The sequence below is a fragment of the Erpetoichthys calabaricus genome, chromosome 3, assembly GCF_900747795.2.
Source record: "Erpetoichthys calabaricus chromosome 3, fErpCal1.3, whole genome shotgun sequence".
In the NCBI taxonomy this organism is placed as follows: Eukaryota; Metazoa; Chordata; class Cladistia; order Polypteriformes; family Polypteridae; genus Erpetoichthys; species Erpetoichthys calabaricus.
In genome coordinates this window covers 252,067,086-252,183,653 of record NC_041396.2, presented here as the reverse complement: position 1 = coordinate 252,183,653, position 116,568 = coordinate 252,067,086, and the positions used below count along the sequence as shown (strand labels likewise).

The 116,568-nt window shown below is 41.0% G+C and overlaps 3 protein-coding genes across 7 annotated transcripts; 1 reads left to right on the top strand and 2 right to left on the bottom strand.

Annotated features, from left to right (window-relative positions):
• Positions 1-9,076: 9,076 nt before the first annotated feature.
• Positions 9,077-33,927, top strand: LOC114648802 (transmembrane protein 198-like). 4 transcript variants are annotated; one of them, XM_028798063.2, is made up of 5 exons: positions 9,077-9,100; positions 25,786-25,983; positions 26,212-26,787; positions 26,933-27,081; positions 31,070-33,927. In XM_028798063.2, the coding sequence occupies exons 2-5, from the start codon at positions 25,833-25,835 to the stop codon at positions 31,220-31,222; spliced, it is 1,029 nt and encodes a 342-aa protein (XP_028653896.1). In that variant the 5' UTR covers positions 9,077-9,100; positions 25,786-25,832; the 3' UTR covers positions 31,223-33,927. The 4 variants fall into 4 exon arrangements, with proteins under 4 accessions (XP_028653896.1, XP_028653895.1, XP_028653894.1 ...); XM_028798062.2 differs by lacking the exon at positions 9,077-9,100 and adding an exon at positions 12,535-12,797; XM_028798061.2 differs by lacking the exon at positions 9,077-9,100 and adding an exon at positions 12,814-13,040.
• Positions 33,928-34,313: 386 nt separating this feature from the next.
• Positions 34,314-63,537, bottom strand: mmp19 (matrix metallopeptidase 19). The gene is made up of 9 exons (XM_028798065.2): positions 63,360-63,537; positions 54,762-54,850; positions 54,545-54,678; positions 52,977-53,189; positions 38,504-38,749; positions 38,255-38,386; positions 38,014-38,178; positions 37,570-37,697; positions 34,314-35,389 (listed from the first exon to the last, which is right to left on the bottom strand). Exons 1-9 carry the CDS (start codon positions 63,450-63,452, stop codon positions 35,147-35,149), a joined length of 1,443 nt encoding a protein of 480 aa, XP_028653898.1. The 5' UTR covers positions 63,453-63,537; the 3' UTR covers positions 34,314-35,146.
• A 27,750-nt stretch (positions 63,538-91,287) lies between these two features.
• pym1 (PYM homolog 1, exon junction complex associated factor) lies at positions 91,288-106,758 on the bottom strand. Of its 2 annotated transcripts, XM_028798060.2 has the most exons (3): positions 106,644-106,758; positions 98,928-99,021; positions 91,288-92,909 (listed from the first exon to the last, which is right to left on the bottom strand). In XM_028798060.2, the coding sequence occupies exons 1-3, from the start codon at positions 106,669-106,671 to the stop codon at positions 92,402-92,404; spliced, it is 630 nt and encodes a 209-aa protein (XP_028653893.1). In that variant the 5' UTR covers positions 106,672-106,758; the 3' UTR covers positions 91,288-92,401. The 2 variants fall into 2 exon arrangements, with proteins under 2 accessions (XP_028653893.1, XP_028653892.1); XM_028798059.2 differs by lacking the exon at positions 98,928-99,021 and having other exon boundaries at positions 106,644-106,738.
• Between the last annotated feature and the right edge of the window lie 9,810 nt (positions 106,759-116,568).

Here is a 116,568-nt window from a genome sequence, read left to right as displayed (position 1 = left end):
TTTTGACTTAGTTGTCATTAAATTTAACGAATTATAACAATTGGTGAATTGTGATGTAATGCAGAATGTTAATAATTTCAAATAAAGCCAGTAAGTGGAGTGGGTTTTGCCAGACTTGCAATGATAAAGATTATACTACAGAATTGTCCCCTTTTCTTAATACGCAACATCCATATGTATGTATACAATAAATGCTTCATTCTTGAACTGATCAGAATAATTCAGCATTTACATCTCATTGGAGGAATTGTAATTTTAAGAAGTTTGCTTGAAAAGTATATTCACATCAATATCATTGTCATAAATACAATTTCGAGACTGTTATGGATATTGGGTTCTATTTAACGCTGAGCTTATGCCACCAACTGGGGATATAGCAATAAAAAATGGTATGTCAGAGGAAAATCCTGCTGGTATTTTAACTACAATCTGTGTTTGGTTGACTAGCTAGACAGACTATTGCATGCTGCAATTAGAACACCAGATTTAACAGTTTCACTTAAACTAATATGGTATGGAACATGCTCTACCATTATCTGCAAATACAGTGTGATTTGCTTACAAATAATTCTAATGTCACTAAAGTTTATATTTTGTGAAAACAATCTAGTTATTTCAAGCAGCAGCAGTTTGATGAAGGGTATTTTTTGTGTGAATTTAACCATTTAGGGTTATATGAATACTTCCAAGTTAGCAATTCACTTCCTTATATCTATGTATTGATCATAGATGACAATTTAGATTTCATAAATTTGAATTTCACGTGTATACTCCCAAGCAGTGCATAAAGCCATGCATTATCTGGAAATAAATGTAATGGATATGTAGATAACAAACAGACACCAGAAACTCCTATCTGGACCACCTGTGTACAGACTACAGATTTCACGGGTAATGCAGATGTTTGTGTTTGTAACAGTATTGCTACATTCACTTTTGTACAGTACATCCGGAAAGTATTGACAGCGCATCACTTTTTCCACATTTTGTTATGTTACAGCCTTATTCCAAAATGGATTAAATTCATTTTTTTGCTCAGAATTCTACACACAACACCCCATAATGGCAACATAAAAAAAGTTTACTTGAGGTTTTTGCAAATTTATTAAAAATAAAAACAGTGAGAAAGCACATGTACATAAGTATTCACAGCCTTTGCCTTGAAGCTCAAAATTGAGCTCAGGTGCATCCTGTTTCCCCTGATCATCCTTGAGATGTTTCTGCAGCTTAATTGGAGTCCACCTGTGGTAAATTGAGTTGATTGGACATGATTTGGAAAGGCACACACCTGTCTATATAAGGTCCCACAGTTGACAGTTCATGTCAGAGCACAAACCAAGCATGAAGTCAAAGGAATTGTCTGTAGACCTCCGACACAGGATTGTCTCGAGGCACATATCTGGGGAAGGTTACAGAAAAATTTCTGCTGCTTTGAAGGTCCCAATGAGCACAGTGGCCTCCATCATCCGTAAGTGGAAGAAGTTCGAAACCACCAGGACTCTTCCTAGAGCTGGCCGGCCATCTAAACTGAATGATTGGGGGAGAAGGGCCTTAGTCAGGGAGGTGACCAAGAACCCGATAGTCACTCTATCATAGCTCCAGAGGTCCTCTGTGGAGAGAGGAGAACCGTCCAGAAGGACAACCATCTCTGCAGCAATCCACCAATCAGGCCTGTATGGTTGAGTGGCCAGATGGAAGCCACTCCTTAGTAAAAGGCACATGGCAGCCCGCCTGGAGTTTGCCAAAAGGCACCTGAAGGACTCTCAGACCATGAGAGAGAAAATTCTCTGGTCTGATGAGACAAAGATTGAACTCTTTGGTGTGAATGCCAGGCGTCACGTTTGGAGGAAACCAGGCACCGCTTATCACCAGGCCAATACCATCCCTACAGTGAAGCATGGTGGTGGCAGCATCATGCTGTGGGGATGTTTTTCAGCAGCAGGAACTGGGAGACTAGTCAGGATAAAGGGAAAGATGACTGCAGCAATGTACAGAGACATCCGGGATGAAAACCTGCTCCAGAGCGCTCTTGACCTCAGACTGGGGTGACGGTTCATCTTTCAGCAGGACAACGACCCTAAGCACACAGCCAAGATATCAAAGGAGTGGCTTCAGGACAACTCTGTGAATGTCCTTGAGTGGCCCAGCCAGAGCTCAGACTTGAATCCGATTGAACATCTCTGGAGAGATCTTAAAATGGCTGTGCACCGACACTTCCCATCCAACCTGATGGAGCTTGAGAGGTGCTGCAAAGAGGAATGGGCGAAACTGGCCAAGGATAGGTGTGCCAAGCTTGTGGCATCATATTCTAAAAGACTTGAGGCTGTAATTGCTGCCAAAGGTGCATCAACAAAGTATTGAGCAAAGGCTGTGAATACTTATGTACATGTGATTTCTCAGTTTTTTATTTTTAATAAATTTGCAAAAACCTCAAGTAAACTCTCTTCACGTTGTCATTATGGGGTGTTGTGTGTAGAATTCTGAGGGGAAAAAATGAATTTAATCCATTTTAGAATAAGGCTGTAACATAACAAAATGTGGAAAAAGTGATGCGCTGTACATTTTGCTATGCAAGCATGTGTGCCATTTTCTCCATTGTGTGGCAAACTTCAAGTATTTTTGGTAATCATTGTACGTTTTTACATGTGGCCAAGCAACTTCTCACTTGGGCAAGAGCAATCCTGAGAGCAAATTGTTAAAAGTCAAAGTTATTAATATAGAAAAGCAAGGGAAACTACTTTTCAAAGATGACAATGTTTACTCAAAATATTGTTTTCTGCTTAAATTCAGATTTTCCCCGTGGGTTTAATAAAGTTTATCTAATCTAAATGTTATTTAATTCAAAAGATTTGCACAAGTATACACCAATCAGCCACAGCATTAAATCCACCAGCTTAATATTGTGTAGGTCCCCCTGGTGCCTCCAAAACAGCTCAGACTCATCGAGACATGACTCCACAAGACCACTTATGGGGTGACCTATGGTATCTGTCACCAAGACAATAGCAGCAGATCTTTCAGAGCCAGTAAGTTATGAGGTGGGGCCTCCATGGATCAGACTTGTTTTTCCAGCACGTCCCACAATGCTTGTTTGGATTGAGATCTGGGGAACTTGTAAGCCAAGTCGACACCTTGAACACTTAGTCATGTTTCTCAAACCATTGCTCAACAATTTTTACGGTGTGCTGGGGGAACATTATCCTGCTGAAAGAGTCCACAGCCATCACGGGAATACTGTTGCCATGAAGGGGTGTACATGGTCGGCAACGCTCTTAAGGTAGGTGGTAATGTGTCAAAGTAACACATGTGAATGCCACGACCCAAGGTTTCCCAGTAGGATATTGTGCAGAGCATCACACAGCCTCCACCAGCTTGTCTTCCTTCCATAGTGCATCCTGCAGCCATCACTTCCCCAGATAAATGATGCACACACATCCAGATGTCCACATTATCTAAAAGAAATCATGATTCATCAGGCCAAACCGATTTCTTTTATTATTAGGTCCATTTCTGACAAATGTACTCATTGTTGGCACTTCTGGTGGTGGACAGGGGTCAGCACAGGTACTCTAATTGGTGTGTGGCTATGCAGCCCCATACTGTACACAGTAAGTGATGCATTGTGTGTTATGACACCTTTCTCTCATGACCAGCATTAAGGTTTTCAACAATTTGTGCTACAGTAGCTCTTCTGTCAGATCAGACCAGACGGGCAAGCATTTGCTGCCCATGTGCCTCTTGGGTGTCCTTGACCCTGCCACCAGTTCACCCATTGTTCTTCCTTGGACCAGTTTTGGTAGGTACTTAGCACTGTATACTGGGAACACCCTACAAAATCTGCCTTTTTTGGAGATGCACTGACCCAGTCATCTAGCCCACACAATTTGGCCCTTGTCACAGTTTATTAGATCTTTACACTTGCAAGAACTGACAGTTCACTTGCTGCCCAATATTTCCCACCCCTTGACAGTTGGTAATGTAACATGATAAGTAATGTCATCCACTTCCCCATTTAGTTGTTTTAATGTTGTGGCTGAGCATTTAAGCATAAAAGTTCTTGTAAGCACTGTGCACCCATACAATACTGCAAATTTCTTTCCATGGATGGTAGGATGTACTATTATATAGTAGCTAGTCTCCAATACCTAATATGGTATGAATTTGGAAAGTATTATATTACAGGCAAAAGGTACAAAATGAGGGAAAGGAGAATGTGGCTTAGTTGTGAAAGTTTGATATTGTCTTCTGGCTGCTTTTTGACTTCTCCATTAGCTAAAATCAGACAGCCTATTATAGCATTCTGAAGCAAAGATCAGAACCATGGCTATAAAGGTGAATCCAAGCCAACAGCAGCTCCTTTTCACTGTCTGACATCACACTTTTCTGTTAGAGTGTGTTTTACAAGTCTGTAAGCACCTACTTCAGCAGTAGTATTATGTTTGACCAGAAATAAAAGCTAGTATACAGTATGAAAACCATCAGCTCCGACCTCCCCCCCCCAAAAATCAAAAAATAAACACACACATTGGGTGCTTTTAGCGACCATTGCCTGGTATCTGCATACAAAAGGATGACAAGTTCAGTACAGTTTTGCGCTTCATTACATTATGTTGTAGTGCTGTTTTCAAATACACATTTTACCAGATTTCTGGATTTGTCCCCAGTTATGTTTTTGGGAGAAATACTTGCAAACAGTTGTGCACAATTAACATTTATTCAGCTGTTGAAACATAGTATTGTTAAAGAGCCAAATTTAACAATGTACCTGCCCAGCTTGGTCTCCACTTTTAGGGATTTTGTAGATTCTGGGGTGTCTGCAAATGGCCAAATATTACATCATCTGCAAAATTTAAAGAATATTTAGAATATACATTTAATAATGATAACAAAATGCACAAAGTTGTGTGGATGAAGATTAATTCGCTGTGGTGCAGTTGTTGTTTCACAGTTCACATTCTCTTCATGCCTGCATGAATTTTTCTCCCACTACCCAATGACATGCATGTTAGTTCAACTGGAAACTCTAAAATGGCCCTGGCATGAGTGGGTGTGGGTTTAAAAGGGCCCTGCCATGTGTGCCAGTGCTTTGTAACAGGTCCCAATGTCCAGCATTCTTGATCTGGATAACACAATTAATGGATGAAGATCACATCGGATTTTAGGAGCCTTTTACGCACAAATCCAGGAAATTTTCAGTGCGGCTGCAAGCTTTATCTCACAACTGTGGTCTTGTATTGTTTATTATAATTGTTTCCTATAAGTTGCGTGAAGCAGCTATTAAGCTAACTGGCCTTCAGTTACAAAGATTAGCCCAATCGCCATTTTTATTAAAGGGAATCAGTCTTATTAGCTTCTTCACTGGGGATTTCCTCCATAGAGACTTCTGAAATTTCACAATAAATGCTTATGTCTTTCAGTCAGTATACTCCAGAATTTCTCTGTGGTCTCTCGAGTAAACATAAGTGAGTTTAAAGTTTCTTGCTGCCTGCCTCATTGATTTTTCTCCTTTATGCTGCTGCCTCCCTTGGCATCTCAGTCATTTCTGTCTGATGACTACCACCTAGTTATGAAATACCCCTCAAACAAAAGATTCTCAGAAAACCTGTGTTTGCACCAAGCGTAATGTAACATCCTCAAACCCTCTTTAGTTTCACGCAATGTACTAGAGCCTACCCCGGCAGCATGTCACACTAGGCAGGACTGAGCCTCCTACAGTGCGCCAATTCACCACAGTACCCACTCACACAAACATCCAAAAAGCTCATTTAAAATCACTAATTAATCTAATATGAATGATTTTTGGGTTGTGGGAGTAAAGTCCATAGAGACATAGGGTGGACATGCACACTCCACACTGATAGTTTCTTGGTGGATCTTACGTGGCACACATGCATCCTTATCTGTCTATAAAATTCTGCTGATTTCATGCCATTCAGCCCCAGAGACCAAATTTGCACCTTCATAAGCTTATACTAGTTCAACAATCTGAAATGGGTAGTTCAAGACAAACTGGGGAAGCTGGCAGCCTATGTTGAGGCACTGAAGCCAGAGGTGAAGGGGTCATCTGGAATGAGAACTTTTCCCAGACTCTTTCAGTAATGCACAAAAGCTTCATTTACATCATTTGAAATCTCTGCCCAGCCAGCAGGCTTGGCTCACTTTGTGTGTGTATGTTTTTTCTTTACAGACCAAATTCCTGAAAATAAATAGGACTTGGCATAACTAACAAAGAGATAAGAGGGGACATGGCCTTGACTGACAGCTCATGACACAGGTTGGATCTTTTTTTTTTTTAACCAAGGCATGGCAGTCGGGACTTTACTGATCACTTAATGGCACACACAAGACAAAAGAAAGTCCCAAACTGCTACTCCTATGCAACACCATCCCAACCCAAAACACAAGCTGGATACATCCTGGTTCAGCCTAATTCTCACTCACACTGGCTCTTGCTTCTCTGTCCACCCTTTAATTATGAAGTCTGTATAACAAGATCACTTTGTCAATTAGTCTACAGTCATATGAAAAGGTTTGGGAACCCCTCTCAGCCTGCAAAATAATTTACTTTACTTTCAACAAAAAAGATAACAGTGGTATGTCTTTCGTTTCCTAGGAACATCTGAGTACTGGGGTGTTTTCCGAACAAAGAGTTTTAGTGAAGCAGTATTTAGTTGTATGAGATTAAATCAAATATGAAAAACTGGCTGTGCAAAAATGTGGGTCCACTTGTAATTTTGCTGATTTGAATGCATGTGACTAATCAATACTGATTACTTGCAACACCAAATTGGTTGGATTACCTTGTTAAGCCTTGAACTTCACAAACAGGTGTGTCCAATCATGAGAAAAGGTATTTAAGGTGGTCAATTGCAAGTTGTGCTTCCCTTTGACTCTCCTCTGAAGAGTGACAGCATGGGATCCTCAAAGCAACTCTCAAAAGATCTGAAAACAAAGATTATTCAGTATCATGGTTTAGGAGAAGGCTACAAAAAGCTACCTCAGAGGTTTAAACTGTCAGTTTCAACTATAAGGAATGGAATCAGGAAATGGAAGGCCACAGGCACAGTTGCTGTTAAACCCAGGTCTGGCAGGCCAAGAAAAATACAGGAGCGGCATATGCGCAGGATTGTGAGAATGGTTACAGACAACCCACAGATCACCTCCAAAGACCTGCAAGAATATCTTGCTGCAGATGGTGTATCTGTACATTGTTCTACAATTCAGTGCAATTTGCACAAAGAACATCTGTATGGCAGGATGATGAGAAAGAAGCCCTTTCTCCACTCATGCCACAAACAGAGTCGCTTGTTGTATGCAAATGCTCATTTAGACAAGCCAGATTCATTTTGGAACAAAGTGTTTTGGACTGATGAGACAAAAATTGAGTTATTTGGTCATAACAAAAAGCACTTTGCATTGCGGAAGAACACCGTATTCCAAGAAAAACACCTGCTACCTACTGTCAAATTTGGTGGAGGTTCCATCATGCTGTAGGGCTGTGGCCTAGTTCAGGGACTAGGGCCCTTGTTAAAGTCGAGGGTCAGATGAATTCAACCCAATATCAACAAATTCTATGGTATGATTTGAAGCAGGCGGTCAATGATCGGCAGCCATCAAATTTAACTGAACTGGAGAGATTTTGTATGGAAGAATGGTCAAAAATACCTCCATCCAGAATCCAGACACTCATCAAAGGCTGTAGGAGGCGTCTAGAAGCTGTTATATTTGCAAAAGGAGGCTCAACTAAGTATTGATGTAATATCTCTGTTGGGGTGCCCAGATTTATGCACCTGTCTAATTTTGTTATGATGCCTATTGCATATTTTCTGTTAATCCAATAAACTTAATGTCACTGCTGAAATATATATATATCATCCATCCATTTTCCAACCCGCTGAATCCGAACACAGGGTCACGGGGGTCTGCTGGAGCCAATCCCGGCCAACACAGGGCACAAGGCAGGAACCAATCCCAGGCAGGGTGCCATATATATCATATATCATATATTAAAAGAAAGTTGCTACTTTGAAAGCTCAGCCAATGATAAACAAAAATCCAAAGAATTAAGAGGGGTTATGACTGTATATCAGGGTCTCTGGGGGCCTAGCCCAACAGAATCAGGTGCAAAGCAGAAACCAGCTCTGAATAAAGCTTCAGTCCATTATAGGACCCAAATAAGGGGTAGTCGATAAAACTAGTCTCTTCCAGCTTTGTACCACTGGCAACCAACACTTGATAGAATTGTCCCTGTGACACCACACCTACTTGTTTCAACCACACTTAAGCTGCCAACCCAGGCTGTCAGCGATAATATTTGCACTGAATTTGATTTACTGGATGTAAAATAAGGCACAACGGCTTTGGCAGCGAAAAAAAACAAACAATTTAGCCAACTCTCCTGTAGCAAATTACAAGGTTACTTTGGTGATATTTCCTAAATCCTAGGATAATATACTATTCTTAAGTTATAAAGTCAGAATGTGGATTGACCTGAAAGACAGAAGGCTGGCATCACTCTAGCTGAAGTGGAAAAGACCGTCGTAACTGACCAAACTATAAAAGATATGTTACTGGTTGACCAGCTGTCCTTGAATTTTTAATTCTGATAGATGACTACGGTGATCAATGCTGAAATGAGTTCAAATATGTTGCAACTCAGCCCACTGCAACAGAGGGGGCCACATGTATTGTTTGTGTTTAAATCGCCCAATTAGAAACTGGCTGGGTAAGTCTGGAAAAAAGCCCCCCTGCTGAGTACTGTTCATTTACATGCAGGGCATGTTCAATGCAGTACCTCGCAACCAGATGGGGAGCGTCTGCGTCAGCTGCAAAGTGCCACCGAGTGGGCTGGGATGCAAGAAGAGTATTGGGATCGAACAGAAATTAAATACTAGCTCCTTGATGGGACAGCTGTCTTAGCTGTGGAAATTTTTAAGTTCACTTTTGTAAAACTCCAGTTTTAAGCAGAAGAGGCTGTGGTGCAACTTGACAAAAGAGCATTTGTGAATTGTGACAGCTGTGACGGTGAGAATCCCAAAGATGAAAACATTTTTGGGCTTTTTCGTTATTGCTGAGTTTGGAGTGAAAGATGGATGGCAAGGTAGGTCCTGATAGTAAAACAAAATGTTTATGATACTTACATGAAGAAACTTTGTTCAGTTGTGTATCAAACTCATCCTACCTAATCAACTCACATCCTTGTTCGCAATGTAGACAACACAATAAGCTACATACATTCACTTGGTGTATTCTAAAATACAATCATATGGGCTTGGAGCCTCACACATACAGCACATACTACATATTCTTTTCACGCTCACATGTACACACATGATTTATACTCTTGGACTCTCACACACTTCACCACACCACTTTCTAGTATATTCATTCAGATTATCCACAAACACAGCTTGTTACGCATGATGGGTTTCACCATTCAGAAGAACTTATTTAATGACCAACATTAAATAAAGTGTCACAGAACTCTCTTGAAAGATATCAAAATTATCAAGATAATAGTAGTAATGATAGAACTGTGTTATCATTAAAGTGTTCACTGCTGTTATTTCATGTATTTTACCTAATATTTTATATGTTACCTGGGGACTTCAGCTAAATGTATGAAGTACAGAAAAATATGTATTGTACAGAATAACAATTCTATAATCTAGCTATTGTGAACCAGTTATACAAGTGTAAAATGATCTTAACTGAAAATGTATAATTAAGGTATTTTCAAGGATAACTAGTTAATTCACAGCTAATGCCTCACAGCTCCAAATTACTGGGTCCAAATCTTGACCCCTCCAAGTCCATCTGTTAGCACTTCGGTTTACTCTCATTGCCCAAAGATGTTAGTTTATCAGCTGATTTGTAATGGAGTGAGTGTAGTTGTGTATGAACTCCACGATGGACTGGCGTCCATCTGCCTTGTGCACCCCTCCTATTTAGTGGAATACATGGATTGACAAAATGAAAGGCTAGTTCTAGTCCTGGCAGCACTGAGCACAGCGCAGGAATTAACACTCAATTTGTTGCAAGAAAATACTGAGATATGTCGGATAACACTTGAAAATATCTGATCAATATTCTAGTCATAAAATAAGTTCATTAAACACACACAATTCAATTCAGTATTTTTATAATTGCAAAACTAAGCAAGAGTAAAACTGGGAGTAAACAGTGACAAACTGCTTTTGTAGCCTTGTTGTCAATTTGTATTTTATATAGCACTACTCACAATAATGGCTCTGAATCTCTGACTCTCTAAGGAACAGTTGATAGACAATGAAGCTGAGCCAGTATCAGTCAGGGCCTGTGACCCTGAACATGGGGTCCCCTCAGGGCTGTGTTCTGTCTCCTCTCCTTTACCGATGACTGCACCTCCAGTAACCCATCTGTTAAAGTGTGCTGATGATAACACCCTGATTGGCTTAATTACAGACTAAGACAACTTGCTCTGTCGGAGGGAGGTGAATCAGCTGGTGCACCCTCAACAATCTTAACTTGAACACCTTGATAACAGTACAAATAATTGTGGGTTTTAGGAGACCTCCTGCTCCCCTGGTTACAAACGGTGTCACTCTTGACAGGCTGGAATAATTTACATTTCTCTGCATAACTATCACTCAAAGTCTGAAATGGGATGAAAACATAATTTCTATTTTAAAAAAAGCTCAGCAGCCTATGCTTTATATGCAATTTAATAAGTTTAACCTGTCCCAATTAGTGTTGCTTCAGTTTTACCTAGCTGTTACTGGAAGCATCCTCACTTTGTTCATAACAGGTAAAGTAAAGGTAAAGTCATCCCTGATGGAGGATTGCAGGAATCATCGGGTAGAGGGGTCCTTTCATCAGATTGGCTGGTCCACCGCTGCTGCTTCAGCTGTGGAATGGCCAAATGGCTGAGGTCTTCAGGACTCTAAGCAAATCCAAATCATATTTATGTGATATCATCTACTGTTAAATTCTGCTCGTACTTGTAAAAAAAATTTTTTTATACTGTATTGAGGATTTGTTCTGTTCTGTGTATTGTATTGTATTGACCCCCTTCTTTTTGACACTCACTACATGCCCAACCTACCTGGAAAGGGGTCTCTTTTTGAACTGCCTTTCCCAAGGTTTCTTCCATTTTTTCCCTACAAGGGTTTTTTAGGAGTTTTTCCTTGTCTTCTTAGAGAGTCAAGGCTGGGGGGCTGTCAAGAGGCAGGGCCTGTTAAAGCCCATTGCGGCACTTCTATTGTATTGTATGGCTGTGCATCTGCTCACTCAAAACATAAACTTGCACTGTGTTATCTGAAAAGGATTGTGGGCCTGAAATTGGACTCCACTGAATACTTGTATACACCACACATCAGAAAATGTGATAGAAATACAACTAAAGACTACACTCACCCAGGTAACCATCTCTTTCAGTAATTACAATATCAGAAACATTACCAGTCAAAAAAAGAAAGAAATGCAAGACACATAAACGGTTTCTTTCCTACTGCAGTCTCTGATTTATGCCTGGTTCTCCCTGATTACAAAATTATTTTTACTATATAAAGGCTTAAATGATAATGTTAATGGCAATGAGTGCAATTCTGCTTTGCCAAATTTACTTTATATACTGGTGTTTTTGTGCAATATATTATTATTCTCTACGACTGTACATAATATTGTAATTGTGTCATGTATTGTATATTGGGCTGTTAACTGAATTGACTTTTGTTACCCATAGAAAAAAATGCTTGACAATAAAGTTCAATTCCATTCTATTATATGCAATGACATATTTAAAATCAATATACAAAACCTTTCAGTAATATTTTACAGTCAAAAGTTTAAAGCGTATGTAAGTGGACAACAACCGAAGAGTTCAGTGGAGTAGATAAATAGCCTGAGAAACAGTAAGATGGAAACAAGGTTAGTAACAGCTGCTAACCGAAGGATGGAATAAGAATTCCATTACGGACTGAAGCACAAGAGAGAAGACGTGGAACCATAAGCGAGACTTCAAAGATTCCACCAGGAACACCACAAACAGAGGGATGCCCCGTTCACACAATCAGAGAAACACTCCAATTGTCACTATTGCAGTGTGCACGCAGGACTGGATTATTTTCTGCTTAAAATGGCACTCATTCAGACATCCATTATCACATGTACAGACTGTCAGACTAATGCCAAAAACAATTAGAAAAAAAGTCTGGCATACCCTTCGTCTGTATTTGAATTCGTATTTAGTATATCATTCTCATTCTGCGACTGATCTGTTTAAAGCCCAATGACAGCTGTCTCACGGTCAAAGGGAGGGGCTCAAGACTCTCCTTTCCCACGTGGACATCCCCGATTTGTAAGCGAAGACTGTCTCTGTTCGAATCTAAGACTCGCTGTCTCACTCGCGCACACTCCACACTTACCCCTTGCTGTTACACAGTCACTCTTCTTTGAAATACACAGCACTGTACTAAACACATGCTGTCTTGCCAACACACCCGAGTAACACGATCCGACTGGGGTGGGACGACATGGGATGCAATGGGACGGGACGAGGAAGCCCGTCCAGGCCTCGCCTCTCCTCCCGGCGCCCGCCCCCGAAACAGATGGTGCGTCCGGTTCGGTGGATGATGTCAAAAAGCTTTTCAGCTGCTGGCCGCTGAGCGAGCTGAGTAACCAGATACGTGTTCACCTTCGGGGAATGAGTTCAAAAAAAGACGTACTGCAAAGCGGAGAAGACCGCATTAGCCAAAAGACCAGGTGACAAACAGCGAGAGAAGGCGCGGAGCCCAGAGTTTATAAAGACACAAGTGGAGGTAACGAGGCGCTGACAAACGGGCGGTTGGGAAAGGGGCGCGTGTCACTTGAAGTGTTGGTGTGCACGCACGCACGCACGCACGCGCGCGGGTGGGCGCGCGCCTGCCTGCCTCACTCGACGCGGCAACCCAAAAACAATCCGAGCAGAACCTCGACGCCCAGCAGTGGTGCACGGCGCGACATTAACTGAACATCTCCCCGTGGGTTGCACTCAGCTTTTGAGTGAGCTTGTGCGATTTTGGGTGCGTTTTTTTTTTAAAACCATGCATTCTTTATGTCTTTGCAAGTTTGAATGTTGCGATTGTGTTTGCGGCCGGTTCGGTCTGTTTACGTATGTGCTTGATATTGTGTGTCACTTGATATTTCCGAGTCAGAATTTACACGTGTCTCCGTTTTTCTTATGTTGGACTATACTTTTGATATACTCGTGTGTATTAGTTTGTGTTTACATACAACTTTGTTGGAGTTTTGTGGTATGTGTTACTGTTGGTAGTGCTACTGTGATGCTTAGGCTTGTAGTTGTTTTGTTATTTATGTTTACTTCTTTGTGTTTCTTTTGTGGCCACTTCTGCAAATATAAGGGGTGTCTTTACTTGCAAGTTTGATTGATCTTATATACAATCTGAGTGTTCAGTTTTTGTGGTTACAGATGTATTTGTCCATATAGTAAATCTTGTAAAACTGCTTGTGCCATTTGCATGCGTTTCTTTGCATAGTTGTATGTGTTTATCGGTAAGCTTATGTTTGTGCATTCAGGTGTTTAACTCCCATTTTTATATGTTCTTACATACAGTATGTGTCCTCATGTGTGGTAATAGTCTTGTATTTCCCTGGTTAATTCTTGTACTTACCTGTGTTACAGTGGCGGCATTTCCTGTGCACATCCTCTCAACAGTCTCTGTGTGTTTTCATTAATGTTGGTGGTAAGTTTTGGAGGAAGCCCATTTTTTTCTATGATTTGATAATCCAATAGTTCAGCTCACAGTTTGAATGGAATGGGGTTTCTCTAGCCTTTGATCGGCTACATCCATGCTAAAAACAATTTTTTTTTTTTTATTGCAAGTGTCTTTTCATGCATGTGTGATCACATTGCACTACTCCCTTCATGTGACTTTAATGAAGTCAGTCTTGTCATTTTAAAGATGCATGTCAACTTGTGTGGGTGTGTTCTTTTGGTATTTACGTATGCAGGTGTCACTGTGTTTTGTCAGTGTTCTGTGAGTGTTTACTTGTGATCTCAAGAGTGAGTGTATCCTTTTGGTTATTTTGTCATACAGGATTCCTGTGTTCTTACTTAAAAAAACTGTGAGGTTTTGTTTACTGTATGTCTTGGCATTTTATTCTTAGGTTTACTTCTGTGTGGTGGTTTGCCTGCCTCTGTGTTGGGAGTCCATATTTTTTCTGTTGGCATCTTAATTAAGGCATACATTTCTTTTTCTGTCAGCATTTTTTTGGTCTGTATTTTTCCTGTTTGTGTTTTCTCGTGTCTTCTTATAGGTGATTTTGTGAGTCTGCAATTTTTCAAGAGATTTGTATATTTGTAGACATTGTGTTCGTTTCACACATGTTCATTTGTCTGTGTTCTGTTGTGACTTTACATATACTGAAAATGTAAATAAAGTATACGATATAAAGATGTGCAGTGTCTCCACTAGGAACTCTGCTGTCCAGTCCAGTAGCAATGTTTGAAGTCTACCTTTCTGGTACATAGCACGATGATGGTTTCACACCCAATTTTCAATGTACTTGTCTTAAAACTAGTAAGTGCCTGTAAATAAAATGTTAAAGATGTCGCCAGAGCCTAGGACTTCGTGAGTGTTTGTCTTCCAGTGGCCTATTATTGGTGCCATATGCTGGGGTTGATAGGGTAAATGCTGTTGGAGATTAATTGCATTTTATTTGTTAAAATCTTTTCTTTTTATTCTTTTTATTTCTGGTTGTCAGATATACCTGGTTGTTAACCTGTGGTAAGGTGTACCTAATACCAGGTTAACTTAGTGTGTTTTACTTTTGTTCTCTGAGGTTCAGATATTTGTAACTGTTCACTGATAATGTTATGACGTGTTAGTTGCGTGGGTGTAGTGCTATCCACTGTACTTGGAACTTGTTTGGTAAGGTGATGTAGCCCGCGTTTGATGGAGCTAAATTTTACTGACTTCTTGCAGCCAGTGAGAGTAGACTGTCTCAATTGTCATCTAATGATGAGACAGTTTGTCACTTATGCCTGAAGCCTTAGCAGCAGATTGTCACTAATTCCTGATTTTATAAAGACTGTCACTAATTCCTGATTTTATAAAGACATAGTTTTTTTTTACTAGAACTTAAACAAAGTGTGGTCAATTATTCTGTCCATAGTGCACTTCCATGAAGGCAGTGATGTCACTTATTAATTGCCGAATTAGCTGACCTATATATATTTTATTTTTATTGGTGCACTCATTAACATTGAACTGAATTTATATTTACTCTAACAGTTCTTGGGATCTCCAGGCTAGTTTTCTGTTGTTAGTATATGTGGCGATTCTTGGCTATTGTATGTTGTCAAAAATCACTTGATGAGATTCTCTCTGGTTTAGGGTGTAGGCACCTTACAACCAGATAGCATGATGCTGCTTCAATTCAGTTTTATTCTACATTTTTCACATCAGCCTATCCCCACTCATTTGATCTCTGAATAGATACTTTCAGTTTTTGTACAGAGTTTACAAGATGCTATCAAAGTCCTATTATTCAACAGCTTTGCAATATCATACTAGAATGTCAGCAGTGTGCCACCTACGCTTTAGAACAGGTCATGCACCTGAAGCTAAGTATCTTTGGGCCTGGCCATTACTTGGGTGGGAGACCATCTAGGAAAGCTTGGGTTGCTTCTGGAAGAGGTATAGGTAAGGCCAGCAGGGGGCGCTTACCCTGTGGCCTGAATGTGGATCCCATTGCCCCAGTGCAGTGACGGGGACACTATGCTGTAAAAATGGTGCCATCCTTCAGGTGAGATGTAAAACCAATCCTGACTCTCTGTGGTCATTAAAAATCCATAGGCATCTTTCAAAAAGAGGAGTGTTTATCCCAATGTCTTGGCCAAATTGCCCATCATAACCTTGTCCATCCTGGTCCCCTAATCACACTCTGTCTCTATTTGGCTCTCTCACCACCTAATACCTAATGTGTAATATTGGCTGCCATCACATCATCCAGGTGGGTGCTACACATTGGTGGTGTGATTGAAATGGTTCCCCTCTGTCTATGTAAAGCACTTTGAGTACTCAGAATAGCATTATATAAATCTAATTAATTCTATTATTATTATGTTATTACAGTGTGTTGATAAAGTAATAACCCAGAGGTGTTGATTGGCATCAGTTTTAAACTTGGAAGAATAAATTAGTGTGAGTTAGGTTGTTATTATAGCTATTAGAGTAATATAATAGTCTTTCCTAGTTCAGTTGAAGTGCTAATATGCAGCTACGTTAAGATGTAAGTAAACATAACAGTGTTATCATTATATAGGTGTGTTTTATATAATTAATATCAGTTAATTATAATGTCCTGCACTAAAAAAAAGAGTGAAATTATATGAAATAAAACTGTATAAACTTCACATGAAGGGAAATAATATCGGACCCCCGCTTTACCCGCACCTCGTATCCAAAAATAATGTTTGTGAAAAGTTTAAAGAAGAGGGGGAGGAGAAGGAATAGTATAAAACAATCAAACTGATGAAAGGGAATGTCCATCTCACTTAAACAAAAGGAGTTTAATTGATTAATTAACTGCCTGAAATTGTTCTGTTTAGTTGTCCTTTTGAAACAGAAAGCATTTCGCAAGGTACTCCATCAAAAAGGCCTGGAACAGCATCAAAGTAAAATGTTATTAATTTTAAAGTAGAAATAATTTCAAAAGCTGCGGTGGGTTGGCACCCTGCCCAGGATTGGTTCCTGCCTTGTGCCCTGTGTTGGCTGGGATTGGCTCCAGCAGACCCCCGTGACCCTGTGTTCGGATTCAGCGGGTTGGAAAATGGATGGATGGATAATTTCAAAAGCAATAAAAAATAACTACCCTGAACTATTCGACTAAAGAAGCTTTGCAAACCCTCTATATAGAAAAGAGAAGTTCAGAGATTGTGAATTACAAGTCTAAACCTTTCAGTGAAGCTTTGGGATGATGGAAGGGCCATCAGCAAAAACTTTTGGGTGCTTCGCAGGATTATATACAATGGGCAGCATTTGAATTTAGACTTTGAAAATGATTCCAGATTTTAATGAAACTGGAGGACTTGAGCAGGATGTTAGGTATATCAATAATTATTAGAGTAAATCCAGAGGAATAGGCCATATATTACAACATTAATATTATCATTATAATGTAAAATTATTTCTTATGGTGCCTTTCAGAGAAAGTATTAGCCATGGAACGCTACAAATTGCACAAGAAAATAATAGAAATTTTTATGCTATAAATATGTTGTTAATGACATTACCACATCATTGCAGAGACACTTGGTGCATATATGACATTAGTATAACATGGTTAAAAGTACTGTATTAGAATATTGCTATTTTACCAGGAAGTACTTCTTTATACAAATATTCACGTGACTCTAAATAATACTAACAGTTCTTGTAGAATGGTTGAAAAAGAATTAGTTAAGATATTGTAGAAATGTATGATAGTTAATAATTAACACATGTAAAGGGAGTGAATGATCTCCTCTTGTTTGTTATCTGTATTATATTACTGGCTTATGGAAGGTTGTGTCCTTCAGACAACACATCCATACTAGTACTGTTGGGATAATTGTAAAGCTTAGCCCTAGTGTGATCCACCCTTACATTTTGTAATTTGCTTACAGTTTGTGATTGTAGGGTACAACTCTATCATCTGTTTTCTAACTGTGCTGGTGTTTTTTGTGCTTAGAGTTAAAATCCAATTTTTTGAAATAAAAATATTTTAGTTATTTGGTAGATGGAAATATTAGTTTAAAAAAAAAAAAAAAAGCAGCAAACCCAAATATTCAGAGGGTAATTTGAAAAATGTTAATTAAGTGAATCTTAGTTAACAAATATAGTTTTAAAATATTCACGTGTATATCATACATAAAGTATGTACACAATTTTGTGAAAAAACTTAAGTTTCCCAAGAAATTACTCTTTGAGGCAGTGCATCTTGGCAATGTGCTTCATGTTGAAGGACTGTCATAACTGAATGTCTCCTCGAATTACTGTTTAATTAAAGCTGAGGATTAGCACAGTAGTGAATGTGACATAAACCGACCAAGACACAAGTGGTGTCACAGTGTGCTTCATGTTTCGTGGTCCAAGCTCCTAAGCCCCAAGTGCCACGAGTAAATATGAAAAGCTTTAGATTATCTCAGATTTTCATGTGTCTCCATAGCATGTTGTTTCATGGGTACATTAGCCCTTGAGTGCTGTCACATGCTCTTTTTACACCAGGCTGCATTCAGTTACTGCCAGTTAATCCAGATATTACCAGTAAAAATGCAAGTTCTGCTGGCACTGTCCTGTTTCAAAGCCTATTACAATTAATCTCCAACAGAAGGGAATTTTGGAAAACTGCCCCATGAGAGGCATATCTTGGCATCACCCTGGCCTTAACTGGCTTGCCAAAGTATTTAGGACAGGTGTCTTCTGATATCATGCATGTTTGTAGAACTACAGTTGGGCCAAAGCTTTTTTACTAATCTCCGCATTATTCTGTGATCAGTGCAGCATGTTGGCTCCATACTGAACAGAAAATTAAAACAATGCACTGAACTGGAGTTGTGTGTTGAGGTCCCTAGGCAAAACATATGGTAAGGCGGGTAACATGCACCTGTATAGTATGTCAGTCAAAATTTTGGGATTGTGGGGAGGGAATTTTAATTGGGCACAAAATAGGAGCTAGTATCGTTTATCTTTAATTAATTTGTTTCGGCTTGATACAATAGATTCCATATATTGATGTGTTGCTGCTTTAAATGATGAATGATATTAAATAGATAATTTCTTTGTGAATTGACAAAATTGGACCATTTATGTAAAGCTGAAAGCTATGATCTAACCAGGAGCACATTGTTTTCAGTTTATTGATATTGAATGGCCATTCTTGAAGAAAGTAAAGCTGCAGGCCATTGCTAATGATTTAAATAGAACTTGAATAAGCATCACTGGACAACATTTCCTGGTTCTGGCATCAAACTTCTTTTCTGCTTTTCATTTTAAGTGAGTGGTTATTTAATTATATCAATTAAATTACATCTGGGGGAATAAAAACTTTATTATGAAATTACCCTTTTAATATAGTACCAGTGTCCATGATCTAACTAGATTTCAATGAGATCATGTGGTATCTGTTAATAGCTATGGTCATTTCTTGATTTTTTTCCAAAGACTCTTTAAGCTCTTTGAGAAGTACATACATTGTAGAAACTTGGGTTCAAATCATTGCACTCTCAGACTGAATTTTGTGCTTTTGTCCTGTATCTTTGTGACATTGTCTTGTAGTTGTCCAGTTTTCCTCTCGCAAACCATACATGTGCAAATTAGGTAACTGCTGACACTCAGATAGATAGATAGATAGATAGATAGATACTTTATTAATCCCAAGGGGAATTCTCCACCAGCAGGATACTGATTAAAAAACAATATTTAAATTAAAGAGTGATGAAAATGCAAATATAGCAGACAATAACTTTGTATAATGTTAATGTCCCCCCCCCCCCCCAGGGGGTGGAATTGAAGAGTCATATAGTGTGGGAGAGGAACGATCTCCTCAGTCTGTTGCTGAAGCTGCTTCTCTGTCTGGAGATGATACTGTTCAGTGGATGCAGTGGATTGTCCATGATTGACAGGAGCCTGCTCAGCGCCCGTCGCTCTGCCACGGATGTCAAACTGTCCAGCTTCGTGCGTACAATAGAGCCTGCCTTCCTCACCAGTTTGACCAGGCGTGAGGCATCCCTCTTCTTTATGCTGCCTCCCCAGCACATCACCACGTAGAAGAGGGCACTCACCACAACCGTCTGATAGAACATCTACAGCATCTTATTGCAGATGTTGAAAGACGCCAGCCTTCTAAGGAAGTATAGTCGGCTCTGTCCTCTCTTGCAGTCCAGTCCAATTTATCATCCAGCTGCACTCCAGGTATTTATAGGTCTGCACCCTCTGCACACAGTCATCTCTGATGATCACGGGGTCCATGAGGGGCCTGGTCCTCCTAAAATCCACCACCAGCTCCTTGGTTTTGCTGGTTGAGCTTGTTGCTGCCAGCATAGACTCTGGCCCCCCTACCATCCGTACTGGAATTAAGTGAGTGTTGATTTAGAATGAATGATAACTCTAGAGAATATTGCAGTGTTTACCATGCAAAACTTCTCTCTCCGTTTCTTCTGTATGACATCTTACAGCAGTGGGTTGCATAGTTGAGCATGGTTATATGGTTATTGTGAGTTTATGATAGTGATGCTGGAATTCAATAATTAATGTACATACACATTGTTTAGAATATATACAGTGTTTTAATGAAGACTTATAGTCCAGTTAGGCAGCTAAGAACACTGCCATGGGATCTGAATGAAACAGGCTTAAAAACAGGGAGACATTAGGACTATCAGATGATTTGATAATGTGCCAACAATGGTCTTTAGGTCTTTTACATGTTACAGAATTAGTCATTAGGGAGACAAAAGGGCTTGTTCTATATAATAGGATTAGACACTTAGAAAATAAAATTGCTATGTCTTTAAATATGAGAGAATCATTCATCGATACAGCTTTTTACATGTGGCATTTGACAGGATAATTAGGAAATCAGAGTCCAAGGGGGTAACATTTCAAGTGTATTAGATATGAAAGTGTCAGCCATCTGATAGATTAGGCAACAGAGCTTTGGAAATTTCAGGTAAAAGCAGTGATTTAGAGTTGTGAAACTTCCAGGCTTAAACTAGATTAAGCTATGGTCACACAAGATTTGAAAACTGCAGCCATACTACTTCCCTCAAGAATGACCCTGTTACTTAAACAGAAATCCTTAGAGGAGTTATAGTCTCATTTTTCCATTAAGGTGTTGGCAGTGACATCTGACAGAATTCCAACTTGAAGCAATTGGAGGCAAAAGCCATATAGGTATGACAATTTTAGTTTCTAATAAAGCCAGTGTTGCATTATGCAATGTCTGGTTCTGGGGCATGTCACATTTCTTGTTGTCATACCATGTCAGTTTAAATGACTGAAAATTGCTGCCCCATGTCTACTTTACAGACAAAGTGCTGATCTTGAAGTGCAGTCGTGCTCACCAATTTTTGTGACAGCCAATGGTGTGCTGCCTGATTAAGCCCATGTTGTCCAAAGGGTTACTACCTTTGTGTGTTCATCTGCAATCTCTGCTTTTTTTTTTCTTCTTCCCATTTTATTCTGGTATGTAAAATATGAGGCATCAGACAGACAGGTCTCTTTTCTGTTTTGTGAGATCCAAAACATCCACATGCCTTATTACACATCATATGTTACATGCATTGTTCTGGATGAGCATTCAACAGTTGCCAGCTCACATACACACACAGCCTATCCCTATGACTAAAGACAAAACCAAACCTGTTTGATTTTATCAGAGTGAGTTGCAGACTAATTGGAGTGAGTCATTGGGCATGTCAGACTAGATGATTGTAGGTCATGGGTGTGCATCTTTGACTACCTCTGATTATGTAAATGAAGGCTATGACCAATGTTCCCTCTAAGCTGAGCGCGTGAGCGATCGCTCACACGAATTCAGAGCGTCGCTCATACTTCCCGCACGATCGCTCATTCCGACGGCGTCGCTCGTACTTATCGCACGATCGCTCACTCCGACCGTCGCAGTTGGTGCTCATAAATTTTTGGCTTAAACAAAATGTAGCTCATAAACAATGTTTTTTGCTCACTATATGCTACTCCTTAGAGGGAACATTGGCTATGACTGAAAATCACTGGAAAAGTCATATAAAGTGAAATGACCTTAAGATTAAGTGCAAGCCTGTACATTCTGAAACAATCAAACTGCAGAGAGCTAAAGTAGTAGCCTTCAGAGATATGGCACAATTAGACACCCTTAATTTAGAACATCGTTCCTATGGCAATTAATAGCAACACACTACAAACTTACAAGTCTCTTTTGTGCGAGAGGTTCTGTCACTCAGGGTTCAGTACTTTTAAGTAACAGGAACGTAAAATAGAAAGGGCAATTTATTTAGGATACAGGTCTGTCATGTTTGACTAAGTCAAGTTGCAAGGAAATTAAGTTGCAAGTTTTTGAGATATTTGGAGAGTACACTCCTCAGACATAAAACTCTGTTTCTGTGCAGTTATGGCAGTATCCTCATCCAATGTGGTTAGGCTGAAGGCCTTAGAAATCTGAGAGATTGAGCTGCCAAAAGGCAAGTCTGTAGGCCCGGGTGAACTGATTTGGACCAGGCCGCAGTGGGTGTAAGTGGCAGGCTTTTCAGGGCCTGTGAAAGAGGAAGCAGGGGGCCATGTGAGCTCTTTTGAAATGTCTGAGAATGCTTTCTGGCTGCAGCTGATAATTATGTTCTTGCCATTTACTCATTTTGCCCTTTGGCTTTTGCATCTATATGATATTTTGGTAGCAGTACAATCTGCCCATTGTCAGTGATACCGTGAACCCGTGACAGCTTGTGGGCAGAGGACTGAATGTGAAGCTGGTTGACGTGAGGGGTGGTTGGCTTATTTACTCGTGTGCTGATAAAAAAAGAAAAATCATTTTTGTGTCTTAACCCCTTTATTTTGCAAAATCTGGTACGATATATATGAGTGATTTTGCAAAAACTGCCATCTGTGGGCATTTCCTAATGCAAAATGCATACTGGCAGACAGAACTATTGATCGACACAGAGTAGGCTGATGCGGTGGCGGTTAAGTAGAGGATATTCAGAGATGAGCAGTGGGCTTTATCAGTGAGTGGTGACTGGTTGTTCTGCTGCAATGCAATCTAAGTGACGTGCAGCAGGATTCTTTGCCAAGTTCATTTCACTTGAGAACTATGCTTTGTGACCAGCACCCAGGGGCCCCTGTTGTGAACTGCACCTCCCACCCTCTCTTTTTGTTTTGGATGAGAGCAAGCCTTAGACAAGCCGTTACAGAGTCAGGCGTGATGCCATGATGCTGTAAGGTTTTCCGCTGAGAGCCTCAGGGTGGGAATGGGGGTTGGGGAGTGGGCTGCATATCAGATTGCTGGCCATCTGTGGAAAAAGTGAATAGACTGGGAAAACTACAGGGCTGCTGCGAGTGTTAGGCTCCTCTGATATAATGCAGAATTGATATAGTGTAGTGACGGGATGCTGAGACTTGAGCGCTGCTCCACCCTTGCACTCCCCAGCAGATTTGTTTTCGAAGGAAGAGGTGGAGAGTTAGACATGTTGAAGGATCTCATTACTTTCTGATAGTCACTATTGAGGTAGTAGAGAATGTTGTGTCCCAGTGGGTATGATTCTACAGGGAGGACTGGCCATTGGTTAGAAGCATACTTGAATGGCTATTTCCTTGTTTTTCTTATGTAACATAATGTAAAAGTATTGATGATGCACTGACCCTTCTGTGTGGCCCACAGGCTTTATCGTCTCCTCACTCTAAACTTCCCAAGAGCTTTGCTAAGGACTCTGTCTTGTCTGTTTTTCCTGCAAGGTCACACTTTAGGACACACTAGAGATGTTGGCCTGACTCCAGGCCAGCCATTTCCTGTTGATACAGGCCAATGGGCCACATGAGTGTCAGGAAATGCAAACGGATCCTGAAGACAGGAGCAGATCTAAAGGTATATTTTGGTGGGGGCTGGCTGTAGTGGCTTTGTGATACATCTGGTGGGTTTGAGCCTGTAGAAACCTTCTATTTCCAGTCTCAAACTATACCAGGCAGGAGCTTTCATTTTCTCCAGTCTAATTGGCAACAATAGAGCCAATGCTATGTCTCCAGCTATTAGAACATATAGGTTAAGTACAGTCAGTTCTCGTTATTTATGGGGTTACGTTCCTGTAAAATGCTGCGGAAATGAAAACCACCAGTACTAAAGATTGATCCTATGGGAAAAGTGGAGTTAGGTTCCGGCAGACTTTTTTTTCACTATACCCTTTTGCTACTGGTTACCATAAATGCATACTTTGTACTGAAAATCAACTAAGCTCATTGCAGTGTGTTTGTCCTTAGGAGAACTTGGCAAAACACTTTTATTAGCACTATACTTCACTGCCATTGTTAAAATTTAATACATTTATATGAAACAACATGCATAACAAACTGACAATACATGGGATATTACCAGAAAATGGAGACTTGCTGACACAATCAACGTTGCGAAAATGAAGTCATTAAACGGCATCGCTGAGGCAAACCGGTAGGTATCCGGGCTACTGTAGGAGGGAGAGATGGAACTGTTCCAGCTTCCATGGGACGAGTGGGCAGGACTCACAGGGTCAAAGAGGTCAGAAGGCATGCTGAATCGTGAATGATCATGGCCGGGCCAATCCAAGGACCATCCAATCTGTAGTAGTGATGGGAGGTGTGTACAAAGGGCAGGGAATAAATTGGACCGAATTAAGGAACCACACTTACTGGGGATATCTTGTTTATGAGGAACATTTGCAAGCCCTGTTGCCCTCATGAGTGGGATTCATCAGCTTACCCACACATCTCTGCAGCCCTAGACATCCAAAGGCCTCGGAGCCTTTTTATTGCTTATGTCACTACTGTTTGAAAAGCCTCTCCAAATTTTTTTTTTCTACTGCCCATGGCCATGAATTCGCATGAGTAAGCCATTGGTGTTGCAGAATGGGTTACACTTTTATTAGACGCAGATAAGCGAATCCGCAGATAGAGAGAGGATTTGCTGCATAAAACAAAAAATAAACAATTTACTATGGCCCTATAATGGCCACATGCAGTAATTGTGCATATATACTGTAAGTTTGGAAAATATTTGTAGCGATAAGTCTCCTGTTGCTGGTCTTATGCTCATTCAGCAGGAGGGTCAGTGAGAGCTACCCAGCCTTTGCTCCTTCTTGAGCAATGGAATTAAAACGGCAGAGGAGTGATTTAGAGTTCCTGCCAGGGCCCAGCAGTTTGCTCAGTGTCCAACTCTCCCCTTCATTTGTGCAGATGAGGCCGTGGGGTGGTTGGTTTACAGGTGCTGTGGCTGTGAGTGGTCAGTTATCTGCTTAGGTTCCTGCTCAGGGTGTGACAAGACAGCTGCTCTCTAATTTTAAATGCCAGCTGTTATATTACATAGTTGTCAGGCTGCCAGCATCCTTGAGGAGTCAAGAGGGGTGTTGCCCCAGAGCTGATTGGCTTTATTTTTATGTTTTTCAGTTGGTGAACCAAAGATGGGGCTTCAGTTTGGGTAGGATTGATGATGAAGAAGAGGTTGGATGGAAAATGGGGTTTGGCTGAGTTTTCCCAGCTCTTAAGCTGGCCTCTCTGTCTTTGTGTGAAAGATAAAGGCTCCATTCTGCCCGTCCCAAGTGCAGAGCTAGGGAACAGAGCGGGCCTTTGTGTATGGGTCACCCAAGCACCCCCACCCTCCCTTTCCCCCTCACTTGCCTTGCTTACAACAGCTTCACAATAAAACCCACTTTAGCTTTCTACTTAATAAACTTAACTCTTTTCATTCCAATTGGATCTCAAGTTGAATATGTTTCACTTTGCCCATTCAGGATAAGAGCAATGCTGGCCTGTTGAGGCCTTGAGACAATGCAGATGTGGCAAAAGTTGTTGTGTTTTTTTTTGTTTTTTTTGTCCTCGCATGTGAACTAATATGAGAAATAGGGGAACCAAACCAATTATTTTGATGTCCAGGGACAATGATGAGCATAGACTGGGTGTCGTGAAAGTGGGACATTCAGGCAAGTGTGGTGGAGATCTTCGTACTTTTAATTGTATTCTAGAGGAAGGTAAAGATAATCGCACAATTAGTTTCCTATTGATTTTTTTTTCTTCTCTTAATGTTTTTCAGATTGCAGCATGGCTGGTGAGACCCCCTGAATCTGCCTTTCTTGCGCCATGGCCTCAGACCCCATGGTCCCATATGATGGGGGCCAGGGCATGGCTGAAGTGAACACCTGCAACCTAGAGATCCAGCGGGACTATAAAGTTGTTCCTGCTCTTATATATTCCATATGCTGCCTGTTTGGGATAGTCTACTGCTTTTTTGGTAAGTGTCAGGATGGCCAGTTGGGTACTACAGGCTGAGTGGGCTTTCTCTTTAATGAATTATTATTATTATCTCTGTCTCTAATACTGCACACGTTACTTCAGTTGTTCCAGTTCAGGCTGGTCATCACACCATTTTTAAGCAGTGATGTGTGCTGCCACCTTGTGGTTTTCTTGAATCCCTGAAGGCCTTTATTAGGGTTCTATCTCTCTATTTCTCCTCATCCAGGTTACCGCTGTTTCAAGGCTGTCATGTTCCTCTCTGGCCTGATGTTTGGCTCAGTTATCATCTATCTGCTGTGCCACAAGGAGCGGGTCCTGGACACACAGCTAAGTGTGGAAGTTAGCGCGAGTATAGCCCTGGGCATCGGCTTGCTGTGTGGCCTGGTCACTATGCTCGTGCGAAGTGTGGGCCTCTTCATGACTGGCCTGCTCCTGGGACTGCTGTTGTGCATGGCTGCGCTTGTGATCATGGAACAGTTCTACACTCCAAGCACCGTCTGGGTGCCCATGGGCATGCTGATTGGAGGGGGTATGTTATTTGCTGTAATTACCCTGCAATGGCAGAAGCTTTTCACCATTCTTTCCACTGCCATTTTTGGTGCCGCCACCATCACAGTCTGTGTGGACTACTTTATTGAAATGCAGCTTCTTGTTGATTTCCTCTATGACCGGATCCGACTGTCACCCTCAGACCCACTCTGCTGGTACAGCTGGGTCATCATTTCTTTGTGGCCAGTGCTGGCCTTCTTAGGAGTCATTGTGCAATGGAAGCTGACTGCAGAAGGATTCTCTCATACAGAAGGTATAGTTGTCCACCCTACTCTTGTATATGTGTCTAAGTCTTTGTAATATGCCTGCAACCAACTCCTCCCTATGTCTGTTCTTTGTTCTATGCAACTGGTATGTTTTTTCACCTTCATCAAACCTCTCATTCTGTCTTATGACAGTTATTCTCAGCCGGCGTCAGAAGAGGATCCAGCTGATGAGAATTCGTCAGAAAGATGCTAAGAAACAGCAGCAGATGGTAGCTCAAGAAGGCTCCTACCGTCGCAAGCCATACCCAGTGAAGCGTTATGCTGGGGATGTGCTGGCACCGGTAAGTGATCTAAACCTTTACATGTACATTTGTTTGCTTAGCATGCAGTTTTATCCGAAGTGACTTAGAAAAGAGACCAACATAAACAAGTGAACATCAGTGTGTGGGACTATTTGAGAAGAAGTGTTACAGAATGAGTACAAAATTGAGTATCACAAGTGAAGAGCTGAGAGAACAACATACAAGCTACTAACAATTCTGAGATTACAAAAATCTAACGGCTAATATCATGTAGACAGAAATTCACCACACAAGAGGAACTTCAAATGCTTCTTAGACACATTGAGGGAGTCAGAATTTCGAATGCATGTAGGAAGCTCATTCTACCACCAAGAAGCTAAACTTAAAAAGAGTCTGAATTGATAATTGATTACACAAGCTGCCATTCATTAGAAGACCTGAGGGGTTGAGAAGGTACATAGGACCTTGCAATTCTATCTATCTAATATGTTTACCCATTGAGTACTGTGCAGAGAAGTATCAAGAATTTCATAAACTTAATATGTGCAGCTACAGGGAACCAATGTAGTAATCTGAAAAGAGAAGTAATATGTGCTTTTCCTGGCTGTTTGAACACCACACATCCATCCATTATCCAACCTGTTATATCCTAACTACAGGGTCACGGGGGTCTGCTGGAGCCAATCCCAGCCAGCACAGGGCGCAAGGCAGGAAACAAACCCCAGGCAGGGCACCAGCCCACCGCAGAACACCACACATGCCTCTGCATTTTGAGTCATGTACTGCAGCTTGGTGACACATGCTGGTACTCCTGCAAGAGGAGAGCTGCAGTAGTCTAGGTGTGACATGACCAAAGCCTTTAGCAGGAGTTGTGCTGCATATTCTGTCTGTCTGATCCCACAAATGTTGGATGTTGCTGATCACTGGTCCCCACCCCAAGGTTGTGTACTTACTGTTACATTTACTTATTTGTCCGGCTCCTTTACCCAAGATGACTTACAACATTTGAGGTGCGCAATAGGTTACAGTGTTAGTATTAGGATTTGAATCCACAACCTCTGAGTTTAAAGTCCAAAGCCTTAACCATTACTCCACACTCTCTGCCTAAATTAGTAGTACCAGGTGTCTCAGGCCCTAGTATAGCTAATTGGGTTGCATGTAATGAAATAGACCAGCCCCTGTATGCCACCTGACTTTAAATTGTGATTGACTGTCCAGTGACATTTACCTCATTGAAAAATGCTCAACTCCTTATTTTATTTCCAGGAGCTTTTGCATCACCCTCATCATCATGAAGATTAAACAAAGGTTTTGGGTATCCACCTCAGTGTTTAGTTCTGAGAGGTCACATTGCCAGTGAAATGTAGGCCATCTCCTCAAAGATGTCAAGTTACTGAGATACTGTAAGTAAAGCTGATGCCACATTACACGGCTTCTACTCGAAGGAGATGTCAAACTTGACAACTTAGTTGCTGATCTAGTTATCCAAGGATGTCTGATTACACAACTAGAAATTACATGTGACTCCATGCGGTCTTTCCAGCATAATTACAAAATTCCAAAGAGTCATGTGTTTGCACCTCTTTCTGACAGCCAATTGTTTGCTAATTACCTGTAAAGCCTTTGCACTGGTATAGGCACCATCAGAGTGAGCAGCCACAACCCTTGGTTTTTCTTTTCTAATTCTATTGTGGCACATAAAATATGAGGCATCAGAGAGACAAGCCTGTTGTCTGTCTGTGAGGTCCAAAACACTCTTGCTTATTATATTCCTAGTTGCCACATTAAGTGCAATTTTCTTCTGGCTGAGTGTTCATTGGTGATCAGCTCTACATGCACAAAGAGCCCTCTCCAATGACTTAACACAAAATCAAACCTTTTTTAATTTTGTTGGAGCAAGTCACAGTCTGGTTAGAATGAGTTGCAGGTATGTCAGACTTAGAAGACTTGGCAGTCATGGGAGCTACTGCCACCAACTTGCTAAAACTATGTGCAGTAAGTAAAGTCTACAAATGAAAATCATTGGAAAAGTGATGTAATGTAACATACTAATCATAAAAACCTGATGGACTGAACCGTCTCCTTTCGTGGCGTGGTGGTTAAGGCTTTGGACTTCAGATCCTGAACTTGTGGGTTCAAATCCTGCCGCTGGTACTGTGTGAACCTGAGCAAGTTGCTTCACCTGCCTGTGCTCTAACTCTGGGGATCTCAACGTCAGTCCTGGGGACCCAATGTGGCTGCAGATTTTTATTCCAACCAGCTTGTGTTTAATTGGACTCCTGGGCTAATTAAGTGCACTGTTATTGCCCAGATTCTGTGTATTTTGGGAACAATATAGAAATTAGAAAACTATTAAGTTTGGGGGAAAAAAATGTATTAAAATGTACTAAGGAGTTCTATGGGAATAATGTATATTTTTTCTTTTTAACAATATTTTCTTCTTGATTTTCATTCTATTTTTCCTGGTGTTCTAATTGTTCAATCCATTATTTACTAATTAGTGGGTCTGACGCTAAAGTAGTTGCCGCCTTTCATGATTCAGTGTTGTTTGCCTGGGTGTCTGCTCTGCTCGTTTTTAATTGTCAATATTAAGATACAACGAAGGGAACAAACTGCACAGAGGGCAAAATATAATGAATTTAAATCTCTAACAAAAACAGACATATTTCTAAATGTCTTATAAATGTAAAAATCATGCCTCTCTGCTTTCTTGATGTAGAATAAAAGAAAAAAAATACCAGCTAATTAATTGAGATCAGTGTTAACAGTTGTCACTGATTATGAATCTGGTTGAAGCAAAAACCTGAAGCCACAGTGGGCTAGCAGGACCGACTTTGAGAACCCCTGGAACTGGAAGAAGAAAAGAAATGTAACCAATTGTATCTCCAATATTTAAGTCATTTTGGATAAAAGTATTGGCCAAATAAATAAATGTAAATGTTGATGGCTGGTTTTCTGGCCAGGTCTTCTGCTTGGATAGCCCTCTTAACATCACTAGAAGCTGTTGGATGCATTGTTAAACTGGCCGTCTTCTCAGAGTCACCACTTTACTTGGTGTCTACAGCTATTAAATTAACATACTTCTTATGCAGAACCTCAGCCTGCGTACTACATGTGTGGAATTTGCAAGTTCTCCTTACATCTTCTTGTGTTTTTCTCCAACCTCCCAAAGTCAACAACTTTTAAATGATCCTATCATGACTTGGCGTGGGTGTGTTTGTGAGGGTTGGTCCCTGCCTTGTACCCAACTACTGCCAGCACTGTGACCAGCTCCCCATGACCTTGAAGTGAATAAGCAGGCTGGCAAATGAATGACTGGATGGACTATGGTCCGCTCGTTCCTGAAGTGCCTTTGTCAGACCACCCTGCTTGATTCAAATTACTGAAAATATGTTATTTTATGTATTATCTGGGTAGTTTCATTGATTGCTGGTAATTTTCTTTTTTTTTTTACCCACAGAAACTTAATTGAAAGCTTTTGGGTGCCCATGTTTAGTTTTGTGAGGCAGCTTTTTTTTGGTTGCACCTCAAGGGGCCCTCTCCATGGTGCCATTTCCACTACTCTAACTATTGAGTTGTCTTTTTTTTTTTTTTTTTACAGCAGGCCTTCTAGCTGAGACACTTTCTTTGTTAGAATATGTTAGACTTCTCCATTAGTTTATTCCACATTGCTGTTTTCCTACAATAGACCATCTTTTTAGATTCACCTCACTGGATGCCATGGTAAGGCATTTCATTCTGCTGTGAGAGTTTTGGGTGCTCTTGTTTATTTGAAGCTGACCACCTTGCTTGTTTCTTTACATATGACCTGGGCTTCTCACAATTTTAATGCATTCAAGACAACCCTGCTGGGTCTTCCTCACAGTCCACTCTCAGCAAGCCCATAGACTTTGAAAACACTACATAAAAAATATTAAGTTGGGTTCAGCTGCCTGTATTACACTGTTTATTCTTTCTTCTTTGGCAACGTGTTTGCCACTCTCTGACATATTTGAGTCTAAATCTGAATCACCTTTTCTGTTGACAGAGCTACCTGCAGAGTCTGCGGGATCGGCAGATGGGCACTGGGACATCCCTGAGTAGCCTGAGCACTACTAACCACACACTGGTGGACCTGGACTATGAGTGTGGCTCCACTGTGCCTCTTACTGCTGCCACACCTGTGGGGCCAACTGTCTGAAGGAATGTTTACAAACCTCCATTATCGCTGACCATCAGCAGCAGACAGACATTACTGTGGATCTGAAAGTCCGGCAATCCTGGGGAGGCCTTTGTGTATTACAATTACACAGCCTTGGACTTCATTTGTTCCATTTTTGACCATTTTAAACAAAATCACTTCATGCTGGGAGTAGGAGATTCTCTTCTTGTACAGGCGCTGAAAGACCAGTGCACTCCTTGGAATGCTGGATTGCATGAGAAACCGCCGCATTCAGTCTGATGGTTTTGTACATCTGGTGACAGCATTGAAGGAATGTATATTTTGGGACCCCCCCCCCCACCACCTTTTTTTTGCAAAATTAGAGGAGTGGGCCAACTTGTTTGGTGACTAAATTGGATGTTTTTAATTTATTATTTAAAACCAGTGGCCTTTGTATCCAGTGCCTTACTGAGGTGTCAGGTTGGATGGCTGAACTAGAAGGAACCTGGCAGCTTGTATTTGCACTGCATGAGGCCACCCTGCTACACCTGTGTGTCCACTTTGTGTCTGGTGAGCTTGGTGGCATGCCTTGTCAGTGCCCAACCCTAGTCACATTTGCAAGAAAATAAAGTTTATTGAGTGTTGGAATTGCTCTGTGCACCATATTGCTTCTGGATGCAGTGTGGGTTGATGGTAGCAGCACAGTGTGAATGTGGGCACTTTTAAATTGGACAATGGGAGTTTGTGTGAAGACTTGTGTAAAGTCACCCATGCCAAGTGTAACGTTTTTGCTTTTCTGATGCTGCGTGTATGTCTAGGGCAGGGGTGGGCAATGTCGGTCCTGGAGGGCCGCAGTGGCGGCAGGTTTTTGTTCCAACCCAGTTGCTTTATGAGAAGCGAGTTATTGCTGATGAAGCACTTCTTGATCAAGTGACATTCTGATGCTTCATTTTAGTGGTCTTGTTTGTTAAGGTTCCCCACCCTTATTTGCTTGTTTCAATCTTAAACAGCTACATTCGCTGTTTTAATGGCTTCTTATTAACAATAAGATGTAAATGACAAAGCAGCCAGCAGTTCTCCATCTAACTTGTTTCCATTTGCATCTCTGTGGGTTCATCATGCACCGTTTGATTTAATAAAACACTTAACAGGAAAAAGTGACAGATGGAAAATCAAACGTTTTAGGCTTCAAATCATTTGGGTGACATCCTTGCAAAGAAAAAAATCTATGATATGAGAACCTTACATTGCAGACTAGCAGGCCATAAAATAAAATTAGTTCTGAGATTAGCAAGGATTGGTTTCTAATTAAGCAATTGGGTTGGAATGAAAACCAGTAGCCACTGCGCCTCTCCAGGACCGACATTGTCCACCCCTGGCCTAGGTCATTAGTCTGTGACACATACAGTTTTGAAGTGAACATTTCTTTCTTTCGTGCATTTTTTTTATGTATGGTAACTAATGGACACATTTTTGTGTGTGTGCTTCACACTTTGAGTTTGTGAACATATTCTGTGCTTGAAATTGGGAAATGTTTTGTACTATTTAGTCTTTGTAGTTAGAGAGACAATATTGTGTTTGTGAGCGCTCTGTGTGTGTGGGAGCCGGGAACATTTACAGGGTCATTCCTGTCACATATGCAGAGAAGGGTGAAATTCTTACTTGACTTCGTTCATGGTCACAGTGGTAAAGTTTCGACCTTGATCGATCATCTTCTCTTGTTGTATTCTAGGAGTAATAGAGCAGCAAGCAGTGATCCGCTGTTTATGAGCTGAAGGTGTACCAGGGGCTTGTCTGTTTGTCAGAGTCTTGGTATGGACTTGCTCAATGCTGTCGTCAGTAGTTGACATGTATGGGGTATCTCACTTTTTCTTTTCTTCTCAGTCCTTTCCTAAACAGTCTCCCATGGTACAGCATCATCTCCATATGGTGCAGAAAGTCTTGTATGGATTTTGGGCCCCAGTACACCTTCAGCTCATAAAAAAAAATGGATCAGTGCTTGCTGCTTCTCTTGGTGCAAATAGAGATGTGCACAGGGAACACCGCAGAGCCAAACCAAACAAAATTATTACAAAAGTGCAAAGAAAAAATGTTAATCTCTTGTTTTCGTGCTGAATGGCAATACCAGTTTTTGAAAGAGTAAATGTTTCTGGTGACCAACACTGGACAATAGCAAACAATAACAAACTGTTCAATTAAAAAAATTTTGCATTACTTGTCTCCCATAATCAACATGTTACATCATCCATTTGTATGCTCACATTCCAAATATGTGTGTGTGTTTTTACTAAAATATTGTTAAAGGAACCACTTCTGGAAAACGCTGTCATAAATGAAAAAGGAACATGCGCAGACGTGAGCAAGCCTTTGACCTGAAGACCCGCCTCATTCATTGGTCAGGAGTCCAGCCAGCAACGGCTTATTCATTGGCTAACATTGCACTTCATGCGATATCAACCAGAAAAGCATGTAAAAGATTAAAAATGAAAGAAAACTGAATGGAAACATCAGGAAGGGAAAGTGCCTTGAACTTATATATATAACTGAGAGGTTTTAACAACCAGAAGATCAAGTAAACCAAGAAGTTTCACGGCCTGACACTAAATAATTACAAGGTACCTCTGTGGTGGATAAATGATGGGTGGCGGGTCTACAATTCAAATGCTGTTTGCATCTGAGTTTGTTCCACTTTTGTTAACAAAAGCGTTTGAGAAGTGGTCTATTTAACAATGTTTTAGCACAAATGCATGTGTTTGCGACATTGTGAGCATACAACTGGAGAGCCTGACAACTACGCACTCTTGTTTTATTAGAAACTCTTGTTATGGAAGCTCTGCATGAAAATATGGGATTTTTTTTTCCTTGGCCATCACTACAAACAGTGGGTTGGGTTTACTTTGAGATTTTGTGCCTTCAATTTCTTTTGCATTTCAATTGCCTTTTCAAGTTTTCTCCCTGCTTGGTGTTTGACCCATGAAATGCAAACACACCAGCTTCTGTGGTCGAGAACTGATACCTTCATCATTTAGCCTTCTTTGATAGTGAAGAAGCCTTCCATAGGGTCACCAGTGTACACACAGTTAGTAGCCTCACTGATGGAGCAGGTACACTGCCATAACAGAGCCTTCACTTGTTGAATACTTTATTTGTTTATTAGAAACTCAGTTATGTATGCCTTGTTTCCAAAGCTTAGGAAGAAAAGCAGTTCACCAGTAACTGCTGTGATTCTGTGTAAGCAGTGGCATCGTTACCTGTGCTGGTGCCATCGGCGGTGTGGCACGTCTATACGCTGTAACCTGCAGCGGCTTCGGTACATCAGAAGCAGAAACGGCTGCTCTGTGTTTCAGTTCCCTACCCCACCCAACCACACACAGCTTGGCATCAAGGAAGATGGTCAGTTTAGCTGACACTTTTGGCCGGCCTGCACAATAAAATCCAGGATCCAATCTTATACAAAACTGGCTCAGTCAGGTCAAGTCAAGTTTAGTCGTGTTTGTGTCTAGCCGGAGTCTCCTTTCTTCTCTTTTTCTGACTTTCATAAGCTTTAAGATTGAAAGTGTCACAGAGGCAGTTGGCCAGTGTCTTTTAACTGTTTTACAAGGTCAGCCTTGTGAATGGACCACAGTAAAGCAGGGGTGCAGGTTCAATAAAGAAAACTTCTGCGAAGAGGTCAGCATGAGCACACAAGTGACCTGCCAGCTTTTCTTTGTGATGCAGTGACACAAAGTAGTGGTTATCTGGTCAGTTAGGAGGCGTCAGTTCAGAGTTCAGTACAGGCAGAAGTGAGACAGCAGAAAGCAAAGGAGGAGGTCAGTCCCAGGCCAGTCATTCAGTTCACCATCCCACCATGTCTCTTCTCATTAGAGTCATTCAGTCCACCACCTTGGCCTACTGGTGCCAGAAGCTTGAAGCATCTTTGTCAAGAAACACAAGCAGACAGCGGACCTCCTCAGCCCCTAGATGTTAGTTGTACTTGTGACACTGCATCCAGCGCTCAGACTTGCTGAGTGGGTATCCTCGGTCAGCATTCAACTGGCCATTCAGCCTCCAGTACTGGTCCCCCTTGAAGAGATATACCTTTCCATTGGACCAGGTGAGCGTTGCATCCAGGTGGGTTGGGGCCCCCGTGAACAGGGTGGAGATCGGTTTGGGGTATACGCTGAGGTCTGTGTAGGTAAGTTCATCCCACTGCCAGTAGCCATCATCCTGCAAAGATGACAAAGAGAGTCAAACTCGGAAGGCTGCAGGTTCAGAGCCCAGGCATTGCCTTCATTAGTGACCTGTTACTGCTGCTTATGACCAGACGTCTTTTGCATTCATTGTATTTGACTTCAAAAACCCTTTGTTTCTTTTTTTTCTCCTTAACCAGCAGCCAAACAATAATAATAATAATTGTTTACATTAATATAGCGTTTTTCTCACTACTCACAGCACTTTTCATAGTGAGTGTGGAGCCACATCAATCACCAGTAATGTGTAGCATCCACCTGGATGATGCGATGGCAGCCATTTTTGCACCAGCACGCTCACCACACATTAGCTATTGGCTGGTGAAGGGATGAGAGACAGATACTGTAGCCAATTAGAGACTGGGGATGATTAGGGGGCCAGAATGACTAGGCCATGGAGGACAATTCAACCTGGACATTGGCATACACGCTGCTGTTTAAGAAGGATGACCACAGAGAGTCAGGTAAGGAGATGCAAAATGAGCTAACTTGGGGGTCTCGAACTCAGTTCCTATGGGTCTTCGTTTTTGCTCTAATAAATTTAGTAATTAGAAGCAAATTCTTGCTGTTTATAAAACTTGTTATTTACGGTACACAGCATAAACGAATAAAAGCTAATGGTAGTGGGTTGGTAACACTGGTTTATCACTTACCAATGAAACATGGCAGTATTAATCATGAAAGTATGATTATTTTTTTTTAACAAAATGATAAAACACCATGTTGCAAAAATGAGTACACCCTAAAAACATTGCATAATAAAATTAAACAAATTCTTTTCTGAAGCTCGTTACAGTAATTGATCAGCAAATGAGCCCGTTGACCCATCCTGCTCACAGGGGTGTCGTCATGAAGAGTGACCCTTACCCTACTGAATGACCGCCATACCTAAAAACAGACCATATCAACACATGGGAGAAAAGGGTCTGAAGACCTAAGAAGGAAAGTTCTTTCATCACACAAAAGAAGACAAAGGCTGATCACTCTTTGTAAGCCAAAATACAGTCGCAAAAATAGAACAAGTTCAAAACGTGTTGACTTGCATCAAGAGCCCCAAAACATTCACACTGTCGTTGTCAGCTGTCACCTTGTGATGCGTGTTTTTGACAGGAAAATAACAAAGCAAGTACTTTGGAGACATGGAAAGATATGGAAAACTAGCAAGTTGCACCCTACACAGAACTGGAATTGTCGTCGTTCACACAGGGAGCCACTGCTGATGTTAAAGCACAAGAAAGGCCATTTATCCATTAAAAAGGCTGATAAAAACAAAGGTGAAGACTTTGGGTAACATGATATCAATATCAGTCTTTTTGGATCTGATGGTGGCCAAAATGTACAACATCGCGAAAGGAAGGAGTACAGTGAGAAGTGTACGGCCTACAGAGAAGCACAGCAGTGGTAGAGTTCTGATGTTGTAATGAGTCAAAAGCCAAGATGCAACCTTCTCTGTACACCGTAGGTCATCAAGCAATGTTTCAACATAATAACGACCCCTAAAATTCTTCCAATTGCAGCCATTGCTGCATTCTTATGGAACAACAAGCTGAAAAGTGCTAAAATAGCCAAGTATGTCAAGCGACCTCAAACCTAATGAACATCTGTGGGGAACTTTGAAGACACAAGTTGTGCTGCACTGCCCAGCAGACATCAAGGTGCTCAAGGAGATCATCTTCAAGCAGTGCAAAAGGATAAATGTGACAGTAAGCTGTGGACTTGTACACTCGGTGTCAGTGCGGTACGAAAAAGAAATGGCGGACATACAAAGACATACTAGAAACTCTCTCTTTTTCCCTTTCTGTGTTTATATATATATAAATTTATATATTTGCCTCAGCTCCTTTTTCACCACGACAGACCGATGCAGAGCCTGCATCACTGCGGACGCCACACCGATCCACCTGTCGATCTCACGCTCCATTCTTCCCTCACTCGTGAACAAGACCCATATTTCAACCATATACAGTATATATATATATATACACTGTGTGCGTGTGTACTTATATATATATTTAGGTCAAGGTGGGCCTTTAACTCTTATCCTTGTCCTTGCTTTGCCTACAGGCACTCGGCTCGGCTGAAATACATGTACATGTGTGATGAGGCCGTTTGGACCCTTCTACAGTTCAAAGTGGACAAAGCAGCACATAATCTCACCTTAAAAAAGAAGATCTTTTGGTTGACCTCCCAGTAGAGGGCAGCGTCTATGTTCGGAGGGATCCTGGTGAGCAATTTAGGATAGCCTGCGTCCAGCTGGAATTTGGTGTAGCGCCACACTTTGTCACCTGCAACAGAGCAATGATGCATGAACTTGTTAATCTCTGTGTTATGTCACCAGTGACCGCTGAACTGGAAATCCAATTCGCTCAACTGGGATAGTTGCTACTCAGTGGCCATGGGTTCACAGGCAGAATCTCCATGTGAAGACCTGACATGGGGACAGGGCCCGATGCGATTTCTCGCTGGTGACAGGGAAGTGAACATGCTCTTGCACTTCAGACGTGACAAGCATGGCTGGGCTTTCACACCTGTAAATGTAGAGAAAGAGCCTACATGTACTGTACATACACCCAACGCTTTCAGGGTGGCAGACAAACTCACCTTTCAAGAAGTATGTCTTGTTAGTTCTGCCTGAATGAACAACAGCATCAAGGTCCCCCGGCAAACTCTTCCACAGCAAATTGATCTGCACAGGCTTGCTGTGGCCATTGTCGGTCACCATCCACACATAATGACCCTTAAAGGCATACGTCTTCCCAAAGGGTCCTGTGGAGAGAAGCAGCAGCGTTAGAAGAGGCAGCCTGTGTCTTGGTGTGTCAATTATTGTATGAACATCTCTTACCCAGCATGATAGCATCTAAGTCAGCAGTGCACGGGTCTGGTTTGTCATCCTGTTGTTCTGGGATGACCAAGGGCGGTGTTGGTGCACTTGGAGGATGAACGGGTTCACTGGGAACACTGGTGATTCTTTTACCTGAATAAGTAGAGATAGAACAGAACACTGACACATTCAGAGAGACGCCCTCCATTGTGAGGTAAGCCAAACTCCAGAACATTTGGAGAGAAGCACAGAGGGGAAGAATGCACTCACCATAGAGGGCCTGGATCCCCCGGATGTCGTCATTGTGCAGCCTGAAGTGTTGCTTATAACCGGTGTAGACAGCCCCCATCAGTGCGCTGGGGTATTGGGAATGACCAAGACCCAGTGCATGACCAATCTCATGGGCCGCAATGATGCGCAGATTCACTCCCTGGTGGGTCCCCTCTGTCCAGTACTCGTCCTCATCAAAATGGACAACTCCAGACTCTGGGATGTCTGCATGGGCGAGGACTCGACCTACAAGTAGAGTGTAGGGCTGTTTAGAAGGGTTGAACTTGTATAAAACTTCATGTAAAGGAAATAGATAAGAAACTCCTGAAATTGAGGAAAATGATGAAGAGGATTCAGCTTAGAATTTGTCGGTTTACATAAACTGCTGAAAAATGACTGTCTGTGATTTGGAGGTTTCCACCATGTGTCTACAGTTCTCCATAATGTTTTCCATTTTTTTCCCCCCTGACGATTGGCATGTTCCTTATGTGATTTTAGGCCTTCCTCCTGTGTCACATAGCACTCTGAACATGCATCCTCATCCTTGAAACTTGAGAATCGTTGATGTAGCTCTCCTCTCTGTCTTTTTATTTGGCCCGCACACAGAACTCCACAAGTGATGCCTCTCTAGATTTATAGTCCATACAGTGTGCTATATGACCCAATGTCCCGTTAGCTTTTTTTTTGACTCCTGTAGATTTGGCTGCCTGTGAACAGTGAGAGTCTACTAGGAGTTGATGGCCACTGAATGAACTTTCTTGTTCCACACCCTCACTTACGTAAGTTTATCTAATGTTTTACTTCATCTGTGTTAAGAATACGGAACCTCATTTTCTACTCCTCTGAATTCTGTCCAGGTCTGTCTGTAGGACTTTTACAGACGGTGACATTTTCTGCTCTGCTTAACTAGTTCTATTCATCCATTTTCAAACCTGCTTAAACCAGTTCAGGCTTGCAGGAATCTGGCGCCTCTCCCAGCAGCGTTAGCAATAAGATAAGAACCAATCACTTGACTGGGTGCCACTTTTTTACAGAAGACAGCTGCATTCACTTGACAGGACCAAATAATCTGGGGTACATGTTTCTCGTCTGTAAATTTAAATCATTTTTACTCCTGTGGTATGGTGTTTTTCCAAATCCAAGTCCATCAACAACTATTTCTAAATCATTCTCCTCCACAATAACTTCAAATATACGCTCAGGATCACTTAACATACAAATGATACGTACCGTATATACTCGCGTTTAAGTTCTCCCACGGATAATTCGGGGCTTGATTTCACTGTATAATTTCCGGTATTTTATAATGTCGGCCGTATAAGGCGACTGCAGAAAACTCACGCTATTGGTCCAAGAGATTATGATATGCTAACGCCCACCTGAGAGAGTAACCACGGAGCACACGGCCTTTTTCTTCTATGCCTACGTGACCACACGGTAACACCCAAACTATTCTGTTTTCTGTATCTCACACCTTCATTCACCTTTATCGTAAGAGCATCCCTTATCTACGATGGAGCGTTCGATCAGAAGAAAATATGAAGCTGGTTTTAAATTAAAAGTTGTTGAAGTGGTGAAAGAAATTGGTAACTGCACTGCTGCAACAAAATTCAATATGTCTGAGGAACTGATGTGAGATTGGAGGAAGCAAGAAGATGTAAAGAAAAAATGTATTTTTGAACAGATGTATAAGTCGGGGTCTGATTTTACGATCGATTTTGTTTGGTTTCAAGACCCGACTTATCTGCGAGTATATCCGGTAAATGAAGTCACCATTTATTTCAATGAGTTTTCAATCACAGCCAGCCAGGAAGGTGAGAGGAAACAAAAAGATTAAAAGATAAACACAAATACAACATGCACAAGCTTGAAAATAGCTGCGATTTGAAGGAATCTTATTTTGTATGATCACTTTCATATTTCTATTAAGTCATGGTGATGATTTAAGTTATGTTAATTCACCCAATGGTTTCTTCACCTTCTCTATTATTGACTTCCATTTTTCAGTTAAATTTTCCTTCTCCAAGCTCAATAAAAATGTCATCTTTTCCATCACATAAGTATCTGTTATTACCTGACAGAAAGATATGGAAGAAGATGATCCACTGTGGCAACCCCTGACGGGAGCAGCCGAAAGAAGAAGAAGAAGAACCACTGCCCCCTGGTTGGAACCAACTTAGAGTAATTTGTTTTATTCAACGTAGTAAAACCTGTAGAAAGTAAGTCTGTTTCATTGTGTAGATAATCTCTGGCTTCACCCCCAGTCCCACCATTATAAGGTCTTTTGATAAACCAGTATCTACATTACGGCACACCAACAAAAACCTAAAAGAAAACAGCAACAAATGAGTGCAGCTAATGGGCTGCTCTCCCTGAATTGAATCAAGTTGACAACTGCATGGTCCCCTTGTATGTTAAAATGCCATTAGCCTAAGTTTTGTGATGACGTGCCCACTGCTTTTAAAAAGCTTCTGGACACTTCCACTCCAGAGCTAGAGGCGTCCGACTCAAGATACACCCCGCGTAATCATGACTGCAGTCATTAATGTTGACGTATTGATGGGTGCTGCTTTTAGACTTTTTGCAAGCACATAATATGGCAGTATACACAGTCACCCCGAAATTAACCTTCATTGACGTTTTTCTCAAAAAAACATAAAAAGTGCTGCATTTTTTGGTTTGAAAACTTACAATTTTATTAAATTTCATGTTTCTACTGAAAAAGTACAAATTCAATGCAAAAGGTATAATAATGATGCAAATAATAATAATGATGATGAATAATAATAGTATGAAATTAATAATAATAATAATGTCAAAATATGACTTTTGTGTGGTATACTGTATATTTGAATGGGAAAACTGCTTAGGTGTATAATCATTTAACTGGCTCTGTTCGGCATAACGGGAGTTCTTTTGATCACCTCATCATCAAGAAATAATTTCAAGCAAGTAAGTAGATCTTGGCTGTCAACATTCACTTGTATTCCTGGCTGCCCCACAAAATCAAAACGAGGTGGTGCTGCTTTATTTGAAGGAGGGTCAACAGAAACCCAGACGTGACGATCATTTTCAGATTCATCAGAATCACTCTCGGTTTTACTGTCCTGTTCAACGTCACTGCCTGAGGACAGATTCACTTCGTCATTACTGCTGACGAGAGGCTCCTCAACATCACTTCTTGTATCGCTGCCAAGAGCGTGCAACACCTGGGCTGCTGAAAGACGTTTCTTATGAGACGTCATTATGAGGCTGGGATAACGCTCCATCCTTAAGACATGCCAATACCTTTGCCTGAGTAATCCTCTGGTCTAACACTTAATGTGAGACGCGTCTATACAGTTGTCCCAGTGACACTTGGGACTAACGCTTTTGACAATGTTTTCACAGCCTGAGTGACACTTGGGACTAACGCTAAGGAGGTTAACATGGTTTTAGTTTTCTCTCCTTTGTCTATACGGTTTGAATTCACATTATATGCTGTTTTTCCAGTTTTGGTTTACCATATTTTCTTCATTTGATTCAGATTATGTTCATATAAAATAGTTTTAATTACTGCTGGCGCCCTGCCCGGGGTTTGTTTCTTGCCTTGCGCCTTGTGTTGGCTGGGATTGGCTCCAGCAGACCCCCGTGACCCTGTAGTTAGGAATTTAGCGGGTTGGATAATGGATGGATAGTTTTAATTACTGTAAAGAATTTATCTTTTCATTGGACAAAATCCCAATCCACAAGAGACTTAAACAGTATATCATAATTAAAACGATTTTTGTGTACTATACAAGAGATATATTTCATTAGCAGTGCAAATTTATCACTGTATTCATATTTCTTCCATGCATTTTGCATTTATAGCCGTGCACTTTGGTCATGCCACTCTATAATATTATTTTTAGTTTGGTAAACCAACCGTTAGTGTATAAATCTGTAAATCTGTGCTTATACATTTGCCACATTATTTCCAACAACGGCCAGTGGCGCTGTGGTTCATTTTGATTGTGATGTTTTAGGGAGTATCTGCTTATTATTTTCCATTGATATTCCTTTCCTTAGGGGAGTTAGTGAGTTTGTGTGCCTCCATGTGTATCTCAGACCAACAATTATCTCTAATTTCTTGTCGTAATTCCCATTCCTATTTTTCCTTAAGATGTTTAGTATTGATCATTTTAGTTAATGCTGAGATACTGGAAACTGGTGTTCCAGTATATTTTTTGATGTTCATAAAATATGTCATAATAATAGATGGAGAGTCTTTTCATTTCCTCAATGTTTTAGTGTTTTAAGCCAATTCTGCGTTATTCTGTGTACTGTGTTGTTTTAGTCCAGATGCTCACTCAGTAACGCCACGGCTAAGTGCTATCCTGCTGTTGTGAATCTGTGACCTTTGTGCTATAAAGACGCTGTCACGTCTTGGAGGGCTCAGTGTGTGGAGCAGCTTCTGATCTTCTTCCACATGTGCAATCTCAGGTCGACTTTGTTTGTGCCACCTCCACTCAAGTTTGAAGGTTTTAATTTAGCCATGTTTACACATGAAAACATTGCATTCAATAACAGACAGAAATGAGATAAAACAAACAAAGTGGGTCAGTTGCAGTGTGCTATGGACTGGGCATGACCCTGTGCTGATCTGTTCTTAGTATGTCATGGTGGTAACAAGACCAACCTTTGTGTTTAGTGCTGTTGCAGTGTGCTTTAGAGCTGCAGAAGAGCAGCGGACCAAGACTAAGACTGACTGCAGTGGCAGAGTGCTTCTTAGATTAAGAGAAGGGGAACAAAAGTACAAATAACTTAGCCCACCTTGTGAGCAGGTTTAATGGATGGCATGGTGAGTAATGTTACAAAATTAATTCTGCATGCATCAGACAGCCTGTTATGGACATGTAAAGCACAAATATGCCATTAAAATCTTTTATATTTATACTGTATATGGACTGAAATATAGCAACATACTGAATCCAATATATTTAACTTAATGCCTCAGAAAAAGAGAAGCAATGCCTGGGAATTATTATTATTAATATAATAATTCATTACATTTATATAGTTATATTGTCTAACTAGTTGGTTCCCCCTTACTTGCTTCGTGTGTCTGCTGCTCGCGTTGTGAAGAGGGGTGCTGAACGCACCCCAAGGAGACGCGGTCGCTCCTCCGAAACCCCCTCTTAGACGGTGATACAATGGGAAACAAATAGGTTTTTTTACCTCCTCTTTGCTCGATCAGCCGCTGGATTGCTGCTGCTGCTGTGCCACGTGATTTGCATATCGTGTAGCGCTTTCAACATTTAAAAGCCTGTACAGCAGCTGTCCTACTCTTTGTCTTTTATTTCTGGCCCCGCGTGTGGTTAAATCTCTTGGCACAAAGTCTTGTCTCGTGGGACGTGAGTTCCTGATATTTTTTAGTTTATAATTTAAAAATGGATTGGGAATCTGAAACTCTAATAACATCACATTAAAGTTCGATAAATTCTGAAAAGAATGATACCAAACATATTTATGTAGGTTTTAAAATAAGCCAGATTTAAAGCGTGACATAAAATTGTTGCACTTTTAGGCTTAGGATTTTATATATAGAGAGTAGATATAAGAAATAGAAAAATACAGATCAACATACAGGATTACATCAGGGATTGGCTCTGAGCCCTTTCTTATTTGCAATGGTGATGGACAGGTTGACAGACGAGATTAGACAGGAGTCCCTGTGGACTATGATGTTTGCTGAGGACATTGTGATCTGTAGCAATAGTAGGGAGCAGGTTGAGGAGACCCTGGAGAGGTGGAGATATGCTCTAGAGAGGAGAGGAATGAAGGTCAGTAGGAACAAGACAGAATACATGTGTGTAAATGAGGGGGAGGTCAGTGGAATGAATGGTGAGGATGCAGGGAGTAGAGTTAGCAAAGGTGGATGAGTTTAAATACTTGGGATCAACAGTACAGAATAATGGGGATTGTGGAAGAGAGGTGAGAAAGAGTGCAGACAGGGTGGAATGGGTGGAGAAGAGTGACAGGAGTAATTTGTGATAGACGGGTATCAGCAAGAGTGAAAGGGAAGGTTTACAGGGCAGTAGTGAGACCAGGTATGTTATATGGGTTGGAGACGGTGGCACTGATCAGAAAGCAGGAGACAGAGCTGGAGGTGGCAGAGTTAAAGATGCTAAGATTTACACTGGGTGTGACGAGGATGGATAGGATTAGAAATGAGTACATCAGAGGGTCAACTCAAATTGGACATTTGGGAGACAAAGTCAGAGAGGCGAGATTGCGCTGGCTTGGACATGTGCAGAAGAGAGATGCCAAGTATATTGAGAGAAGGATGCTAAGGATAGATCTGCCAGTCAAGAGAAAAAGAGGAAGGCCTAAGAGAAGGTTTATGGATGTGGTGAGAGAGGACATGCAGGTGATGGGTGTAACAGAACAAGATGTAGCAGACAGGAAGATATGGAAAATGATGATCAGCTGTGGCAACCCCTTACGGGAGTAGCCAAAAGAAGAAGATACATTTGACCATTAATCATCAGTAAAAACACAGAGTTGGTGTCTCTGATTAAGAAATTGGTCATCTGCTGGTTTGGGAAAGTGGACTTTAAAATATGCTGCCAGTTTCTTCCCTGCTATGTTCGTTCAGAGTGTCATGGGGGTATCTTTGTGAGTTTTCTCCAGATATGATATGAGATCTCTTACACTGTATATTATATAGTGCCTTTGCTCTGCTGTGAGGTTTGCTCTCTAATGATATTCTCCAGCCCATGACTTGGTATTTTATATGCTTTGGTGACTCATTAATTTGATTATCTGGAAAAGCTGGGCGCATAATGAATGACAAGTATTACCTTTTCTGTGTTATCTATGTAATTAAGAAAATTCATTTCAGCATTACCTTTTTAAGACCCCCACAGGCCCAGGGTGTCACAAGCATTTATTTACACTCTATAGACATCACATATAAAAAGAGTGATGATCTCCCTCAGAGATTTAAGCCAGCAGTCACTTGTACATTAGATTGAGAGATGGCAATATAATATAAGAATAAACACCTATGTGTATTGTGTGAAAAACGTGCAAACTACTGCACAAACAGAAACATACCAACGTGGCGCTGAATTCATACCCCGCTTTTGGCTTGGACTGATGTGTCACACGAAGGGGGAAGAGGGCTATTTGGGTTGGGGGGGGTGAACTCATTGCAAACCCCTGCATTACTTTTTTCCACACGTATGACAAGGCCCTAGGGCACACACCCAGGTCACCCTGATGACAGACCCACCCGTGAGTGGCAGAGAGGCAATTCTACTAAGGGCAGCATGGTAGCTGTGCTGCCTTGCAGTTAGGAGACCAGGATTCGTTGTCCCAGGTCCTCTCTGTGTAGAGTTTGCATGTCCTCTCCACATCTGAAAGGGTTTTCTCCTGGTGCTTCAGTTTTCTCCCACAGCCCAAAGACATGCAGGTTAGGCGGATTGCCGACAACAAGTTGACCCTAGTGTTTGTGTGGTGTGTGTGTGTGTGTTCACCCTGTGACGGACTGGTCAGCTGTCCAGGGTTTGTTCATGCATTGCGGCCTGTGCTAACTGGATGGGCTCCGGCCCTAGCGCTGCTCTACTCATGTTTACCTTTCAGACGCTAGAAGTGAACAATCTTTACAATAACAACAGTGACACTCATCTCAATCTGATGTAGTTTAAAATTTGCAATTATATTTAATAAGTTTACATAAGGATATACTTTTTCAATGTGCTCTGCCCCTTTAAATTGAGAATCGGCATGACGTCCTTGTCCACTTTAACCAGGCTGAGTTTATGGAGGAGAAATTTGCGCTGATTGCATTTAGAGCAGGGTCTCCAACTCCAGTCCTGGAGAGCTACTGTGGCAGCGGGTTTTCATTCAAACCCTTTTCTTAATTCGTGACCAGATTTTGCTGCTAATTAACTCTTTGGTTTAATTTTAATTGATACACAACTTAAGCCTTATTTCTTTTTTCCTTAATTAGAAACCAAACAATATTAAGACACACAGGTGGCGCAGTGGTAGTGCTGCTGTCTTGCAGTAAGGAGACTGTGGAAGATTGTGGGTTCGCTTCCCGGTTCCTCCCTGTGTGGATAGCGCTTTGAGTACTGAGAAAAGCGCTATATAAATGTAATGAATTATTATTATTATTATTAAAATGTACCAACACATAAACAACAACCTGCGTCCATCACACAATAACTGAAAATAAAGAAAGGTGAAGGCCTCAGTAATGTTGCTCTGCTCAGGTCCACAACACATTTTGACAGTGCTGTTAAAAAAGAAAATCAATAGTTTTGGAAATGTCTGCCATGGCAGAATGAGCGCCACAGAATTAAATAACGGGTTTAATTAGCAACGAGAATTGGCTACAAATTAAGAAACTGAATGAAGTGAAGGTGGTTGGAGTTTGAGGCCCCAACTTAGTTGGTCATCGGTTGGCTCACTTCACATTAAATTTATGTTTAGGTGCCGTTTCAGGAAAAAAGAATCAATTCAGCGGTCAGAGTCTCAAGAAAAGTCAATTAAAATAAAGGGAAATAGTAAATTAGCAGCAAAAACTGAAAAGAAAAGAGTTAGAATGAAAACCTCCAGGACTGGAGTTAGAGACCCCTGAGTTAGAGTATATGTTTTATGTATTAATATTCAAATAAAGATTATTATCTAGGATAAGTTTCTATGTATTTATATTCAGCCAATATTTCTACCTCACACTCAAAGAATGATGGGTGAACATTGTGGTACCCGGCAGGTGTTCATGCCAGACCGAGATGCCCAGGAGGAGGGCTTGTGCCTCCTCCAGGACATGACTGGGCATCCTCCCTGGTTGCTTTGGGGACCACGGGTACAGAGCTTGGAAGCTCAACCCTGTAGGGGCCCATGGTCACCACCAGGGGGCGCCCCGATGCCTTGGGAGCCCTGGAACTCAATACTTCCGCCACACCCGGATGTGCTGGGGGGAAGAGTATTGGGGACACCCGGAGGACTTCCGGATATGCAGACAGAGCTTCCGCCACACAGGGGTGTGGCTACAGAAGCCCTCAGGATGCACCTGAATAAAAGGGGCCGCCTCCCTCCAGTCAAGGGCAAGAGTCGGGAGGAAGAAGACGAAGCTTGGTGGAGAGGAGTGGAGGCGGACCAGAGACTAATAAGGCATTGTGTTGTGGCCAGGACTTAAAGGGGTGATTGATGCTTCGGCACTGGGTATGTGCACTATAAATGTGATAAATAAACGTGTGTGTGGTGAAACCATCGTGTCTACCTGTCTGTGTCCGGGCTGTTCCCCACAACATGGAGATTTCTGTCTCTTAAAGTCAAATATCATTTCTTTGGTCTTTTTGGCATTCAGAGTAAGATGGTTTTCATTCCACCAGTTTAGCAAACAGTCGACTGGATTTAAGTAGTGGCTTCCATCCTCTGCAAGTATACATACGTCTTATCAGCATACTTGATAATGGAGTCGTGCTCACTGTTCAGTCTCTGGTCACTTGTGTACAGTAATGGTAATGGAGAGAAAACAAATCCTCTGCATTGGAGTGAATGACTTTTGAAAAAGTGTCCTGTACTTTGACAAGGAAAAATTCAAAAGATAGTCCTGAATCCATACTGTAATAAATGGGATAACATTCATAATCTTTCATTTCTTAATCAGTATGAAAGGCTGGATGGTATTGGACACTCGAGAAAAATCCAGAAATGGCGCTCTAGCATTATAAACCAGGCTTATCAGATTTGATGTAGATAAGCAGAGCATCCTCCAACAGCACAGTTTGCACAGAAAGCAAATTGTTAATGATCTTGAAATGTCACTAATGAGAAGTCAAGCAGAATGAAACCTTTTACTGGCTAACTAAAAAGATTACAATATGTAGGCTTTCGAGGCAACTCAGGCCCCTTCTTCAGGCAAGACGTAATGTCTGTCAATGTCTATTTAAGGTCCATTACATCTTGTCTGAAGCCTACATATTGTAATCTTTTTAGTTAGCCAGTAAAAGGTTTCATTCTTCTTGACTTCTCATTAATGGCTAACAGTACAACACCATAGTACAATTGAAATATCATTAAAATGTTTTTCAACCAAATATTTAAAGCCAGGGTGGCACGGTGGCACAGTGGTAGCGCTGCTGCTTCACAGTTAGGAGACCTGGGTTCACTTCCCGGGTCCTCCCTGCGTGGAGTTTGCATGTTCTCCCAGTGTCTGCGTGGGTTTCCTCCGGGTGCTCCGGTTTCCTCCCACAGTCCAAAGACATGCTGGTTAGATGGATTGGCGATCCTAAATTGGCCCTAGTGTGTGCTTGGTGTGTGGGTGTGTTTGTGTGTGTCCTGCGGTGGGTTGGCACCCTGCCCAGGATTAGTTCCCTGCCTTGTGTCCTGTGTTGGCTGGGATTGGCTCCAACGGACCCCCGTGACCGTGTGTTCGGATTCAGCGGGTTGGAAAATGGATGGATGGATGGATATTTAAAGCCTTTAATTGGAATGGACCGTAGTGACACTGGCCTATGATCGTTCAGACTGTTTAGCCAGGAAACTTTAGTACTAGGGTGTTGTACCGTGTTAGCCATTATGAATGCAGTGAAAAGTCAAGCAAAATGACCCCTTTTATTGGCTTACAATATGCAAGCTTTCAAGGCAACTCAGACCCCTTCTTCAGGCAAGATGTAAACCTCAGGAAACTCGGGATTACATCAGGAAACTTTAGAAACTCGGGTAATGATTGACTTTTTCCGCAGCTCAGGTAACCAGTTAAACAGCAAATGAAAAACTGGAGAGAGCTGCTTGAAACAGGACTTCGTGGGGCCGACCTGATATGCCACCTGGCCCCACTGCCCTGTTGATTTTTTGCTTCTCCACTTCAGGTATTCTGAGCTCCATCCTATAATATTTCTGGAGCACATCCTTCCTAACTTGTGCATTTTGAATACTGAAACAGCTGGTTTCAAATCTTGTAAAAAAAAGTTGAGAAACTCCTATACTGTTACACGAGTCGGAGTGTGATGATGATGATGATGATGAGGCCTCTCATTGTTTGCTGCCTCAAAAGCTTTTTGACAGTCATGGTAGATAAAACTGTCCAAATGACCAGGCGGGAATTTGAACCCAAGCCTCTGGAGCTGAGAGGCAGAATCACTAACCAGTATGCCGCCCTCCCAATAGTCAGACAACAAAGCCAAAAAAGATCATCTTTTACAATCTAAGTGGATCACACAACAGTTAAATACAAGCACACTTAATAACTATAACCTATTGAAATTACAAAAGATCGAATATGATCAGATTAGAAAAGGAATAGAGACAGATCTGTAAAATACAAAATGATCAACGATCAGTCAGATTAAAATAACCTCCACAAAACTGGACAGGATGAGCCAAAGAGATAAACAAGATCCCCTTTGCTAGAATCTGATAAAATGAGACTACAAAGCAACAACTTAATAGCCTGCACAATCTGTGTGCTGCTAAGATTTAATAAGATAAAAATTCAAAGAACTAAGACCACCTGTCACTCAGCATGATTGGGCTGATAGAGTTTTTACAGTTAACATTAATTAAGCATAACTCACAAAAGCTGCAGGTCACTAAGGCCTGACAGGATCAGTTTAAATACACAGGAACAGCTTCTTCTTCTTATTATTATTCTTTTTCTTTCGGCTGCTCCCGTTAGGGGTTGCCACAGCGGATCATCTTCCTCCATATCTTTCTGTCCTCTGCATCTTGTTCTGTTACACCCATCACCTGCATGTTCTCTCTCACCACATCCATAAACCTTCTCTTGGGCCTTCCTCTTTTCCTCTTCCCTGGCAGCTCTATCCTTAGCATCCTTCTCTCAATATACCCAGCGTCCCTCCTCTGCACATGTCCAAACCAACGCAATCTCGCCTCTCTGACTTTGTCTCCCAACTGTCCAACTTGAGCTGACCCTCTAATGTACTCATTTCTAATCCTGTCCATCCTCGTCACACCCAGTGCAAATCTTAGCATCTTTAACTCTGCCACCTCCAGCTCTGTCTCCTGCTTTCTGGTCAGCACCACCATCTCCAACCAATATAACATAGCTGGTCTCACTACCGTCCTGTAGACCTTCCCTTTCACTCTTGCTGATATCCGTCTGTCACAAATTACTCCTGACACTCTTCTCTATCCATTCCACCCTGCCTGCACCCTCTTTCTCACCTCTCTTCCACAATCCCCATCACTCTGTACTGTTGATCCCAAGTATTTAAACTCATCCACCTTCACCAGCTCTACTCCCTCCATCCTCACCATTCCACTGACCTCCCTCTCATTTACACACATGTATTCTGTCTTGTTCCTACTGACCTTCATTCCTCTCCTCTCTAGAGCATATCTCCACCTCTCCAGGGTCTCCTCAATCTGCTCCCTACTATCACTACAGATCACAATGTCATCAGCAAACATCATAGTCCACAGGGACTCCTGTCTAATCTCGTCTGTCAACCTGTCCATCACCATTGCAAATAAGAAATGGCTCAGAGCTGATCCCTGATGTAATCCCACCTCCAACTTGAATGCATCCGTCACTCCTACCGCAGACCTCACCACAGTCACACTTCCCTCGTACATATCCTGTATAACTCTTACATACTTCTTTGCCACTCCCAACTTCCTCATACAATACCACAGCTCCTCTGGAGGCACCCTATCATATGCTTTCTCCAGGTCCACAAAGACGCAATGCAACTACTTCTGACCTTCTCTAAACTTCTCCATCAACATCCTCAGAGCAATCATTGCATCTGTGGTGCTCTTTCTTGGCATGAAACCATACTGCTGCTCACTAATCATCACCTCGCTTCTTAACCAAACTTCCACTACTTTTTCCCATAACCTCATGCTGTGGCTCATCAATTTTATCCCCTTACAGTTACTACAGTCCTGCACATCCCCTTTATTCTTAAATATCGGCACCAGTACACTTCTTCTCCACTCCTCAGGCATCCTCTCACTTTCCAAGATTCATTTAAACAATCTGGTTAAAAACTCCACTGCCATCTCTCCTAAACACCTCCATGCTTCCATAGGTATGTCATCTGGACCAACGGCCTTTCAATTTTTCATTCTCTTCATAGCTGTCCTTACTTCCTCCTTGCTAATCCGTTGCACTTCCCGATTCACTATCTCCACATCATCCAACCTCTTCCCTTTCTCATTCATCAGCCTCTCAAAGTACTCTTTCCATCTGCTCAACACACTCTCCTCGCTTGTGAGTACGTTTCCATCTTTATCCTTTATTACCCTAACCTGCTGCACATCTTTCCCCGGTCGGTCCCTTTGTCAAGCCAATCGGTACAGGTCCATTTCTCCCTCCTTAGTGTCCAACGTCTCATACAACTCATCATACGCTTTTTCTTTAGCCTTTGCCACCTCTCTCTTCACCTTGCACCTTATCTCCTTGTACTCTTGTCTACTTTCTGCATCTCTCTGACTATCCCACTTCTTCTTTGCCATCCTCTTCCTCTGTATACTCTCCTGTACTTCCCCATTCCACCACCAGGTTTCCTTTTCCTCCTTCCTCTGTCCAGATGTCATGCCAAGTACCCTTCTTGCTGTCACCCTTACTACATCTGCTGTAGTTTTCCAACTGTCTGGTAACTCTTCACTGCCACCCAGTGCCTGTCTCGCCTCCTCCCTAAACTCAACCTTGCAGTCTTTCTTTTTCAACTTCCACTATTTCATCCTTGGCTCTGCCCTCACTCTCTTCCTTTTCTTGATCTCCAACGTCGTCCTACAGACCACCATCATATGCTGCTTAAATACACTTTCCCCTGCCACTAGGAACATTTTACACCAGATGCCCTTCCTGACGTAACCCTCCCCATTTATCCGGGCTTGGGACCGGCACAAAGAAACACACTGGTTTGAAATCCACAGGAACAGCGAAGTTCGGAATTCAAGGTGGTGTGGCCTGCAGAGGGCGCTCCTGCCACCCAAACAAAAAACGTCTTCCACCATTTCCCACAAGTATAGCATTGTTCACAGCACAGCACAATACAAATCTCTTCTTCTTTCTCTTTCTCTTTCCTCCACTCCTCCAGGCAAGCTTTGTCTCCCTCCTCCCGACTCTGGCTCCTGGAGTAGTGGTAGCTGGCTACTTTTATAAGGCACTCAGAAGTGCTCCAGGTGCTTGTTGACCGGGTGTGGCAGAAGAGCTGCAAATAAGGGCTCAGCAGCAGCTGCAGCACCCCCTGGCGACACCCACGGATCCAAACAGGGCCGTATCACACTCCAGCTCCCACAGGGCTCTGCAGGAGTCCAAAGCACCGCTGCAACCCAGGAGGGCTGCCACCTAGTGCTCCGGGGGAGGTAATGATCTGGCTATGCTCCCTCCCCTGGTCCTTCCAATGTGGAGACATCCCGGCTGGGGTCAGGGCCCCGGCTATACACCACAGTTGGTAAAATTAAATTTTCCATTTAAAAAAAATCTGCTCTGAGAAAAACCTTTTTGGAATCATCTACTTACCGGGTCCATCAAAGGCCACAGAGCAGGAATGGCCCTTCCTGTGGAATGAAATTTTTATATCTGCTCGGCCAGTGGTGATCTCATGAAAATTTAGGGGTGCAACTTCACTCCAGTACTTTACAGCTGATTTGATGGCAGCACGTGTCTCTGCAAGCCCCAGGTCAGGGGTATGGTTATAAATTCTGTAGGTGAGAGTCCTCTTCCTCCAACGGCCTATAAAAACATACAGAAATTGTATGTCAAGTTAAACAAAACACACACACAACAACAACACCTCAAGCTCTGGAGTTGGAGCATGCTTCTGATGTTTTCCTCTGTCATTTTAAATTTCAAGACGATCTTGTATTGAGAGAGTAGAAAGGAAGATCAGTTTTAAAGTCATGCCACACGAGGGCAGCAGTCACTCTTTTGAACTGCTAGTGTTCAGTAAGCTGGAGAGGTTTATAGTGTCATTATTGTCAGGCGTTGTGGAGACGTCACTCTGTGTCAGGATACTGTACGTGAATAACAGACTGAGCCCCTCTTCCTATGAGATACATCCTTGTTCATCTCTATTTTTCATATGACCATATTCCCCTCCTTTTCCCAGACTTTCATCTCTCCCCTTCACTAAATTGCTTTCCAGTATTTACATCTTGCCTGAAGAAGGGGCCTGAGTTGCCTCGAAAGCTTGCATATTGTAATCTTTTTAGTTAGCCAATAAAAGGTGTCATTTTGCTTGGCTTTTCTCTCGTTCCAGTATTTAAAAAATGTAAGAAAACTTATTAGATTCTTCAGCCCCAGTGACACAGCTCCTCACTTATGTCCTAGGGTTCTTCTTGATCGCATTTCTCTCATGCTGATGTCTCGCACTTTTGCTAAACTTTCTTTTTGTATATTGTGTTTAGAGTCTGCAACTTGGATATTTATTCATGCCCCAATTTCTGATCACTTCACCAGCATCATGGAAGGGCCATTCATTTTGTCAATCTACTTTTACCACAACAACAGGAACAAGACAAGAACTAACCTTTGAGTGCCCACCAGTTCATCTCTCAAAGTTATGAAGCGTGGGAGGAAACCACAGAGTGAGGAAACCAACATGTCCATAGGGAGAACATGCAAACTCCACACAATGCAGATTGATCTGGGGTTCCTAGAGTTCTGTGCCACCCTCCCATGGAAGATCAAATCGTCCTTTGATTTTCTAACTTACTTATCCAGTCCAGCAATAGGCACAAGGCATCAACAAAGTCTAAACGAGTTGCCAATCTATGATAGGTCACTCACTCTCCTACGCGACCAATTAAGAGCTGCCATGAATGTTTTTGGATTGTCTGAGGAAACTGGAGAAGAGTGGACAGTAGGAGGGGATTTGAACTCTACAGATTCCAACCAGGCCAGGTACTGAACCCAGAATCACACAAGTGTGGGGCAGCAGTACCAACCACTATGCCACACCAGCATAGTTGAGGTAATAAAAAATAACAATTGACATATTTATATTATGAAATAACTTTTATGTTTTCCATGTAAAATTTAAAATAAATGTAGGATCTGACAGGATCTATTGGAAAACAGCCACCTACCCAAGAGCCGATACTTCAATGCCACCTTTGGGTTGAAAGGATCCTCCAAGCCACAGCGGGGCTGTCTCATCACAGTCAGGGTCTGCTCATCTGTTTCTCCAGTGACCAGCAGCCCCATCACCTTCTGAAAGGTTCTGGACAAGTCGGAATATTGAGGGAAAAAGTTAAAAAAGCATCAAGGTGGCATCTGGGTGCATGGCAGTGGCAAATGTCTTACCGGAGAGCTTCTTCTACCTCATGAGGTTTGAAGGTGTAGTCCTGCGAGCTGAGGGGCTTTTGTAGATACCCGTAGGTCTGTAGATAATCCTAGTAAAGGGGAGAAAAATATAAAAAAGTGGTTTTACTATTTTCATCTTCACCACTTTGTGTTTCTTAATGGCTTGAAAACAGGAGAATTAATCCTGACAAAATTTGACAGAACCAGTGGCATGGCACAGTGGCTTAAAAGGCTGGAAGAGAAGACACAAGGATGTCAGTTCAAAAATTAAAGGAACACTTTGAAAACCCATCAGACCTCAATGGGAAATAAAATCCTGCTTGATATCTATACTGATATGGACTGGGTAATGTGTTAGGAACGAAGGGATGCCACATCGTTGGATGGGAATGAAAATTATCAACTTACAGAGGGCTGAATTCAAAGACACACTGAAAATCAAAGTGTAAAAATGATGCAGCAGGTTAGTCCATTTTGCCAAAATTTCATTGCAGCAACTCAAAATTGTGCTCAGTAGTTTGTATGGACCCCACTTGCTTGTATGCATGCCTGACAACATCGGGGCATGCTCCTAATGAGACGATGGATTGTGTCCTTGAGGATCTCCTCCTAGATCTGGACCAGGGTATAACTGAGCTACTGGACAGTCTGAGGTGCAACCTGGTGGCTTCGGATGGACCGAAACATAATGTCCCAGAGGTGTTCTATTGGATTTAGGTCAGGCGAGCGTGGGGGCCAGTCAATGGTACCAATTCCTTCATCCTCCAGGAACTGCCTGCATACTCTCACCACATGAGGCCGGGCATTGTTGTGCACCAGGAGGAATCCAGGTACCACTGCACCAGCACAGGGTCTGACAATGGGTCCAAGGATTTCATCCTGATACCTAATGGCTAGTCAAGGTGCCGTTGTCTAGTCTGTAGAGGTCTGTGTGTCCCTTCATGGTTATGCCTCCCCAGACCATCACTGACCCACCACCAAATCGGTCATGCTGAATGATGTTACAGGCAGCATAACGTTCTCCACGGCTTCTCCAGAACCTTTCACATCTGTCACATGTGCTCAGGGTGAACCTGCTTTCATCTGTGAAAAGCACAGGGCGCCAGTGGTGGACCAGCCAATTCTGGTATTCTATGGCAAATGCCAATCGAGCTCCACGGTGCCGGGCAGTGAGCACAGGACCCACTAGAGGATGTTGGGCCCTCAGGCCACCCTCATGAAGTCTGTTTCTGATTGTTTGGTCAGAGACATTCACACCAGTGGCCTGCTGGAGGTCATTTTGTAGGGCTCTGGCAGTGCCCATCCTGTTCCTCCTTGCCCAAAGGAGCAGATACTGGTCCTGCTGATGGGTTAAGGAGGGAAAAATGTCAGTGGCCTCCACCTGTTAAACCATTCCTGTTTTGGGGGTCATCTCATTGTTGCCCCTCTAGTGCACCTGTTGTTAATTTTATTAACACCAAAGCATCTGAAACTGATTAACTACCCCCTCTGCTACTTAACTGACCAGATCAATAGCCCGGAAGTTTCATTGACTTGATGCTATGCTATTATTAAAAAGTGTTCCTTTATTTTTTTTGAGCAGTACAGATTTTTCCACCAGGATTTATGAAACTGAATGTGTCACAAAACCATTTATATAAAAGTTTTAAAATTTTGAAAATTGCTATAATAAATGAACAGATATTGACGGCTAGTCATTTTGTTTTGTTTTGCCCCCCTTTGTTGTTTTACGCCTCTCTGGTTGTGCTCATAGCCACGCCGATATCCTTCTGGCCGTGTTTCTGGTGGCTCCCCCCAGTCTGATTCCTGTCCCTGCCTTCTCATAGACTGAGAGAATGAAGTTCTGATCCAGTTGGGCTAAACGAAAATTTCTTTAATTCAATAAGAGTTTGACATTTTGGCAGCACTCGTATCAGTGTCACAAGGTCTGTAGTTTCCTGCCCAGTTGGACTATTTTTTATTCATTTCTACGGGGAAAAAATGATCTTTCGTAAAAACTTAAAATTTTGGGATCATTTTCCACAGCACCCTACCTTCTTGACAATGCTATAAACATCAAGGGGGAGCCAACAAATAACTCCCCCCCACCCACTACCAGCTTTTTAATATCATACCCTTAAAACAATGGACCAAAAATGCCAGAAAATTATGTTGGATGGTACAGTATAGGTATATAAAAATATTAAACACAAAGTCAAAAGGAAAAAAAATACGTACCGTATATACTGGTGTTTAAGTTCTCCCGCGGATAAGTCGGGGCTTGATTTTACTGTATAATTTCTGGTATTTTATAATGTCGGTTGTATAAGTTGAATGCGGAAAACTCACGCTATTGGTCCAGGAGATTACGATATGCTAACGCCCACCTGAGAGAGTAACCACGGAGCCCACGGCCTTTTTTTTCCTATGTATTGTGCCTACGTGACCACACGGTAACACCCGAACTATTCCAAAGCAACATTTGCACTGTTTTGTGTTTTTTGTATCTCACGCCCTAATACACCTTTATCGTAAGAGCATCCCTTATCTACGATGGAGCATCCATTGGTTTTAAAGTTGCTGAAGTGGCGAAAGAAACTGGTAACTGCACCGCTGCAACAAAATTTGATGTGTCTGAGAAAGTGGTGGGAGATTGGAGGAAGCAAGAAGATGTAAAAAAAGAACAAACTTTAAGTGTCGCATTTTTGAACGGGTGCATAAGTTGGGGTCTGATTTTATAATCAATTGTTTGGGTTTCAAGTCCTGACTTATACACGAATATATATGGTCATTTATTAGCCTGTTTGTACACTTTGCACATTAGGTGAGTTTTGAGCTGTCTTTAGGCTGGGAATTTTTGCTGGACCTGGCAACCCTCCCTTTTATCATTTTATTGGGCACACCCATCAAGTACCAGGTGCCACCAGCATGGCCTGTATTTTTCAAGTCATGGCTTCAGCAAGGTGCTGGAAATGCTTCTTTTTGGTGCATGCTAAGTTGATGGCATCATGAGGCTCCAGATTTTTCAACCAAATGTTCATGCTGTGAACGTCCCATTCCAACTGACCACAAAGAGTTGACATCTGGGGACTGTCCAAACCACTGGAGTAAACTGAAGTCATGGCCATGACCTTTGTGTCATCCTTCTGGAAGTGTCCATTTGGAAAGAGGAGAGTGTGGCCTTCAAGAGATGAATCTGTTCTGCAGCACTGTGTAGGTCAGGTGTAGTGTTCATATGACACTTCATTGGTATAAAGAGACATATGGTGTGCCATCACACTCAAAATACTCAGTGGGGGTCTCATTAGTACTTTTAGGTTGGACAAACATTGACATCTAATGCTGGTATTATGGATTACGCAATAAATTTGTTATGGAAAATCTTAATATATGTGGATGAATTGCATTCTGTACACCACTTTGTACTTCTGACCAGACGGACACACTCGGAAAAAAAATGAATATTTTATCATGCAGATTGAGGTCTTTAAGTGCCACGGACAATCTGTGCTGGTCTGTTTCGATAAGAACATGGAACACAGAAGCAGGCCACTTCAATGGTACAGCAATGGGAATGCTGACGGTATCACCAATCTCTACCACTTTCTGCGACCCACATTCCCACTATTGAGCACCACTGAGACTAAGGCAAACACCAACTGCTTCTGAGGGCTCCTCTGTCTTGTTTCTGAAGTCCTCTCGAGACTTGTTAAAGGACTCACTCCTCCTCCTTGCCACAGAGACTGAGCATCAGAAATCTGACAAATGAGAGGAGGCCTCTCGATCCATCAAGATTGTTTATTTAGCTAATAGCTAAGCCGTTGCAATATCTCATCCACATACTTCTGGACAAGTTCATGACATGACTTATGGTTTACAAAGCCTTAAATAATCTCGCTCCATCTTATATTTCGGAATGTCTTTCACCTTACACTCCAAATCGTAACCTTAGATCCTTAAATGAGTGTCTGCTTAGAATTCCAAGAGCTAAACTTAAAAGAAGTGGTGAAGCGGCCTTCTGCTGTTATGCACCTAAAATCTGGAATAGCTTGTCAATAGGAATCGCCAGGCTGATACAGCGGAGCACTTTAAAAAACATTATTTTAACGTGGCTTTCTCATGTTAGTTTAACCCTGATATTCTGAATATGCATTTAATTATCATTATCATTCATGGTGGGCCTGAAATCCGTACTAAATCCTTACTTTCTCTGCTGTTCTTATTCCGGTTTTCTGTGCCACCACCACCCAATCAAAGCACCGTGCAGTCCCTACATTGATGGATTGAAGGCACATGACCATCATCATGAACCCTGAATACAATGAGGACTGATTGATGTCATTTATGTTAGGGCTGGGTGGTCTCGTGGCCTCAGACCCCTGCAGATTTAATTTTTTTTTCTCCAGCCGTCTGGAGTTTTTTTTGGTTTTTTCTGTCCTCCCTGGCCATCGGACCTTACTTTTATTCTATGTTAATTAGTATTGCCTCATTTTATTTTTATATTTTGTCTTTCTTCATCCTGTAAAGCATTTTGAGGTAGATTGTTTGTATGAAAACGTGCTATAGAAATAAATGCTGTTGTTAGTTTGAGAAGACCAAAAAGACCAAGAGACCATAAGAGGTACTGCAGTGATGTACAAAATCTTTAGATGCTTTAAATAAAGTACTCCAGTAGGTTTGGATTGTAAAATCATTCTTTGTTTTCTGCTTGGCAGAGGACTCTCTAGCAAATCACTAATGTTGTATCTGGCAGGATGCTCGAGCATTCGGTTCAAGTCAGGAACAAAACACTTGGATTGAGCCCCAGTCTGCCACAGGCCACACTCACACGTCACACCAGCGCAGAGATGCCATTCTAGAGGCACACAGGGAGAACGTGCAAGTGACACTCAGACCAGCACTCAAACCCAGCCGTCAATAGCTGTGAGGGAGAAGCGTCTTTATTACAGTAGTCCTCGTTTGCTTCTGGTTTCATCTTCATATATATTATGCATTTATGTATAGATTATATTTTCTTTTTATTTAGTTAAACAAGCATTTTAGCTAAGAAAATTTACAAACAAAGGTAACATTTCTATTTTCTGCAAAACCTACTCACGCACAGGTATTTAAATTGGAGAGGAGAAAGGGAATAACTCAATGAATGCAATCCTATGAGGCACTTCAAACCAAAATAAAACAATTATGAAAATAATAATTTACAAATCCATAAAAACAACGAGGCATTTGTAAAGGGAGAGACTCAAGTATCAAGGGAAAGGGGCTTAACTGAAGTCTTCAGAATTCTCAAGGGGGTACAGAAATTGATCCATCAGAATCTTTTGTGTTAATGTTTTCCTGTGAATTTTGCCTTTTTGTTTTCTCGGGTATTTTGTTGTTTTTTTCTGCCTTCCTGGCTTTTTGTTAATTTGGGTTGATTCATTTAGTTTTGTGTTTCATATTAGTTTGTCAGTTAAGATGGCGTAGTAATAGGTTTGAAGTGTGCCACTGTAATCTGTGAAGTGTATTTCAAAGCCATTAATAAACTGACAGGGTGAAGCTAACTGATGCAAATAGCTGATGACACAGGCGGGTTATTTAAAATTAGGACGTTTTCTAAAGCAATATATACGGCCAGGGTGACCAAGAGCCGCTGTCTGCAGAAGCCATGAGTGATTAGAACAGGGGTAGGCATTATTTGGGCACAGGCCACAAATAACATAGACAGCTCAGATGGCAGCTGCCCATACCTGGCAAGGTTCATAACAAACTCAATGAATATGTAAATATGTGAGTGTTTATAATGGCAAGGATCCATCACAAAGCCAGAAGCCGACCAATGGCACCCTCACCCTACTGGACCGGACTCATGAAGAACTGAATGACGACTGTATATTCCGCTGGCTTCGCTCCGGCCTGGATATGTATGTATAAATGTTTATGCTACATTGTATTTTGGGTGGAAGCTACAATTTTAAAGATGTATCTCTTTTTGTACCATCTTCTCTTGTCTGGTTATTTCCGCCATGGTAATGAGAGAGCTGTGTAGAAGGCTGGCGTATGTCCTGCACCTAAGAAAGAACACAATCCTAGTGAGCAAACACCCCCTGCTGGACAGAGTGGGGAATCATTTACCTGATTACCAGTCCTCAGGTGCCGTGATTAGGTCAGGCTATGGCACCTGAGGGCAACATTAACTTTGGTCTTGCACTCCGCAAATGGAGGGGCCTCAGTTAGCTTAAGTTTCATTGCATCTGTGAATTCCTCTTTGAAATGTAATTAATTCATTAACTATTTAACTGCAATTACAGAGAGCTTTTCTAGGCACTCAAAGCACTTTACTTAGATGTTGGGAAGCCACTTCAACTAGCACACCTGGATGATGCGATGTCAGTCTGCCCACCACACATGAGCTATTAGGAGGTGAATGGGTGAGAGAGAGAGTAATTAGGGGCCAGAATGGACAAGGCGGTGGTGGGCAATTTAGCCAGGGCATCAGGAAACATGTACTCTTTTTTTCAACAGATGCCCATGGATCTTTTATGACCACAGACAGTCAGGACCTTAGTTTCAGTCCATCTTCTTTTCCACTGTGCCCAGCCAATCTACAACCTGTGCCAGAACACCTTAATTAAGTTTTCTATGTGGCATCTCCTTATGGCATTATCCAGTCACATGCTCACAATGTCCAAAGCACATGCCTTTTTCGCAAACATATTGTTAAATATTACTGAAAAATCAGAGTAGTGCACAAACAGGAAGCGTGTTCCAATAGTATGGAGCCGTTGAATTAAGGACATGACTCTCTGCTGATGAATTAAGGGGGGAAACACCTGAGCCTGTCTGAATGTGCTTCCCGTGCTCTACTCTGATTTACTCACCAAACCAGCTTGACAGTGTGAAGGAACAACTCTCACTTGGCAAACATCTCCTGTCCTTACTACTGTGTTTAACAGGCCGTCATTGGTCCAATTCTCCATCTCCCACACCACTACAAAATGATTTCCTCCTTACTGTCCCTCCTTTGAGCTTATCGGTCTAAAAACAGCAGCCTTTACATCCCAGCAGGGCCCCATTGATTCCAGACCAGGTCCCTTCCTAAGTGTTTAGAATTCTTTAAGATCCTATTTTGTTTTGTATGTCTGATGTTCTTGCAAGCAATTATTTTTTTAGCATTGTAAATATTTTATTATTATTCTGTTGCCATTTTGTTTGTCTTTTTTTTGTGGATGCTGTAATCTGCAATGGGTGCTGCTGTTTGCTGTAATTTGCATAGGCACCACCATATTGCTTATAGCAACATCTTTCATTGTTAGAATTGTTGGATTTCTTAGTCATGTTGTACTGATAGTTTGAGATCCGTGCTGTCCTCACACTACTCCAACCATCAGAACTTTGAAACAATTAAGGGATGATGTCAGTGAAGCAGATAGATAGATAGATAGATAGATAGATAGATAGATAGATAGATAGATAGATAGATAGATAGATAGATAGATAGATAGATAGATAGATAGATAGATAGATAGATAGATAGATAGATAGGTTGTAGTACGACTATCTGTCTATCTATCTACTTGTGGTAGTATGTCACTACTAAAGATGCCATATAAAATATACTTTGCCTGCTTTGGAAGTAAGTGGCGTGGAGCAGTGCTGAGCTCTGATACCTAGCAGTTCCAGGGCCCACTGATTGTCCTTTTCCACCCACACTTAATTATTCCATTAGTTGAGTATGCTCTGCGATGGGCCAGCATCCAGTGCAGGGCTGGTGCTCCACTTGCACCCAGTGCTACCGGGATATTCTCGGCTTCTCCAGAAGCCTAGTGCTGTTTGCCTGCCAGCATACGAACTGTTGATGTTGATTCCCTATTTTGGGGCACTTAGCTGACCCGATTCTACGCCCTGTACGCACATCTCACCCCAGACCTCCAGCACCTCCGACATCTTTCAAGTCTCCCATAGTTTAGGGCTGCGACCGAAATTCAGATTTTGTTTATTGTGACCAGATGCCAAAATTTATCTTCAAGGTTTCTAATTTTAAAGGGAGAGGACCTCTCGTTTTCGATTTTTATCGCAGTTTCTAGCCAGATTGCTCCATAACTCCGCGTTAACGTTAACTTGTCGACACCCACAACATAGGCAAAAATGTCTCGTTTCTATGTATTCAAAATAAATGTCATTCCAGATAAAACTTATTTAAACATTTTTTGCTTCAAATCAGCATTGCAGCCCCAATACTTAAGAGCACGTCGCAGTCTGTTATTCCGCTCTGGCAGCTCAAGTGGACCTAACTTTGCTCGATGCTTAAGAAACGATTTGCCATTCGCGAATTAATTCTAATAATACAATTTAAAAGGAAGCAGATGGCTCAATAAACAATGCCTTCCCGTTCTACATTCTTTCCGGTTGTGTCGGAATGTTTATAGCGGGATCGCACGCATTTTCGCTCAAAGCACTAAACTGTATATAAACATAGAAGTAAAGTAAACGTTAGAGTAAATCATGTCAAGTTTAAAGTGAAATGTCACTTTTATTCATAAAAAGTATTAATGGAAATCAAAAGGTATAAAGTACAGCGGGTATTTAAAGGCACAGATGCCCCAAAGTAACCGAGCCCCGCGGGACGCGCAGTCTTACCAAAGCCTCCGTCAGCTCGTCCTTCCGCTCCAGCACCGCCGACAGGGCGGTCAAACAGACGGCGGAGAGCAGGAGCAGCCGCACAGACCGCATATCTTCTTCGGAGCCGCGGAGAACACTGGGCACAAATCCAAGAGGAATTCGGATGAAGAGGCGGGAAATAATGCAAGTTGTCGGTGGCTCTCTGATTTTATACGCGATACACACGCCGCCCCCCTGCCAGCCCCGCGGTCGGTGATCTGTCCCTGAGGCATGCCTTGATCGGCGCCGTGCGTAATCATGTCCCCGTTCACCACTTTTTGTCGCCTAGCCTGTTGATTTCCTTGTCCCGTTATTATTTTCCTTGTCCCTTTCTTGTCGTCATTTGATTTTACTGCTGGCTTTCTCTTTCTCACCAGCTGCCCTGTCTTTCGTTTCTCCGGCCATTCACCATCAAACAAGCGTAACCCGATACGCCGACATGAACGGGGTGCCGGTCCATCGACAGGAGTCGACAATGAGCTTAACACGTTTAAGTCTTCAAACATTGTAAACAAAAGAGAGGCATGTGTAGAAAAGTCTACAGGAACATGGGTAGAACACGAAGACTGCTGTGGCCGAAGTAAACGGCTGTGATGCGGCATTGCTAGGGACCCAATATCCAGCTCGCCTCTGCTACTTCACTTTCTCGCCACAAACGCCGTTTTCTTTATCTTGTCCCCTCCTATTCTGTCCCTTACCCTGCTTTCCATAATTCCACTTTTATTCTCGTGCCCACCACTCAGTTTTTCAAGTCTCTATTCACACAGTAACGACTCTGTGTTTACCTTTATGGTGTTATGACCAGGATGGCCCCTTCATGGCCATTCTCTTTTCCTTTTCATTCCCTTTCCTTCCTTGGACCCACTGCATTTTCATATCGGGCCACATAGTGACTTTTCCCTTTTTTGCCACTTGAATGCTTATTTCCATTCTATATAATTTATGTGCCTACACCTTATTTATCCAGCCTTTGTTTGTACCCACATTCTATTCATGCCCCTACCTGCCCGCACATATCACCATTTTTCTGTCCCTCTTATTCTACTCCACCATCTGTTTGCAGCCATTCATGTTTTTCTTGACCATTGTTTCTAGTTGCCTATTCCCTTTTCCCCTGCCGGTCCACACAATGCCCATTTAATTTTCTTTCCCCACATTTTGACCAGTCCCTTTCGGCATCTCCTATTATTGTGGACTGTGCTATCATTTAAAATTAAAATCTCTGCTTCCTTTTGTACTCCATGACTCTTGGCTTTAGACTTTTGCCACTCTTCTGCTGGCACTGGCTCTTCATTCCTTCTGGTCCTCAAACCAGCTACTAAAATGGGCCTAATTTCGGAGACAAAGGGGGCAAACCACAGATTAGTACTGCAAATCGCCAAACATCTGGGGCCAGCAGCTTTTATTGCTACCATGCTAGAAGAACTAAAGGGTCCTCATGGGCAGCGGTGGCCTGACCAGATGTCTCTTGTGGTTTTGGGAACGAATGAAAAAGGAAGTCCAGTACTGACTTGTCCAGAAATGGCTGCCACAAGTCGCTCTTTCCTTTGAGCATCACGCACAGATGTATATATTTTTAATATAGCACCTTTCATGGTGAGCATCCTCATCTGCCAATGCATTATTCCACCAAACTGAGCCTCACAAATAGCACACAAGGACTATAATTACAAGTCTACACGTTCCACAAGAAAGCTCACAGTTTAGCATATGGTGCACTAGCAGATGGCAATCAAAAAACCAAAATGTATTGTAAGTGGTCAGTAAAATGGAGAATGAAGACCTCTGTGGGTCTGAAAGCAGCTAAGTGAACAGCTGCACTCCAGGAGCGGAAGAGTATTCTGATTCACTTTGGCCGGCCACGTCATAGCTCGGCTTCCTTCCCTAATTTTGTAGCTGCATGCCAGAAACGTGGAATGAGATGAAGCAGAATCCAGCACCTCCGTGTCTCATCTCCAGTGGCTGTCTACGTTAACAAGGAGAATATCACACTGTTGCCACCATCCACCTATCTGGCACAGGAACACAGAAGTAGGTAAGCCCTGGAGTTGATGGAGAGCCCAGCTCATGGTGCCAGCTTTCAGTTCAGCCTTTGGCTCCTACAGTCCTTCAAGGATATAAAGATGACAGATGAAGCTGGCTGTAAGGACCACAGCAACTGACAGCCTTCAATTTGGAAGGTTAGATGCACTTTAAAACTAAAACATAGCACGACACCGTCAAACCAGCTTAGTCCGCTTCAGAGCCATGGGGTTAGGGGTCTGGCCACAACAGCACTTGATACACCAGTCCATTACAGGCCCACTCACTGATATGCCTTAACACGGTCAAATAACTTGCATGTCTTAAATCTCACGTTGTTTTGGATGAACAGCATAAATTCTCAGTGAGTCTCGCTATGAGTGAACACCAAGAAGCCCTGTGGCCTGCATGGTTGGGTCTCCTGGTTCTTTTTGGGTCAGTTTAATGGGGAGTTAATTGTTAAAGGACATTTTATCAAGCAGTTCATTGAACAGGTGACTTCCAGGACTCGCTAGAATTGCCCTCTGGCTCACGGCACTGCCCTCTTTCTACATTTCTATGTGTTTCAGCTCCTAATTGCTGTTTACTACACAGTCCGTCCTGTTTAGTCAGCAGGGGGGCGTAGCTGGGCACCCCCCGCACTCTGACATGAACACATACCATAAGTGCAGTTCTCTAACAAATGACTATCATCTGGAAGAAAAACATCACATCTGTGCTGCATATCTCTTGGAGGTAGGGGGAGGAATGGGGGGGGGGGGGGGGTAAGGAAAACTGCCAGGATGGAGATACAAAACACAGGGAATTGCATAGAAAGGCCTCAGAATGGCGCTGTCTGTATGAGGTGCACTGGCACTTCACAAGACTTGAAGATTCAGCCCGCATAAAGACAGCCTGGGGACAGACACTTGGGGTAAGAACAATGAAAGTTAAACTCTGAGTCTGAAGAGGGGGGGTGCTCTAGAAAAGTGATGGGGCTTTTTTATTTTCTTTTTTGTCTAATATAAAAAGAAAAATAAGTTAAACAACCCAACCCACACTAATCCAGCCTGGGCAAAGGGAAGATATCATGGAATAAAATAACCCACTCGTCAGAGAAAAGTAAAGTAAAGGGATCACGAAGGAACTGCACCAGTAAAAGAAAAAAGGCACAGCAAACAGGATCAGAGGGCTGAAGCAAACAACTGAGCAAAAGTAGTCCACCATTAATCTAAAATGCTGGAGGCGCTATTAATCTGTGATGCAAATCATTCAAGATGGATTAAATTATAAAAGAAGGGCAGCCAGCTGTCTATACTAGCACACTCAGGAACCTTCCAGTGGGAGGAAAGAATGAATTTGGCTGCCAAAGTTCTGAGGCAGAATATTTTTTGTTGTGGAAACATAAAGGATTGTAAAAGAAGGAAGATATGAGGTAATAGTGTAATATTTAAAGAAAGAAAAGAAAATAACAAGTGACATATGCAGGACCGAGAGAAAAGGCCACGTGGAGAAAAGTTGCAGACCTGTCAAAGGGGCATATTTGACAAAGAGGATCAGGGTGAGGCCCATCAAGTGGCGTTTATGAGGAGCAGGATAAAGTCATTGCAGAACTCTGGTAGTTGGGGTTTCTAGAGCAATATTTGGCATTAGAGGACATCAGTGTCCCCATGAGGGGTGAAAAGAGAGAGGAGAAAGGTCTCTGAACCAAATAGGAATCAAGGAGAGAGGTTTATAAGATGCTTTACATAGTTTCTATGGAATAGACAATCATCATTTTGGGACTGCAGGCACTATATTAAAAGCAAGCTGCCATCTGCCTTATTTACAAGATTTTACCAGGATAGACTGTGATGAGCCTTTAATTAACTCTCCGGGATATCTTACACAGAGCAGTGTTGTGAAATCCTGTGAAGAACAACACAATGAGACACAAATTCAACCCTAGGGGTTTTGTATATCTTCTTTTTTATGTAATCTAAGTCTAGGCATATTATTTTTCATTGTTGTCTAAGTGCATAACTCATATCATAATCTAAGGATTGAATGATCAAATAGTCTATAAGAACTGTAGATACAGCAGATAGTAAAAGTACTCTTGATAAGATAAAGTGCTTTACAAATATTTTTATGGTTAAAGCTTTTCGGCAGAGCTATCCCTCAGCAGAGTAATTCGCCAATTGTATGTGTGTAGTATCACAAGGTCTGGAGGTCCATGTGGGCCTTTTTGCATAAAGAGCAGATCAGCAGAGGGTGAGAAACGAGACATTAGAAGGAGACTCCATCAGCCTGGAAATCAAAGACATCGTCCATGCATCAGCCCAACTGTTGAAACAAAAAGGGGCCAAGTGACAATCCTCCTCTATCACAAACGTTACCTCTATCTTAACAGAAATAATTATTTTAAGCATTTAGTCCATTTGTTATTACTCTTTTTTAATTGATACTGCTTTGCTTTTAAATTTATATACTTTTTCTGTACTCCTTGAGTGACAGAAGTAGTAAAGTAGATACAGATCACCTGGTGTGGAGGGATCACCACTTTCATTCTCACTAGATTAGCCCACTGTCAGGGGACGCCTCCAATAGAGGACAGCCCAATAGGAGTATCATGTCATTGATTGATTAATTGTCATTAACCAAGGTGGGTCGAAGTTAACCATGTGTCTAAGTTATTCTTAGAGACCATGATATGGTATCTCAGCCTTTAGGCCTAGGTTATATCCAGTGTCACACACGTGCACATGGGAGGCAGCTAAAAGGTTCGAATGAAGGTAATTCCACGCCAGACCAGGAGGTGGTGGAGTGTGCTAATCCTTTCTCTCTTTCCACTGCAGACCAGTTAAGTGAAATTCTGCCTGGCCCCGACGATGCCATTTCCGGTCACTTCTGGCCCCGGCCCTGACAACATCGCTTCCTCAACCTTCCTTTAAAACCACCATCTGTGCCTCAGCTGAGTCAGTTCTGTTTTGGGCTCCAATCCGTACACAATTGTGCAATCAATTTACCATTTTGCAGATGGGTTCAAGTATACGGGAGGTTGCCCCAAACCTTTTTGTGGCTCTTTGTCTATTTTTTCACACCAGATACACCTGTGTGTTGTTCTTACAAAAGCCTGTGAAGAAAAAAACCTATGTGGAGTACTGAGTAGGCATCATTCATAATCGGTCCTTATGTGTGTGTTACAGTTAAGTGTGCTGGAGTAGGCCAATCCATAATGACCTTGGTGAGTCTCATTCACCCCACAATAATACGATAGCAAAGAACAGAAGGTGGAAGCAGCCTTATTTTTTCGTAGGAAAGAAAGAACAAGACAGAGAGTACAGACGGGGAGTTGGTAGAAGGGCAGTTAGTGAGATCCACAAGTTCTGAGCACTGATCTAAGATATGGGAAGAAAAATAACGTCATGCTAGGAAAATTTAAAAGTGCAACATCAGGAGAACTGAGCTGTCTAACAGATATACCAGGTACCCCGACCCCACACATACTGCCCAAACAGGAACACACAGGGCCGGCCATCTTCACTGCATGTGACAAGACTGCAGTTGAGATTAAAAGCTCTATAAAATGAAATATAGCAGGGAGCTTACCAGAACGTTAGTGAAAATCCTGGGTTCAAGACATACTGTAAACTTTAGAAATAGCAGAAGCAACTTGTCCATTGGGTAGATTTGGACCAATCACTTTGGAGCACAACCTCACAAGTACTACATGGTGGCTGAATAAATTAGATTTATGGGTACTGGGGCTAAATAGAGATCCTGCATAAGGTTGATGGGCTCACTCTCCATGACAGGGTTGAGAAAAACAATAATTTAGGAGCATCTTGAAGAATATCTGCTGTTCCTCCAAATCTATAGGAGTCAACTGAGATGGTCTGAGCATCTATTTAGGCCCTCCTGGAAGAGAGGGAGATGCAAGCAACCTGTCTTTGAAATTCTGAGGAGCCTGAGACTGTTACTGGGGTTAAGGAGGTATGGTCAGATCATCTCTGTATGTTGCCACTTCAAAGTACACAGAAAAGGGGATGTAAAGGAGAATAAGTAGGCAAGATTCATCCACTGTATGTTCTTGTAGTCAAAAGAAAAGAGAATTAGGATATTTGGGCAATTTTATGAAAGGAAGCCAAAGGCAGTGTATGTCCCCTGCTTACAAGCTGCTCGTGTAGCCTATGAGTGGCAGGATCAGTCTGCTAAATGGTCTTTTTCTTTAGAGCACAGTTGATGGAAACCCTATGCCAATTCATAAATCTGACTCCCAAGACCTGGACTTTGTGATACATTGCTTCATACCTGAGTAGAGTGGAAATGTATAATTAGGACCCACTATAACTTCAACATTTTTATAAGTTTTACTGATATTATCTTCTGCGGTGGGTTGGCACCCTGCCCGGGATTGGTTCCTGCCTTATGCCCTGTGGTGGCTGAGATTGGCTCCAGCAGACCCCTGTGACCCTGTGTTCGGATTCAGCGGGTTGGACAATGGATGGATGGATGATATTATCTTACTGATCAAAAAGCTTAGTACTGGGTCAGAGTAGTTGGGATCTTAAATTAGCCTGCTACAGACTAATAGATATTCTGCACCATCACATTTTTATATTTGCAAATTATAAATAACCATTAACAGATACCTGTATTTGTCCTGAAAATACATGGGGGTGGGGGTTGGGGGTATAAACTTCAGTTGCCTTGAATGCCATGCATTTGAGAATGTATCCCTTTAGTTGTGAAGTGATTGTTTCAGCATGTTGGCAAAGGAGCTGCTTCTCCATTATAATGTATACGGTCACAATCAGTGCTTTGCTTTGGGGGGGTCCCCTTGTATATATAAAAGATTCCTTTTGAACTTGAAGGGGGTGTCACTAAAATTACTAGGAGATGGCAGCATGTTATAAGTATAATAGTACTATACTAAAATAATAGTGTAGTAGAATAGAAAGAGCAAGAAGTTGTGAGAACTTCCGGCTGACACTGCAGACATGCTCAAAAATACTGGTACTCCAGACAGTGATATGTGGAAGCACCAATCACAATAAATGAAGCTATGCATGTTCTGTTTATCATGGTTCATGTGACACATGCTATTAATAATTTTACTGTACTCTGCACACGTAAATGCTCAATTTACTACTCAGAGGGAAACATCTTCAGACCGCAGAGTTCTCATTGTAGTAAAAGGTGCTGTTTTTCTCTTTTTATGTGCATTAACAGATGATACTGCGATTGGCATGTCTGTCTGTCGACATACTGTAAGAACATTTGAACAAATGTAATTAGAACAGGTCATTCCGTGTTGAATGGTGTCACGTTATGGTTTAAGAAAATGTGTTATAACAGTTCAATTATCATTGAGATATCTCAAATAAACTGTATACTGTACTTGAACAAATGACACATGAAACTGCCATGGTGTATTCATTTTCATAATCTAAATAAAAATGCAGATTTGTCACATGGAAAAAGTAAGTACACTCCTACATTTATCACTATTTCAAATCCACAAAATTAGACTCAGGTGTTCTTTAGTATAGGGGCCCCCAACTCCGGTCCTGGAGGACCACAGAGGCTGCAGGTTTTCATTCTGACCCTTTTCTTAATTAGTGACCTGTTTTAGCTGCTAGTTAACTTTTTTGGAATTAATTTTAATTGACTTGTATTTTTAAGATTTGCCCCCCTGAATTTCTTCATCGTTCCTCTGAATTCGGCCAGAGTTGGGGACCCCTGCTTTAGTATATAGTAGCGGTGGCCAGCTCCGATCCTGGAGAGCCACAGTGGCTACAGGTTTTCATTAGTGACTAGTTGCTGCTCCTAATTAAATTGCTATTTAAGACTAAGACCCTTCAAATCAGGGTTGAGCTACGTTGATCCTGGAGGGCCACAGTGTTTTCAAGTTTTTGTTCCACCCCAGTTTGCTTCATGAGAAATCGCTCATTGCTGATGACGCACGAGTGGTTCATTTTAGTTGTGTCGCTTGTTAAGATTTTTAACCCTTAATTTATTATTTCAGGCTTAAACAGCTGCGTTCATTGTTTAACTGCTCCTTATTAGCAATAAGATGCAAGTGACAAAGGAAACCAGCAGTCCTTCATCTAGCGTGTCTCCATTTCCACAGTGTGTGTTCATCATTCACTATTTGGTTTAATTAAGCACTCAGAATGAATCTGAAGAAAAAGTGAAGATCTGAAAACTACTCCTCCATTTTAGGCTTCAAATCACTTGGATGACACATGTATCATTAGAAAGGAAAAAAAAATCTCTGATTTAAGAATGAACTGACATGGTAGAGTTAAAACACTAACAAGCCATGAAAGTTACACTTACATTTCTTTGCTTGGCAGACACTTTTATATAAAGTGACTTACAAAAGAGGAAACATAATCGAGTAACATTAGGATAGGCCTGTTTGTTCGGCAAGTGTAATAGGACGGGTAACAAAAGTTGATTGCCACAAGTGCAAAGATGTAATAACTCATACATTTACAATTATAGATTTCAATCACTAAAATTAAATAAGATCTGTTAGTGGTGAGGATTGGCTTCTAATTAAGCAACTTGGGTTGAACCAAAAGTCGGCAGCCATTGCAGCTCTGCAGGGATGGTGTTGGCCACCCCTGGTATATGCCAATGATTAGAACCTGCTTAGAGAGTACTCCGGTGGAAGCTATCTTATTTAAACTGCAGATATCTAGGGTTTTTTATTCTCTTTGCTATTGACACGTGTGGCATCATCAATCAAAGATTAAAAGAGCGCTACACGGTCCTCAGAGAGAAGGCATGGGTGCATCTGAGTCTGGCAAGGGATTTAAAAGATCACTAAATGATTTTAAATTAATCATTCCACCATAAGGAAAATTATCTATAAGTAGTGTAGACTTCAATTGACTGCTAATTTGCCCAGGACTGGCTGGTCTAGTAACTTCAGCCCAAGAGATGACCATATGTTTCTAAAAGAAGTCTCTAAGTACTCCAAAATTTCATTGCAGGATCTGCAGGTAACTCTTGCAAAAGTTGGTGTCAAAATGCACGCATCTACAATAAGAAAGAGCTTGCACAAATTTGACCTGCATACAAGGTGTGCCAAGAAAAAGTCTTTACAGTCCAAAAGAATATTAGAGCTTGACTACAGTCTGCCATTGAACATACAGTACAGGAAAAGACCAGGCCTTCCGAAATAAGGTGCTCCGGACGGATGAATCATAGATAAGAGTTGTATGAGCACAGTAACAGCAGACATGTTTGCTACAAACTGAAGAGAGTATTTTGGTAGACCAATTGTGAAACATGGTGGTGGAAATGTTAGGGGTATGGGCAGCTTGCAGTCATAGAGTAATCTATGAATTCTACATCATATCAAAGTGTGCTTGAGGGGAACGTGAGACCATCTGTCTGAAAGTTGCAGTTAAACCAGAAATGTACCTTGCAACATGATAAAGATTGAAAGCAGACGAGCAAATCCACCAAGGAATGGCTCAAAAAGAAGAATTGCAGGGTTATGGACTTGGCCTAGTGAAAGCTTGGATTTGAATCCCACTGAAATTTTGTGGGGGATTTGAAATGAGCAGAACATGTAGGAAAACCCAGACATTTTGCAACTGAAAGCATTTTGCATTAATGAGAGGTCAAACATTTTACAGAGGTGACGTCAGAGATTGGCGAGTTGTTATGCAATACGCCTACAAGAAGTAATTTCTGCTAAATGGGGGCAATACCCAGCTTCTGAGGCCACAGCTGTACTTTCTTCTTCCCCACATCTATTGATATTTTTATTGAATACATTTCCTTGTGTTTTTTGTTTGCCATGTATATCACCCTTATCTGTAAGCACAATCTGCATGAAGATCTACTGTTTTCCTATTCAAGTGTGTTGAAAAAGTCAATGATTTCCAGGGGTTTTACTTACTTTTCACGTGACTGTATATAGCACCTTTCCCATGCTACCACTATAAAAGTCCAACTTTCTTCTGAAAAAAGGGACTTTGACACGAATTTTTAAGTGTGTTTATCAAGTGTTACTTATATATTTATTTTCTACTGCAATCCTATCAACTTTCTTTCTAAAGGACACTGGAATAAAACAACACTTGTTTGATCCGAGCCTCCTCAACATTTGACTGCAACTGGCACTTTCTAAAAAGGTTATTGTTACATGAGTTCACATGTGCCTGAATCTGCAGAAATCTGTTACATGAGAGGCAGGGGTGGTAACCACCAGCCAAACTTCTTAAGAGAGCCACAATGGTTCATACTTTGTTTTCCACATTTTTTGAGAATGTCTAGTTGTCTTCATATAAACTGCTCAAAAAATCTAAAGGAAAAAAATCCTGCTGGATATCTATACTGATATGAACTGGGTAATGTGTTAGGAACAAAAGGATGCCATATCATTTGATGGAAATGTAAATTATCAACCTACAGAGGGCTGAATTCAAAGACACCCCGAAAATCAAAGTGTAAAAATGATGCAGCAGGCTAGTCCACTTTGCTGAAATTTCATTGCAGCAACTCAAAATCGTACTCAGTACTTTGTATGGCCCCCACGTGCTTGTATGCATGCCTGACAATATTGGGGTTCATGCTCCTAATGAGAAGATGGATAGTGTCCTGGGGGATTTCCTCCCAGATCTGGACCAGGACATCACTGAGCACCTGGATAGTCTGAGGTGCAACCTGGCGGCATCGGATGGACCGAAACATAATGTCCCAGAGGTGTTCTATTGGATTTAGGTCAGGTGAGCATGGGGACAGTCAATGGTATCAATTTCTTCATCTTTCTGGAACTGCCTGCATACTCTCACCATATGAGGCCGGGCATTGTCGTGCAATAGGAGGCACAGGCAGCATAACGTTCTCCACGGCTTCTCCAGACCCTTTCATGTCTGCCACGTGCTCAGGGTGAACCTGCTCACTTCTGTGAAAAGCACAGGGTGCCAGTGGTGGACCTGCCAATTCTGGTATTCTATGGCAAATGCCAATCAAGCTTCACGGTGTCGGGCAGTGAGCACAGGGCCCACTAGAGGACGTTAGGCCCTCGGGTCACCCTCATGAAGTCTGTTTCTGATTGTTTGGTCTGAGACATTCACACCAGTGGCCTGCTGGAGGTCACTTTGTAGGGCTCTGGCAGTGCTCATCCTGTTCCTCCTTGCAAAAAGGAGAAGATATCGGTCCTGCTGATGGGTTAAGGACCTTCTATGGCCCCGTCCAGCTCTCCTACAGTAACTGCCTGTCTCCTGGAATCTCCTCAATGTCCTTGAGACTGTGGTGGGAGACACAGCAAACATTCTGGCAATGGCACATATTAATGTGCCATCCTAGAGAAGTTGGACTACCTGTGTAACCTCTGTTAGGGTCCAGGTATCGCCTCATGCTACCAGTAGTGACACTGACCGTAGCCAAATGCAAAACTAGTGAAAAAACAGAAAAGATGAGGAGGGAAAAATGTCAGTGTCCTCCACCTGTTAAACCATTCCTGTTTTGGGGGTCATCTCATTGTTGCCCCTCTAGTGTACCTGTTGTTAATTTCATTAACACCAAAGCAGCTGAAACTGATTAACAACCCCCTCTGCTAATTAACTGACCAGATCAATAGCCCAGAAGTTTCATTGACTTGATGCTATAACTCTGATGAAAAAGTGTTCCTTTCATTTTTTTTGAGCAGTATATTTTAGGAGCTACTGTAGATGTTTGTTGCTGCCAGGGTCCAGGAACTCAGAAAATGAGGACTATAGAATTAAACATCTGAATCTGTGACATCACTGAGAGCAGAAGTTGTTTGCTGGTCTCACAAACAAAACCCACATGAGTCACTTGTGGAAAAAATTAGGATAACTGGTCTCTTAGTAGCAGCACATGCAAATTATCTGTAGCCATTAATCTCCTGCTGCTGTAGAATCTTGGCATTCTACTGATGGCTTGCAGGCGATTGTAAGAATGTAGTAAGTTGTCGGGAGCTCTTTTCACAGAAGAGATAGTGGGCTGTATAGACTCATGCCTATCAAAGGTGGGCATGCTTATTGCTCCCTGCCATATCTCTTTCAAGCCGAAGAATTCAAAGTTAAACATTTGTTTATATTTATGAAGCATGCAGGAGGCACAACTGCATGATCCCAGATACTTTATTATCCAGAATGCACAATTTCACAGGTATACAGGTTGGAGGAACAGGTGAAGGGGAAAATGTTATTGTGTTTTCTTCAGTTTCTATACTTTATGATTAGCTCACAGCTTGACACAGACTATAATGCCCTCATTTGCCACAGTCGTTCAAATGGGAATGCTATTGTAATTGAATGTTAAATGTGTTGTTGTTATTCACTGCATTAAGGGTCTTAAGTTAGATACACATTTTCATCTTTGTACAGGACATCGTGAATCACAGCTCCTCTTTTTACAGGACTCAGTGATTCACAGCTCATTTTTCTACAGGGCTTAGTGATTCACTGCCCGTCTTTATATTGGATCATCCTGTACCAAACAGTTGTCTGTTCTGAGTAGGTCCAAACTGGTTCTAGTTGTGAGTTAGGTGGTACTCACCTCATCCCCTTCCTGGCTCTTGACTTCCTGACAAAGCAGTGATCTGCTTGCATAAATACTAAATGACTGTTACTCATCCTGCTTGGCTTGCTGAATGCTGATTGTCTATGGAATGCACCCAACCAGCAGATTGTTGTGGTAAATTCTGGAACCACAGTAACACGCCTGTGTGGCCTTACCACTGAGCCACATACCAGTGCAGGCAATGTGCTGTAGCAGTAAAGAGGCAGCTACCAGTATCCTCCTCCTCAATTCTCTCCAATGGCTGCCTCTTCTTTTTTTTGTTTTTTTAGTATTTAAGATTTCAGTGATACTCATTTCAAAGTTCTAACAACCTAACCACCTGCAACCATACAATCTAGCCTTACTTTGACTGGAATATAATGAGATTCACCCACTTATTTCTGGATTGATCATATTCACATATGGCAGCCCCAGACAGGACAGAATTGATAGGGAGGGAATCCTCAAAGTTGCATTCGGGATTTACAACCATTGACACTTGAAGAGGCTATTTTTTGTTTATTATTTAAAACCTTTATGTCACAACACTATATGCATAAAATGACCACGCAAATTTGGTTACATACCACCTCAACCTTTAGTTGAAAACCTGAATAAAAATATGCTAAATAGCTAGGATGTAAAGCAGCTCATTATTTCTCAGTTCATCTCAGTTTCAAACTGCTAAACCTGGCATTGGCGAGTCTAGCATACTTAATGACATTACCAGCACCCATACCACATGCACTTCAGAAAAGGTCATCCACCTGAAGCTAAGCATGTTTAGGCCCGGCCAATACTTGGATTGGAGACCAACCAGAAAAAAGCATGGATTACTGCTGGAAGATGATGCCAGCAGGGGGTGCCTGCTCTGAATGTGGTGATGGGGACACTGTGCTGTAAAAATGGTGCTGTGCTTTAGATGAGATATAAAACTGAGGTCTTAACTCTCTGTGGTCATTTAAAGTCCCTGGGCATCCATTGTAAAGAGTTGAGTGCTTTGAGCAACAAGGAAAGCACTATATAAATGTAAACAATTACTATTAGGTGTATTCCGATGTTCTTGCTAAATTACCACCAGGACCGGGTCATTTTGGCCCCCTAATCGTCCCCTGTCTCTGATTGGCTAACTATCTCTCATCACCAAAAAGGTAATGTGTGGTGAACATGCTGGCGCAAAATGTCTGCCGTTGCATCATCCAGGTGGGTGCTGCACATTAGTGGTGATTGAAGTGGCTCCTCACTCACTGTGTAAAGCACTTTGAGTACCTTGAAAAGCTCCATATAAATGTAATGAATCAATATTTTATTATTACTTTGAGGATGCCAGATTACATGAGTAGGAATAGGATGGATTGATAGATACTATGACATCCTCATGACTTTTCCCCAAGGTTTTACATTTCCTAAATGACTGTACTTTTGGTTGCCTAATTTTGCCAGCCAAAAATTGTTATGCCCGACCACGTGGATAGCTTATTTTTTCAGGTATGGCGAGTTCACAATTTTTGCCTGGCCTTTTTTTTTTTTTCTCCATTCTGTGGTATGACACAGAGACATCAGACAGATTAGCCTCTATTACGTTTGTATGATTCAAAAATCTTGCTTTAATCCTGTCCTTTTCTTGTACATCTGACTGACCACTTATTGGCGAGTCACTGGGGGACATCACCTTACATGATTGATGGGCACAGGTGTGCACTGCAACTGTACACAACTCACTAAGTTCATGTAAAAGAAGGCTAAGACTAAAAATCTTTGGAAAAGTTGTGTAGTGAAAATGGACTTGTGTTTGCACGAAAACACGTGCAACTTTATGTTTCATGTGTCTCAAAAACCCTCAACTCAGTCACAATAATATTCATTAACACCAGGGACTTTTATGCATCAAAATATTATGCATGCTTGTTGTAGTCAAGCACAAATTTGTTCATATTAATACTAGTTAGTAGGTTAGTGGTACTCATTCCAGGTCTCAATCTTGGGCACTTTTTTTCAACAAAACCTGTACTACCCTTCCTTGTGGTCACTACCTCTCACCCAGGCCAGCAGGCGTAGCACACGTTCTCCCTTGCCTTTCATCCAGAGTGTGTTATGTGCTTCAATCTGCCAGTCCTTTTGCAGTCTTTCCCACACCGGGTTCAGTCAGGCCACCGTGACCAAACATTGCTGGCACTGAACATTGCTTTTCCTTTACTTGTGATTCTGAAGTTTCTCAGTTCTGACTAATGTGACGAATAAATGACTTCTGAAGTTGGAAGTCTGCCGCGGATGTGATGGGAGGAACAATAAATTTGCAAGTAAGGAGCTGGTGTGACGTGTGAGGGCACTGCACTCCTGCTGGGACGATTTCCAGTAGAGAGTAACAGTTACTGGCACATGGTCAAGGGTTCCAGGAAGTTTAGTTTAGTTTAGTTTCAAGCACCATCTGGATTGAATCTGGAATATCAGGACAATAGTAAATCCAAGAAGACTAGTAGTGATGCCAAATGAAGCAACACTTTCATCTTTACATGCTGCTATCTTAGATTGTGGAGGGGTAAAGGCTACCCTGTCAAAAAAAAAAAAAATAGCTGCTTTGAAACTACAGTAGATCTGTTCGAATATGTCGCCCCCCTCAATGAGGTCAAGGAGACTAACCAAACAAAATTAAAAGCTGTAATGGCTACAAAAATGTCACAGGGCCTAGAATCTACAGCTATAGTGACTTGCTATTCCTAAGATGGTGTAGGCTTTTAATTTTGCTTTTTTGGTCAAAAAGACAAAGTGTTAAGAAAAAAAGAATCTTAGTTTGGCTATACAGTCCACAAGAAAATATAAAGATAACAACTTAATGGACTGCCTTCACATTAGCTCACTGAGACTTTCCTCCATGTTCTGGGCAAAGTCAGTGAAGACAGTAACTCGGAGTCGGTACCGAGAGTCCAAGTCTCAGACATTGTTGACTGATCTCCAAGGTACTCCAGGAGTTGCTGGTTAAGTGCGCCCAGGAACTCCACATAAAGTACATTGTACAAAAAAGAAAGTTGAAGTAGTGCTCTACACATGAAGATAAAACGATGTGAATAACAAATGACAATTTAAGGAACAATATATTAATGGGGGAGCTATTCATTTGTTTTGGGTTGGAATGGCAACAATACAGGCACTGGTGATAAAAACTATACACTGGCTTATAAGGATACAACATTGCCAAGACAAGTGCAATATTAAGAAACTTAGGATTTGAAAGTAGGAACTACAATACTGATACCTCTTTATGACATTTCATGTTCAGTGGATTCAGCAAGTATTCAGACCCCTTCACTCTCTGCACACTTTTTTGCCCATTAATCTATACTCAATAACCCATAATCCTGTAGGCCTCCACGATTAAATTGTGGTGAGGCATACATCTGGGAAAGGGTATAATACTATTTCTTAAGTATTGAGTGTTCCCATGAGCACAGTGGCTTCAGTAATTGTGGAACTGAAGAATTTTGGAATTGGCTCTCCAGTCAAACTGAGTAACTAGGCAAGAAGGGCCTTGGTAATGGAGTTGACCAAGAACCCAAAGTCACTCAGCTTCAGACGTTTTCTGCCAGAATGGGAGAACCTGCCGGAAGGACAGCCATCTCAGCAGTACACCACCAACCAAGTGTTTGTGGTAGAGTGGCTAGACAGAAGCCATTCTTAAGTAAAAGGCATATGACAATCTACTTGGAGTTTGCTGAACAGAATTTAAGAATTCTCTGGTCTGACAAGACAAAAACAGAACTCCAAGCACTAGACCTGGCAAAGACTAAGCACTTCCCACCACCTGCCTAATACCATCCCTATGGTGGGGGCAGCATTACGCTATGGGGTGCTTACCAGTGGCAGGAACAGAAAAACTGGTCACAACTGAGAGAAAGCATGAAAGTCCTTGAAGAAAGCCTGCTCCAGAGTATATGCAACTTCACTTTGGGGTGAGGCTTCATCTTTCAGCACAATGACTTGAAGCACACAGCCAAGACAATGATGGTGTGGCTTCAGTACTAATCTCCGATTAGCCCTGAATGGCCCCCTCCAAAGTCCAGACTTAGATACCACAGAACATCTGTGGAGAGACCTAACACTGGCAGTTTGCAGATGCTCCTCATTCAATCTTGAGATGAGCTAGAGATGATCTGCCAGGAAGAATGGAATACACTACCCAAATCCAGGCATACAAAGCTTGTAGAGATTTACTCAAGAAGACTTAAAGCTGTAACTGTTATATAAAAGCCCCTGTACAAAGTACTGAATTAAGGGTTTTAATATGTATATGAATATTTCATTTTCATTTAAAAAAAAAATCCTGTCCAAAAACATGTTTCCACTTTACCCTTAAGGGGTATTGAGCACAGATTTGTGTGCAAAACGGTGCATTCTACAACATAATAAAGTTTGCAGAAATTGAAGGGTTCTGAATATTTTCTGAATCCACTGCATAAAGTGCTCCTTCTCAGATTACAATGCTGAGGTAAAAAAAAAAAAAAAAAAAATCTTCTGCCATCATTTAGGAACCAATATGGCACAGGCACACATAAAGAGAAGGCACACTGAGAATAAGCTGAAATTTTAATTCAAAAGCCATCTATAATAAATGTAATCAATGCCAAATATTCATAAGTAAATTCCAACAAGAAAGCCAAAGTGATTGTAGCTGATGTGGACAGATAATTAGGTAACAGTGGACAATTCTGTCTCACACAAGCCACTCCTGAATTCTTTTCTCATCAGTGCCATTTGGCTTTTAGACTAAAAATTGCTGGTAGCAAAACCTTTGTCCACATATAAAATAGGTTTTCCTTGGCAAATGTTTCAGATGTCGTTTTAGCATTATTCTAGAAGTAACAGAAAACGTTTTTAATTTAGACATTTAAAAATTAATCTTTTTAAAAATGTTATGCTTGTTAAACTTTTTGTAAAATGTTTTAAATTTTAACCTGTGGTGTATTTGCCTTCTGTCCCTGTTCTGTCGGAGTCACACAGTAAATGCAATGTTTTTTATACAAGCATGACAGTAAAATCTTAAATTTTTAGAAAGGTACATGGGATAAGCTACAGTGAAAAAAGTAGAATAGTGGACAAAATGACACCAAAATAGCACATCTCAGCAGGAAAAACGCAGGGTATTGCTGGTAATGGAATTGGCTGGAATATCTAGGATTACATTAACAAATGAAGGAAAAAAAAAAAAAGTACCATCCAGAAATCAGACACCAGATAGTGTGCATGTGAATAAGTCCCCGCTGCTACAGCTGAATCATGGCCATCCATTAATACTTCTTTGGAATCCTATAATTAAGACCCTTTCATCTGATGCGAGTGTTTATCTGCCGTATTTATTCCAAAACATCTATACTGAGTTTACAGGTCATTCATTTAACGTTCTGGAGGCCCGGATATGTCCCATGATCACATGTGGACACATTTACACACATTATCAACAAAATAATAATGATTATAATGAAAATTCACAACAGTTTGTAGGTTTGTACTGATGAGGTAACTTTGGATTATTAATGCTTACCTCAAGGAGACATGTAGCCACTCTTCAGGGCTAAACACTGACTCGCATATTGGTTGACCAGCGTGTAATATGGCGTTGTACTATTTGCAGCAGGCAATCAAAACTTGAAACTGACATCCGACAGTATTTAAAGAATTTATGCAAAAATTGCTGCATTTCTTCATAGATTACACACACACACTGTTCTGTTGAGGGTGAACCAGTAGCAGCGGCAATATATTCTCTGCCTGCATCAACGCATCAGAAGATTTTTTTAACACAAGGAGCTCAAGGTCCAGGTCTGATAAAGCCAACTGATCCATATTTCATGAATCCTATGAAGGAAGAACCGTGAACCCCACAGGTTAAACACACTCTGGACTGCCTGATAACTGCACCCCACAGGTAAACACACAAAAGTACACTCTGTGCTGCAGGTTGGCATTTACCAGCAAATATTATCCATCATATTGAAGTCAATTAAGTGCCACTACAAAACTCAACTTAAACGCTTAAGTCGCTCAGAGCGCAATTATTTAACTAAGATTTGAACGCCCGTGTAAACCAGGCCTTGCAGTGTAAAATGCAAAGAGAATGTCATTGGTTGCATCTACACATCCATTCTCTACACAGATGAAGCACCAAGCTTCATTTATGCAAAAAAGAAACTTTTTTGTAATTAAAGGTGAACATATTGATTGCTCTGTGAACCACTGGAATGGTTGAAGATGATTCAGATATAATATTATACAGCAAATCAAGCAGAATGTTTACATTACTTGACACAAAAACGGCAGAAATGTTTTCTTTGTCAAAAAATGACAGCGTGTACCAAACATTGGCAAACAGATACAGTTTCTGCAACTCAAAGCTCACCATCAAGGATAGATGCATCTGCAGAAAATTTTATGCACCACAAAATTATGAAACGTGTGAAGAGACATAAACAGTACATTTGGTTGATATTACAGCATTATAATAAAATTACGTCTAATTTCTTGATTTTTAAAAGCATTTTTTATGATAAACATCTCAGTTAGTGATATATTCTAATAAACAGGTAAAACTTTTTGAAGTTGACTAAAGACTGTAGTACCATCAAGGCTACATGAGAGTACATCCTGTGGCCCTGCTCACAAAGCAGCCTTTGCATATGCAAGATAAAAAATATCTAATAACAGGAAAAGTCCATGTCTTCACCGACAGTAAAGGCTCCCACAGCAGTCTGCTATCCAGCACACTCCTGCCCTACTTTGATCCATACAATTATAAACCTATCCAATCAAACATGAATAAAAAACATTTATCATAAAAAAAATATATGGGTCCTGGTTGGTTGACTATATACAGTATAGTGCTTAATATATTTAATCTGGTGTGTTTTGTTAATACTGTGATGGTGGGGTGGAAAATATTGCTTAGGTGTAGGCCCGATTCCATCCATCCATCATTTTAAAAACGTAGTGGTCTCATCACTACACGTCTGTTGGCATCCTCTGCACCCACCCAGAAGTCAGGGTTCGCTAATCTTGCATTTTCTGAGGCGTACATTTCATTGGTCCCATTAAGGTTTACAAACAGCCAGTGATTACTGCAGCATCACCGGGTGTAACGTAAAAAGCCAAAATGGTGGACAGTACACTGGTCCTTTGCAGTGCACAATGAAAGAGCCTGTGTTCAATGCAGTAACAGAAACACATAAATTAAATGTTTAGTTTTAATCCAGCTATTTGCTATAGATATTTTGAAAAAGTGTGATTGGGTGGTGCAGCGAATAGTGTTCATACCTCAAATTTTCAGGTGCTCACATTGGGGATGCAAACTTATTTTTTTTGTAAGTAACTAGGGGGCTCTGCCCCCTGCTCACTTCGCTCGCCCACCCCCGGGTTTGGTTTACCGGATATACAATTTAAAATCCTGGGAGGGAGAGACTAGGGAGACAAGACATGATCTTCACGGAAGACACTTAAAAGACCCGCGAGACGAAAGAGATTGGCCACGGAGTGTTTCGCGGGGACCTTAAATATGAGACTTTGTGCCAAGAGATTGACCCAGGACCGTCTCGCGATGACGTAGAACATGAGATTCTTGCAAGACACACCCTACTTACAACCAATATCAAATAAGACCACAGGCAGCAAAACACTCAATCGTGTAAAGGCTTTTAGCAGACACAGATCCAGGGCTCTCAGCACATATAAAGCATGTAAGAACAATACGTTATGGATGAAACATCGACGAATAAGCGAAGAAGAAAGAGCAGCACGGAGAAAAGAGACCCCAAAGCGTTGGAGAGAAAAAAATGCAAAAAAGAAAAATAATAATCTAGGTGCAAATTCACAAAATAAGGAAAGTAATAATTAGCCCGGAACAAGTGGAACTGAAAAAAGGCAGGTCCAATCAGGCTCAGAAATAAAAGACAAAGAGTTAAAGACAACCCCTCCTCGAACCGCCACCTTATCGTGGTGGAGGGGTTTGCGTGTCCCAATGACCCTAGGAGCTCTGTTGTCCGGGGCTTTATGCCCCTGGTCACCCAAGACAAACTGGTCCTAGGTGAGGGATGAGACAAAGTGCGGTTCAACAAACCTCCTATGATGAATACAAAATTTGGACAGCGTTTTCCCTTGCCCGGATGCGGGTCACCGGGGCCTCCCTCTGGAGCCAGGCCTGGAGGTGGGGCTCGATGGCGAGCACCTGGTGGCCGGGCTTGCACCCATGGGGCTCGGCCAGGCACAGCCCGAAGAGGCAACATGGGTCCCCCTTCCCATGGGCTCACCACCTATGAGAGGTGCCAAGGAGGTCGGGTGCAGTGTGAGTTGGGTAGTGGCCGAAGGCGGGACCTTGGTGTTCCGATCCTCGGCTACAGAAACTGGCTCTTGGGACGTGGAATGTCACCTCTCTGAAGGGGAAGGAGCCTGAGCTAGTGCGCGAGGTCGAGAGGTTCCGGCTAGATATAGTCGGGCTCACCTCGTCGCACAGCTTGGACTCTGGAACCAATTTCCTTGAGAGGGGCTGGACTCTCTACCACTCTGGAGTTGCCCCCGGTGAGAGGCACCGAGCGGGTGTAGGCATACTTATTGCCCCCACGACTTGGAGCCTGTACATTGGGGTTTACCCCGGTGGAGGAGAGGGTAGCTTCCCTCCGTCTTCGGGTGGGGGGACGGGTCCTAACTGTTGTTTGTGCGTATGCACCGAACAGCAGTTCGGAGTACCCACCCTTTTTGGAGTCCCTGGAGGGGGTGCTAGAGGGCATACCTTCTGGGGTCTCCCTCGTACTGCTGGGAGACTTCAATACTCACGTGGGCAATGACAGTGAGACCTGGAAGGGCGTGATTGGGAGGAATGGCCCCCCCGATCTGAACCCGAGTGGTGTTTTGTTATTGGACTTCTGTGCTCGTCACGGATTGTCCTTAACAAATACCATGTTCAAGCATAGGGGTGTTCATATGTGCACATGGCACCAGGCAACCGTAGGCCTCAGTTCGATGATCGACTTTGTGGTCTTGTCGTCGGACTTGCGGCCACATGTCTTGGACACTCGGGTGAAGAGAGGGGCGGAGCTATCAACTGATCACCACCTGGTGGTGAGTTGGCTTCGATGGTGGGGGAGGATGCCGGTCAGGCCTGGTAGGCCCAAACGTGTTGTGAGGGTCTGCTGGGAACGTCTGGAAGAGCCCCCTGTCAGAAGTAGCTTCAACTCCCACCTCCGGCAGAACTTCAACCATGTCCCAAGGGAGGTGGGGGACATTGAGTCCGAATGGGCCATGTTCCGTGCCTCTATTGTTGAGGCGGCTGACCGGAGCCGTGGCCGTAAGGTAGTCGGTGCCTGTCGTGGCGGCAATCCTCGAAACCGTTGGTGGACACTAGCGGTGAAGGATGCCGTCAAGCTGAAGAAGGAGTCCTACCAGTCCCTTTTGTCCTGTGGGACTCTGGAGGCAGCTGATAGGTACCGGCAGGCCAAGCGGAATGCGGCTTCGGTGGTTGCTGAGGCAAAAACTTGGGCGTGGGAGGAGTTTGGGGAGGCCATGGAGAACGACTTTCGGACGGCTTCAAGGAGATTCTGGTCCACCGTCCGGCGTCTCAGGAGGGGGAAGCAGTGCAGTGTCAACACTGTGTATGGTGGGGATGGTGCGCTGCTGACCTCGACTCAGGACGTTGTGGGTCGGTGGGGGGAGTACTTCGAAGACCTCTTCAATCCCACTAACATGCCTTCCAATGAGGAAGCAGAGCCTGGGGACTCGGAGGTGGGCTCCCCCATCTCTGGGACTGAGGTCACCGAGGTGGTCAAAAAACTCCTTGGTGGCAGGGCCCTGGGGGTGGATGAGATACGCCTGGAGTTCCTCAAGGCTCTGGATGTTGTAGGGCTGTCTTGGTTGACACGTCTCTGCAACATCGCATGGACATCAGGGACAGTGCCTTTGGATTGGCAGACTGGGGTGGTGGTCCCCCTCTTTAAGAAGGGGGACCGGAGGGTGTGTTCCAACTACAGAGGGATCACACTCCTCAGCCTCCCTGGAAAAGTCTATTCGGGGGTTCTGGAGAGGAGGGTCCATCGGATAGTCGAACCTCGGATTCAGGAGGAACAGTGTGGTTTTCGTCCTGGTTGCAGAACAGTGGACTAGCTCTACACCCTTAGCAGGGTCCTGGAGGGTGCATGGGAGTTCGCCCAACCAGTCTACATGCGTTTTGTGGACTTGGAAAAGGCATTCGACCGTGTCCCTCGGGGAATCCTGTGGGGGGTACTCCGAGAGTATGGAGTACCGGACCCCCTGATAAGGGCTGTTCGGTCCCTGTACGATCGGTGTCAGAGCTTGGTCTGCATTGCCGGCAGTAAGTCGAACCCGTTTCCAGTGAGAGTTGGACTCCGCCAGGGCTGCCCTTTGTCACCGATTCTGTTCATAACTTTTATGGACAGAATTTCTAGGCCCAGCCAGGGTGTTGAGGGGGTCCAGCTTGGTGGACTCAGGATTGGGTCACTGCTTTTTGCAGATGATGTTGTCCTGTTTGCTTCATCAGGCCGTGATCTTCAGCTCTCTCTGGATCGGTTCGCAGCTGAGTGTGAAGCGGCTGGGATGGGAATCAGCACCTCCAAATCTGAGACCATGGTCCTCAGCCGGAAAAGGGTGGAGTGCCCTCTCAGGGTTGGGAGCGAGATCCTGCCTCAAGTGGAGGAGTTCAAGTATCTCGGGGTCTTGTTCACGAGTGAGGGAAGAATGGAGCGCGAGATCGACAGGCGGATCGGTGCGGCGTCCGCAGTGATGCGGGCTCTGCATCGGTCTGTCATGGTGAAAAAGGAGCTGAGCCGTAAGGCAAAGCTCTCAATTTACCAGTCGATCTACGTTCCTACCCTCACCTATGGTCATGAGCTATGGGTAGTGACCGAAAGAACGAGATCGCGAATACAAGCGACCGAAATGAGTTTTCTCCGCAGGGTGTCTGGGCTCTCCCTTAAAGATAGGGTGAGAAGCTCAGTCATCCGGGAGGGGCTCAGAGTAGAGCCGCTGCTCGAGGTGGCTCGGGCATCTGATCAGGATGCCTCCCTGGTGAGGTGTTCTGGGCACGTCCAACCGGGAGGAGGCCCCGGGGAAGACCCAGGACACGCTGGAGGGACTATGTCTCCCGGCTGGCCTGGGAATGCCTTGGGATTCCCCCAGAAGAGCTAGAAGAAGTGGCTGGGGAGAGGGAAGTCTGGGCATCTCTGCTCAAGCTGCTGCCCCCGCGACCCGACCTCGGATAAGCGGAAGAGGATGGATGGATGGAGTTAAAGACAAAGTAGAATGTCATAAAGACATTCAAAATCGCTGGCACGATACACATGCAGAGAAAGTAAAATAATATGAAAGCAGGAAAATTAAGCATCAAAAAAAAGAAAGTAAAGATCGCAGTAGTGCAAACAAACAAATTATTACTCAAAAATGGGAAAACAAGCACCACTGACCAGGTGTCATTGAAAAAAAAAGCAGGACAAAGCGAGGAGAAATAAAAAACAAAGAGTAGAAAACAAAGTAAAACGTCATAAAGAGGTTCAAAAACAAGGGGGCCAAACACATGCATAGCAGGTTAGAGATAATGAAAATAGTGGAATTCAAAAGACTCAAAAAAAAAATGTAGGCGCAATACACACAGAGCAAGATACAGAATATAAAAGCAGAAAAAAACAAAAAAAGTGTCAAAACAAAGTAAGTAAAAATCACATTAGCGCAAACAAAGAAATTTCTACTCGGAGAAATAACAGAAAGGCAAATAGAGATCGAATATATGGACATAGGTGATATATCTGAAGTATGTAAATATTGTAAGGCTTTGAAGTTTAAGTCAGACTTGTAAATCGTCTAATTCGTGTTGCCATCAGGGAAAAGTAGTGTTTATACACAATGAGGAAGCGTATCCAACAGAATTAAAAGATTTTATGTTTGGGGAAAGAGAAATCCACAAACACTAGAGGCAAAATATCCGAGTCTACAATAATCTTTTCACATTCGCATCATTCAATGCTCAAAATGCAGATTTTGACAAGAATGGACCATACGCTATGAGAATCTGTGGTCCAGCAACAATTAAAGCAATGACATGTTTAATTTCAAAGAAACCACAATTTGGCCAGGTGTATATTTATGATAACTGAGAAGCGATGCAACATTGAATCGAAAGAGTTAAACGATCGGAACATATTAGAAATTATACAGCCAATAATGGATACAAATCCATACGTCCAAAAGTATTGCAATTTACACGAAATGTATCTGCAAAACACAGACAAAGAAGTTTTCTTGGATTTCTATATGAATCAGAAAGACCACGCACACATACTGTATATAATAAACCAACGTGACGAATTATCAGCGATAATAGTTTTGAAAGACAGAAATATCAAAAACAGAGTATTCATGTTTATCCAAAAGCAAAACATGAATCGACATTTCTATCTAATAATTTACCACATTCCATTTCATTACTCTTTCCTTTGCTTTTCCCAGATGGAGAAACAGGATGGTCATACAATATGAAACACACGAATTCAGAAAAACGAATAACACCAACACAATATTTCGGGACAAAATTAGCGATATGTTCCAATTTATTTAACCCACTTCCGTCATCTCAACTTCTAATGCAACAATACATTATTAATGCGTATCTAAAAGTTTAAGCTGATCGTCTTTTCTTTATTAAATTGAATCAGGCAAAACTTAGAACGGAACATATGCAAGGTCTCATTGATCACGTTCAAAATTCAAATAGCAATAGTTCAGACACATTCAAAATAGGTAAAGCAGTAATATTACCATCATCATATTAAGGTAGTCCAAGAGCATTGCAACAATTATATCATGATGCAATAACTATCAGTCAGCCAGATTTTATTACAATGACGTGCAATCCACAATTGCCAGAAATCCGGAGATTCTTGAAAACAATGCCACCGACTACATCGGCTCAGGATATTCTGACTTTCGTAAGTAGATTGTTTAATTAGAAAGTCTTAGTTTTATTGAAAGAACTCGAAACGGTGTTCGGTCAAATCCGAGCATACATTTACACGAAAACAGGGTTTACCTCACATTTACTGGTTACTTTGCAAGAAAAATTATTAACTGCTGATGATGTAGATCATTTTGTCTGTGCTGAAATTCCAAACAGAGAAACCAATCATGAATTATGGTACAAAGTCATTAAACACATGTCTCACGGACCTCATTTAACAGATTCAGCATGTTGGGACTTCAAAGATTCCAAATATTGTTTTTACCAAAGTTCTGAAATAAAAGTGAAACTAATAAAATAGCAACAATTCAAAAAAAAAAAAAAAAAAATCTTAAAAGTGTGTATCCGGAAAACCAAACACGGGGGTTGGCGAGCGAAGCCCCCTAGTACTTTAAAAATTTTGTAAAAACAATACTTGTCCTTTATTTCTGGCCCCCGGTTGTGGTTACATCTTTCTCGCAAGACGTATAACGCTCCTCATCTTGTGAAGGGGGTGCGGCTGAATGCACGCTAAGGAGATGCCACCGGATCTGCTGCTGGCGAGCTGCATGTTCTTTTTGTCGCGCTGCACGCCCATCATTTAAAATCCTGTACAGCAGCTGTTCTTTTACCACTTTGTGTCTCTGCTGCTCGTGTTGTGAAGAGGGGGCTGAACACAAGCTAAGTAGTTGCAGTCTGATCATCTGCTGGCTTGTTGCTGCTGTTGAGATGCGTTTTCTGCTTGTCGCACTTTGCGTCGATCATTTCAAAGCCTGTACAGCTGCTGTCCTTTTCCCACTTTGCATCTCTGCCACTCGCGTTGTGGGGGTCAGGGAGGGCTGAACGCACGCTAAGGAGAAGCGGTCGGATCATCTGTTGGCTTCCTGCTGCTGGCAAGCTGCGTGCTCTGCTTGTCGTTGTTTTAAGAGCTGGGAGCACATGATGTCTGTCTGCCAAAAGCAGTCCAACAACTGCTTGGTTAGATGTCCATGAGCTTGTTTTAAATGTTGTCTCACTGCCTTGTCTCGCGTGACGTTGAAGTCTCTCTTGCAGGATGTCAAATTGTCTTCTGAGAAGATCACGTCTCGTCTCCCTAGTCTCACTCCCTGGTTTTTTTTTTTTTATAATAGAGAGACGAGTAATGTAATTAAATTACTTTACAAAGTAACGTTCCCCAGCACAGTTGGTGAATGAAGCAGACAGATTCTAGGTATGGTGCTGTGGTAGTACAAAATCCAAAAAGATGACCATGGTCATACATTACATTTTTTTTTTAATCTTTAAAATAATGTTCTGACTACTAGAGTATATTAAACAGAAAAAAACTAATCATCTCAATGGATGGACATGCTGGTTTTCATGTAAACTAACTTCTAGATGCAATTATTTCTGGTCACATATAAATATTATTGGTTGAACGTTTACCAGTTTAATTGCTGAGCATCAGAAAATTGTACACATTGAGAAATTGAAGTTCCAAAAATTTATCACAGGTTAAGTATGAAATATCTATCAGGAAACATTTTAGAAATTAAACAGACCCTGGCAACTAACCGTTTTATCAAAGTTGTGGGCATGTTTAATCTCCTACACTTCAAATATCTGCACTGAATTACAGTAAGTACATTTGGTTGCCTACATCTTACTTGGCTGGGAGCAGGATCTCTGGCTCAGACAAACAAAGCTAGGGAGGGATGCTTCACTTTGGGACTCCTGCTCTTACTGGATAGGATTACCATATACTTATACAGGTGTACATTTGCATGTTGACTATAATTTGGAATCTGCTGACTTTCACTTATGCCTTTAGCATATATCAAATTGGTCTAAACAAATTTTTAAACTGAACTCCACAAGTGTATGAGGACAAAACAAACCTCTTTATCTTAAACAACTTTCTAGAAAGTCTCTCCTTGGAGAATCAAAGAAATTGAAAATACAAAAATTGAAAGTGAAATAAGACTTACCATAAAACACTCTGAGCAACATGTGCTTCTTTCAGCAGCATATTAATAGCATAACAGGGCACATTGTTCAATATCCACCCATGAAAATTTGAAAACTAGAGTGTAGTATCATTTCTTTAATCCGAGACGGCACAAAGGCGTCTTTGATCCCCATCCATTATTAGATAGAAGATGTGTCAAGATTATCCAAGCCAAGATGAGCCGTACTCTAACAAACAATGACCACAATGCAATATCGCATTATCACTCAAAAGCTGAACACCAACACAGTTAAAAGTGTACAATTACACCTAATCAAATAAACATTTATTAGATGTACTATATGAACAGTTCATTTGATAATTGTATCTAAAGAGAAAACCCATGTTTTTAGCTACAATGGATGGTAAATGAAAAAAAAAAAAAAAAAACAACTCAAGCAGTCTCAAAATTAAATAACAATTTATTGAAGGGCTCACAGCATCCACAGATATAAACAGTTTAGTCCCCCCACCCCAAGTTGCTGGCTGATCACTCCCATAAGTGCTGCTGGGAAAAGTCAGCTTTCTTTCTAAAATTCAAGGTAAGTGAATCTAATGCTCAAGAATTAAAAAAAAAAAAAAAAAAGTCAACAGGACCTTGATAGGAGGGCAGCTGGGGCTGTGTTTGTTAGGCCTGGGGCTGTCAAGGGCAAACAAGATGATATTTTGGAGGGGGGAACTGTGTCGAGATTTAAAATAAATATCTTAAAAAAGCTCAAGTTCAGTATTCAGCTGGGGAAAAAACAACTTTAAGTCCTAGAATTCACTCCCTATACTTCTAACCTTGTACTGAGTCTGCAGAATGAATGGCAAAACTTCCCTCTTTACTATCTACCTACCATCCACATAATGAAGGAGTTACTTAAGCCACCACAAGACAACTTTGCCAATCCAGACTATAGGGGTTTGTGCTTACCATCTATAATTTTGGGGAAAAAAAACAAACACCAGCAGAATCTGAACTTGAGTGCTCAAGGGACCTACATCTTAAACTTTAACCAGGTAATTCGCTCTTTATTTGTGAAGGAATCAAAATGTTAAAAGTTGGCAAGGATACTTTTGTTAGATTTTAGATGGGATATCTTTTGTGCAGAAGGACAAAAACCTTGCAAAATGCACTGCCATAATGATATTTGGAATAGGACAGTACAACCAAACAGAGCTTAAATCAAGGTTCCTTCTCCCAGAATAGTACCATTACATAAACCTTCACTTGTTCAGCCTCCAACATCACACATGATATAACTCCCATTTTTCCAGCTTGCACACTCCCAGGACGGTACGGCCAACCTGCACCAAATCCAGGACGGTCTGAATCACTTGCTCCAAGTCATCACCTCATCAGTCTACTTTTGTCCAGGTCAGCCTCAGCACCACAACCTCCATTGTGTAAGCCCCAGCAGCACACTACCAAGTCCAGCAGTAGCATGTCCACTGTCCAGAAGGGCACAACCTGGTGCACTTAATGTCACTATTGTCAGTCCTGTGCCTCTCTTGGGCTGGCAGGAAAACTCATCTCTACAGGTTGAGCTCCAGCTCTTGCAGCTCCTCCTCTAGGGCTTTTCGACGGCCTAATTTGTCCAGCTGCTCTTTGGTCGGTTGTTTGATCTCACCGATGTCCAGTTTGTGTTGCAGCTCCTCAACCTGACGTAGTTTCTTCTTCAGGTTTTTGATTTTCTTGGTCTTCTCTAAGGTTCCTTCTGTGCTGCACTCTGGCTCAGTTTCTTGCAAAGCCTCAGGCTGACCACTGATCTCAACTTTTCGAACTGCAACACTCAGTTCATCTTCCTGGTGGTCCTCATTGCCTACAACTTTATCCTGCTGCTGCTTGCGTTTTTCCTTGCGCTTTAAGTTTCTCTTGGCGGATTTCGACAGTCCTGCTGTGTCGCTGCTTGCTCCCTTTACCGCAGCCACCTGCTGCTGCTGCTGCTGCTGCTGCTGCTTGCCCTGTACGGCATCAGAAGGATTCATTCCGGGGGGCAAATCAGGTTTGCTCTTGAAAAACTTGACATATTTGTTCTCGTAGCTGTGAAAGATAATGAAATGAAAACAGTATCAAAAGTGTACAGCTACACCGCGTGTCAAGCTCAAAGTGTCCAATACATATCGGTAAATAAGAGGCTTAAGAGGATGCCTTATACCCAATTACTACTAGGAAGGACAGAAATTCACTATAGAGGTGTTAAGATGCCTTACACAGCAGACAATGGAGACACCACCACAGTCAATCTACATCTCTTAATTAGCAGAAAGGTGGTTAGGGAAAGCTTTTGCAGTATACCACAATACTGATGACCACTGGGCCAGAAAATAAGCTACCTCTGTAGCCTACCTGAACCTACAAGGGGTCACTGCTTTCCAGTATTTAAGTGGTACAGGGATGTGTTTGATAAGCCTTTTATACAGGCCCCCTGTGCTCCTTTATGTGTATAGTGATTTACTTTACATATTCTACAGCTCTGCAAAGGCCAGAGCTGATTTTTTGTGCTATGGTGTGCTGGGCTAATTCATAATTTCAACACAGGTCCACCTAATCGACAAGCTAATTTAAAAGGCAGGCTCAGTTATGGGATGCACTGTTGTCCCCCCGTAGGTAGGAACAGAGGACAAAATGAATACAAAAATGACTGCCACTATGAACAATGCTGCACATCCTTTCTCTGACAAATCCCCAGTGACTGCTTTCAACCAACTAATTATTCATCAGAAGTGTGTCACAAAACACTACTTAGGCTTCTTTATACCAAGAGCAATATGTCCGCATAATGTTTCACTGTGGCTATTCTTTTCGCCTTTATCCAAGTTAGATGTTTTGATTTTTTTTAGTCATGATGGTGCTATTTGAGAGGAAATTTGTTGTTTGACATAATATAACTAATGTTTATTTATCTAGCAAGCTTCTGTAAAAAGCCAAATTTCCCTGGGGATAAATGAAATGCTATCTACAGCTCATCCTCATTTCTCCATATACTGTATATGCATTTACTACATGTATGCTTTATGGTCAACTATGACTTCATTATAGGAATTTCACAAAAACATTTATGTTTTTAACTTCAGTGGGGAAAACCTTAACACACATTAGTTTAAAATGTAAAATTTAAATAAATAATTTGCTACTTTGCAATACTTTTCATCACTGCTCAGTTGGACTAGTACAATTACCTTTTATGTGTCACCTTCTGTAAAGTATGAACTGGTTAAGAATTACTTTTGCCACAGTTCTGACTCAAGCAAATGATGAAATCACTTTACCCCACAGTTGGCTCAACTATACTAGCCTCTTGTCAAATATTGAGATATGTAAACAGAACTATTTTGATGAGAACAGACCTTTCTGCCCAACATGCTTGTCAGTCCTGTTCACAAAGTTTCTCCAACATGTTATGAATCCAGTCTTTGAAGGCCCTCGAACTACTCCTATCTACTATGAATGCACATTAATATTGGTGTAATATTTATCAGCAGATAAAGGGTTAAATTATTTTATTGGCATTGGACCAATGACTACATTTGGCTGATGATTCAATCCAATATTTGATGATGCACTCACTCTGTTTTGGATTAGGAAGACGTTTAGGCGAGACTGAGCTACTGTGCAATAATGTCTGAGGTATGAAAGTTTCTCTAAGTGACAGCAACAAAAAATGTGGCATTTGTACTACTTGTTTAAATAATATCTTGTGTGAAAGAACCAATGTGCAAAATTTAAATACCAGCCACTTAGTTACATACATGAAGACAACCCATCCTAACAAATGCACAGAATTCCTCGAAGAAAAAGAAGAATCCTACATGACCACGCACAAATCAAAAACTGCAGTCGCTCAACCTGTTGATTAGTTTCTTGAAAAATCAAATTTCAAAAAGACAAGCTTAAGGCTAAAACAATTATAACAAAGGTAACTACAAAGGTGATGGAATTTATTGCTCTGCATGGTCAGTCATTTTCTGCTGTGGAAGACACAGGATTTTGAAGGCTTACTGAGTATCTCAAGCTCCGTTACACAATAACCAGAAGTCATTAGTTCTCTGAAGTAGCGATGCTAGAGCTACACAGTATTGAGGCAAGTCCTCTGCACAAACTTATTCCTGACAATGTCAGTCATAAGCTTTACCTCTGATGTATGAACATTGTATACAGGTCCTAGGAGTGTGCTTAGTGTAACTGCTCAGTAGATTGACCAGAATTTTGAATTATAGAAAGGAATCCTTCACACCGAAGAATGCTCATAATCATACACTGGCACTGCACTCTCCATGGTATTTAAAAGAATGTTTGAATTGTGGAAAATACCCAAAATTAATATTCATGTAACGGCAAAGGCTATGGAGGACGCTGGATAGCCAAGTTTGCCATGTATGGCTCATACATTACAGCTTGCTGTGAATGATGGCAGGTGTACTATCCTAGCACAGTTTCTCGGATATAATAGCAAACAACAGAATGATAGTCATTTTAAGCATACACAATTAGCCAACTCTTGTGCAAAAATACACAAACATAGCTTGGTATGCAGCTTAAAATGATTTACCAAGCCGTTGCTACTGGATCGAAGAGCACATTTTATATGCTGCAAAGCTTGCTGGAGTAAAAGAGAAAGAACTCTCAGGGCATATGCTGCCGAGTTTGAGTTGTCTGCAACTCTAACATCTAATAAGTGGGATTTGGTTGAGAATATAATCACACTTCATGTCCCATTTAAACAATTGACAAGGTAAATTTGCCAATCTGAAGCCTTGGCTTCTAATGTGATTCTCTCAATTAATGCAATAAAATGACTACTGAGCACTTCTGAGTCAAAACCATTAAAAGCTCTCTCTTGGAGGCTGTAAAATTTGTTTCAGTGACATTTACACAGAACCCATCTGCTGTGTAGTCACTATTGTAGACCCAAGATACAAGGAATGTTGCATCGATGCAGTGGTAAGTCACCAGAACATAAAATGCTGCAAGCTCAGATGGAGCAAGCATTGAACACAGAAAACAAGCAACTCTTAGGTAGACTGTCCACAGCAGAAAAGGGTTAAGATAACTGACAAGGGGACATGCATACTCTTCAATAAGAAAATTCTTCAGGAGAAAATACAGAAGCCTTGGCAAAACAGCCAGGTGGCAAGATAGGCGAGTATTTATATATAAAAAAAATAAAAAAGGTAAATACCTCTGTTGTGATCATTAAAGCATTATTCATAAGTAATAACTAGGGCTGTCAAGTCAAAGACAGCAAATAAATTAATAAATTGCCTCACACTAACTTTATTGTGTTACTTAAGATGTGCTTTGCAATATAGCAAAATTCTATAGATCTGTTTTTGCACAAGCCTTTTAGAATCACCCAATACATATTACTCAGTTTTTACCCTGTACTGTTATTAGTCATTAGTTAAACCATCAGATTCCTCTGTTTTAGTTGTTGTCTAGACACTGAGCAAACAATAGCCATTGCTTTAGAATTTGGGTCGGTCCGTGATAATATAGTATTTTCCTAATAAACAATTAAAACTCATTTTACATATTGCTTTGAAATATGCTGCCTAATAAATAAATAATTACAAAACACTTAAAACCATACTGCACTTCAGTTTATGTACTGGTGGAAAAAAAATGATATAAGGCAGGGGATATAAGGTTCTGTTGTCCCTAAGAAAAAAAAAAGCATAGATAGAATAAAAGAAAAACTATTAATGACTGCATTGTACATTTGAGCAATTACATACAGTTTTGTCTGGTTTTCTAATCTCAGTGAAAGAGTGTGGTGTGTCTTATCTCTCCTATTTTGCTTTTTGTGAGAGTTGGTCACCTTCATTAAATCAACATTTTTCATGCGAGTTTCTACTGCCCAACTCATAAGCATTTCATACTTTACAGTGAAAAAGTAAAATTATCAATAATAAATTAAAACAGCACATATGGTACAGACATGCATTCAAGCACCCTGAACAATTACCCCACATTCAAGTACTGTATATTTACTTCTTAATATGAACATTCAAATCTTAATCTGTCTGCCCCAGTAAAATTCAAAATGCATGCCAATCTTTTATTGTATATAATGCTGTATATTGTATGCATGTTTAAAAACTTGTGCAAGAGCCACAGGGATGCTTTTGTTCATTATGAAAAACCTCCCTCTCATGCTAAAAAAAACAAGAATGATAAACTTCCACAAAAAATATTTATTTCTCAAATGCTTTTTACTTCTTACAATATAATTCTTTCAGTTGTGGTTAGATTTATTCCACCAAAAACAAAGACAATTATTACATGGTATTTAAGACTACAGCATGAAGTAGATAGCCATCTAAATGTGCTAAATGTGGTTTGGCAGAAGTAATTTATTTTAATGAATGTAAATGATGTGCAGAAAGTTACTGTTAGTCTTAAGTGATATTACTTAATCCTTTCTGATTGTATCATTTTACATTTTCAATTTACTTTTTTTTCCCAATTCTTGTTGAATTTGTTCCATCACAATAGTATTACTCATAGCAACAGTCTGCTAAACAATTTCCCATAAAACCAGCAGGTAAGCTAGACAAATGTGGCAGATGTTATTTTTAATGATTAAACTTAGTATGCAAAAGTGAAGTGTTACATAAATAAGTGTTACATTTCTCTGTATTCCTCGTTCAAATAGATTGTTTCATTTTTCTTTCAAGTTTATAAATGTGTATATTGGTACTGGCAGATAGGCACATAGACATTATCAGTTATCTGCACTGGTGCAGAATTCCCATATTGGTGCTTTCTGACCACATTACTTTCTAACATGTTACATGTGTTTTTGGCCCTCTGTGTGACAAACAGCTTTCTGAACAACAGGTGCAAGGAACTATACCGTCAACCGTATTTTTGGGCTCACTTTTATGCTTTATAGCTGACTTTAAAATATATTTGCTCCAATAACCATGAATTACAGTACCTAGTTGCACTGCTTATACCACCTAAAACCTATAAAGTAGCTGAGACCTTCTGATAATGGCCATCCGATTGTTCCGAAATTGTAAGATTTGACTTGACTTGTAAAAAGCGCTAGCCAGAAATGATCAATTTATCCTGTTCTGTTACTTTGCATATGTCTTTATACCCTAGCAGTGCATAATCAATACATCTCATTTGGTTACTTTCTGCTGTTCAGTTTACCACTGACGATATGTACTATATCTGTGCTCTCTCTTTGGTTTTCTTTATAATATTCTGTGAAAAGCTACATTTTCCCATGGGATGGAGGGAAAGGCGGACTATCTATCCTGTTTAGTACCTTTTTAATGTTCCCATCATGGCCTTGTACATATCTTTATGATACTCACTGTTTAAAATCTACTTGCTAAGCTTCCAAAGTCTGACTATTTGCCAATGAAACATTTATTGTACTATTGCATGTTTCAAATTTAGCATTAATATTTTATCATAATCTTGCTAGCTTTATAAAGCACCATGTGATGGAGCATTCTATTATTAACGCAACATAACAAAGGCAAAAAGTAGGAGTATGTATTCATGCTGCCATTGCTATACTTTTTTGCGCTCCAACTTTATGCCCCTCTATAACTGTACAGTATTCTCACTCCACACATGTTGCGATTAAAAACCTCAAAATGAATTCAAATTGAGGCTTAATACAATCATCCATTCCAGGGTACCTAATCTTTTATAATGCACACTAAATTCTCAACTCTACCTCATTAGTACCTTTGCTATAACCATAGAAATGTATAAAACCAAAATTTCTGTGACAATTTCAGAGATATTACCTAAAAAAAAAGTAGACTATGCTTCCAATGCCTGTTACAGCTTAAAAAAAATGGAAGGGTCTGAGGAAAATACCATGCATGCAAAACAGTCACAGAGGAGCAATTTTTCCTTTTTGAAAAACCACATAAAGTTACTTCACATTTCAATTAACCGAGAAACACTTTGTTGAATGAGAACTGCACAGTGTAAAAAAGAAAAAAAAAACGCTAAAGAAAAAATATGAAAGAATTACGCTAAATACACTAAATCAATGCCCCACTGCCATCCCATTGACCAAGAGCTTACACCGGCACTTCCTCTTGAGGAACATAACCATCCTTTACTCTTCTTGGCTTCCTCCAGGTCCCGTCTGGCCGCTGTGTTGCTGCAATATATTTTCCTGGCAACAAGAAAACAGAAATAAAATTGTCTTCTGCTTAGGTATATTTCCTGCTTACTAGTTTTTTTTGACTCACCAATATTTCACTGGTCTATAAACACCACTGAATACTGACTACTGAATACCATCAACCCGACAAAATACTGACAGCAGATGGTTTTACTAACACTGATTAAGGTTACAAAGTACAATTGATGTCATTTTCTTAACTTAAACAGTAAACAAGAACAGAATAATTTAATTTAATTTACAAACTGTTTCTTTTTATTGATTAATATTAAGGTCAATGCAAATATAAAAAGGCTCTACCTCAGGATGTACGTTCAAACGGAAAAGCAATACTCTATTTACATAAAAAAAAGACTACTTTTTAATTGTCAGAATAGGATTAGCATTTACCTCAATATCTTAATGCTAGATTCTCTCTCTCTGCAGCATTAAAATGTATTAAGTTGATTTGAAAATGGATGAGTAGATAGATATATGATGACGATTTGATTTTTTGTTGCTGATAGGACTTCTCTGTGATAAGAAAATTTCCCACTAGGAACAAATAAAATTCCATCTATCTACCTACATATCTATTTAAATTGCTCCTTACACAATCCTTACTGGTAGAATGAAAGATGGATTAAGCCTTCTCATTAAAGAATGTGCTCTATTTCCAGTACAGATGAGTTACTAATTAATAGATTTTTTGGAAAAAAAGTACAGCCACTGTGGCATTCAAAGGAAGGAGCAGTCTGTCATTGGTTTACAAGGAACCCTGCAAAATGAAACTTTGAGCATACTATTATACATCATCAGCGTCACTGGTTATTTGAAAATCACAACCTGCATTTACATTATGCTGGATCTAAATCAAATAATATCCCACTTAATACCACAAAATAGTCAGATTTATATTACAACCTAATCTACATTCATTATAACCAAGTCTAAGGACTGTGAATACAGACTACTGAACTTCTGATGCAATACCTCTCTTCTCCACAAAGGAAAGCTGCAAAGCAGACCACCAATTAGATAAAAAATGAATAAAATTTAAAAAAGGCAAAGTGAGAGCTACCTAAACTATTATCCAAGATGCACCAGGGTCACACAAGTTCTTAATGTGAAAGACGAAAGCTAAAGGAGCCCAGGAATTTCAAACTACACTTCCTGCTACTTTAAGTGTATAAGTGGCAGGCTGCATGTGCGGAAATTCTCTTCTGGGCTCAAGCTGTCACGTACTGGAGATAAGGGACAATTGCTTTATTTTGGGCACTACTGTTTACTCTGGCTTGTGACTCGACAAGCTCATTAATTGCTTGCTCACAGGAGACTCAAGCTAAAAAAGGATGCAGACAACATACTAAAGTAATATTGCAGATATGAAGGTGAGCAAATAATGTAAAATAAATTTAGGTGACACTACTGCTTTGCACATGCATTCAAGCAGTTTTTCATTATACTGACATCTCTTTTATTGTCCCTATTAATTCACAAAAAAAAAAAATTGACATCTGAATGAAAAATCATTAATTAAAAAAATGATTTATGATTTTAAATTAAGCTGTCAAGGAAGAAGTTAGATCCAATCATAACCTTATTTATTTAGAATTCAAAACTTCCACACATCCAAAGGGCAACCCTATAAAGACCTAAGGCAGAAGGTGGCATAGCTTTACCTAACTTTCAATTTTACTACTGGGTGGCAAATATACAAGCTATAAAAACCTGGACATTGACACAAATAGATAAACACACACACAGGCTTGGTCTGTAATAGAAATAAGATACTGCAGTACTTCTTTATATTCCTTGCTTTGTGCCCCATTAAATACAAGTTATCGGCAATATACTAACAACCCAACTGTGCTTCATTCACTCAGAATATGGAACCAATGTAGGAAGTACTTCAAGATAGAGAAGATTTTATCTGTAGCACCTCTGCAAAATAACCACCTTTTTCCACCCTCTCAAACATATACAGTAATCCCTTGCTGTATCGCGCTTCGCCTTTCGCGGCTTCACTCCATCGCGGATTTTATATGTAAGCATATTTAAATATATATCGCGGATTTTTTGCTGGGTCGCGGATTTCTGCGGACAATGGGTCTTTTAATTTCTGGTACATGCTTCCTCAGTTGGTTTGCCCAGTTGATTTCATACAAGGGACGCTATTGGCAGATGGCTGAGAAGCTACCCAGCTTACTTTTCTCTCTCTCTTGCGCTGACTTTCTCTGATCCTGACGTAGGGGGATTGAGCAGGGGGGCTGTTCGCACACCTAGACGATATGGACGTTCGTCTAAAAATGCTGAAAGATTATCTTCACGTTGCTATCTTTTGTGCAGCTGCTTCCTGAAACGACATGCTGCACGGTGCTTCGCATACTTAAAAGCTCGAAGGGCACGTATTGATTTTTGATTGAAAAACAAACTCTGTCTCTCTCTCTCTCTCTTTCTCTGCTCCTGACGGAGGGGGTGTGAGTTGCCGCCTTCAACAGCTTTGTACCGCGGGTGCTTCGCATACTTAAAAGCCAAACAGCCCTATTGATTTGTTTGCTTTTCTCTATCTCTCTGACATGCTCTGCTCCTGACGCGCACTCCTTTGAAGAGGAAGATATGTTTGCATTCTTTTAATTGTGAGACGGAACTGTCATCTCTGTCTTGTCATGGAGCACAGTTTAAACTTTTGAAAAAGAGACAAATGTTTGTTTGCAGTGTTTGAATAACGTTCCTGTCTCTCTACAACCTCCTGTGTTTCTGCGCAAATCTGTGACCCAAGCATGACAATATAAAAATAACCATATAAACATATGGTTTCTACTTCGCGGATTTTCTTATTTCGCGGGTGGCTCTGGAACGCAACCCCCGCGATGGAGGAGGGATTACTGTACAGCTTTTAATGTTTCTAAAACGTATTATTAAATCACTTAGACATTTATGCATAGATAACGTCTTTGCATCCCATGAACAATTTCACTCCAAATTTAACTTTTCATCAGTTTTTCCACTATTTCCAAATTTTAAACTTTGCTAAACAAAATCTGCCCAATTTTCTTCACCTCCCACCTACTTCTATTCCAGAAGAAATATTAATCAGTCTTAAGGACTCACACAGCATTTCTGTAATATATAAAAACATTTTAAAGTCCCTTCTTTTCAAAGATCCCAGAGTACATTGGGAAAAGGATCTCTTACTCATCATTTCAGAAAAGGAGTGGAATGCAGCCATGCACAGAATTTACTCCAGCTCGATATGCGCAAAGCATTCAATTGTTCAACTTAAAATTATCTATCGAGCACATCTGTCTCATTTAAAATTGTCCAAAATGTTTCCAGGGTGAGATCCAACCTGAAAATGTTGCAATCAAGTTCCAGCCCCATTGGGCCATCTGTTTTGGGCATGCACCAAATTAACATCATTCTGGACCAAAATCTTCAAATGCCTTTCAAACAGCCTTGTTGTCACTATCCCTCCTAATCCATTAACAGCTGTGTTTGATGGACTCCCAGATGGGCTTAAAGTGGAGAAGTACTTACAAACTGTAATTGCTTTTATTTCACTATTGGCACGAAGACTTATCTTGCTCAACTGAAAGAATTGTACCCACCTCTTTTAAAGTCAGTGGTTAACTGATGTTAAACACTATTTGAAATTAGAAAACTCAGATTCTCACATAGAGGATCTGTTGAAAATTTTTTTGAAATCTGGCATTTATATTGGGGAAAAGGATTCTCTCCCCCTATTTTCTACTCTTACTGTGGTTGTTGGCCTTGCTCTCTTTCTCATGAGCAGGGGCTGATTTGAATTTAGTTTTGTCAAGTTTGACTTGCTTGTATGGAATGTGTCTTGCTTTTAATAAATTCAGTAAAATGTAAAAAAAAAAGAAAAAGAAAAATCTAATTAAAGTATTCATTAAAATGATCACAGTCAGATAACATCACTCAAAAACTAGAGTTAAATTTAGTATTTAATATTTTGAAAGGTTTCTTTTTTTCCTTTATTATAAATAGGTTGCCAAAATAAAAATTTGGTCACATTTTAAATCATTTAGTAACATTGCCTGACAGGTAATATGCAACAAGTCAGCTCAAGCAATACACACATTGTGCATAAATAAACCTACCCTGGGATCACCCCATAGTGTAAAACAGACAATTTTATGTTTACATTTTTTGTTATGCATACAGAGTACAGTGAAATTCTTCCTGTCAAGTCCGACAAGTTGTTTGCTCATTCCCTACGGCTACCTCACTTTGTGTCTCTAAAATAGCTACTTTACACAGGGCAGTAAATGGATTGTCTTCACCCGATTTTCTAAATGCTCCCAGGCCAATGAATCATGGATGAGTCCTCAAGTATGTTTGATCAAACTTAAAAATAATTATTTTCCACATACACAGATGTGGAGTTTAGTGTCTGAATTCTGCATTTTCCTACCCATTACTGCATGCTTTTTTGTCTAGGTACTTTATCTCAAAGACATGGCAACTGGAAACTTCAAATTGGCCTCCTGTGGGTGCAAGAGCATGTACCTGCACAAGCCTGTCATGAAATAAATTTATGCTCTGCCCCAAGGATGGTTCATGACCTCACAATCTTTAGCCATGAATATCCAACAAAATTGAGTAAAGTTATTTTATGGCCTTAACTCTCTACCACTGTCTAAAAAATAAACGATTGTGAGGACCATTTGTCTTGCCATCTTGAGAGTATGGGTGGGGACACATTCAGATAATCTAAAGTCCATTTCAAACTGCAATGAAAACTGCTATTTTAAGTCTGAAACAGATTAGGCCCGTTTGATGACAGATGCATCTGATTATACGTTCCATACATGTAAAATGAACCAAACTGCAATGTTTCTAAAATAACAACCAATTATTTTTTTGCTCCCAGCTTTACCCGTATGTATATACCAAATATACCTGTAAAAAATACAATTGGAAAAATAAATAGTTTTAGAACTTGTTTTGTAGTAGAGCTTAACAACGTACTTTGTGCCAATCCTGCATGTTATATCCTTGAAACAAGGCAGGAGAGAAAACTTAATTGTACTTAGTATTACCAAACAAAATACTGCCAATACAAGATCAATCTCTTTTAGGACCAGCAAAGTACAAAGTTATCAATGCTTTGGAAGTGTTTCATGATACACTTAGAGGCTACTGGGTGCAGCAAACTGCAGTTACTGCACTTCATATTATATATTTCATATATATATTGTGAAAGATGAGAGGACAAGTGCTCGAGACACTGATACACTTACGACTGATACAGATTCAGAAACTGAGAAAAACTACAGCAAGGAGGAATTATACAGCAATAAATCTTTCATTTCTCTAAACAGCAGTCCTCTAGCATGCTGGAGACAGAAAGCAGCCAAATTCTTGCTTTTCTGGTCAATTCATACATCTGTCCCTGCTACATCCATACCTAGCGAGTGAGTGTTTCATACATTCAGCCAGGACCCCACATCTAATGGGTCAGTAAGGCATTTAAGCAGGAAATAAAAAGATAATCACTGCTGGGGTAATGCTTAATGTTTACTCAGAAAATAAATAGATAAACCTTAAATTTGGATGGCTTTGTGCTGCAGTCAGTTTCTACTATTGGTAGATACTGTCACTTATATAGAGTACAGTTGGACCTCCACATCCACAGATTCAACCAACTGCAGATTGAAAATATTTTAAAAAATTCTCACCCCTCTTTTTTATTCTATTTATTTTTATTAATTTATTAATTTATCTATTTACTTAATTTTACTAATTTAAAGTTTTACTCTGCTGGCCTAACTCTCTTTCTCATGGGTGGGGGTTGATGTGTTTCAAGCCTAGTTTTGTTAAACCTGACTTGCTTGTATGGAATGTTATTTGATTTTAATACAATCAATAAATTGCAAAAAGTTCCAAAAACCAAAACTGGGTGGGTGGGGACAGGGTCAGTCAGACTTGCCAGCCATCCACTTTCACCCTTCGAGGTCTGGTAATAATCCATTTATTTCCTCTTCAGTCATTGGTAGTAGCAATGAGTAGTGTGAAAGGACTCAACAAGAGCAAACTCAGAATCTAAGAAGAAGTGTAAAGAACTACCTCTCAATGAAAAAATAAAAATCTTACATCTTTTAAAAAGTGGCATGTTGGTTGCTGATGTGAGCTATAAGGTCAGTAAGAACGAGTCTAGCTTTTGCACAATAAATCAGTAAGAAGCTTAAAATTTGTTTAAGTGTTAGTGCAGCTAGTGCTATTATAAGTAAGCTGGAGATGATTTACAGTATACAGGAGGATATGCGGAAGCTACATCCAAATACTACGTCATTTCATAAAAGGGACTTGAGCATTTGCAGATTTTGATATCTGTAAGGGGTCCTGGAACCAACCCCCCACAAAAACTAAGGAATAAATACAGTAAAATTATTACTTGCAAAGCAACACACTTTATCTTATGCAGTGAAAATATCTGTTAACTTTAAATTTTATTAAAAAAGAAAATTTATAAAAATGTTATATGTTGAAACGTAGGTTGGGGGTTGAATTCTGTTTTGTTAATTTCAACTTGATTGTATGGAATATTACTTTCTTCAAATAAAATTTACATTAAAAAAAGCAGCACAAGTTTATGTGCACTGATTTGAACATAAAATACAATATTGATATATGCATGTTCAATAATAAACACTAAAAATAATACAGTACATCTCTTTTATTATTTCATATCAATGGAATATTATATCGCGAAGCCTTATCATATTGTAGGCAGAGTGCACTGCCATCAATTTAAGCCATCTTTACGTCAAAATATGGGAACAGACATTGGTCAGCATTTTAAGATCCATTTAAACTCGAAATCATAAAAGATCACATTAAAACTCTCATTGGTTTCTGTTGGGTTACTTTTTCCAAAAAGCGCTAATAAAACTGAGTTTCTTGCAAGTCTGTGCACGTTTACAACAAGTGTTTACTCTTCATAAGTGACGTGGATTTTGGAAAACAACGTATCTGGCCAAAATATGCAGTGCTAAATGTTAAGCAGTGATCCCACAAACAATAAAAATGCAGATGTATTTTTATATGCAACGTCATAAATTAAACGCAATTAAACAAAGACTCAAAGTAACTGCAGTGAAAACCTGCGTCCATTCTGGCCTTTTACTCACCCATAAATAGTAGTGGAATTATCCAGAAGCTACACGGAGATTCGAAGCTGTAAAAGATTTGAAAGTACTATTTAGCTAACTAGGACGAAGGGGTTTTGTATAACCATTATTTCGTTGGCGCCCATGCAAAACGTGAACAACGTGGATGAGGGGGCGGGGTGGTCGAGTGCTGCAGTATTCTGCAGGAATGATTTCAGGCCAATCAATGGTGGAGACATAATGGCCGGCAACGCGAGCGAGATAAAGCAACACCATCGAAAATCCTGCACTGCAAAGCTCACAAAACGCCGCTCCGATACGACGTAGCCCGCCGTCACAAACATGTATAAATGGCTAAATCGATTACTAAGGAAAAATTAAAGAAACCACACAGATATCGGGGATAACACCAAAACGATCTTCTTATTAAGAATTAACCAGAAGCTACAGATGCAACAACCACCATTACACCTTCTCTATGATTTGTTCACATACCAGATTCGTCCGTCACATAAGTCGCCATGTTCAATAGAGATGCACATCCGGGCGCCAGCGGAAGTGCTGCTATGTCATGCGAGATGCGCGAAAGAGGCGGAGTCCTCGTTTGGAGGCCCAGTCAACGCTGCCCTCTAGTGCCTGAATGTAACGCTGAAGGCCAAAACCTTCAAAAGAAAAAAAAAAGAATAAGAAACTTTAATCAAGATAGTTTCTCATTCAACCATTTCGCGAGTCTTTTCATTTCACTCAACATTACTTGCAAGTCAGCATTTGGTATTGGATGGGTTAATATTCGGTTAAGTATAATTTTTCTAATTTTTAATTTAATTTGAAATGATTTTTTATTGATGAATGTGACGACCAATCATTGGCGATAACGTGTAGGCTTTACCCCTTGGACGTTTTCTTCGTACAACACAGTAAAAATAGATAGTGGTAAACATTGCTTAAGTAATGGTGACCATATTAGCTATAACTAGCGAAACACGCGAATCCCAACAGTCCTAAAATAAGACGCATAAAAATTAACAACATAAACATAAGGAGCTGTTGAAACTTATTTTTTTTCTAAAAAAACTACTTCAATCAGTTCCTCTAGAACTCAATGTATTTTATTACTCATGGTGGCACATCTAGAGCAAGCGGACTTTACGGCAACAAACTCTTGTTCTCAAAATTGAAACAATAATTTTGACATTGATCCCAGCGCTAACGTAACTTTACTACGTAGTGTTCTTGAAGGAAACATTAGCCAGGTTTCCATCCAAGGAGTTTTTGCGAAAAAATATTTAGCGCTTCAATTTTTTTACCGATATAGCTGATGGAAATGCTAATTATCGATAAAATGTTGTACATGTCGACATAATATTTTTCCGTTTAACTTTAGCGCATAAATTCCATATCGATACTTCAGATGTCGCAAAAACTACATTGGAAACAGTTTTTGTCGGATAAAAGGGCTTTAACGCAAATAAATGTGTCACATTTTCATCACGTGCAATCAAAACGAGAATGGCGGAGCGGTTCGCATGGTCTGATGAAGAGTTTTTTTTTTTGATTAAACGTCGTTATTTTGTATTAATTCAAATTTCAGTTTTAATTAAAAACCTTAAGGGAAGCAGGTTAATTCAGTTGTTATCGCACTGTGAAGGGATGTTGAAAGGTAGGCTCACCTGTACAGATCCGATGCTGCAAATACAGCTGCATCATGGGCACTTCCAGGAGTGCCAACGCAAATGTCTCGTATCGTGCACCTGTCATCTACAAGGACCTGGAGAACAATAGATGGCCACCCTTTGCGATTAATGTAATCGCGGTAGCCTTCCGTCTTGGGAAGAATAGACACATGCGTGCCATCCAGCGCACCGTAAATCTGTGGCACAAGATGCACCAAGGAATTGCGGTATGCAATTTCATTGGCCTCCGCTACAGTCGGAAGTCTGATATAACGCCGCATTAATTTTTCTTTAATAGCGGTGCACACAGCATATACACATCGATGGACGGTAGTTTTACTAACCCCGAAAGTTTCTCCAACTACTCTATACTCGGCGCAGGTTGCCAGCTTGTAAAGGGCGATGGCAATCCGCTTTTGGGTTGGAACCGGTGGTCGGTGGCAACCTGTGATGGGCGCAACATCAGGACTGATTAATCCACACAACATCTCAAACGTCGGCCGTGTCATTATAAAATGTTGCAGCCAGAGATTTTCAGTGAAGTGTCTCTCCACCACCTCCTCCCAGAAGGTCTTATTCCGTCGTCTCTCCCATACCCGTGGGTTTCGTCGCACTGGGGTACTTTCTTCGAGCTCTAGGGCTATCAGACAAGCAACTGCTTCATTCTGCTGTCGTCTTCGGATATTATGTACAATTCCAATTATTTGTGAAACTGAAATAACAGTAAGCTGGCAAATTTCAAAAAACTGTCTGAATAATCTCTCCATTTCTTTGTTTCTTTGTTTAGTAGAGGTGGTGTAACGTGGAAAACAAAAGGTAGATAATTTGCGACTTACACAAAATTATGTATGGAAACGGCTCAAGGGCAGATTTTTTTCGCGATACAACAAAAGTTATGCGACAGTTCGTTTTGGGGGGGGGATGACGTCACCACGCACACCATTTTATCAATAAAAAGCCAGTTTGATGGAAACAGGCTGGAGACAGCAAATTTCGCACATTTTTTTTACGTATATTCTGTTTGTCGATAACAAAACGTCGCAAAAAACTGGATGGAAACTTAGCTATTGATGTAAGAATGTAAAAACATTTATTTCGTATTTTTATAAGTTTCAACAATTTGATGATCTTCTCGGTTGTAAGTGTGCTTTTCTGTCTCCCGAGTGTACTTGCATTCAGTATCATGGTAAGCACAGGGCCACAAGTCACTTTGCCATATTTTATCGCCACCAGTTTTCTGCTACCTATAATTTTATTTTCAGGATTGTGTCATGCTTGTCTTTGTGTTATTCTTTGTCATTCTTCGTCACATCACCTTTGCCATTGTGTTGATAATGAGCAAATACTGACACTCTTCTTTCTGCCATTATGATAGTTATCACTTGGTTTCTCAATCAGTTTCCCATAAACACACAACCATGGACCAATTTCCTTCCTTTATGGCCACCAAGTTGCCACTACCTAAAATTTTCTGTTCAGGATAACTTCTTGTCTTTTTATTCTTTCTTGTTCTTCATTAATTGATCACCTGCTGCAATGTGCTTGATGCTCAGCAGATGTTGCTGCTGTTCTTTTAAGTTTTGCCATCATGGTAGTTATCTGTTTGTTTTTGATCACTTTGCTGTAAACATAACACACAGGTCGTGGCCAACAGGTTGCAGCTGCCTACATATTTTTTAACTTCCAGAAAGTATAAAGTCCTAAGCTTTCAATTAAGACCAATATCAATGTTTTAGCCCCAGAAGTTCATGAGTAATCATACAGACAGACCTTAGCATTTTTAATATATAGTAGCTGTACTGAGACTTGGGTGTATCAGAAGTACTATGTATAACTAACTGTTTTCTGTATGTAGTAGTTTATGTTTGTTTTTTTACTAAGGGTTAATATTATTGGCAGACTGTATGCTGTAGTGGTTAACGCCTTTGAATTCAAACGCTGTGAATTCAAATCCTTCTACTGACACAGTCTGACCATGAGCAAGTCACTTCACCTGACTGTACTCCAATTGTGCAGACTAAAAAATATGACTAATTATATCTCAAATGTCGTAAGTTTCCTTGGATAAAGGCAGCAGTCAAATAATAAGTAATAATAATAACATTAGACCACAGGAGTTGCTTACTTTTGAATATGCTATACATAATTGTCCATGAGTAAAATATCCCTGCATTAGATCGATTCCTGCTTTTCCTACTGACTTAAGTTTTGTTGGTCATTGCAAAACAAAATTTTACATGAAAATGTGTTCTTCCAAATTGAAATAGCTAATCAGTAGGAATAATGTGAAACGTGAGTATATATTATTATTGGTCTTATATGTTTGCAATTTTTATTTGTTTATGTAATTCAAGTGCCATGATCTAATACCAGCCTTAGGGTAAGATTTAAGCACTGTGATCAAAGTGCAGTTTCCCCTTTGGAGTTACTAGTACTGCCTCTGGTGGGCTGGAGGTAGACAGAGTGGAATGAATAACCATGATGTTAGTTGGTATATTAGAGTACACTACCGGTATGCAGCCACTCATGTAAATGTAAGCAATTAAAAGAATGGAGTTGGGGTCCCCTTTCAAAGTTCATAGATATGAATGTATATTATAATGGAACAGCTCTTGGGGGACCCATTAAGTTTAAAGTTATAATGTCTGTTCCCTCATCTTGAAACTTCACCCTCTATTTCTCTTTCACTCCTCTCTTGTTTCTAGCGAAGCAACACCTGCACACAGCAACAGCATCTGGAACAAACACTTGAGATTTTTACCACACTTCCTAATCATTGGCCTACACATCTTCATTGAACTTCGCTGAAATTTCTCATTCCATTTCATACCTTACTGTAACTGCCAAGTCTCTTTTTTCCTGTCCAAGACACTGCCTCTTTTTGAGCCGTTCATCCGATATATTGGTTAGTGCTGCTGTTTGGCCTGTCAATTGCTTCTGCTCTGTCCTGAGTTTAAATAAAGCTTGCTTTCATTGCAGAGCAGAGCATGTAATTTACCATAATATTAAAAAAATACTGACAAATAAAAAAAATTATGAACAAACAAAAAACATATCTCCAGCTAATTTTTTTTTTCCTGTAACATCACCAAATTTAAATCAAATCTGATAATATATTTTTTAAATTTTGGAGTATTTAATTTTTCTATTGTTCTATTCTTTTTCTATTGTGGATATGATGGATATCAATATAAATATTAATATACAGTATATTGAAATGATCTCTCTTAGCAGATACTTACTGCTCTAGATATACCATCTTGCCAAATTTCAGCTTTTTAAATAAATAAGATAGAATGTTTTTGTTGATGGATGAGTGGGTAAGTCAGTCAGTCAGTCAACTTTGCCTTTTATATATTGTAATAAAAAAATAGGCAGCAGACAGAAAAAGGTTTAAGGATGGCCACCCCATATACTGAAAAAAAAACAACACGTCTTTACAGATGTGGGGTTCAAAACCAAACCGACTAACAGGTTGTAGACGGGCCCATAAATATAGCTGAAGGAGCAAAAGGTCAAGTCAGGGAGGCCGGAACAGAAAATGATGTGACAGGTGTCACACACATGCAATTGGGGGGCAGCTAAAGGGCCTGAATAATAGTAGTCCCACACCAGACCAGGGGGGTGGTGAGGTGCACTGACTATCTCTCTCTCAATCCTCTGCAGACCATCCATGGGAAATCCCGCACAGTTCCGGCGGCTACGAAAACATCACTTCTGGATTCGGAGCCTAGGACGACGTTGCTTCCGAATCTGACGCCCAGGATGACGTCACTTCCGGTGCCGATGGCTACGACAACGTCACTTCTGGTTCAAAACCTGTCATGGCAAATAAAGCCACCATCTTTAACAACCTGCCTCAGTCCTGTTTTGGACTCAGGCCTGTGAACAACTCAAAAACGAATTACCCATTTGCAGCCAGGGCACAATATACGGGTGGCTGCCCCAAACCTTTTTTTTATGGCTTTTGCCTATTATTCTGACACAGAAAGATCGATTCTAGGTACCAGAAATGACGTCATCCGAAGGTGCTGGAAGTGACGTCAACAGTGGGTGTACTGGTGCTGATGTCCTTCAGAGGCAGGGTCAAAAGGAAAAAGGATTAAGTGACAGTGCTAACCCCATGTCCGACTGAGAAATAATAACATTCAAGCCTATAAACCATCTCCCATGTGCATGTGTGTGACAATATATAGATATTATATGTAGTGTATATAGAAGATAGAAAAATGAACCCTCAGAATGTCATTATACTTTCAGACTCTCACTCTGATTTGTTTTCTTTATAGGAATCTGTCTGTGATATTCTAGGCAAATATTCATCTGTGAATTTGTGAATTTCCCCTTGGGATTAATAAAGTATCTATCTATCTATCTGTTTGCTTCAGAAATTTTAAAACTTTCTTAATCCTAGTTTTTAGAGCCACAATGGGCCTGATCCACTTTTCTTCAATCGTAGGATGCGCTAATATGGGCAGGTTTAGTTAAAAATGTATGGCTGAAGACATCCACCTTCTCCGCCATTCAGTGGTGTGGCCTCACAGTAGATGTCTAGAACTGACTAACCTGCTCACTCAGTCATCAACAAAGAGGCTATTACCTGTTTAGTTATAAAGCTGAAAAATGACAGGATTGTACCTCTAGGCTCATGTTTGCCATGTAAGGTGAGGTGTCAAATGGAAAGAGAAGGTTCAGAGAAACTCATGGAAGATGCAAAGTTCAGTGGTTAGCAAGTGCTGTAAAGCTCAAGCGCCAGTAAAAGACTCTGTAGCTATGAACGTTGAGGCAGGAAGAGACAAGTACAGTTGTAGTACAAATATCAATTTTCATAAAGTTGGCTGCTTCAGTTTTTATGATGGCAATTTGCATATACTCCAGAATGTTATGAAGAGTGATCAGATGAATTGTAATTAATTGCAAAGTTGCACTTTGCCATGAAAATGAACTTAATCCCAAAAAACACATTTCTACTACTGTTGTGAAGAAAGCTTCAGGGCGCCCAAGAAAGTCCAGCAAGTGCTGGGACCGTCTCCTAAAGTTGATTCAGCTTCGGGACTGGGGCACCACCAGTGCAGAGCTTGCTCAGAAATGGTAGCAGGCAGGTGTGAGTGCATCTGCATGCACAGTGATGCGAAGACTTTTGGAGGATGGCCTGGTGTCAAGAAGAGCAGCAAAGAAGCCACTTCTCTCCAAGAAAAAAATCAAGGACAGTCTGATATTCTGCAAAAGGGGATTGGACTGCTGAGGACTGGGGTAAAGTTATTTTCTCTGATGAATCCTCTTTCCGATTGTTTGGGGCATCCGGGAAAAAGATTGTCCAGAGAAGAAAAGGTGAGTGCTACCATCAGTCCTGTGTCATGCCAACAGTAAAGCATCCTGAGACCATTCATGTGTGGGGTTGCTTCTCAGCCAAGAAAGTGGGCTCACTCACAATTTTACCTAAGAACACAGCAATGAATAAAGAATGGTACCAAAACATCCGTTGAGAGTAACTTCTCTCAACCATTCAAGAACAATTTGGTGATGAACAGTAAGCAACGTGGAGCACCGTGCCATAAGGCAAAAATGATAACTAAGTGGCTCAGGAAACAAACATCAAAATTTTGGGTCAGTGGCCAGGAAACTCTGCAGATTTTAACCCCATTGAGAACTTGTGGTCAATCCTCAAGAGGCAGGTGGACAAACAAAAATCCACAAATTCTGACAAACTCCAAGCGTGGATTATGCAAGAATGGGCTGCCATCAGTCAGGATTTGGCCCAGGAGTTGAGTGACAGCATGCCAGGGTGAATTGCAGAGGTCTTGAAAAAGAAGGACCAACACTGCAAATATTGACTCTTTGCATGAACTTAATGTAATTGTTAGTAAAAGCCTTTGAAACTTACAAAATGCTTGTACTTCTACTTCAGTATGCCAGAGAAACATCTGACAAAAAGATCTTTTGAAACTTATAAAATGCTTGTACTTCTACTTGAAACTTATAAAATGCTTGTACTTCTACTTCAGTATACCAGAGAAACATCTGACAAAAATATCTAAAAACACTGAAGCAGCAAACTTTGTGAAAACCAATACTTGTGTCATTCTCAAAACTTTTGGCCACAACTGTTGATGTGAAAGTAGTATCCTCAGATCCAAGACATTTTGGACAGACAGAATAAGTTTAAAGTTAATGGATCCTTGAGCTACTGCACTGTAATATACATTTGCATCCACGGATTTTGAAAGGGGACACCCACCACGTCTTCCGAGTTTGTTTGCATTTATATGAACATCTGTTTACTTTGAAAAGGAATGCTTCAACCCCCTTCACCGTTCTCCAAAATTCTTAAACCTATATATTCACATCCACAGACTTTAAACAGGGATCCTCGACCATTTAAGAAGCCTCCAAAACATAGTACTGACAGTTTTCTTCCTCTTCAGGCACTAGAGAAAACAATCCCTAAAGTAAACACATTCAGTTCATTACATAAGCCACCTAAATGTGCAGCCTGCTACTGTTTGTAGTAATTTATTTAAATACAATTCAGTGTTAGAAGTTTGTTGTCTGCCTATGGCTGTGGCAAAAAAATACAAGCCTGAAGATACAACTGGTCAAAAACTTGAAAAGAAATACTTTAGTGAACAATTTAATATTAATATATATATATTAATGTAATATTGTGTTTTGCAGTGACCTCAACAAAACCAAGTCACTATGAAAAGAAGGAATTAATGTAATGCAGGGATGTTTTACTCTTTTACAACTAACTGTATGTAGCTTGTTCAAGAGTAAGCCGCTCTAGTGCCCTAGTTATATCATCATTACTATTTGATAGACACCTTTATCCAAGACTGCGCACAACATTTGAGATACAAATGGTTACATTTCATGTGTTTTTCCAGTTGAAAAACAGTCAGGAGAAGCGACTTGCTTATGGTCACAAAGAGGCAGTAGCAGGATTTAAACCCACAACCTCAGGGTTTGTGGTCCTATGCCCAAAGCCATAACCACTAAACCACAATACTTTCCAATGATATTACATATTTATTTAAAAAATATACACAGTTTTTCGTTACAGAATACTTATGATATATTAGACCAACTGAAGACACTATAACTGAGGCCCATTGTCTTATGAAATATCCTAGGTGAAGTCAGGTAACACAGGCAGTTGTTTTATAATGGTATGTATCAGTTGTTAAGGAACTTTTGCCAAATTTGTGTTGGCATCGGCTTACATTATGATAAAGGAGAATGGATGAAATAGTGAAATCAATGGAATTTTATGAGATTCAAAAGATTATAAGAAGCTTGCAAAGAAAATAAGAAGAGAAGGTAAGTCTGGCATTTCTTTATATGACATCATTTTACTAAGCTCTTTAGGCATGGAAGAAATGAAAAGCAAGATGTTGCTCTGCACTGGTTTAGATTGCATTATTATGTTGTAATTATAGGAATACATTAACTAGGGAAATATCTAAACAATAACTTTAGTTGAGCACGTGTTGCTTACAGTTTGAAGGTCAATATAATGTGAAATATAGTGTTAGAGGAGGGTAGCATGATGGTACAGTAGTTAACATTCCAGAAAACCAGATCTGAATCCAATCCTGGTTATTGTCTGTGTATATTTTGCATGTTGGCTCTATGTCAGTGTGCACTTTCCTCCTTCATCACAAAGACAAGTAGGCTAGGTTGATAGGGAACTCTACATTGGCCCTCTATAAGGAAGTGTAGGTGTTTATGCAAGTGTGACCTGAAATGGAGTGGAGTCCTGCCCACGAATGGTTCCTGTATTGAACCTAAACAAGCTCAGGAAATAGATTGGTGAATGAACAGTGTTGTAGGGAAAAGCAAACTCCTTAGACTATTTGTGCCAAAGCCTGGCACTGGAGAGCTACAGACTATTGTTCCAACCATTCTTTAACTAACAACAATTCTTTTGGTAAATAAAACATCAGTAACTAAATTAGTAGTTCTGCAGCATGCAGACAATTAAAAAGTAATTATTATTAAGCAAACCCAGCTCAAAGTTATTTTGGACAGTCTAGGTCAATAGGACCTTCATGCTTTTTAAGCTAAATGGCCTGTTCTTCTAAAAATTCAGGTAAAATGAAGTAAAAAAAGGAAAATCAAGAAATCCTCTCTGCACTCAAATCCAAGGCAGTTATTAGCATCTCTCTATATTTCAAGAACAAGATAACACTATCATTAATTTCCAAATCTGTAGAAAGAGCACCTAACCAAGTCATTTAATTAAAGATGTTTAATGTGAACGGATGCTGATTTTCAAATGTTGGTTATGGTGAATGCATATAGCCAGCACAGACGTTGTTTCCCCTTGACATTTAGAAGTTTAAAAGTAGTCCCTGAACTATCTTAAAGAATCAGGCCTTACAGGAAGGTATTTTAACATTTAATGCCCCGTGCTGATTCCTTTTCAGATGTGTACTTTTCACCTAGTGAGACTGATTTTGAGAGATCTGTAGCTACATTTTTCAGGCATTGTGTTTAGTTAAGACCTTGAACTTCAAACCCTTAGGTTATAGGTTCAAATCTGGCTACTGTCATTGTGTGACTATAAGCAAGTTACTTCAGTTGTGTGTGCTCCAACTGAAAAAAGAAAGGCAATTAATTGTATCTCAGATGTTGTAAGTACCTTGGATAAAGACATTAGTTAAATAATACTTTTTTACCACTTAATATTTAAATTGTAGATAAGTATAATTCCAATTTACTTTCAGTTTTTTATAGAATTTTCA

Bases quoted from the DNA above. Each gene is read 5' to 3' on its own strand.
- LOC114648802 (XM_028798063.2), top strand. From the start codon at position 25,833: ATGGCCTCAGACCCCATGGTCCCATATGATGGGGGCCAGGGCATGGCT. The intron at 25,984-26,211 runs GTAAGTGTCAGG...CTCCTCATCCAG, and splicing joins GATAGTCTACTGCTTTTTTG to GTTACCGCTGTTTCAAGGCT. The intron at 27,082-31,069 runs GTAAGTGATCTA...TTCTGTTGACAG, and splicing joins CTGGGGATGTGCTGGCACCG to AGCTACCTGCAGAGTCTGCG.
- mmp19 (XM_028798065.2), bottom strand. From the start codon at position 63,452: ATGCGGTCTGTGCGGCTGCTCCTGCTCTCCGCCGTCTGTTTGACCGCC. The intron at 38,387-38,503 runs GTGAGTGCATTC...CTACTTATTCAG, and splicing joins GGGGATCCAGGCCCTCTATG to GTAAAAGAATCACCAGTGTT. The intron at 38,179-38,254 runs GTAAGAGATGTT...TTCTCTCCACAG, and splicing joins CTTAGATGCTATCATGCTGG to GACCCTTTGGGAAGACGTAT.
- pym1 (XM_028798060.2), bottom strand. From the start codon at position 106,671: ATGGCGACTTATGTGACGGACGAATCTG. The intron at 99,022-106,643 runs GTATGTGAACAA...TCTTGTTGCCAG, and splicing joins TTATGTGACGGACGAATCTG to GAAAATATATTGCAGCAACA. The intron at 92,910-98,927 runs GTAAGCTCTTGG...TATCTTTCACAG, and splicing joins CCTCAAGAGGAAGTGCCGGT to CTACGAGAACAAATATGTCA.